This window comes from Lithobates pipiens, unplaced genomic scaffold (assembly GCF_037356315.1).
Source record: "Lithobates pipiens isolate NorthernLeopardFrog02 unplaced genomic scaffold, aLitPip1_a1.2 Scaffold_8, whole genome shotgun sequence".
In the NCBI taxonomy this organism is placed as follows: domain Eukaryota; kingdom Metazoa; phylum Chordata; class Amphibia; order Anura; family Ranidae; genus Lithobates; species Lithobates pipiens.
Genome location: NW_027507903.1, coordinates 668861670 through 669005848, shown reverse-complemented (window position 1 = coordinate 669005848; position 144179 = coordinate 668861670). Strand labels below are relative to the sequence as shown.

At 45.8% G+C, this 144179-nt stretch overlaps 4 protein-coding genes across 4 annotated transcripts; all 4 read right to left on the bottom strand.

The window, feature by feature from the left end:
* Positions 1-11516: 11516 nt before the first annotated feature.
* On the bottom strand, positions 11517-14569 carry LOC143961931 (E3 ubiquitin-protein ligase TRIM39-like). The gene has a single exon (XM_077471265.1). The coding sequence runs from the start codon at positions 14534-14536 to the stop codon at positions 12887-12889; it is 1650 nt and encodes a 549-aa protein (XP_077327391.1). The 5' UTR covers positions 14537-14569; the 3' UTR covers positions 11517-12886.
* Positions 14570-41067: 26498 nt separating this feature from the next.
* On the bottom strand, positions 41068-71593 carry LOC143962514 (uncharacterized). The gene is made up of 3 exons (XM_077471789.1): positions 69930-71593; positions 68207-68324; positions 41068-45725 (listed from the first exon to the last, which is right to left on the bottom strand). The coding sequence occupies exons 1-3, from the start codon at positions 71576-71578 to the stop codon at positions 43998-44000; spliced, it is 3495 nt and encodes a 1164-aa protein (XP_077327915.1). The 5' UTR covers positions 71579-71593; the 3' UTR covers positions 41068-43997.
* Positions 71594-95924: 24331 nt separating this feature from the next.
* LOC143961930 (E3 ubiquitin-protein ligase TRIM39-like) lies at positions 95925-100109 on the bottom strand. Its single transcript, XM_077471264.1, has one exon. The coding sequence runs from the start codon at positions 100035-100037 to the stop codon at positions 98361-98363; it is 1677 nt and encodes a 558-aa protein (XP_077327390.1). The 5' UTR covers positions 100038-100109; the 3' UTR covers positions 95925-98360.
* Positions 100110-139489: 39380 nt separating this feature from the next.
* On the bottom strand, positions 139490-141832 carry LOC143961929 (E3 ubiquitin-protein ligase TRIM39-like). Its single transcript, XM_077471263.1, has one exon. The coding sequence runs from the start codon at positions 141774-141776 to the stop codon at positions 140115-140117; it is 1662 nt and encodes a 553-aa protein (XP_077327389.1). The 5' UTR covers positions 141777-141832; the 3' UTR covers positions 139490-140114.
* Between the last annotated feature and the right edge of the window lie 2347 nt (positions 141833-144179).

Sequence of the window (144179 nt, the reverse complement as noted above, 5' to 3'; positions counted from 1 at the left end):
CAGCAGAAGGGCTGTGGGATGAATAGTTCTCCCATCAGATAATTTCTATACCTGATTATGTGTCCGGACTACATATCCCAGGGATTTTTGCTGTTTTTAGGAAGATTGCTGGGAGTAGCTATAAAAGAAGTAGAAAGCCCGTGTGACGATCTCTTCTTTCCGGGCCTGACGCAAGACGGACCTCTCTGCGCAACACTGGAGGGGAGGTCGTGGCCTACCACGCAGAGTTCCACCCTCCAACCTGTAACACGAAGAGCATAGCTCTGTTGTTTGCTATCGGACATCCTTCCAGCACCACTCCAGTCGTCTGTCTTTTTGGTATGTCAAGCTTCACGTTGGGAGATCGAGACAGCGCAGGGCTGATCCTGGGCCCGATCCTGGGCAGGTGCAAAGGGTGCATTGCACCCAGGTGCTGCAGAGGCGGGGGCGCTAAAATGCCAGAGTTCTTCTCTCTCTCCTTCCAGTACCTGACTGGCCTACCGGGATACCGGGAAATTTTCCGGTAGGCTGTCTGCCCTGGGGCCACTTTGATCTGTGGCTGCAGGCTGCAGCGCTCCGCTCCAGGCTCCCGCCTCCTCCTCTTGTTTGTCACATACAGCGGGAGCGCTGTGATAAGATGGAACACTGATTGATTGAATCAGTGTTCTGCCTATCACACAAGTTGGTCTAGGGGGACAGGACCTTGTTACAGCACCGCCGACAACACACACAGACCCCGCTCCGTGCAACATAGCAGGAGATGTCCGCTGTGTGTGTGATCCAGGGCAGGCTATGGTGAGTCTGCATTCATGGGCATAGTGAGGCCACATTGAGGGGCACAGTGAGGCTGCAATTATGGGCACAGTGAGGTTGCATTGATGGGCACAGTGAGGCTGCAATTATGGGCACAGTGAGGCTGCATTGATGGGCACAGTGAAGCTATGATTATGGGCACAGTGAGCCTGCGATTATGGGCACAGTGGTAGGCTGCATTTGATGGGCACTGGGGAGACTGCATTGATCTCTTGTACCATGTCTGCAGTCTCTGACTGTCTCTTGTAAAATGTCTGCAGTCTCTAAACTATCTGATGTAAAATGTCTGCAGTCTCTGACCATCTTTAGTATCATGCCCGCAGCCTCTAACCACCTCTTGTATTATGTCCGCAACCTCATACCATCTCTTGTCTTATATCATCTCTGCAGTCTCTGAGGGAGTTTGGAGAGGAGTCAAGAGAGGGAGTTCTGCCAGGATGGGGGTCATGTGAGAAGTCAGACGTGGGTGGACTGTGGAGAGGAGACTATAAGATAAAACCAGAGCCACCAAGCTGGAGACAACTGACTGAGCCACTGCACCTGAGAGGAGGTCAGTGACAGCGCCGCCAGGCCAGTCCGAGGGTGGGTCTGTGCCACCCCAATGGGACATAGAATTTATATATAATTGTTTTCTTAATCATTTTCTATGGAGTTTTATATTTAGTTCACATGCTGCCATCTAGCGACCTTTTATGGTAATGCTCCTGTTTTCATGTCTTTCCCTTATGTTATGACATACTTCCTTTGGATGTAATGCTCCACCCTTCTTCCTGTGTTTTTGTACTTCCTGTGTCATCAATGGAGTAACAAGCCACATGTAGCAGGGCACATGTACTCTGCATAGTACGCTACAGACAGTATCATCTTTTGACTGCATAAAACCACAACCTATTCATCTGTTTGTATCCTGTCATCTACTGTAATCTGATGTTCAGAATAAAAGCATCTGTGGATGGAAATCGGTATTGGTGAGTTCAAGCTATCTGATGAGGATTGTCCTCGGTGATTATATCTGCTTATATGGACCAGGCATAGAGGTCTCACAAGGGATAGATCACTTCACAACAATCGGAGTCAGAATAGGCACTGATATAAAGGTTCCCCTTATATCAATAACCCCACCCCCCCTTACCTTAGTGTATTCTTTCTGCGGAAGGTGATCTCTGGTCATCAGAATTCCCCCTCGCCTCATGTTGCCAGAATTCCTGGGGCCCCCCTTGATGATTGACCACTTTAACCACTTTAACTGGAATTAGCTTTTATATATATATATATATATATATATATATATTAGTGATGTGCTCGGGTGTGTTCGCACACTCCACATGCAGAGCCCGCCAGGAAGTCGGCGCGGCGCTGCGCTAATCACAGGTAGTGAGAAATTTTCCTGATGTGCGGCTCCAGAGATCGGGAAATGTCTCACTGCCTGTGCCATGCCGACTTCCTGGCAGGCTCTGCACGTGGAGTGTGCGAACACACCCGGGCACATCCCTAATATATATATAAAGCCCTATGTGCTTTCATATCTGTCTTCCCTATATATAATACACTCTTCAAATGTGCTTTAAAATGCATGATTTTCCCTTTCATGAACAAGAAAATAATGCAGTTATGCTGTTGGCCTGGTATGATAATGCTATGGGGCTGGTATGACATTTTTCCAGGGCTGGTTTTTATTCCCAGTCCGGGCCTGCCTCCTTCTCTCCTTGTGTGTCCATCCAGAATAGGCAAGTCCGTCCAGCATGGCAGTGCTGGGGGGGGGGGGGCGGGCGCTCCGCTTCCTGACACAAGGGTTCTTTTCATTTTCTTTTCAGTGGCTGCTGATGTGCGGGGCCGGACTGGTCTACTGGGAAATTTCCCGGTAGGCCGCCTGCCATGGGGCTTTGATCTGTGGTTGCAGCACTCCCCTCCAGGCTCCCGCCTCCTCCTCTTGTTTGTCGCACATAGTGGGAGCGCTGTGTGTCACGGAGCCGGGTCTGTGTGTGTTGTCGGTGGCAGTGTAACGAGGACCCACCCCCCTAGACCGGCTCGTGTGATAGTAGATGGAACACCCATTAACATGTATTATAAGGGGCCGCGAGCCAGTCTTGTTATAGTGGCCTCCCGGGAGATTAAAATCCAAGATCCGTGACAGCAGTAGATCGTCGTCGCTCTGTGTGATCCAGGGACACTGGAAGGTTCCAATTGGTGGGCACTGGTAGGCTGCATTTGGTGGTGGGCACTGGTAGGCTGCAATTGATGGGCACTGATGAAGCTGCATTTGATGCATTGATCTCTTGTATCATTTCTGCTGTCTCTGACCATCTCCTGTATCATGTCTGCAATCTCTGACCATCTCTTGTATCATGTCTGCAATGTCTGATCTTCTCCTGTATCATGTCTACAGTTTCTGACCATCTTCTGTATCATGTCTGCTGTCTCTGACCATCTCCTGTATCATGCCTGAAGTCTCTGACCATCTCCTGTATCATGTCTGCAGTCTCTGACCATCTCTTGTATCATGTCTGCAATCTCTGACCTTCTCCTGTATCATGTCTGCAGTCTCTGACCATCTCCTGTATCATGTCTGCTGTCTCTGACCATCTCCTGTATCATGTCTGCAATCTCTGACCATCTCTTGTATCATGTCTGCAATGTCTGATCTTCTCCTGTATCATGTCTGCAATCTCTGACCATCTCTTGTATCATGTCTGCAATGTCTGATCTTCTCCTGTATCATGTCTGTAGTTTTTGACCATCTTCTGTATCATGTCTCCTGTCTCTGACCATCTCCTGTATCATGCCTGAAGTCTCTGACCATCTCCTGTATCATGCCTGAAGTCTCTGACCATCTCCTGTGTAATGCCTGAAGTCTATGACCATCTCTGGTATCATGCCTGCAATCTCTGATCTTCTCCTGTATCATGTTTGCAGTCTCTGACCATCTGCTGTATCATGTCTGCAGTCTCTGACCTTCTCTCGTATCGTGTCTGCAGTCTCTGACCATCTCTTGCATCATGTCTGCTGTATGTCTGCAGTAGTTGCGAGCATGACTTTTTCAAAGTGTCTTGGTATGCTGAACCCTTCACTGGAACTAAGGAGCCGAGCCCAACCCCTGAAAAAACAACCCCACACCATAATCCCCCCTCCACCAAATGATTTGGATCAGTGCCCAAAGCAAGGTCCATAAAGATATGGATAAATGAGTTTGGAGTGAAGGAACTTAACTGGCCTGCACAGAGTCCTGACCTCAACCCAATAGAACACCTATGGGATAAGTTTGGCCCATCTCTAGTCAGAAACAAGTGGTTGCAGGTTAGGATCAAGCAGAAGTGTAGTCGAGGAACAAGCCAAATGTTGGTAATGAATGGTGGTGGAAATACAGAAAGCAGCAGGAGTGGCAAGTGTGAGATATTTGGGGTAAAGAATAGTGTAGCGCTTCTACAATGGTGAATGTGATGAACACACACATAAACAAAAAATGTAAGAAATGGTCACATAGGGAAGTCCATGATCATATGAAAGAAGTCCAATTGGAATAGATGGAAACCTCCGTGATGTGACTGGTGCAAGGGTGATCGGACCTCTTCAAGGGAGATAGGGGTCTTGCTAATAAGGTACACCCGAGTATATCAGCTTGTCTGCAGACATTAGCAAAATAGGTAAATACTCTTACCGACTGTGTTGGACTCACACGGTCTTACGACGGTTGAGTCTAGAAAGCTTGCGGTCCTGACCTAGGACCAAAGGATGGATCAATGAGGGTCCGTCAAGATGGTAGGGAAACTCCAAACAGCTGTAGACCATACGGTGTGTCTCACGAATGGATCGCCAGGGTAGTTCCTTGTCCAGCTCCGACGTGACTCGATTGGCACAAGTAATCCCAAATACGGGGTGGGAAATGGTGTGGGTTTTAAGCCAAAAAAAGAAAAGGAAAAAGAAAGCTCCACATGGTGCGGGTCAGACGGTCTTAACAAATTTATTTAAAAGTCAAATAATTGAGTAGAAATTATGACTTGGTGATCACATATAGGCTAAATAAAATAATAGAAATAAAAGCAATGTGGGGTGCCAACAGCTAGCCCGACGCGTTTCGACATAGAGTGTCTTCAACAGGGGCATGATGGAACCCACCACATTGCTAACAAATTTATGGAGTTTCTGAGACAGCTCCGCCTAAAAGAGGGGTGGAGACTCTGATCTAAGACAACCCCTTACAAATGGACTATACAATCATATCAGACTATAAAAGGGCTTATTCAGACATAATATACAGATTCATATAACCGATCCAATACCCATATACGATAATACCCTCTCATACAACTGCCTAGCTACTCAAGTTAAATTTAACAGAAACAAAGGTAACGGTAAACATATCACATACATTGGTCCCATCTGTATTTCCCTTATGCATCTGTATCCAGAGGTGACCAATACATAACCAAAAAAAAAGTACAGTATTACGTCAGACACATAAAACATGGCTGCCAAACTTGTAGTACTGTCACCATATGTGCTGTGTCTCCAATCTGCCGCATGAAATAGTTTACTCACGGTTGTATTGTATCAGGCTGGATCTATGTATGTCATGATAGTAATAGCTGGTAGTGATCTGTCATTGTATATGATTATGTAGATCTTAATGACAAAGACATGCTGGCGATGTACAGCTAAGACAGGATGTGTATGGGTTGCCATGGCAACCAATGCTGTGTTGGGTGTGTGTTTACTGCGTCCCGGTTATGTGACGTAATTACGTCGTGACCCTTAGGACGCTTGCCCTACCTCCACCAATCACAGGTTCGCACACTGCGTCACCGTGAGGGGAGGGTCTGGAGGAGACGTGCGCCTCTCGCGCCACGAGGCTGGGAAGAGCACAATAATCTGGAAAACAGTGGTCTTAAATAGACACTTGCACACCCAGAGTCACATGGATGACCAAAATCCAAAACCAAAATCTAATCGGATCATTGACCCAGTAACTCAGGAAACCATAGAGGAGCCATGTTTCCCAGGACTTCCTCTCACTCTGCATTGCTGCTGTGGTTGAGCACCACCTGCAGTGCACACAACAAACTGCACCTGCCTACACTCACCCCCACTTCTTTGACAGATGCTGTCCTCAGCATCACACACAGAAAGTAACATGAACATCACAACGAACATGGTTAAGGTACAACAGGAGAAAGTTTACACAACATAATCAAAGTATCTTGCAGGAAGTTGCCTGCAGTTGGACCGCAAAGGGTTAAGAGCTTAAGAGCTGAAGGGCTCTCTGTCTCCAGCTGGCTTGGTAGAGCAATCAACACTTAGCACACACGGCCCCAGCAGGTCCCTCAGTCGCAATAGCAGTTCATCCAGGGCTAAGTCCATAACCAAATCCTAGTGCCAGCCCAGAACGACTTGTTTATATTTGTGCATCCGGTCCCTGTGTTCATGTACCCAGGTGCTGGGCATCTGGACGCTTAGGCTCCTCACCCTTTGCAGTCCAACCGTAGGCGACTTCGTGCAAGATACTCTGATTGTAGAGTGAAGAAGGAGATCCACTAGCAATGATCTGTAGCACCTGAATATAAAGAAAAAATGGCATGTACCCTGAAGTATGGTGGACTGTATTGTTGTGAGCACACACTACATCGCCTACGTGCTGATTTCAGTGATCACAGTGCCTGTGCTCAGGAGACCTTGGCATGCCCAGAAGAGTGTGGTTTAACTGCTCAAAGGCCCCATTACCTTGGGGATGACACAGAGTGGTATGTGACTACCTGATACCACTAAGGTGACACAGTTCAGAAAAGATTACAGATTACAAGTTTGGACCTTGATCCGATACTATCCATTTTGGACATCTGTACGGTTGTATCGCATACTCCCAGTATAAGATGGCTGGGATCAGAGCTACCTGGTCCTTGGTTGGGACCACCACTGTATACTTGGTGTGACAAAACCCAACAAGCACAGGGGCTTTTGGAGGGGAATTCAGGGTGACCTCTTGCCCACTGACTATAGGCCCTGGCTTTAAGGGAACAATTCTCTTTGGGAGGTGCGTGCCTGGGGGGACCCTTGGAATAGTCTTTGCTTTGGATTGTCTCCTCGAAACACACAGACTCTGGGAATCTAGGCCCAGATCCATATTTAGGGCCTCTATGCCCATAACCAGCAATTACTGCTTTCGATTTGGCGGACTCAAAGCCAGGGGCGGACTGACAACTCATGGGGCCCCCGGGCAATAGGAGATTATGGGGCCCCCAGGCAATAAGAGGTTATGGGGCCACATAGTATACACAAACACACACACAATATACAATCACACACACACAGTAAACACAGACATGTTTCTATTGGCTGAGAAGGTACTGGAGAGGTGGGGCAGCTATAATTTCGAGATTTACATACTGTCCCTGGTTTTACTGAGGCTGGCAACCCTGATGGGGCCCCCTAGTGGCATGGGGCCCTCGGGCAGTGCCAGAGTAGCCCAATGGTCAGTCCGCCCCTGCTCAAAGCAGATACCATCAGCCCAAAGTAACTGGATTATGGTAAGAGTTTCTTCCCTATTGTTAATTGTGTTGATTGGATCACCTATTGTTTCTGTCTGTCTGCTAGTATTGTGTCCACTCCACCTTGTTATCAAACTATTGTGAGATGTTATGTATTTAGTAGATTAACTTGCGGGTTAATTAAATCACTGTCAGCTATTCATTTCTAGACATAGATTAGCATTATGTGTATGTTTCTGTCCCTTAGCCGTGTTAATTATATTCCTGTTTACAGTTTGTATTGTTATGGTAATATGACCAACCCCTCACCAGATTGTGTGGTGTATAAATTCTGTGTGAGTTTTCAATAAAGAGTTCCAATTCGCATCTAAACTATTGCCAGAGTCCAACATCCAAAAACACAGTAGCTAACCAGGTAAGTCTGATTATCAGATATAATTTTACATACACTATACATGTATAGATAAATCTGTATGAACCTTATCTGCATGGATGGACTTTACCCCCAACTACTGGCAAAGCTCCACTTTGTTTGTTTTTTATTTTCAAATAATAATTTTGAATTTTCTTATTCTTACCACTTTTTATCTTTATTTTTCCTTTCTTTTTATTTTTTAGAAAATTCTATATAAATCACATTTTTACAATATGAATATTTCAATTTTTATATCATATACACCTAATATGTTACTATGCAAATATCTAAATCAGTTTTTTCTTATATTTATGGTAATTATCGTATTTATTTGACTTCTTAACATTTCAGATTAATTTAAGCTCCTTCATTCAGAGCCAGATTTTGACCTTAGGGGGGGCCTGGAACACTTCGGGTTATACACAGAGTTGGTTTACACAGTTATAGTGCTCGATGGTTGGTTTGCTTGAGCCGCCAAAATTCATTTTTGAAAAACAATACGATATACCAGTCCAGATGATGGCCGGCAAAATATTATATCTCAAGGTAAATTTGATAAAAGAAAGTATGTTTTTTTTGTGGTATACATTTTATATTATTATTATTACTTATTTTTTATTGTTTTATATATTTTGTTTATATTGTTTTATATAATTTTTATATAGAGGGTGGCCCCTTTCTGTCAGGGGGTGCCATTGCCCTCTTTTGCCCCTTTATCAATCCAGGCCTGCCTTCATTGGATGAAATATTTAGAAAATATTTTGGTTTTTAGTTTTAACATACAGTACAGTACTATGCAAAAATCTTAGGCGGGTGTGAAATAAGTTCTTTTACTTTTCATTTTGTTAACTGATAAAAAATAAATTATTAACACTTCTTTTTTTTTGAGAGTATTCTTTATTTACAGGATTTTTTATTTTATTTTTGTACACCTACTTAAAACTTTTGTACAGTAGCGTACATAGATGAAATAGCTTTTTTTTCATATTTGGTTTCATTGGATTGCTCTGTTTATTTTTGACCACAAGATGCCGTTTATAACTCAAAACAACGAAAAAAAAAAAAAACACGCTATAAAAAAAACCCTGAGGCTCCATTCACACTCGTGTGACTTGTCATGCGACTTAAACATTGAGATTCATGCGTCCAACGCCCTGCATGTAGATCGGGGGCCGGGTGCATGGATTGGGGGGCAGCGCCCCTTTGCCCCTTATGGATGGGCCGCCACTGGCAATGTCTGACCTGTCTGCCACCTGAAATGACCCTGGCCTGCTTATTGACCATGTTTCTGCCTGCCACCTGGACTGAGCCTTTACCTGCATACTTGACACATCCCTGTCTGCCACCTGAATTTACCCTGCCCTGTTTATTGGCCATATGCCACCTCAACCAATCCTTTGCCTGTTTGTCTAGATCCCAAAATTTGTGTGATGGAAATTCCGATGGAAAATGTCCGAGCTCCCATCGAACATTTTCCGTCGGAAAATCCAACAGTGTGTACGGGGCATAAGTATACCTATGCTATGTGTGGGGGATATCCTATTAAATGAACAACTTTGTGTAAAAAAAAAAAATTATTTTCTCTAAATATTTTCCAAAAACTTGACAAAAAATTAAATCTTCACCATTCTGCTCTCCAAAATGGGGTAATTTTGTGAGTGTTTCAACTGTCCTGGTGCTTCAGGGCCTCCAAAAAGCGATAGGTAGTTAGGAAATTAGATGTGTAATTCATGCCCCTTGAAAGCCTGAAGGGGTTCCTTGGATTTTGGGCCCCTCTATGCAGCTAGGATCCAAAAAAGACTAAGTAAGTCCAGTGAGACCATGGCTTGCTATCAGTTTAGCTCATTCGGCAGGAGCCGTGCATCATATAGAGGGGCAATAGTTGTTTCCACTCCCATATATGACAGTTTCCCACTGTCACTGGTTCCTAAGCACCCACAGTGTATACAGGAACCACTGATGTCAGGGATAGCAGTGACATCATATGGCCAATGGCATATTCAGTCAATGATGTCACTTCTATACCCGCCTCTTTTCTTATATAGCTGATGACAGTACAAGGAGCTGTCTTTTGGCGATGTCGTGTACACTAGCTCATTAGGTTTTTTTTTTCTTTCAGAGAGTAGGTGGGTGGTGAGCATCATGTTTGATGGATGGATATTTACAATAAACAACATCTTTTGGGGATTGTTATGTTTTACTGAAGGACTTGTCACATGTGTGGGTGTCATTATTTCTGGGTCACACCTTTCTTTGTGAATAAATGTTGTAGCACCCTGGTGTTTAGTTTAGTTTTTCCCCCTGATGAAGTCACGTGACCGTGACGAACACGCGTCAAGACGTACAGGCACCGTAAGTGACGTCGGCGAGCTCGCTGCTCGTTTTTCTTTTGTACTGTGTATGTAATGAAATGTACTCAAGTCTTTTTAACTGCAATAAATTTATTTTAAAACATACTACACCATCGAGTACCTCCCTTCTTCTTCCCTTTACACCCCGAATACCTACCCATTGAGGTCACGCCGATACTGGCCACAACTGGTAGCGTGTTTTGGCTTCCAAAGAGGGATACACACTACCATACCTAAAACGCCAGATCGGGAGGTCGGTGAACATCTGGACACATAGGAAGCATACCTGTTACCTTCAAAGATATACTTACACGGCCGTGAGGTAAGAGGACACCTAATACACTAGTGTATTGCACAGAAGGTAAGAAGTCACTTTAGCACTTTATGTATATACTCTCTGCACAGAAGAAAAAATCATGTATTTTGCACATTGTGTATTTTCATTTCACCACAAAGAAGAAAAGGACATTCTGTAAATATTTTATGGTATTTTATTTATTACAAAGAAGATAAGGACATTTTTATATATATATATTTTTTTTTATTATTATTTGTTCTAAGTCACCTGCTCATTTGCACATTGTCACTTTACTTGTTATTAGCACAGCTATGGTTGTTTAACATGTAGCACACTGTCACTTTTGTACATGGATTTCAGATCATTTCATTATGGTTATTTATGTTCAGATTTAGATTTATACAGCGCAGCGCAATTTACTTTTCACCTTGGCTAATTGTTGAGGATCAATTGATTTCACACTAAGTCTGTAATTGCTGCACTTCTCTATTCTGCCACCAGGTGGCCGGGAACATGGTGGTATTAGATATGAGAAGGGCACTGCAAGGTCAGATTATGGGTATATGGGGTATCTCAGCCAATTGGCAGGGGGTTCCTTAAATTCCGTGGCCTGCTGGGAGAACCTATATATTTGGGTGGAGTCAGGTTATCTATGTGCTTTGACACCTGGATGGCTGTCTGGGTGGATATGAGTTGTATTGCCCGGGCTGCTTGGCTGGGGATTGGGCCTATCCCGGGCATATCTGGCTGCTAGGCTGTGTGAGGGCCTATCCAGAAGAAAGAGAGCAGTGCAGGGTTGGGATTCCGGCTTGCAGTCCAACCAAAAGTATAACTTACAGACTCCTCTGTAAGTCTAAACATGCAACCTGTAGAATTTTTTTAAACGTCGCCTATGAAGTTTTTGAAGCTTGACATGTTGGGTATCAATTTACTCAGCGTAACTTTATCTTTCACAATATAAAGAAAAAATTGGGCTGACTTTCCTGTTGTGTTATTTTTTTAACTCAAAAAAGTGTATTTTTTCCAAAAAAGTGCGCTTGTAGGACCTCTGCGCAAATACGGTGTCACAGAAAGTATTGCAACGACTGCCATTTTATTCTCTAGGGTGTTAGAAAAAAAAAAAAAAATATATATATATATATATATATATATATATATATATATATATAATGTTTGGGGGTTCTAAGTAATTTTCTAGCAAAAAAAACTTGTAACTTTTAACCTGTAAACACCAAATCTCAGAAAGAGGCTCGGTCCATAAGTGGTTAAAGAGGAAGTAAACCCTAATTTACTTCCTCTTTCATTCCCTGCAAAGGTAAAGCATAATGGACTACTATGTATCGCATAGTAGTCCATTATGTTGCACTTACCTGACACAGGAGTCAGCGATGTCACCGCTGTCCCCTGTAGTCCGGAGCATCCATCTTCTCGGTGGGTCTCGCTGCTCCGCCGCTGTCATTTGGCGAAGCCGCGATGACATCACTCCCGCGCATGTGCACAGGAGCCGCCACGCGCGGCATATCGCCGTTGACGGGTGCCGCGCTCAGTGCGCCTGCACGCCGCTGTCTACGGCGCATGCACCATACACAACAGTGCCTGTCTTTCGGCAAATATCTCCTAAACCGTGTAGGTTTAGGAGATATTTCATGGACCTACAGGTAAGCCTTAATCTAGGCTTACCTGTAGGTCAAAGTGTGTTGTAAGGGTTATAACCACTTTAATGGCTGTGTGTTGAGTTATTTTGAGGGGACAGCAAATTTACACTGTTATACAAGCTGTACACTCACTACTTTACATTGTAGACAAGTGTCATTTCTTCAGTGTTGTCACATGAAAAGATAGAAGAAAATATTTACGAAAATGTGAGGGGTGTACTTACTTTTGTGAGATACAGTAATGTATAATAGAAATAGAGAAAAAATATATATCTCCTTCCCTAATGATTATAAGATACACCATCACAATGATACCTTATATTAGGATCCATTATAAAAGTGATCCAATAGAATTGTATTGGTGATCCATTCTATGGGGACACATTATATTGAGGACACATTCCAGTTCTATTAATCGTACATTATTATAGTAATATCATTATATTAGTGATAAATCACATTATTTTCGATAGCAAATCTGGGGATTATTTCTTCATATGTTTCCTCTGAGATTATTACATTGATTTTTCCCTCTTCTATTATAGATTTCATGGAATAGGAGAAGGAAAGAGAGGAGAGGCGACCACATCCTATCCAATCACAGTGATTGCTGATGTCACACGCTCTGATACATTTCTGATTAACAATTACAGAGAAATCAATATGTCAGATTGTCATGAGATAGATAGATAGATAGATAGATAGATAGATAGATAGATAGATAGATAGATAGATAGATAGATAATAGGTAGATCATTATATAGACCACACCTCTCCTCACTAGGAACATGTTACTGCAGTAACTGGACAGATATTCTACCCAATCACAGTGATCGGTGTTAGAGGGAGAAATCTCACTTATTGTTATTTATAGTAAAGAAACAGCCATATACAGACTAAAGCCCCACCCACTGCTTTATTCTATTGGTTGCATACTCCACCAATCCTATCCATCCTCCCTGTGATGTCATCAGTCTCTGATTCCCTCCACATATCTCTATAAAACCTCTCCATATACGTATCCCAGCATGGAGGGGCTCAGTGAAGGTGGTGGTGAAGGTGTGGAGATGTCGGATCGGGTCACACAGATCATAAAAGGAGATCCGTCCGACCTCATAATCCAGATATATCCTGACTCTGTTACTGGAGATATTGGGGGGTAAGAGGATCAGTTTACTGTCATGTATCACCCCATACTGATCACCCCCCCTGTACAAACCCCAGGACTTGTTATTCCATCCAATCAGTGACTGCCATCCTCCTCTCCTGTCTATACTGGGGTAACACATCCCGACTATCCATCCATCTGATCCCCCGACATCCACTTCCCAGTAATGTCTCCCTGAGGAGAAACTCCGACTGCTCAACACCTGAGAACAATCCTGAAATCTCTCTGGTGTTTCTGGACGATTCTGTTTTCTATCTGACCAGGATACAGTTTTCCTGTCATCTGATATATGGAAATCATTACCAGCTGTATTTACATCTAGTAATATGTCTGCAGCTCCCTGTATATAGGAGGATACATTTATCTCTGTTATTATATCAGATAATGTGTGTAATGTGTGTGATATCCCATGCACACCCAGACCCCCTCCATCATGGAGGAGCTCCTCATGTCTCTCTCTGTCCTCATTATCTCCATCCTCAGTATCACACAAGTCACCTGTGTCTGATTCCTGTAAGACAGTCAGTGGATCCGTCACGTTACACAGCTCCTCAATGTGACGCAACTTCCTGGACAGCTCCTCCTTCTTTATTTCCAGATCCCGGATGGAGATGGAGATCCGCTCTGCCCTCCCGGAGATTTCCCTCAGGACTCTCATCTCCAGGTCTTCCAGACGTCTCCCGAGATCTCTAAACAGGACAGTGACTCTCTCGGTGTCACCAGCTGCTTCTTCTTCTACTTTCCTCCTGTGTTCCTGCAGACTCTGGACTCTTTCCTCCGTCTCCTCTCTCTTTGTCAGAAGTTTCTGCAGAACATTCCTCAGTGTCTTCTTCTTCTTCTCAGATGCCTCATCCAGTGACTCCATCTCATGTCCTTTATGTCCTCCAATCACACACAACATACAGGCACAGGAATTATCCTCAGTGCAGTAATACTCCAGGATCTTCTTATGGACGGAGCATTTCCTGCTCTCCATGGACAAGGTGGGGTCACATAAGACGTGTTCTGGGGACTTTTTGTGGACTCTCAGGTGTTTATCACACAGAGAAACTTCACAGTGCAGACAGGATCTAACAGCAGGTACAGGAGAGTCCACACAGTAAGTACAGAAGACCCCGGACTCCTCCTGATGTGGCTGAGCAGACAGGAAATTCCCCACTATGTTACGTAGTGTTATGTTCCTCTGCAGTGCAGGCCGAGCCGGAAACGTCTCTCTACATTCAGGACAGGAATATCCTCCAGACCTCTCCTGTGTATCCAGCACACGATCAATACAGACCCGGCAGAAGTTGTGTCCACATCTCAGGGCTACAGGATCTGTATAAATGTTCAGACAGACGGAACATTCCAACTCAGCTCTTAGATCAGAAGACGCCATCGCTGACAGCAGACGAGGAAATGAAATGAAGTTCTCTGACACCGGAGAAGAATGCAGTTGGGAGGGTCACTTCCTCCTACACAGGGCGAGGCTGGGCTGGATCAGTGAAATTTGAAACAGAGATCAGAGTACAGAGGAGGGAGGATTTCTCACAGTAGTAATGATAATCACACCTCCTAACATTAGAAGAGATAAAGGGGGAAAGACGGGTGTAAAGGAGAAACAAGGCACAGAAACGCTGGCTGTAGACAGTTATCATTTTGAACAAAAATTCTTAGGAAAATTCATTAGAAAATTCTCAGAACATTCTCCAAAGATTTTGTTTCCTTTTAACATTAGATATGGGCTGTCTGTTCGAGTCGAACATTGGCTGTTCACCCGTTGACCAAATAGCAAACAATTTGGGGTGTTCACGGCAAATTCGAAAGCCACGGAACACCCTTTAAAAGTCTATGGGAGAAATCAAAAGTGTTCATTTTAAAGGTTAATATGCAAGTTATTGTCATAAAAAGTGTTTGGGGACCTGGGTCCTGCCCCAGGGGACATGTATCAATGCAATAAAAAGTTTTAAAAACTGATGTTTTTTCAGGAGCAGTGATTTTAATAATGCTTGTGAAACAATAAAGTGAAATATTCCTTTAAATTTCGTACCTGGGGGGTGTCTATAGTATGCCTGTAAAGTGGCGCATGTTTCCTGTATTTAGAACAGTCTGAGAGCAAAATGACATTTCTAAAGAAAAAAAAAGTCATTTAAAAGTACCCACGGCTATTAATGAATTGACGGTCCCGGTAATACACATAAAAGTAATTGATAAAAACTGTATGGGATTCCCCCACCAGTCCATTACCAGGTCCTTTGGGTCTGGTATGAATATTAAGGGGAACCCTGAACCAAAATGTAAAAAAAAAAAAATTGCGTGGGGATCCCCCCAAATTTCGAACCCCGCACCAAAATAAAAAAATGGCATTGGGGTCCCCCCAAAAATTCATACCAGACCCTTATCCGAGCACGCAACCTGGCAGGCCACAGGAAAAGAGGGGGGACGAGAGAGCGTCTGTCACGATCACTCTGACGTTTCGGCCATACACAGGAGACTTACCCGTAGAGACCTGTCGTGGAGAGCCAGTCGTTTCCCTTTGACGCGCGCTAAAGCCAACGAACGCACTCGCGTCAACACGAACGAGCGCGCACACGCACGTGGGTCACGAACGGGAGCACGTCTACTCGCGGGGGCGCGCTGACCCGTCGTACGTCCGTTTGGCGCCCTAAGGTCTTCTTAAGTCACTGGCTCCCTTCCATCCGTGCTGTCCAGTCTACAGCGTGTCCGTGACCTTGCTTCCTGTACCAGTACCTGTTACCTTGATCCTTGATACCCGGCTTGTTCTTTGACCTTGATCCATTGCTGCCTGCCTACGACCTCTGCTTGTCTGACCACGTCTCCGCCTCATCCTCTTGTACCTTGCTGATCGATTCCTGCTGACCCGGCCTGTACCCGACTCCGCTGTTCCTGTTTACCTGTTGGGGTTCCTGTGTTTCCTGATGCTCACCTACCAGCCAGTCTCCGCACTTGTGCCTGCCTGCTACAGTCAAGTACCATCAGCTCTACCAACTTGCTGTCGGTGCCCAGCTGCTTATCCGGACCAGTCCTACCTGCCAGGCACTTGTGCCCCCTGAACTTTTGAATACCTGTCTCCATCTCCAGGGGTTCATTAGCCAGGGGATACGAGGGGCCGCTCCCTGCATTCCAGGCTCAACTACTCCAGGCTCCCCCGGAACCGTACCAGGCCACATGCCCTTAACATGGGGAGGATGCCCCAATGTTGATGGGGACAAGGGTCTCATCCCCACAACCCTTGCCCAATGGTTGTGGGGGTATGCGGGTGGGGGGCTTATCGGAATCTGGAAGCCCCTTTTAAGGAGGGGACCCCCAGATCCCAGCCCCCCCTGTATCCTTACTATTTCACAAAAAAAGTGTAAAAAATGTTAAAAAAGACAATAGCCGGTTTTTGACAATTCCTTTATTAATGTCTTCTTCTTTCCCCACTTCGTCTTCCATCTTCTTCTGGTCTTCCTTCAGTTTTCTTCTTCTTCCTCCATCTTGTTCTTCCCCCACTTCTTCCTCTATCTTCCTCTGGTCATCTGCTTCTTCCTCCGGTCTTATCCTCCGGCATCTTCCTCCAGCTTCCCCGCCCTCGTTCTCTGGACAATCTGCCTCAAATGGGAGTGTCCCGCTGTGTGATGCTTCTGTTTTTCTGACAGTTCTTATATAACTGAGGGTGGGGCCACCCAGGGACCCCGCCCCCTCTGACACACAGGGACTTCCCTATGGCTTTCCCCATGGTGTCAGAGGGGGCGGAGTCACCCATTTACGTAAATGGGAGACCCCGCCTAGCTGTGACGCACGGGGACTTCCCTATGCGGGGCCCCGTCTGACACCACGGGGAAAGCCATAGGGAAGTCCCCGTGCATCAGAGGGGGACGGGGTCACCCGTTTACGTAAATGGGTGACCCCGCCCCCTCTGACCTCACAGGGAAAGCCATAGGGAAGTCCCTGTGCGTCAGAGGGGGCGGAAGAACAGAATTGTCACACAGCGGGACACTCCCATTAAGGCAGATCGTCCGGAGGACAAGGGCAGAGAAGCCGGAGGAAGATGCCGGAGGAGAAGACCGGAGGAAGAAGCAGAGGACCGGAGGAAGAAGCGGGGGAAGAACAAGATGGAGGCATAAGAAGAAAACCGAAGGAAGACAAGAAGCAGAAAAAAAATAAGACATTAATAAAGGAATTGTCAAAAATCGGCTGTTGTCACTTTTTTCTGAAATGGTAGGGGTACTTGTACCCCATTACCAATTCACACGGGGGGTGGGATCTGGGGTTCTCTTGTTAAAGGGGGCTTCTGGATTCTGATAAGCCACCGCCCGCATACCCCCAAAACCACCGGGCAAGGGTTGTGGGGATAAGGCCCTTGTCCCCATCAACATGGGGACATCCTCCTCATGTTGAGGGCATGTGGCCTGGTACGGTTCAGGAGGGGGCACTCTCTCGTCCCCCCTCTTTTCCTGTGGCCTGCCAGGTTGCGTGCTCAAATAAGGGTATGGTATGGATTTCTGGGGGTACCCCACAGCATATTTTTTTTTTGGCGCGGGGTTCCCCTTAATATCCATACCAGACCTGAAGGGCCTGGTATGGAATTTGGGGGGACCCCCACGCAATTTTTTTTTTTTTTTTCTAATTTTGGTTTGGGGTTACCCTTAATATTCATACCAGACCCAAAGGGCCTGGTAATGGACTGTGGAGGAATCCCATGCCGTTTTTATCAATGACTTTTATGTGTATTGCCGGGACCGACAATTCATTAATAGCTGCGAGTACTTTTAAATGACTTGTTTTCCTTTAGAAATGTAATTTTGTTTTCGGACTGTTCTAAACACGGTAAACATGCGCCACTTTACAGTCATAGACACCCCCCAGGTACAAAATTTAAAGGAATATTTCACTTTTATTATTTCACTTTAAGCTTTATTAAAATCACTGCTCCTGAAAAAACGTCAGTTTTTAAAACTTTTTGTTTGCATTGATACTTGTCCTCTGGGGCAGGACCCGGGTCCCCAAACACTTTTTATGACAATACCATGCATATAAGCCTCTAAAATGGGCACTTTTGATTATTCATATTTGTGTCCCATAAACTTTAACGGCGTTCGAACAAATTTTTTGCCTGTTTGCATGTTCTGCTGCGAACCGAACCGGGGGGGGGGGGGGAGGGGGTGTTTGGCTCATCCATATTTAATATTGGATTTTGGAATGAATGGACTTTACAGAATGAAAACCATATAAGCTGTTTGAAATTTGTTCCTTTGAGAAAAAATTTCCATCCAGCTCCATTGACTTTTCTCATCACTTCGGTTGAAAACGAACATCAATTTGATGATTAGAAAAATGAACAAACTATCTTAGAACATTCTTTTCCTAAAAACATTTCATTCAAATTTCTACCCATCTATGGGCAGCGTAAGTGCGCTGAGGTGAAAGGTGGACATGGCTGCAACGTGGTAAAAAGAAGTGTGGTTACATGGAGTCTGAGCCTAGTACCATCATTCGGGATCTGGGGTGGTTGGGGGGGTCTGGTTAGGTGAAAGTAAGTGAGGTGTAGGCTGCTATTGCTGATTTTCTTCTATATTGCTTCATATTTTATTTACTCTGCCTGGGGGCATTGCTGGGATCCAGAACCATCCCGGGTACCCATTGGCACACTTGTGCTTGAAAAGTTGTAAAGTGCTTCTTGATTATTCTTTTTTTTTTTTTCTTGTCCGCCATCTTGCAGGGATTTCTTTACATTCTTTCCTTTTTTTCTGCCGGTCTCTTTTCTCCTTCACCTGTAACTTGACTATTTCTCCCCCAGAGTACAGAGACGGTCCATCTTCCTGCTGTTTGGCCTTTAGTATCAGATAGGAAGCTTCTAATACCTGTAACACCAAATAACAGTGTCTCCCTTTATAACTAATGTATGGAATAGTACACATTGATTGGAGGATTAATTAAATATGTTTAAAACAAAAAGGGGTTTGCCCATTTACCCTAACACGGTAAAACCTAATGCTTCCTCTGAAGACATTAAGGGCTGATTTACACTTTAGAGATGCATTGTAGAGTGGTAATGTGCATTGCGTTGAGGTAACCAATTGTGAATAGACCGCCAACTCACCTGACTCTTTTTTAGTAACACAACACACCACAACCCTGGAATATGCATTGTAAAGTAGGTGCATTGCAGGAATACATGATAACAAGGTGTGTTTTGCCATAATGCATAATTGTGATGGGCCCAACATACCAGTGCCTTGCGAAAGTATTCGGCCCCCTTGAACTTTTCAACTTTTTGCCACATTTCAGGCTTCAAACATACAGATATAAAATTTTAATTTTTTGTGAAGAATCACCAACAAGTGGGACACAATTGTGAAGTGGAACGAAATCTATTGGATAATTTAAAATTTTTTAGCAAATAAAAAACTGAAAAGTGGTGCGTGCAAAATTATTCAGCCCCTTTACTTTCAGTGCAGCAAACTCACTCCAGAAGTTCAGCGAGGATCTCTGAATGATCCAATGTTGTCCTAAATGACTGATGGTGATAAATAGAATCCACCTGTGTGTAATCAAGTCTCTGTATAAATGCACCTGCTCTGTTATAGTCTCAGGGTTCTGTTGAAAGCGCAGAGAGCATCATGAAGACCAAGGAACACACCAGGCAGGTCCGTAATGGAGAAGTTTAAAGCCGGATTTGGATACAAAAAGATTTCCCAAGCTTTAAACATCCCAAGGAGCACTGTGCAAGCCATCATTTTGAAATGAAAGGAGTATCAGACCACTGCAAATCTACCAAGATCTGGCCGTCCCTCTAAACTTTCAGCTCAGACAAGGAGAAGACTGATCAGAGATGCAGCCAAGAGGCCCATGATCACTCTGGATGAACTGCAGAGAACTACAGCTAAGGTGGGAGAGTCTGTCCATAGGACAACAATCAGTCGTACACTGCACAAATCTGCCCTTTATGGAAGAGTGGCAAGAAGAAAGCCATTTCTCAAAGATATCCATAAAAAGTCTCGTCTAAAGTTTGCCACAAGCCACCTGGGAGACACACCAAACATGTGGAAGAAGGTGCTCTGGTCAGATGAAACCAAAATCAAACTTTTTGCCCACAATGCAAAACGATATGTTTGGCGTAAAAGCAACACAGCTCATCACCCTCAACACACCATCCCCACTGTCAAACATGGTGGTGGCAGCATCATGGTTTGGGCCTGCTTTTCTTCAGTAGGGACAGGGAAGATGGTTAAAATTGAGGGGAAGATGGATGCAGCCAAATACAGGACCATTCTGGAAGAAAACCTGTTGGAGTCTGCAAAAGACCTGAAACTGGGACGGAGATTTATCTTCCAACAAGACAATGATCCCAAACATACAGCAAAATCTACAAAGGAATGGTTCACAAATAAACGTATCCAGGTGTTAGAATGGCCAAGTCAAAGTCCAGACCTGAATCCAATTGAGAATCTGTGGAAAGAGCTGAAAACTGCTGTTCACAAACGCTCTCCATCCAACCTCACTGAGCTTGAGCTGTTTTGCAAGGAAGAATGGGCAAGAATTTCAGTCTCTCGATGTGCAAAACTGATAGAGACATACCCCAAGCGACTTGCAGCTGTAATCGCAGCAAAAGGTGGCTCTACAAAGTATTAACGCAAGGGGGCTGAATAATTTTGCACGCCCCACTTTTCATTTTTTTATTAGTTAAAAAAGTTTCAAAAATCCAATAGATTTCATTCCACTTCACAATTGTGTCCCACTTGTTGGTGATTCTTCACAAAAAAATAACATTTTTATATCTTTATGTTTGAAGCCTGAAATGTGCAAAAGGTTGAAAAGTTCAAGGGGGCCGAATACTTTCGCAAGGCACTGTATCTACACTTTCCAATAGGAAAACAAATCCAGTGAACCAGTGATTGAACCATTATATAACCAAAAGTATTGGGAGGCCTGCCTTTACACGCACATGAACTTTACTGGTGTAGCAAAATGGACTACAATTGTAAAGCACCGTATTCTGGGCCTTTCAAAGCCGTACTTGTCCCTCTAGTGCTCAGTGTATCGGGTGACATCATATTTGTGCGCCCAGCAGAAGGGCTGTGGGATGAATAGTTCTCCCATCAGATAATTTCTATACCTGATTATGTGTCCGGACTACATATCCCAGGGATGTTTGCTGTTTTTAGGAAGATTGCTGGGAGTAGCTATAAAAGAAGTAGAAAGCCCGTGTGATGATCTCTTCTTTCCGGGCCTGACGCAAGACTGACCTCTCTGCGCAACACTGGAGGGGAGGTCGTGGCCTACCACGCAGAGTTCCACCCTCCAACCTGTAACACGAAGAGCATAGCTCTGTTGTTTGCTATCGGACATCCTTCCAGCACCACTCCAGTCGTCTGTCTTTTTGGTATGTCAAGCTTCACGTTGGGAGATCGAGACAGCGCAGGGCTGATCCTGGGCCCGATCCTGGGCAGGTGCAAAAGGTCCATTGCACCCAGGTGCTGCAGAGGCGGGGGCGCTAAAATGCCAGAGTTCTTCTCTCCCTCCTTCCAGTACCTGACTGGCCTACCGGGATACCAGGAAATTTTCCGGTAGGCTGTCTGCCCTGGGGCCAATTTGATCTGTGGCTGCAGGCTGCAGCGCTCCGCTCCAGGCTCCCGCCTCCTCCTCTTGTTTGTCACATACAGCGGGAGTGCTGTGATAAGATGGAACACTGATTGATTGAATCAGTGTTCTGCCTATTACACAAGTTGGTCTAGGGGGACAGGACCTTGTTACAGCACCGCCGACAACACACACAGACCCCGCTCCGTGACACATAGCAGGAGATGTCCGCTGTGTGTGTGATCCAGGGCAGGCTATGGTGAGTCTGCATTCATGGGCATAGTGAGGCCACATTGAGGGGCACAGTGAGGCTGCAATTATGGGCACAGTGAGGCTGCATTGATGGGCACAGTGAGGCTGAAATTTTGGGCACAGTGGTAGGCTGCATTTGATGGGCACTGGGGAGACTGCATTGATCTCTTGTGTCATGTCTGCAGTCTCTGACTGTCTCTTGTAAAATGTCTGCAGTCTCTGACCATCTTTAGTATCATGCCCGCAGCCTCTAACCACCTCTTGTATTATGTCCACAACCTCATACCATCTCTTGTCTTATATCATCTCTGCAGTCTCTGAGGGAGTTTGGAGAGGAGTCAAGAGAGGGAGTTCTGCCAGGGTGGGGGTCATGTGAGAAGTCAGACGTGGGTGGACTGTGGAGAGGAGACTATAAGATAAAACCAGAGCCACCAAGCTGGAGACAACTGACTGAGCCCTGCACATTGCACCTGAGAGGAGGTCAGTGACAGCGCCGCCAGGCCAGTCTGAGGGTGGGTCTGTGCCACCCCAATGGGACATAGAATTTATATATAATTGTTTTCTTAATCAATTTCTATGGAGTTTTATATTTAGTTCACATGCTGCCATCTAGTGACCTTTTATGGCAATGCTCCTGTTTTCATGTCTTTCCCTTATGTTATGACATACTTCCTTTGGATGTAATGCTCCACCCTTCTTCCTGTATTTTTGTACTTCCTGTGTCATCAATGGAGTAACAAGCCACATGTAGCAGGGCACATGTACTCTGCATAGTACGCTACAGATAGGGATGAGCTTCGTGTTCGAGTCGAACGTACGTTCGACTCGAACATTGGCCGTTCGTGCGTTCGGCGAATTCCGAACGTTTTGGCCGTTCGCGTCAAAATTCGAGTGACGCGCGCGCGGACCACAATGCACTGCGTTGGCGCAGTGCATTGCTGTCCGATGATTGGCCAAGCATGCACTGTGACCCCGCATGCTTGGCCAATCGCAGCGCCGGCAGCGAGGAGAGCCATGATTGGCCACAGGCATCCTGCCTGTGGCCAATCATAGCTCAGACTGTGTAGTGCACGCCCCACACTATATAAGGCCGCCTTTAAGGCGGCCTCCTGTAGTGTGTTACTTTGCATCTGAAGCAGTGGGTGTTCTGTGTACCTTCAACACAGTACACACCAATCGTTTTTGGCTGATTTCCTATCTTGCTGCTGTGTAGTGGTTGTTGTCTGTGCCCTGACTGCAGTATACACCACTATATTCACCTCACCTATATAGCTAGTGATCTAGCTTTAACCACTTAACAACTGCCCATTGCCGATTAACGGCTTCAGGGCGGTTGTTTAACTCAGAGAGGCCGTTAATTAACGGCCTCCCAGAATTCTGCTCTCGCGTGCCCCGAGGTGTGCGCACTCGAGAGCATCCGTGACCGCCGGGTCCTTAGGACCCGGCGCATCACGGTAAACGGCCGCTCATAGCGGCCGTTTACCACGTGATTGCTCCGTCAAATGACGGAGTGATCACTTGGAAACAAACCGGCGTCATGTTATGACGCCTGTTCCTCCCTCCCCTTTCTGTACCGATCGGTACAGCGGAGGGGAAAGAGATCGGTGTCAGCAGCGATGTGGGCTGCATCTGCAGTGCCCACATCGCTCCTCACCGAATTTAACCCCTCAATTCCCTGCCAATACTCTGCAATACCAGTGCATACTCTGCAGTACCCTGCCATTACTCTGCAGTACCCCGCCATTACTCTGCAGTACCCCGCCATTACTCTGCAGTGCAGTACCCCGCCATTACTCTGCAGTGCAGTACCCTGCCATTACTCTGCAGTACCCCGCCATTACTCTGCAGTACCCCGCCATTACTCTGCAGTGCAGTACCCCGCCATTACTCTGCAGTACCCCGCCATTACTCTGCAGTGCAGTACCCCGCCATTACTCTGCAGTGCAGTACCCTGCCATTACTCTGCAGTACCCCGCCATTACTCTGCAGTGCAGTACCCCGCCATTACTCTGCAGTACCCCGCCATTACTCTGCAGTACCCCGCCATTACTCTGCAGTGCAGTACCCCGCCATTACTCTGCAGTACCCCGACATTACTCTGCAGTGCAGTACCCTGCCATTACTCTGCAGTGCAGTACCCTGCCATTACTCTGCAGTACCCTGCCATTACTCTTCAGTACCCCCCATTACTCTGCAGTAACCCCCATTACTCTGCAGTACCCCCCAATACTCTGCAGTACCCTGCCATTACTCTGCAGTACCCCGCCATTACTCTGCAGTACCCCCCATTACTCTGCAGTAACCCCCATTACTCTGCAGTACCCCCCAATACTCTGCAGTACCCCCCATTACTCTGCAGTACCCCCCAATACTCTGCAGTACCCTGCCATTACTCTGCAGTACCCCGCCATTACTCTGCAGTACCCCCCAATACTCTGCAGTACCCGCCATTACTCTGCAGTACCCCCAATACTCTGCAGTACCCTGCTATTACTCTGTAGTACCCCGCCAATACCCCGCCAATACTCTGTAATACCCTGCCATAAATTGCCATACCCAGCCATACTCAGAGATACCCAGCCATACTCGGTGATACCCTGAAGTACCCAGCCATAGACGCCCCCCACCTCTCACCGCCCTCTGGTGCTTCTACCAACTCGCCAGTACGATCAAAGCCAGAATCTTTTTTTTAATTTTTTATTTCAGGCTTCCCAGCCTAGAGGTGAGATGTGGGGTCATATTGACCCCCCAGATTTCACTGTAAAGAGGACCTGTCATCCCATATTCCTATTACAAGGGATGTTTACATTTCTTGTAATAGGAATAAAAGTGATCAAAAATATATTTTTGGGAAAAAAAATGTCAAACTAAAATAAAGTAAAATGAACAATAAAAAAATAAAATAAAAATTAAAGCGCCCATGTCCCCATGTGCTCGCATGTGCCACACATGTGAGGTATCGCCGAGAATGTTAGAGCAAGAGCAATAATTCTAGTCCTAGACCTCCTCTGCAACTCAAAACATGTAACCAGTAAAAAAATATTTAAAGCGTCGCCTATGGGGATTTTTTAAGTAGCGACGTTTGGCGCCATTCCACGGGCATGTGCAATTTTGAAGAGTGACATGTTTGATATCTATTTACTCAGCATAACTTCATCTTTCACTTTATGCAAACATTGGGCTAACAAGTGGTTAATAATAGAGCTTGCAGTCAGTAGTGTTAGGAGATAGTGCGTGCTGTCTGCGTGCTCTGTACCCAGTACATACCGCTATAATATAGGGCAGGCCCCTACTTTCAAACATCCAACTTACAAACATCTCCTACTTGCAAACGCAAGGAGACAGCAGCAAGTGAGATGAAAAAAGACGGACGACAAAACAAAATTATACAGGGGTGATAACCCTTCCCTATGTTTTCCAAAAAGCTTAAAGATATTTTTTTTGACTGGAGCTACACTTTAAAAATGTACCGGTTGAAAATGACAAACAGATTCAACTTAACACAACAAACCTACACAGTCCCTGTCTTGTTTGCACCGCCTGTATACTGCTGTTCTGAGTATATAGGGCCTGGGGGCCACACGCATTTCCTTTTTTTAATATGGGTACGGGGTTCCCCTTAATATGTGTACAAGACCCAAATAGGCTGGTAATGGGCAGGGAGGGCTACCCATGCCATTTTTCTGAATGATTTTCAACCATATTGCAGGAACCAGATATAACATTAAAACCGCAAGCAGTTTTAAATGGTGTTATTTCCGTTTAATGTCATTTTGTGCAGGGACTGTTCTAAACACGGGAAACACGTGGCACTTCACAGGCATACTATAGACACCCCCCAGGCACCATATTTAAAGGAATATTTCACTTTTTTTTTTTCACTTTAATCGTCATTAAAATCAGTGCTCCCGCCAAAACGGTAGTTTTTAAAACTTTTTTTTGCAGTGACCCATGTCCCCTGAGGCAGGAGGCAGGTCGCCAAACCCTTTTTAGCACACTATCTTGCATATTAGCCGTTAAAATTAGCACTTTCCAATTCGAACGTTCGAGTCCCATAGACTTCAATGGGGTTCTAACGTTCGTACCGAACGCGGGGGTCGTTCGCAAGTTCTGGTGCGAACCGAACCGGGGGGTGTTCGGCTCATCCCTAGCTACAGACAGTATCATCTTTTGACCGCATAATACCACAACCTATTCATCTGTTTGTATCCTGTCATCTACTGTAATCTGATGTTCAGAATAAAAGCATCTGTGGATGGAAATCGGTATTGGTGAGTTCAAGCTATCTGATGAGGATTGTCCTCGGTGATTATATCTGCTTATATGGACCAGGCATAGAGGTCTCACAAGGGATAGATCGCTTCACCCCAATCGGAGTCAGAATAGGCACTGATATAAAGGTTCCCCTTATATCAATAACCCCACCCCCCCCTTACCTTAGTGTATTCTTTCTGCAGAAGGTGATCTCTGGTCATCAGAGTTCCTCCTCCCCTCATGTTGCCAGAGTTCCTGGGGTCCCCCTCGATGATTGACCACTTTAACCACTTTAGCTGGAATTAGCTTTTATATATATATATATATATATATATATATATATATATATATATATATATATGTATATATATATATATATATATATATATATATATATATATATATATATATTAGGAATGGGCTCCGGCGTGTTCGCACACTCCACGTGCAGAGCCCGCCAGGAAGTCGGTGCTGCGCTAATGGCAGGTAGTGAGAAATTTTCCTGATGTGCGGCTCCAGAGATTGTGATTGGCGCAGTGGAGTGTGCGAACACACCCAAGCACATCCCTAATATATTTATATAAAGCCCTATGTGCTTTCATAGCTGTCTTCTCTATATATAATACACTCTTCAAATGTGCTTTAAAATGCATGATTTTCCCTTTCATGAACAAGAAAATAATGCAGTTATGCTGTTGGGCTGGTATGATAATGCTATGGGGCTGGTATGACATTTTTCCAGGGCTGGTTTTTATTCCCAGTCCGGCCCTGCCTCCTTCTCTCCTTGTGTGTCCATCCAGAACACCAGAGCGAGCGTAAGGCAGCCCGTCCAGCATGGCAGTGCTCGGGGGGGGGGGGGGCTCCTCTTCCTGACACAAGGGTCCTTTTCGTTTTCTTTTCAGTGGCTGCTGATGTGTGGGGCCGGACTGGCCTACCAGGAAATTTCCCGGTAGGCCGCCTGCCATGGAGCTTTGATCTGTGGCTGCAGCACTCCCCTCCAGGCTCCCGCCTCCTCCTCTTGTTTGTCACACATAGTGGGAGCGCTGTGTGTCACGGAGCCGGGTCTGAGTGTGTTGTCGGTGGCAGTGTAACAAGGTCCCACCCCCCTAGACAGGATCGTGTGATAGTAGATGGAACACCCATTAATATGTATTATAAGGGGCCGCGAGCCAGTCTTGTTACAGTGGCCTCCCGGGAGATTAAAATCCAAGCTCCGTGACAGCAGAAGATCGTTGCCGCTCTGTGTGATCCAGGGAAACTTGAAGGTTCCAATTGGTGGGCAATGGCAGGCTGCATTTGGTGGGCACTGGTAGGCTGCATTTGGTGGTGGGCACTGGTAGGCTGCAATTGATGGGCACTGATGAAGCCGCTTTAGATGCATTGATCTCTTGTATCATTTCTGCAGTATCTGATCATCTCTTGTATCCTGTCTGCAATCTCTGACCTTCTCCTGTATCATGTCTGCAGTCTCTGACCATCTCCTGTATTATGTCTGCTGTCTCTGACCATCTCCTGTATCATGCCTGAAGTCTCTGACCATCTCCTGTATCATACTCGAAGTCTCAGACCCTCTCCTGTATCATGTCTGCAGTCTCTGACCATCTCTTGTATCATGTCTGCAGTCTCTGACCATCTCTTGTATCATGTCTGCAATCTCTGACCTTCTCCTGTATCATGTCTGCAGTCTCTGACCATCTCCTGTATGAAGCCTGAAGTCTCTGACCATCTCCTGTATCATGCCCGAAGTCTCTGACCATCTCCTGTATCATGTCTGCAGTCTCTGACCATCTCCTGTATCATGTCTGCTGTCTCTGACCATCTCCTGTATCATGTCTGCAATGTCTGATCTTCTCCTGTATCATATCTGCAGTTTCTGACCATCTTCTGTATCATGTCTCCTGTCTCTGACCATCTCCTGTATCATGTCTGCAATCTCTGACCATCTCTTGTATCATGTCTGCAATGTCTGATCTTCTCCTGTATAATGCCTGAAGTCTCTGACCATCTCCTGTATCATGAGTGACGTCTCTGACCATCTCTGGTATCAAGCCTGCAATCTCTGATCTTCTCCTGTATCATGTCTGCAGTCTCTGACCGTCTCCTGTATCATGTCTGCAGTCTCTGACCCTCTCCTGTATCATGTCTGCAGTCTCTGACCATCTCTTGCATCATGTCTGCTGTATGTCTGCAGTAGTTGGGAGCATGACTTTTCCAAAGTGTCTTGGTATGCTGAACCCTTCACTGTAACTAAGGAGCCGAGCCCAACCCCCGAAAAACAACCCCACACCATAATCCCCCCTCCACCAAATGATTTGGATCAGTGCCCAAAGCAAGGTCCATAAAGATATGGATAAATGAGTTTGGAGTGAAGGAACTTAACTGGCCTGCACAGAGTCCTGACATCAACCCAATAGAACACCTACGGGATGAATTAGAGTGGAGACTGTGAGCCAGGCCTTCTCATCCAACATCAGAGCCTGACCTCACAAATGCGCTTCTAGAAGAATGGTCAAACATTCCCATAGACACACTCCACCCTCTTGTGACATCACGACTGCCTACTGTTTTTATTTATTTTTGACACTGGGGCCAGGATCTGGGAGCCCTCTTGTTAAATGGGGACAAAGTGCTTTGGGTTGGGGAAGGCAGAGCCCCTCTCCCCAAAGCACCCCACATGTTGAGGACATGTGGCTGGGTATGGTTCAGGATGAGCAGCCCTATGGATTTGGGGGGGTGGGCTATGCCGTTTTTTCTTTACATTTTGGTGTGGGGTTCCTTTTAAAATCCATACAGAACCTAAAGGGCACAAAGGGCCAGGTATGTACTAGGGAGGGACCGCAAACCGTTTCCTTCACTTTTCATTTATTTTTTGCCGGGTACCGGCAGTAGCTCGCAGCTGCGGAGTACATGCTACAGTTTTGCTACAGCAGATTCTACACACTATAAAAATGCGCCACTTTACAGGCAGACTAAAGGCACCCCCAATCACTGTATTTAAATTATTTTTTTCATTTCTATTGTTTCACTTTAAGCATCATTACCCCTTTAAAAACGATAATTAAAAAAACGTTTTTTTGCATTGATAAATATGCCCCAGGGCATCACCCGGGCCCCCATGTCCTCTTATGGCCAATAACTTGCATATAAGCCTTCAAAATGGGGACTTTTGATTTTTCAAGTTTGGGCCCCATAGACTTCAATGAGATTCGATATTCGAGTCCAAACGTTTTTTTGCAATTTTTGGTTATTCTGGTGCGAACTGAACCGGGGGGGGGGGGGGGGGGGTAGGTGTTTGGCCCATCTCTAGTCAGAAACAAGTGGTTGCAGGTTAGGATCAAGCAGAAGTGTAGTCGAGGAACAAGCCAAATGTTGGTTATGAATGGTGGTGGAAATACAGAAAGCAGCAGGAGTGGCAATTGTGAGATATTGGATGGGAAGAGCACAATAATCTGGAAAACAGTGGTCTTAAATAGACACTTGCACACCCAGAGTCACATGGATGACCAAAATCTAATCAGATCATGGACCCAGTGGCTCAGGAAAACCATAGAGGAGCCATGTTTCCCAGGACTTCCTCTCACTCTGCATTGCTGCTGTGGTTGAGCACCACCTGCAGTGCACACAACAAACTGCACCTGCCTACACTCACCCCCACTTCTTTGACAGGTGCTGTCCTCAGCATCACACACAGAAAATAACGTGAACAACACAACGAACATGGTTAAGGTACAACAGGAGAAAGTTCACACAACATAATCAGAGTATCTTGCAGGAAGTTGCCTGCAGTTGGACCGCAAAGGGTGAGGAGCCTAAGAGTCCTCTGAGGAGTCAGACTGCAGGTGACCATCTTCTTCTGTACCAGTGGGATATCTGCATAGCTGAAGGGCTCTCTGTCTCCAGCTGGCTTGGTAGACCAATCAACACTTAGCACACACGGCCTCAGCAGGTCCCTCAGTCGCAATAGCAGTTCATCCAGGGCCAAGTCCATAACCAAATCCTAGTGCCAGCCCAGAATGACTTGTTTATATTTCTGCAACCGGTTCCTGTGTTCATGTACCCAGGTGCTGGGCATCTGGGTTTGAGAGCTCTCTGTAGAGTCCAGAAAGAGATCCACTAGCAGTGATCTGTAGTGCCTGAATATAAAGAAAAAATGGCATGTGCCCGGTAGCATGGTGGACTGTATTGTTGTAAGCCCACACTACATCGCCTACGTGCTGATTTCAATGATCACAGTGCCCTCGCTCAAGGGTACTTAGCATGCCCAGAAGAGTGTGGTTGAACTGCTCAAAGGCCCCATTACCTTGGGGATGATACGGAGTGGTATGTGACTTCCTGATACCACTAAGGTAACACAGTTTGGAAAAGATTACCAAGTACAAGTTTGGACCTTGATCCGATACTATCCATTTTGGACATCTGTACGGTTGTATCACATACTCCCAGAATAAGATGGCTGGGGTCAGAGCCACCTGGTCCTTGGTTGGGACCACCACTGCATACTTGGTGTGACAAACCCAACCAGGACAGGGGATTTTGGAGGGAAATGCAGGGTGGCCTCTTGCCTACCGACTATAGGCCCTGGCTTTAAGGGAACACTACTGTTTGGGAGATGCATGCCTGGGGGACCCTTGGAATGGTCTTGCTTTGGATTTTTTTTTCTTTGAAACACGCAGACACAGGGAATCTAGGCCCAGATCCATATTTAGGGCCTCTATGACCATAACCAGCATGGACTGCTTTCGATTGGCAGACTCAGAGCAGATATCATCAGCTCAAAGCAACCTGATTCTGCTAAGTGTTTCTCTCCCATTGTTAATTGGGTCACCTATTGTTTCTGTCTGTCTGCTAGTATTGTGTCCACTCCACCTTGTTAGCAAACTATCGTGGGATGTTATGTGTTTATATAAATTATCTTACGGGTTAATTAAATCACTGTCAGCTATTAATTACTAGACGCTATTAATTACGTAGATTAGCATTATGTGTATGTTTCTGTCCTTTAGCAGTGTTAATTATATTCCTGTTTACAGTTTGTATTGTTATGGTAATATGAGCAACCCCTCACCTGATTGTGTGGTGTATAAATTCTGTGTGAGTTTTCAATAAAGAGTTCCAGTTCCCATATAAACTATTGCCGGAGTCCGACATCAGTGCCTGACCTCACAAATTCACTTCTGGAAGAATGGTTAAACATTCCCATAGACACATCTCCTAAACCTTGTGGACGGCCTTCCCAGAAGAGATGAAGCTGTTATAGCTGCAAAGAGCGGAGCCAACTCAATATTGAACCCTACAGACTTAGCCCTTGTACACACGGTCGGAGATTCCGACAACCAAATCCGTCGGATTTTGTCTGAAACTGTTGCATACACACAGTCGGACGAAGTTGTCGGAAAATCCGATCGTTCAGAACGTGATGACGTTATTTCGTTACGACGGGACTACGTTCAGGCTAGTAGCCAATAGCTTTGGTGTAGGAATTTGATCTGAGCATGCGTGGCACTTTGTCCGATCGGAATTCTCTACACATGATCGGAGTATGTCCTATCGGAGCATTTTGTCTGAAAATATTTCCGGCAAGTTGGAAAATTTGGTCTGACGGATATTCTGATGGAAACAGTCCGATGCATACCACACACAGTCGGAATATCCGACAAAACTCTCAGATCGAACACATTCCGTCGGAATCTCCCACCGTGTGTACAAGGGCTAAGACTGGGTTTGCCATTCAAGGTCATGTGCGTGTAAAGGATGTGTCCCAATACTTTTGGTAATATAGTGTATGTTAGGCATGATTTATGAAGGAATCACATTTTGGTGATGAAGGTGAACGTACGCTTTAAATGAATTACAGTTAAAAAAAAATACAGTAGCTAACCACGTAAGTCTGATTATGAGTGTTTATTTATACTTTTATAGACACTATAAATGTATAGATAAATCTGTATGAACCTTATCTGAATGGACTTTGGCACCAAATACTGACAAAGCTCCACTTTGTTTTGCTTTTATTTTCAAATATTAATTTTAAACTTTCTTATTTTTCACCACTTTTTATCTTTATTTTTCAGTTTTTTTTTTATTTAAATTTTTTTTTTGAAAATACTATATAAATCAAATTCTTACAACGTGGTTATTTCTATTTATTATCAGCGGCACCTATTATGTTACTATGCTAATATTTATATATCAATTTTTTTTCTTATATTTATGGTAATTATCATAGGTATGTGATTTTTGCACATTAATTTGAGATCCTTCATTCAGAGACAGATTTAGATCTTAGGGGGGGGGGAGGGGAGGCCTGGTGCACTTCAGGTTATACACAGACTTTGTTTACATTCTCAATGACAGTCACACAATTTTAACCACTTAGCAGCCGGCCCATAGCCCAATGATGGCTACAGGGCGGTTGCTTAACTCCGGGAGGGCGTACTATGATGTCCTCCTAGAATTCCGCTCTTGCGCGCACCCTGGGGCGGGCATCCGAGAACATCCGTGACCGCCAGGTCCTCTGGACCCAGCGGATCACGGTAAACGGTCAAAGGCCGCTAATCGTGGCCGTTTACCACGTGATCGCTCCATCAAATGATGGAGCATTTCACCTGTAAACAAACCTTGTAAACATGACAAAACTTGTAAACATGACATGATGCCGATCCTCTCTCCTCTCTGTGTACTGATCGGTACAGTGCGAGAGGAGAGCAGGAGAGATCGGATGGCAGCAGTGCTGTGGGCTGGATCTGTAGTGCCCACAGTGCTGCTCTGTGACAATTGCATTCACATCCAGCCATCCATCCATGCTCAGGCATCCCTCCATGCTTAGCCATACCCTACCATACTCTGCAATACCCTGCAATATCCAGCCATACTCTGCAATACCCAGCCATACTCTGCAATACTCGGTGATACCCAGCCATACTCTGCGTTACCCAGCCATACTCTGCAATACCCTGCAATACCCAGCCATACTCTGCAATACCCAGCCATACTCTGCAATACTCTGCAATACCCAGCCATACTCTGCAATACCCAGCCATACTCTGCAATACCCTGCAATACCCAGCCATACTCTGCAATACCCAGCCATACTCTGCAATACCCAGCCATACTCTGCAATACTCTGCAATACCCAGCCATACTCTGCAATACCCAGCCATACTCTGCAATACCCTGCAATACCCAGCCATACTCTGCAATACTCTGCAATACCCAGCCATACTCTGCAATACTCTGCAATACCCAGCCATACTCTGCAATACCCAGCCATACTCTGCAATACCCAGCCATACTCTGCAATACTCGGTGATACCCAACCATACTCTGCAATACTCTGCAATACCCAGCCATACTCTGCAATACCCTGCAATACCCAGCCATACTCTGCAATACTCGGTGATACCCAGCCATACTCTGCAATACCCAGCCATACTCTGCAATACTCGGTGATACCCAGTCATACTCTGCAATACCCAGCCATTCACATCCATCCATGCTCAGCCATCCCTCCATGCTTAGCCATACTCTGCAATACCCAGCCATACTCTGCAATACTCGGTGATACCCAGCCATACTCTGCAATACCCAGCCATACTCTGCAATACTCTGCAATACCCAGCCATACTCTGCAATACCCAGCCATACTCTGCAATACTCTGCGATACCCAGCCATACTCTGCAATACCCAGCCATACTCTGCAATACTCTGTGATACCCAGCCATACTCTGCAATACCCAGCCATACTCTGCAATACTCGGTGATACCCAACCATACTCTGCAATACCCAGCCATACTCTGCAATACTCTGCGATACCCAGCCATACTCTGCAATACCCGGTGATACCCAGCCATACTCTGCGATACCCAGCCATACTCTGCGATACCCAGCCATATTCTGCAATACCCAGCCATACTCTGCAATACTCGGTGATACCCAGCCATACTCTGCAATACCCAGCCATACTCTGCAATACTCTGTGATACCCAACCATACTCTGCAATACCCAGCCATACTCTGCAATACTCTGCGATACCCAGCCATACTCTGCAATACCCGGTGATACCCAGCCATACTCTGCAATACCCAGCCATACTCTGTGATACCCAGCCATAATCTGCAATACCCAGCCATACTCTGCAATACTCGGTGATACCCAGCCATACTCTGCAATACCCAGCCATACTCTGCAATACTCTGCAATACCCAGCCATACTCTGCAATACCCAGCCATACTCTGCAATACTCTGCGGTACCCAGCCATACTCTGCAATACCCGGTGATACCCAGCCATACTCTGCGATACCCAGCCATACTCTGCGATACCCAGCCATAATCTGCAATACCCAGCCATACTCTGCAATACTCAGTGATACTCAGCCATATTCTGCAATACCCAGCCATACTCTGCAATACTCTGCGATACCCAGCCATACTCTGCAATACCCAGCCATACTCTGCAATACTTTGCGATACCCAACTATACTCTGCAATACCCAGCCATACTCTGCAATACTCGGTGATACCCAGCCATACTCTGCAATACCCAGCCATACTCTGCAATACCCAGCCATACTCTGCAATACTCTGCAATACCCAGCCATACTCTGCAATACCCGGTGATACCCAGCCATACTCTGCAATACTCTGTGATACCCAGCCATACTCTGCAATACCCAGCCATACTCTGCAATACTCTGTAATACCCAGCCATACTCTGCAATGCCCGGTGATACCCAGCCATACTCTGCGATACCCAGCCATACTCTGCGATACCCAGCCATACTCTGCGATACCCAGCCATACTCTGCAATACTCTGTAATACCCAGCCATACTCTGCAATACCCGGTGATACCCAGCCATACTCTGCGATACCCAGCCATACTCTGCGATACCCAGCCATACTCTGCGATACCCAGCCATACTCTGCAATACTCGGTGATACCCAGCCATACTCTGCAATACCCAGCCATACTCTGCAATACCCAGCCATACTCTGCAATACCCAGCCATACTCTGCAATACCCGGTGATACCCAGCCATACTCTGCAATACTCTGTAATACCCAGCCATACTCTGCAATACCCGGTGATACCCAGCCATACTCTGCGATACCCAGCCATACTCTGCGATACCCAGCCATACTCTGCGATACCCAGCCATACTCTGCAATACTCTGTAATACCCAGCCATACTCTGCAATACCCGGTGATACCCAGCCATACTCTGCGATACCCAGCCATACTCTGCGATACCCAGCCATACTCTGCGATACCCAGCCATTCACATCCATCCATCCATCCATGCATGCTTAGCCATACTCTGCAATACCCAGCCATACTCTGCAATACCCAGCCCTACTCTGCAATACTCGGTGATACCCAGCCATACTCTGCAATACCCAGCCCTACTCTGCAATACTCGGTGATACCCAGCCATACTCTGCAATACCCAGCCCTACTCTGCAATACTCGGTGATACCCAGCCATACTCTGCAATACCCAGCCATAACAGTGAATAAATTGCGGCGCATCCATGCTCAGCCATCCCTCCATGCTTAGCCATACTCTGCAATACCCAGCCATACTCTGCAATACTCGGTGATACCCAGCCATACTCTGCAATACCCAGCCATACTCTGCAATACTCTGCAATACCCAGCCATACTCTGCAATACCCAGCCATACTCTGCAATACTCTGCGATACCCAGCCATACTCTGCAATACCCAGCCATACTCTGCAATACTCTGTGATACCCAGCCATACTCTGCAATACCCAGCCATACTCTGCAATACTCGGTGATACCCAACCATACTCTGCAATACCCAGCCATACTCTGCAATACTCTGCGATACCCAGCCATACTCTGCAATACCCGGTGATACCCAGCCATACTCTGCGATACCCAGCCATACTCTGCGATACCCAGCCATAATCTGCAATACCCAGCCATACTCTGCAATACTCCGTGATACCCAGCCATACTCTGCAATACCCAGCCATACTCTGCAATACTCTGCAATACCCAGCCATACTCTGCAATACCCAGCCATACTCTGCAATACTCTGCGATACCCAGCCATACTCTGTGATACCCAGCCATACTCTGCGATACCCAGCCATACTCTGTGATACCCAGCCATAATCTGCAATACCCAGCCATACTCTGCAATACTCGGTGATACTCAGCCATACTCTGCAATACCCAGCCATACTCTGCAATACTCTGCGATACCCAGCCATACTCTGCAATACCCAGCCATACTCTGCAATACTTTGTGATACCCAACTATACTCTGCAATACCCAGCCATACTCTGCAATACTCGGTGATACCCAGCCATACTCTGCAATACCCAGCCATACTCTGCAATACCCAGCCATACTCTGCAATACTCTGCAATACCCAGCCATACTCTGCAATACCCGTTGATACCCAGCCATACTCTGCAATACTCTGTGATACCCAGCCATACTCTGCAATACCCAGCCATACTCTGCAATACTCTGTAATACCCAGCCATACTCTGCAATACCCGGTGATACCCAGCCATACTCTGCGATACCCAGCCATACTCTGCGATACCCAGCCATACTCTGCGATACCCAGCCATACTCTGCAATACTCTGTAATACCCAGCCATACTCTGCAATACCCGGTGATACCCAGCCATACTCTGCGATACCCAGCCATACTCTGCGATACCCAGCCATACTCTGCGATACCCAGCCATTCACATCCATCCATCCATCCATGCATGCTTAGCCATACTCTGCAATACCCAGCCATACTCTGCAATACCCAGCCCTACTCTGCAATACTCGGTGATACCCAGCCATACTCTGCAATACCCAGCCCTACTCTGCAATACTCGGTGATACCCAGCCATACTCTGCAATACCCAGCCATACTCTGCAATACCCAGCCACACTCTGCAATACCCAGCCATACTCTGCAATACCCAGCCATACCCAGCCATACTCTGCAATACTCGGTGATACCCAGCCCATACTCTGCAATACTCTGCAATACCCAGCCATACTCTGCAATACTCGGTGATACCTAGCCATACTCTGCAATACTCGGTGATACCTAGCCATACTCTGCAATACTCGGTGATACCTAGCCATACTCTGCAATACTCGGTGATACCCAGCCATACTCTGCAATACCTAGCCATACTCTGCAATACTCGGTGATACCCAACCATACTCTGCAATACCCAGCCATACTCTGCAATACTCGGTGATACTGAGCCATACTCTGCAATACCCAGCCATACTCTGCAATACTCCGTAATACACAGCCATATTTTGCCATACCCAGCCATACTCTGCAATTCTCAGTGATACCCAGCCATACTCGGCCATACTCAGCCATACTCTGCAATACTCGGTGATACCCAGCCATACTCTGCAATACCTAGCCATACTCTGCAATACTCGGTGATACCCAACCATACTCTGCAATACCCAGCCATACTCTGCAATACTCGGTGATACTGAGCCATACTCTGCAATACCCAGCCATACTCTGCAATACCCAGCCATACTCTGCAATACTCCGTAATACACAGCCATATTTTGCCATACCCAGCCATACTCTGCCATACCCAGCCATACTCTGCAATACTCAGTGATACCCAGCCATACTCGGCCATACTCAGCCTCTGTATGTGGCCAGTCTGTGGAAGTCTCACACATGTGGTATCGCTGTACTCAGGAGGAGTAGGAGAATCTATTATGGGGTGTCATTTTTGGCATGTACATGCTATGTGTTATAAATATTGTATAAATGGAAAACTTTATGTTAAAAAAATGTGTTTTAACCACTTCCCGCCTCCCGGCCGTCATATGACGTCCTTGACTTTGTGCGGGTATATCTGAATGATGGATGTAGCTACAGGAATCATTCAGATATCAGCTTTTTCAGCCGGTGATTCCCTACACCATAACAATGATGGCCACTCTCTGGTGCTTATACCAACTGACCGTTACGATCGAAGCCAGCATTTTTAATTTTTCTTTTTATTTCAGGCTTTCCAACCTAGAGGCGAGATGTGGGGTCTTATTGACCACAGTCCGCTGGACAATCCGTCCGTGTGTGGGCTCCGGCGGACTTTTTCGTTCCAAAAGTCCGGCGGACTTAGAAAGAAGTTTTGACTCAAAATTGTCCGCCGGACTCGGTAGTGCGGCGGACAATTCGCCTGTTTGTGTGCTAGTCCGCCGGACTTTTGAAATGAATGAACTTGCCAACACAGGGAGAAAAGTCCATTCATTTTGGTCAGGAAAGGGGGTGGGGACAAGCGAGCGGATTCCGATAAGCCCCCTACATGCAGACCAACCAACGGCCAGGGTTGTCGGGAAGAGGCCCTTGTCCTCATCAACAAGGGGACAAGGTGCTTTGGAGTGGGGGGGGCACAGGGCCCCCCTTTCCCTAAAGCACCCCCCATGTTGAGGGCACGCAGCCTGGTACGGCTCAGGAGGGGGGGCGCTCACTCGTCCCCACCCCCTTTCCTGACTGGCCAGGCTGCATGCTCGAATAAGGGTCTGCTATGCACTTTGGGGGGCCCCCATGCCGTTTTTTTGGCGTAGGCCTTCCCCTTTAAATCCATACCTGTGTGGGGGGGCATTAGTATTGCGCCACCCTAAGTCAATACTTTGTACTTTGCCTTTCACTGCAATTACAGTCTTTTTGGGGATGTCTCTACCAGCTTTGCACATCTAGAGAGGGACATTTTTGCCCATTCTTCTTTGTAATATATATCAAGCTCTGTCAGATTGGATGGAAAGCGTCTGTGATCAGCAAATTTGAAGTCTTGCCACAGATTCTCATTTGGATTTAGGTCTGGACTGTGACTGGGCCATTCTAACACATGAATATGCTTTGATCTAAACCATTCCATTGTAGCTCTGGCTGTATGTTTCGGGTCGTTGTCCTGCTGGAAGGTGAACCTCCGCCCCAGTCTCAAGTCTTTTTTTATAGTCTTTTCTCCTAAGATTGCCCTTTATTTGGCTCCATCCATCTTCCCATCAACTCCGACCAGCTTCCCTGTCCCTGCTGAAGAAAAACATCTACATGATAGATGGTGTGTTCAGGGTGATGTGTAGTGTTAGTTTTGCACTACACATAGGGTTTTACTTTTAGGCCAAAAAATTCAATTTTGGTCTCATCTGACCAGAGCACCTTCTTCCACATGTTTGCTGTGTCCCCCACATGGCTTCTCACAAACTGCAAACAGGACTTCTTATGGCTTTCTTCCACCAATGTCTTTCTTCTTGTCACTCTTCCATAAAGGGCAGATTTGTGGAGAGCACGACTAATAGTTGTCCTGTGGGCAGATTCTCCCACCTGAGCTGTGGATCTCTGCAGCTCCTCCAGAGTCACCATGGGCCTCTTGGCTCTTCTCTGATGAATGTTCTCCTTGCCCGCCCTGTCATTTTTAGGTGGACGGCCATGCCTTGGTTTGTCTGCAGTTGTGCCATACTCTTTCCATTTTTGGATGATGGATTGAACAGAGCTCAATGAGATGTTCAAAGCTTGGGATATTTCTTTATAACCTGACCCTGCTTTATACTTCTCCACAACTTTACCCCTGACCTGTCTGGTGTGTTCCTTGGCCTTCATGATGCTGTTTGTTCACGAGGGTTCTCTAACAAACCCATGAGGGCTTCACAGAACATCTGTATTTATACTGAGTTTTTAATTACACACACGTGGACTCTACTAATTAGGAGACTTCTGAAGGCAATGTGTTCCACTAGATTTCAGTTAGGGGTATCAGAGTAAAGGGGGCTGAATACAAATGTACCCCCCACACTTTTCACATATTTTTTTTTGTAAAACGTTTTGAAAACCATTTATCATTTTCTTTCCACTTCACAATTATGAGCCACTTTGTGTTGGTCTATTACATAAAATCCCAATAAAATACATTTACGTTTTTTTTTGGTGGTAACATGACAAAATGTGGAAAATTTCAAGGGGTATGAATATTTTTTCAAGGCACTGTATATCTGCTGATAAATACTGTGCGATTTCTATGCTGATTTCAATGTGGGGGTGTTGCAACCCTGGCTGGTGGTTTTGGGGGTTTAACAAAATCTAGAAGCCCCTTTTATTGATAGGGGGACCCCCAGACACCGCTTTCCCCATGTGAAGGAGTATGTGGGGGTGAGCTATTTTTTTGCTATATCACCACCACTTTTATACCACTATTATAGAGGAAAAAAAAAACTTTATTCACATTAACATCTCCTTTCCTAATTCCTGCTCCCATCAACAGGACACATCTAGTGATTATAAGATACAACATCACAATGATACATTATATTAGGATCCATTATAAAAGTGATCCAATAGAATTCTATTGGTGATCCATTCTATGGGGACACCTCATATTAGGATCCATTATAAAAGTGATCCCATAGAATTATATTGGTGATCCATTCTATGGGGACACATTATATTAGGATCCATTATAAAAGTGATCCCATAGAATTCTATTGGTGATCCATTCTATGGGGACACCTCATATTAGGATCCATTATAAAAGTGATCCCATAGAATTCTATTGGTGATCCATTCTATGGGGACACATTATATTAGGATCCATTATAAAAGTGATCCAATAGAATTCTATTGGTGATCCATTCTATGGGGACACATTCTATTAGGATCCATTATAAAAGTGATCCAATAGAATTCTATTGGAGATCTATTCTATAGGGACACATTCTATTAGGATCCATTATAAAAGTGATCCAATAGAATTCTATTGGTGATCCATTCTATGGGGACACATTATATTAGAATCCATTATAAAAATTGGCCAATAGAATACTTTTATTTTTTTTTTATATTTATTAAATTTCAAAGATTGAGAATGTACAAAATGGTGCACAAATATTCTACCAGTTGTACAATATAGTATAAGTAAGAATATTTACCAACAAGAAAAAGAAAAACCGGAGGAAAGGGGTCACCTTAGTAAGCATAGGTTCGGAGGTGGAGGGGAATGGGTCGCACAAACAGCCGGTTTTACGGGGTATGCCCACTGATGCCGGTGTCCAATTGCTTCCAACGTTTTGAAAAGGTGTGTAATTTGAGGTAAGAGTAGATTATCCAATTGAGTTAGTCATTTGTAGGACTTGTAGGTGGGCTATAATAAGGGTTTTGAATGGAGGAACTCCTGCTATCCTTGATCCAAAGGTCCCATATTTTTCATAAAAGTTGGGATTTGTAAATGAGTTTTCATAAATGAGAATTCCATTAGGAAGTGATTGTTGAGAGTGCGTAGAATTTCTTCAAACAAAGGGGGGGTTCTGGTTCCAGTTGCGTGCTAGAACCAGTCTGGCTGCTATGGGAACGTGAGAAATTATAGTTTTGAGTTGGGAGGGAGGTCTGTGGTACCCTCACCAAGAAGTGCCATTTGCGGACTGAGTTGCTCTGCGGAGCTTGTTATAGATGTTACAAAGTCTGAAATTGTTAGCCAGTATGAGGAGATACAGTACATGGGCAGTCCCACCAGATGGGGTACCGGGTTCCAGGATGTACGCACAATCTCCAGCGGTTTGGCCAATCATCTGGGAAAATAGAGGCGAGTTTGGTCGGAGTGTAATACCATTTGGGGAAGGTTTTATGTATGGATTTATAGTGTGAGATACATTTGGAAATCTTTAGAGGCAGTTGTAGGGAGGAATGCAATTTACGAAGAGGGATGGAGAAATGAAGTAGTTGTGAAGTAGAGATGTGAGATTTCTTTCTTGGCTGAAGTGGGAGAGTCATAAAAGGATGTCCAAGAGAAGATTATTATCTTTGTGTTTAAGAGCTTGAAGAATTGATCTTATGTTCATGTACTCATTGCGATTACATTTTTTTGCAGTTTCATAGTTAGTAAGGTTGAATAAAGACACCAGTCCATCCAGTTCAACCTGAGTGAGTGTCTACAATTGTCCCTATCCCTGTACATTGCACACTCAAATTGGTCCCTACCCTTAAGGAGCCCACAATCCAAGGTCCCAATTCATATACTAGGGCCAATTTTGGATAGAAGCCAATTAACCTACCTGCATGTCTTTGGATTCTCAGAAGGATAGCAGAAAAGAGTTGTTATAAAGACCTCCGATTTGCCGCATACCACTCTGAGTCCAGCTACTGACTTTGAGTCCCGAAGCAATTCCATCACTACGATGGAGAGGGAGCGTAGGGTGTGAGTGGAGAGTGAGCGTAGGGTGTGAGTGGAGAGTGAGCGTAGGGTGTGAGTGGAGAGTGAGCGTAGGGTGTGAGTGGAGAGTGAGCGTAGGGTGTGAGTGGAGAGTGAGCGTAGGGTGTGAGTGGAGAGTGAGCGTAGGGTGTGAGTGAGAATGCCTGAAGTCGGTTGCGTTATAGAGGACGGGGTAGAGAGGCTTTAATAGAGCTTAAGCTGTGGTGAGGGGGCTTGTATTTGAGTAGCATTGCTGAGAGAACGTTCTTAGCCCTTGTACACACGGTTGGACATTCCGATTACAATGTCCGATAGGACCGTGTTGTCGGATAATCCAACAGTGTGTGGGTTCCATCTGACTGGTTCCTTCGGAATATCCGACGGACAAAGTTTTCCAGCTGGGCTATAACATTTTCTGACAACATGATCTGATCGGACTTTATCCGATCATGTGTAGAGAATTCCGATTGGACAAAGTGCCACGCATGCTCAGATCAAATTCCTAGACCAAAGCTATTGGCTACCAGCCTGAACGTAGTCCCGTCCTAACGAAATAACGACATCACGTTACGTACGATCGGATTTTCTGACAACTTTGTCCGACTATGTGTATGCAACAGTTTCGGACAAAACCCGTCGGACAAAACCCGACAGATTTGGTTGTCTGAATGTCTGACCATGTGTACAAGGGCTTAGGTGGAGGGTGGAGAGCGAGTCCTTCAATCAGTATCCATGCAGGCTGATCATGAGAGAGTCACCAGTGCTTGATGTGTTCTATCCAATAGAATTCTGTTGGTGATCCATTCTATGGGGACACCTCATATTAGGACCCATTATAAAAGTGATCCCATAGAATTCTATCGGTGATCCATTCTATGGGGACACATTATATTAAGATCCATTATAAAAGTGATCCCATAGAATTCTATCGGTGATCCATTCTATGGGGACACCTCATATTAGGATCCATTATAAAAGTGATTCCCATAGAATTCTATTGGGAATCCATTCTATTGGGGACACATTCTATTGCGGACACATTCCAGTTTTAGTAATCATACATTATTATAGTAATATCATTATATTAGTGATAAATCCCATTTTTTTCTTTCACTAGTAAATCTTGGGCTCATTTCTTCATATGTTTCCTCTGAGATTTTTACTTTGATTTCCACCCCCTAGTATAGATTACATAGAATAGGTGGGAGGAAAGAGTGGAGATCTGTCCCATCACAGTGACTGGACTGGACCCTGCACAGAGTGACTGCATACGGCAAAGGGGCAAATAGTAGGGGGAGGGGGAGGGGCAGGAGGAGGGAGATTGCTGATGTCACACACTGTGTTAAATTTCTGTTAACCAATTAAAAAGAAAATAATATGGCAGATTATCGTGGGATAGATTGATAATAGGTAGATCATTATATAGGCCGCCCATTTCCTCACTGACCAATAGGAACATGTTACTGCAGTAACTGGACAGCTATTATACCCAATTGCAGTGATCAGTGACAGAGGGAGAAATCTCACTTATACTTATTTATATTAAAAACCCTGCAGGATACTAACTAAAGCCCCACCCACTGCATTATTCTATTGGTTGTATATTCCACCAATCCCATCCCTCCTCCCTGCGATGCCACCAGTCTCCTGACAGATTTCTCCTGATTCCCCTCATGTATCTTTATACAACCTCTCCATACACCTATCCCAGCATGGAGGGGCTCAGTGAAGGTGGTGGTGAAGGTGTGGAGATGTCGGATCGGGTCACACAGATCATAAAAGGAGATCCGTCCGACCTCATAATCCAGATATATCCTGACTCTGTTACTGGAGAGATTGGGGGGTAAGAAGATCACATTACTATTATGTTTTATTGTACACTGATCACCATTCCTGTACAAACCCCAGGACATGTTATTATCTCCAAGCAGTGACTGCCCTCCTCCCCTGTCTATACTGGGGTAACACATCCCGACTATCCATAGATCTGATCCCCCGACATCCACTTCCCAGTAATGTCTCCCTGAGGAGAAACTCCGACTGCTCAACACCTGAGACCAATACTGAAATCTCTCTGGTGTTTTGGGGTGGTTCTGGTTTCTATCTGACATGGATACAGTTTTCCTGTCATCTGATATATGGAGATAATTATGAGCTGTATTTACATCCAGTAATATGTCTGCAGCTTCCTGTATGGGGAAGTATACATTTACCTCTGTTATTATATCAGATAAACCTGTGTGTAATGTGTGTGATATCCCATCCACATCCAGACCCCCTCCATCATGGAGGAGCTCCTCATATCTCTCTCTGTCCTCATTATCTCCATCCTCAGTATCACACAAGTCACCTGTGTCTGATTCCTGTAAGACAGTCAGTGGATCCGTCACGTTACACAGCTCCTCAATGTGACGCAACTTCCTGGACAGCTCCTCCTTCTTTATTTCCAGATCCCGGATGGAGATGGAGATCCGCTCTGCCCTCCCGGAGATTTCCCTCAGGACTCTCTTCTCCAGGTCTTCCAGACGTCTCCTGAGATCTCCCAACAGGACAGTGACTCTCTCGGTGTCACCAGCTGCTTCTTCTTCTACTTTCCTCCTGTGTTCCTGCAGACTCTGGACTCTTTCCTCCATCTTTTCTCTCTTTCTTAGAAGTTTTTGCAGAACATTCCTCAGTGTCTCCTTCTTCTTCTCAGAAGCCTCAACCAGTGACTCCACCTGGTGTCCTCGATGTTCTCCAGCCAAACTGCAGGTCACACAGATACAGGTCTCATCCTCAGTGCAGTAATACTCCAGGATTTTCTTATGGACGGAGCATTTCCTGCTCTCCATGGACAAGGTGGGGTCACATAAGACGTGTTCTGGGGACTTTTTGTGGACTCTCAGGTGTTTATCACACAGAGAAACCTCACAATGTAGACAGGATCTAACAGCAGGTACAGGATAGTCCACACACTGAGTACAGATGACCCCGGACTCCTCCTGAAGTGGCTGAGCAGACAGTAAATTCTCCACTATGTTACGTAGAGTTATGTTCCTCTGCAGAGCAGGACGACCCTTGTACCTTTTTCTGCATTCTGGACAGGAATAACCTCCAGACCCCTTCTGTGTATCCAGCACACGATCAATACAGTTCCGGCAGAAGTTGTGTCCACATTTTAGCATTATAGGATCTGTATAAATGTTCAGACAGACGGAACATTCCAACTCAGCTCTCAGATCCCCAGACGCCATCGCTGACAGCAGACGAGGAAATGAAGTTAACTTCTCTGACACCGGAGAAGAATGCAGTTGGGAGGGTCACTTCCTCCTACACAGGGCGAGGCTGGGCCATATATGTGATATTTGACACGGAGATCAGAGTACAGAGGGGGGAGGATTTTCTCACAGCAGTAAAGATAATCATACCTCCCAACATTGGAAGAGAGATAAATGTGGAAAGAAACATGGCACACTAACTGGATGGATAGAATTTTAAACAAAAATTCTTAGGAAAATTCCTATGAAAATTCTCAGAACATTCAACTGTCGCTCCAAAGATTTTGTTTCCCCTAAAAATTTGATCTTTGAACGAATAGACTTCACCGAATGAAAACCACATACACTGTTGGAAATTCATTCTATCAAGAAAAATTTTCCATCCTGCCCCTTCGAATGTTCTCATCACTGAATTAAAAAATTAACATCAATTTGACCCCGCTAATGATTAAAAAAAAATTAACAAATTATCTTAGAACGTACTTTTCCTAAAAAAAAAATCATTCAAAATTCTACCCATCTATGACCAGCTTAAAGTGGGAGTAAACTCCCATCTCTTACTTTTACCTATAGGTAAGCCTATAATCAAAGCCGTAGCTTGTGGACCCGATGCAAAAGTTGACCTGGGTCCCCCACCCACTACCACCCACCACTTCCACCGTGCGTGCAGATACACCCACCACCCGCCAAGATACTCAAAGTGGCTTAAGAGTTTTGAGTTCCCAGACTTCCTCCTTAGATCAGAGGACAGGGATTGCCGCTGGAGAATCAGAGGACAGGGATCACCATTGGAGAATCAGAGGACAGGGATCACCGCTGGAGTTCAGAGGACAGGGATCACCACTGGAGAATCAGAGGACAGGGATCACCACTGGAGAATCAGAGGACAGGGCTCACCACTGGAGAATCAGAGGACAGGGACCCCTGGCAGGTCACTTGGCAGAGCTTCTTTCCCATCCCAGCACTGTATACAGCTCCTCCCCCCACACGTCACAGGGCTGAAATCACATTCCTATACACACAGTCTGTCAGCCTTCACAGGGGGTATCCTTTTTTTTCCGTTGTTATGACCTGGGAAATCCCCTGGTTGGAATGGCAATGTAGTCTCAGTAGGCAGATACACCCTGTGCAGATCGTGGCTGACTTGCTGTGTTGTAAAGGAATGTGATTTCAGCCTTGCGGAGGAGGAGAAGTATAGAGTGCTGTACTGGGAAAGGAGCTCAGCAGACGGGCATAGCATCCAGGGTAAGGGGGGGGCGATTAGGGGGCTTTGCTGGGGTGGGGCACAACTTAGATCTGGGGGGGCAAAGCCATGTGTCACAAAATCTGGAACCTGCAGCCCCTCAGGAGGCGTTAAGGGATTTGTTTTAGCAATTTCTGAAGGTTTCTCTGTCAGTGTTGGCAGATGTTGGGGTAAGGTCACCTCCTGGAGGTGTGTGTCGTTTCCCGAGTTGTCACAGAAGTGGGATAAGCAGACATCCCCGGGTGGGGGGTACAGAGAATCCCAGCTGGTGACTAGGAGACACGGAGCAGTGTCATACCTCACTAGTGACATCGGTCCCATCATGGCTACAGGACGGCACTCTCCTCCTCTTAACTCGCTGAGCTCGGTTACCATTCCATGTTGCCAGCACACAGCACAGATACTTCCCCATCCTGGGCTGTTCTCACCTCATGCTCCTCTCCATTCAGGAAATGGCTCACAGCTTCTCCCCAGCCAATGAGAACAAACGGGTGTGGACTGTGGAAGGCATAGTGGAAGCCCAGTACTGGAGCGTGGCTGTGGGACCCTAGGGCAGATCGGAACAGGACTTTGTGGAAGATATGATAATATGTCAGGGAGGCTGCAGGGGCCCCCTGGGGTTAGGGGTGGGGTTGCGTTTGTGACCCCTGCAACCCATTATGCTATGCCCATGCCTATAATAATAATAATAAATAAGGAGAAGGAAAAAGGCAATGGAGAGAAGGGAAAATATACCCAACTGAATGTAGATTTCCAGAGGATAGCAAGAAGAGACAAAAAGTCCTTCTTAATCACCTCAATACAGGCCACTTACACCCCCTTCCTGCCCAGACCAATTTTCAGCTTTCAGCGCTCTTACAGTTTGAATGAGAATTACTCAGTCATGCAACACTGTACCCATAAGAAACTTGCATCCCTTTTCACACAAATAGAGCTTTCTTTTGGTGGTATTTAATCACTAGTATTTTTTTTATTTTTTGTGCTATAAATCAAAAAAAAAAAAAAAAATTTTGTGAAAAAAGGGGGCGTGGCCTGGCACGAGAGAGATGGCCGCTTGAAGACAGAGCTCCGGAGCGGTGTGTCAGCTCTCTCAGCCCAGCGATCATTACACTGCAGAATGGGAAGGTTATCCAGAGGAGGGGCACATCACAATCACCCCCGCACCCCGGGAACCTCAAAACACAAGCAGATTCCGGAGCTTTTCATGTCCCAGAGCCAGGGAAGGAGAGGTGCGGTGGAGGACAAGATGGCGCGCTCCAGCACGAGGGAGGAGGAAGAGGACTATGACGCCGACTCCATAACAAACTCTGAGGATCTGGTAAGGAACACTTTATCACCAGACCAGCCGCTTACACACTCAGCAATGATGGACATAGCAGCAGACATTAAAACAATCGCTATCCACAGCGATCACTGATTTGAAAACAGACATCCTAATGCTGACTGAACAAATGGCGGCAAGGGAGAGGGCAGGCAGGCACAGAGACAAAGCCATACAAAGGCTAGAAGAAGTCTCAATTAACCACTCACAGCATCTGATTAATGTAAATAGACATTTGGAAGATTTGGATAATAGGGGCAGGAGGTGTAACATACGAGTCAGAGGTATCCCAGAATCTGTACCAACAGAGCAGATAAGACAAGTCCTCTGTACAGTGTTTAATAATCTTCTGGAAAGACCTCAGGAATCGCCCATTGACTTTGACAGGGCACACAGAGCGTTAAGACCTAGAGCCCCTGACCCAGCCCCCCCTCGGGACATAATATGCTGCCTATCTAGCTTTGCCCTTAAAGAGGAAATACTCCAAAAAGCAAGGCAAAATGATCAGATTCTGTTTATTGAAACTGTAATCCAATTGTTCCAAGACCTCTCCCTAATCACTCTCAGGAATAGAAGAGCACTTAAACCTCTCCTTGATGTCCTCAGAGAAAGAGGGTTACAATATAGGTGGAAATTCCCATTTGCGTTACAGGTGAATAGCAACGGGAAACAATACCTCCTACGTACCCCGGATGAGATACCCACGTTTTGTAACAGTATACAGATAGATCAACTGGAGTTGCCGGAGTGGTATCAGGAGTTCCGTCTCCTTCCCCCCTGTGTCTACCGCCTCCTCACCACCGAGGATTTCGCCTTGTAAGCCGCCATATGTGAAAGGGATTGGAGGGAAAAAGAAAAAGCTTTATGAGAACCGTCACCTGGCCACCCAACCGCATAAATCCAATGATCTGCAGGAGAACCGTTAATGCATTGGCGATACTTTGGGAAGACAAAAAGAGTAAAACTTGCGCTTGGTAAAAAATTAATTGGTATAGAGAAAATTCAATTCAGAGAAAAGCAGCTGAGCACAAAGAACCAGATACTAGGTCTAAATAACAAAAATGTGAAAACAGTGCAGCGCTTGATATATGCCAGGTGACTGAATATAGTGAGACAATAAATAAGGAAAAAACTTTCAAAGATAATGTTTCAAAAAGTAAAACCTCAGTGTTAAACAATATACTTGTGCATGTAGTGCAATGAAAAAATGGGTTATTAAACCAAAAAAATGATCAAAAAAACTATTGGAAGGACAAATAATTATTTGGACTGCAGCTTAATGCTGTAGAGCACAAACCTGTGATTAAGTGAACAAGTAAACAACAAAATTAAAAAACAAATCAAAACAAGTCCCATGCTTTGAAAAAATTTAGTGATTTACAAGGGCCCATACATGTGAAGATATAAGTTCGTTGAGTGAAACCGTAAATGGAACTTTATAGTTGAACGTGAATAAAACTTTAAAATTCGTCCCAGATATCACTGGTATAGGTGCTTGACCACGTAAATTCTTTCACTGTACAATTAAAGTAAGTAATGAAGGCTTACCAGAGCCATCTTTAATAAGCGCAGATACGAACTCCCCAACGATTGGGATCGGACAAGATCGTTCCTCCGACACTCCACGTGTAGATGGATGACTCGAATCACCTTTCCGGATAGGAAGGTAAAGAATGACCCACACCTTCGGGTGTTCCTTGAACGTCGTCCGTTCCGGTCCGTTCGAAAATTATTCAAATTGGCGTGTCACAAAATAGATAAAAAAGGAAAAACGCCCAATCGTGTGATAAAGTCTAAAACACGTATACTTTATTTTCAACCAAATAGACGTTGAAAGATGCAGTTGACTCAATGGAGTCGTATAAAATGAAACGAAAGAATTGCTAGCAAAAATATATAAGATACTTTGGGAAGAGACAGTGACATCATCGCAGTTTTCTTTGAAATTAGTACTGTTAACTTTATGAGAGGGGGGGCGTGTCTGGCCGTGGAAGGAAATGGCTGCTTAACTCCTCAGCTCCGTCTTGCCCGCAGATTTCAACACCGGTGGACCGGGAGATATCGAGCCGATTCGTCATAAAACTATAGGAACGTCTTCCCGTGGACAATCTGCAACTCGCTCGCGTTCCCCGAGAGATCAGGGAACCCGCTCCGCGCAAACTATCCCGGAGCTCTTCCGAAGCCAAGGCCCTAATATGGCCGCCAATTCTCCCGCCCGAGGCCACCTCGGTATTACCCTCACACCAACGGAGCAAATTCCGACTTCAGCGGAAGGAGTACAAACCTCTCATCAACACCCGACTCTACAGGACTTACGGGCTGTAGCGACCGACATAAAAGACACTCTCACAACCGCCATTACGGATCTCCGTCAAGAACTACAGGCCATCACCGGCCGATTACAAGCGGTGGAATTACGGTCGAACCAGCAACAACAACTGATCCGTAACCATGATCGAAGGCTGGATACTCACACCCTACAGCTCCGGGACCTAAACCGACATGTCGAGGACATCGATAACAGAGGCCGCAGACACAACCTCAGAGTGAGAGGCCTTCCGGAATCGGTCGACAAGGACCAACTACTACCGACTGTTACATCTCTCTTCAACCAACTACTTGACAAACCCCCACAATCGCCTATAGCGATGGAGCGTATTCACAGGGCACTCCGTCCGAAAGGCAAGGAATTGGATCCCCCTAGGGATGTAATATGCTACGTTAACGATTTCGCCATTAAAGAAGATATCCTTAAAAAGGCGAGAGATAAATCGAACCTACAATACGAGGAGTGTACCGTCCATATCTACCAAGATTTGGCAGCAATCACACTCCGCCATAGAAGAGACCTACGCCCCTTACTGGATGTCCTGAAAAGCAGAGATATTCGCTATCGTTGGCGCTTCCCGTTCGCTCTTCAAGCAACTCGTCATGGCCGCACGGCTACTCTGAGAGTCCCGGAGGATCTCGATCAATTCTGCCGAACGCTGGACGTACCGTTCGTTGATCTGCCAGGATGGTACGTGGACTTTCGAATCCCTCTCCACTACGGAGACCATGTGGAAGATGACTATATGGAATATCAGACCGCCAGCTACCGTAGGCGCCGTTCGCCCTCTATGCCGAGAACGAGGGATGACCTTAACTTCCGACACCCATCTCCAAGCCCGACTGCAGCTCCGTTGTCTCGTAGAGCACGAAGGTCCCGCTAAGATGTAGGTTTCCATGTCCTGAGAAAGGCTAACACAGCCTAGGATACAGTGATTTCCTATCTCACTACTGTTACACTTTCTTCGAATCGTTACCTGCCGTTGCGGAATTTTCTTTTTGTTTCCGTTACCGAACAGCTTAAGTTACCAAACAGGCTGACCATTGATTCGTTACTTTAAACACCATCTTCGTTACAGAACAACAAACGCCCACGAATAGCAGCGATGACCTCAGCTTTCCACAGAGGATATACAGACCTGAACATGTCTCCCGAACGACAGGATAAGAACACTTAGCTGAACTTTGGCACTTATGAAGCGATAAGATTCGTTTTCAGCCGGCCCCATTTCAATCTTTCGAAAGGACACTAGTCTCGTTAAAGCTAAGTAAAGTTTGCAATTACCCACACTGACCGTGTTGCCAAATCTCAGACCAGGGAAGGTATGATTGCTTGTCATATGCTTAATAAGATCACAGGAACAACTCTGCACCGTCCGGGTTGATCAGTTGATTCACGGGCTTAGACTCTGTGCATATATTCCCTAATTGGTCACCATTATCCCTGATGAGTCTATAAATACCTCATATACCCCTTAATGCTCCTAATGCATTCCTCTATTACAATACAATGATCTTCTGCTCATTCTACCTGTCCTTACCTTGGTCCAATACGTTCAATATATGGGCTAAACGTAGTGTTATGCCCTTCCCTGAATAATATCTGCCCTATACTTCCCCCCCTCTTCTAGACTTCAAGGCTACGGTGTTTGTTAAAGAGGGGTGGAAAAGGAATATGCCTGTAAAGGTTTCATTGCAGTCACGCTGCTCCTGCTTCCAGCTCGAGCTTTTAGGATAATACATGTCTATACTTCCGATGCCGGGGGGGACACTCGCCGATACTTTCAAACGGTAACACTGGCTACATGTTTTCTATAAGTTTATAGTTTAACGGTTTTACAGTTGCACAGCTTTGATGTTTTATGTTATTTTAATATATATCGCATTTTTCACTGTTATTAGCATTGCCTACTAATATTCCTTATATCACCAATCCGGTAATAGGGACTTTCTAGTTTACAGATATGATATTACAGTTTAACCTATCCTTACCTTTTGCGATTCATGACAAATAATTTAGATCTCTGATTCCATACCCTACACTTATACCAGATTCTTATGCCTCCCTCCACCCCTAACTGTCCTTTTCAATCAATACACTGACAAGGCTGCGGGCAAGATAGACTACATGTCCCAACCTATCTTACCCCGTGCTTGATTAGATCTTCTGATCGAGTTAATACAACTGAATCCAGCATATTGCCGAGAGGCTTATATCTTTACACTATAATTCTTCCTCCTCTTGGCTCACGATCCTTCCGCGACTGAGACAACCCCTCAACAGTGGACTTCTCTCATAGTTTAATCCGCATTTTCCCCTCAATCCACTGACCAATACTGGCTTCTCTACATAGGAATTCCCTCTCTACCTGAAGTAGAATATAGGGACTCCCCAGTGCCAGTACATCTCACATTCGACACATAACGGTCGAATCCCCCCAGTAGAAGCCCTACCGGGGAAATATCTCTCTTAATCCCCTTCTCCCTCATTTTCCATTGAGCGACCATTTAAACCTTACTTCCGCTCTATCCCTCCACCCCGTTCCTCATTCCCATATTTATCGAATCTACACCTCAATTCTATTTCACCACCACTAACACACTACTTTCAGGATGCCCGCACATCACAGCAGGACCTCGCCCATTAACGCCACAATAGTTTTGCTTAATATCAGGGGCTTAAATATACCAGAGAAGCGTTCCAAACTATTACTCACCATGCACAGATATAAAGCGGACATTATATTCCTTCAGGAGACCCATTTTAGAACGAATTCAGTCCCCAAATTACATAACTATCGATACCCCACAGCCTACCATGCCACCTCCCCCCTTTCTAAATCAAAGGGGGTGTCTATCCTCTTTCATAAAAACTGCCCCTTCCAGCTTGCAGATCAACTAGTGGACGAAAATGGTAGATACCTTATTCTTAAAGGACAATACGCAGGCATGAAAATTACCCTAGTTAATCTTTACGCCCCAAATAATCATCAGGTTCAATTCTTTAAATCCTTAACTAACACTCTGATCCCCTTTCAAGAGGGAACAGTCATCTTCGGAGGAGACTTCAACGTCCCTATGAACCCTCTTTTGGACACATCGTCGGGTACATCTTCTTTGCCTTATAAAGCTCTGAAAAGTATAAAAACCTGTCTACAAACCTTACTTCTTCACGACACCTGGCGAACCCTTAATCCAGATGGTAAAGATTTCACACACTATTCAGCCCTGCATAAACGATACTCCCGTATCGATTTCCTCTTCCTGTCACAACGCGATTTACCTTTATTACAACACGCTACTATCGAGTCTATGATCCTTTCAGACCATCATCCTACCTCCATAATTGTAAAATTCCCTGACACCATAGCACCTAAACCCATTTGGAGACTTGACCCCTCACTTCTCTCGGATCCTATAATAGTTACTGAAATTGCCTCACACCTTCAACACTTCTTTGCGGAAAACACACCGTCAGATACCTCACATCCAAACAACTGGGCGGCCCACAAATGTGTTATTAGAGGATCTCTAATAGCACTGGCAGCAAAACGAAATCGTGCACGAAAGAAAGTATATACAGATCTCATTGAACGGATCAGTAAATTAGAAGCTGCTCACAAACACACCCAAGCCGCAATCTCCCTCCAAGATCTTACAAACGCCCGAAAGGAACTCCTGGAACTATTAGACAAACAAACGCAACGTAAATACATACTAAGTAAAAAATCATTCTATGAATATGGTAACAAAGCGAGCAAACTATTAGCCAGAGCACTCCAGACCAAAAAAGCTAGCAACACCATTCACTTCGTGACGGACACTGCCGGTAGACGATTAAACAAATCCGCAGACATTGCCACTCAGTTTGTCGAATATTATACCAAACTGTATAACCTCCCTCAATCAGACACCCCGAATGATGTTGCTTCTAGAAACAATAAAATTAAAGACTTCCTGCACCAATATAGTCCCGACCCTATACCCGATAGCACAGTCCAAGAACTGGATGCTCCCCTGACGATGTCAGAAGTCCTATCTGCATTGAAACAACTTAAATCTGGGAAGAGTCCGGGCCCAGATGGCTTCACGGTGGCTTATTATAAAACATTTTCAGAAATCCTTACGCCCCACTTTCTACATGCTTTTAATTCGTTCACCTCACCCATTAGCCCTCCTGAAGAACTCCTTCAAGCTCACATAACGGTTATACCGAAACCCGACAAAGATGCTTCGGTAGTGACAAATTATAGACCCATTTCCTTACTAAACGTGGACTTGAAATGGTATGCAAAAACTCTAGCAAATAGATTACTCCCGCTACTGCCTACAATCCTTAGCCCTGATCAAGTAGGTTTCGTCCCCGGCAGAGAGGCAAGAGATAATACTCTTAAGGCCATAAATATAACTCACTGGCTGTCCGTCTCCCAAAATCCAGGATTCCTGCTGTCGTTGGATGCGGAGAAGGCGTTCGACAGGGTGGCATGGGACTACATGTCCGCAGTTCTCAAAGCAATTAATTTACCGGATAAGATGCTCAATCTCATTCAAGCACTGTACTCCGTCCCGACTGCGAAAGTCAGAGTAAATGGTCACCTGTTGGATGCCTTCTCCATATCCAACGGCACACGTCAAGGCTGCCCACTATCCCCTTTAATTTTTATTTTAACACTTGAACCTCTATTAAGACGATTGAGAGAAAACCCCGATATTAAGGGCATCGAGATAAAGGGGCAAACATATAAAGTAGCTGCCTTTGCGGACGACATTCTCCTTTTCCTCTCAATGCCCCTTACATCCATTCCCAATCTACTTCAAGATTTTGCCACGTTTAAAACCCTTACTAACCTACAAATCAACTTTAACAAATCTAATGCTCTGAATATCACTCTTCCCTCTTCCCAATGTTCCCTTTGTCACGCCAACTTCCCTTTTCAGTGGAAAGACAAATCTATCACCTATCTAGGTATTCAACTCCCGGCTTCCCTCACGGACATTTACCATCTAAACTACACCCCTCTGCTACAAAAAATTACTGACGACTTAAAGATTTGGTCCCCAGAACGTTTCTCTTGGTTCGGTAGAATTGCAATCATCAAGATGAACATACTTCCTTGCATATTATATGTTATGCAAACTCTTCCGATAAAGCTTCCTCCATCTTTTTATACGACATATCGTAAAATCTGCACAACCTTTATATGGCAAAAAAGCTGTCCACGTTTAAGTTTCTGTCGATTGTCCACCCCAAAACCTAAGGGAGGCACCGGGCTCCCTGACATTCGCAAATACCACATTGCCTGCCATTTGACTAGAATAATCGATTGGCACACTCATGATACATCCAAAGCTTGGGTTCGTCTTGAACAATTATTTTCTCCTGTACCATTAACCTCCCTCCCATGGATCCAGCGCCAATCTCATGACCGACTACACAAAACCCACCCACTAATCGACCCGACCATACATTCATTCCGTTGGGCTTGCACTAATCACGGAATCTCATCCATAACGGGACCTATGACCCCACTTAGAGGAAACCCTGACTTCTTACCGGGTATGCATCCATCCTTCCCGATATTAAACTGGCCGCACAACACAGTGAGGGCTTTCCATTTTTTCCACAATGATACCCTTTTATCACATTCACAACTAAGAGAACTCATGCCTAATGCATCCTTTCCCTTTTGGACATACCTTCAACTCCGCAACTTTTTTCGCACCCAGAACCCCCAAATTCAATGGTCCAAAACCTTAACTACGTTTGAAAATATATGCTCTACTGGGGAACATCAGCGCCATATGATATCATTTACATATTCACTGTTATTCTCTGATTGTGATCGAACAGACCTCCAAACAAGACAAAAATGGGCTGCTGAACTCCACTTAGACCTCTCTGATGATGACTGGGAAAATATTTATAGGTATGTCCATAAGGGAACGGTTAATGTGCAAACCCAGGAAACTGCTTTTAAAATAGTCTCGAGATGGTATCATACACCCCATAAACTTCACCGAATTCACCCTTCCAACCCCCAGACATGCTGGAGATGCAATAATGATATAGGGACATTCCTCCACATATGGTGGACATGTCCACTCCTCCAACCTTTTTGGCAGGAAGTCCATAAAGTAATTGAGACTGTCACAACATACCGATTAGATTTTTCACCTGCTCAATTTTTATTACACTATACGACTGCATCAGACCGCTCTTACTTCAAATCCCTGGCCATGCATATGGTCAATGCCGCTAGATTATGTATTCCATCTAAATGGCGCTCCCCAAATCCTCCACTTATCACAGAGTGGTTCAACCGCATCAATGCAATAATGCAGATGGAAGACCTTATTCATCAAACGAAAGATACCCCGTCGAAATTTACAACCACTTGGTCGTGCTGGATCCATTATAAATCCACAGATGCCTTCAAGAACATATCATCACAACCCTGAATCGTTTGACAGATAGTGTAGATATCATTCTGAACCTACGTACCTATTCACTTCCAGACACCCTACCCCCCCCCCCCCCCCCCCGAATATACACTACTCTATTAGAGTTAAATTAAAAGTTCGCTCTCCCCAAAGCTACTCTAACCCTCCATTCTTTTATACCTTTATGCTATTCAACTGCACTCTATATAATAAAGTGAGTCAAATTCATTGTATCTTGCTATTGACTAGCGGCTGCGTCCGCACTTACTATATGTCCAAATTCTTTAAAAACTGTGATACATATGTATTGTGCTATCTTGTTTATGTTCTACTCATATTTCGCAATAAAAATTGTTTATTAAAAAAAAAAAAAAAAAAAACTTTATGAGAGATTTAACATCACACATTTGTTCAGTGGAGTAGTGAACCACTCTTTTTGCTCTTTCATGCAGTTACTGATAGCGGATTTGAAGAGCATTTTCAGGTTGATTGTTAATCTTTATTTTCAAAAAAGCGCCACTAGATGGAGCCAACACATTACCACATAAATCTTACCTACCGCTCACTATCCTACCCTGGTTTATTGTAATGTAAGTAACCGACGTCTTAACTACTTTGGGAACATGGAGTCACAGCTGAACCTTCGTTGCCCATGGGACATTCAACCGGAGAGGCTATTTGGATATTGTCTGGAAAATGTTCACATTGTTAGAAAAGTTTTAAATGTTTATTGTGTGACTATTAGAAAAACAATAATCCTGAGACTGATTTGTTAAAAAGCTTACTTCTGAGCACATTATTGTATTAACTCATTGTATTGTTTTGTCTTAATTAACTCCATAGTAAGTTGTAGGATGATTACATTTAACTAAATATGATAGCCTAAGAATGCACGGAATATGTATAGCTTATAAAGTGCAAGCCTGTGCCATGACACGTTATTTATGTTCTTTCAACCAATAGAAGCACAGAGATGTTATTCTTGTGGGATATGTGAGGGCGGAACACTTTCTTTTGTTGAGACTTTTTCTTCAGCTTTCGTGCTGTAAGCATGTCTCCCTGTTGTGGGCCACATCAGAAATAAATTGTTTGCTTCTCAGAACACCTGATGTTTTTTTACTGATCACAAGGGAATTTCCTAACATTTTTGGTCTTTCGAGCCGGGAGCAACACGCTGGTTTTCAGATCAGACGGCCCGACAACACTTCGGTGAGTATTGGACTTTGAAGCTCACCGAACCTTACAAGTCCCCCCAATCAATGCTATTTGGTGAAAAAGGGGCGGGGCCATAGATCTGAATTCCACTGTCTGTTTCCGAACCTTGTGTGATCCAGTCCAGGTGTTTGAGAGGTAAGATAATTTAAATTATTCTTAATTCTTTCTGAGTCTTTTCTTCTCTTTCTCTTGCTTCTGGTTTAATGTGTTGTAATTGCCGACATTGGTATTGATCGTATAATATCTAGATGATCCAGTGCTCGTAGACAGAGACACTTGGGGACGTTGTCTAAGGTAAAAAATTACGTCGCCCGCTGTCTGGACAGATAACAAAAAGATTTGAGGTATACCGAATGTCAGAGGTTAATTGCCTGACTATTTTAAGCGCTGTTTAGTTAAGTGATCTAATTTTCTTCTGTGTGTGTTTACTTTATCTTTGTTCTGATGTTTTTTCTCTTGTATTGACATGTTTTTTGTGCTGGTATTTCTCAGCAGATAAGAAGGCAAATTCACTGAACTCTCTCCCCCTCCCCCTCCCTTCATGGAAGGATTTCTCCTGATCCTGCAAGACCGTTGTAAAAGTTAACCCTTGATTAGCTATGACAATACAGAAGGGTTATATTGTATATATTGAAACTTAGCATAAAAGAAAAAGAAGGTAGATGGCATTTTGGAGTAAATAGAATGTTGTAGAATTATCAGGTGGCTCGATGAATGTGAAAAGAAATGAAAAAAAAAAAAAGGCTGAGGATGTTTTCATTGCAAGAAGCTGTTTCTCAGAAACAAGAAAATGCAGATTGCCTGACAGAGGTTAATTTGTGCATCTGTGAAAATATTAGGACTTTTGGTGGGAAAAAGAGTTTGAAAAATAGTCTTAAAGTAAATATTTATATTGGATTGGAGTTATTTTTAGAATTCATAGACTTTCAACTGTGAAGTGTTAATGATGCAATGCTGTTTATATTTGGGTACATTTATAAGTCAAAAGGCTAAGTTCTGAATCAGAATACTAAAAAAAATTAAAAAGAAAGAAAGTTCTATTTTGGGGTCCTGTGGATAAGCCTAAAATATCAGGACCCAAAGTTCAAAAAAGGTATGGGTTAAAAAATGGCGGAATATTGGCTTCAGCATGCTAGAATTAGGGTAGAAGGAAGAACAAAGGAAAAATGCCAAGCCCAATTGCCCCTAGTGGACAAAGAGGATGATCTCATCTGCTACACCCAGAGACCACCTCCCTATAATGGTCCTCCCCCTCAGGTGCAAGTAACTGCCCAGAGTAACACCTTCCCTGTGACATCCACCCCTTTCAAAGGAACCGCCTCTGAACAAAACCCCAATTCCACTTCCTCAATCTCTCCAGACAGTAGTTCAGTCTTGGAGATGAACAGATCGATCCTTGAAACATTAAATGACGCCATAACTCATGTATTAGGTGCCCCAGCAGGAGCCAAGAGACTAAGTAAACCTCCTATTAGGTATGGTGTGGAGGATGGTGAGGAATGCCCCTTGATAGAGGTCCCAAACCCAAGGGGAGGACAGAATGATGCACTGGGCCAGCCATATCCCTTGACTATGACTGTTTTTCGACCATGGACTGACAGTGATATACAAAAGGCTACAGAACACATAAAACATCCAAAATTAGGTCCAGCTGAATTCATTGAAAACATAGAGGGATTACGGAACAGTTATAAATTTAATGGGGTGGAAGTAGAGAGAGCCCTGAGGAGAGTATTAGGGTCAGATTGGGCTTCGGTAAAGGGGGATTGGGACCCCTGCGCCCCAGCAAATGCACATGGACGGGGGGATCCATTGCCTCCAGAAAGCCCAGACTTAGGAAACAGGTTGACTGCCCTACTGAACAGATGCCAGCTTAGATGGGTACAACGGACTGATTGGAAAAAAAAAGGAAAAAAAATATATGACAGTACAAGAAGACAAAGAAAGTGTCAGTGACTACCTAAATAAATTACGAGAGATTTTTAGAGTGTTCTCCGGGCTCCCCGAAGCTGAAGATGTGAATAGTGCATATTAGCAACAGCTAAAGATTGCTTTTTTAAATGGATTGAAACAGGATCATAAGGATTACATTGTTAAAAACATGGTTACTTACCGAACTGCATCAGTTTTAGATGTTTTACAATATGCTAAGCATTCTGAGAAGTATTTGAAAGCAAAAGCAAAAAAGAATGTGAAAATAAAAGGTTCTTATGCAAGGTGATGAAAGAGAGGAGGGTGCAGAAGAGTACACTGCTGAGGCAGAACCAGAGGGGTCTCATAGAGGAAGGATTACTCTACAGAAATAGACAGTGCAACGAGAGTACTTCCACCCTGTGTACAAGCACTGGTAGCATCAGCGGTGTAGTGGTTAGCACTCTCGCCTAGCAGTGAAGGGGGTCACTGGTTCGAATCCTAATCATGACGCTGCCTGCCTGGAGTTTGCATGTACTCCCCGTGCCTGTGTGGATTTCCTCCGGGTGCTCTGGTTTCCTCCCGCACTCCGGAGACATGCAGGTGGGTTGATTGGCTTCTGTTCCGGTTTGGCCCTGGTATATGAATGGGGACGTTGGATCCTTGGGGGTGGAGAACGATGTGGGTGTACAGGGGTAGAGGCTAGACACTCACTCAGGCTGAACCGGATGGACTGGTGTCTTTATTCAACTTTACTAACTGAAAAGGTACTGCCACGAAGTGATCTGAAAGATGTACCATTATCTAACCCTGACATGATACCTTTTGTTGATGGTTCTAGTAAGAAAAATGCAGATGGCACAAATGCAAAAGGATATGCAGTAGTGACACAGGATGAGATTTTGGAAGCGGGGCCACTACCAAAACGTTATTCAGCACAAGTTGCAGAACTTGTAGCACTGACAAGAGCATGTATACTGTCAGAAGGAAATTTGTAACCATATACACTGACAGTCAATATGCCTTTTCAACAGTTCATGTTTTTGCACAACAATGGAAAAGCAGAGGGATGGTCACCTCCAGTGGTAAACCAATTTCACATACGGACTTCATTTTAGAACTCCTAGATGCAATACAGTTACCAAAAAAGCTTGCAATCTGTAAATGTCAAGCACACACAAAATATACAGACCCCATCTCAAAGGGAAATAAAAGGGCAGATGAAGCTGCACATAAAATAATGACGAGAAATCATAGTGATAGATCATACAGTCCTTACTGATATGCAGCAAAATGCCCCCCCTGGGGAAAACAATATTGGAAAACAAAGGGTTACACAATAATTGATGATATTTACACATCACCTGAAGGGAAACCGGTATTACCAAAATCTTTATTTAGGTATGCAGCAGTATTGACACATGGAGTAACGCATGTGTCAAACAGGGGGATGACTGAGATGTTAAATAAAGTATGTACAGCCTATGGATTCACAAATTACTCAAAAACTTTTTGCTCTCTATGTCTTATATGTGCAAGACACAATGCTCAGGGAGGTATAAGACCACAGAAAGGGAAGTTCCCTACACCACAATATCCATTCCAACACATTTGCATGGATTTTATTGAATTAGACAAATGTGAAAGGAAGAAATATTGTTTGGTACCCAGGCACCCTGACCAAATGGGTGGAGATATTCCCGACAGGAAGTGCAGATGCACAGACTGTAGCCAAAGCATTACTAAGAGATATTATTCCTAGATTTGGAATCCCTGAAAGGATTTACAGTGATAATGGACCCCATTTTGTAATTAAAAAATATACAACATTTGATAGAAGTGATGAGAATTAAAGGGAAATACCATTGTGCCTATCATTCCCAATCAGCTGGATTGGTAGAAAGACATAATGGCATTCTAAAAAGCAAACTGAGAAAAGTTATGGAAGAAACAGGTAAAAATAATTGGATGTATTGCCTACTAGTAGCTGTGACCAGTATGTATATCACACCCCAAAAGAAGATGAAAAAGGTGCATGTGGGAGATTGGGGTCTCAATAAAAAGTAATAAAAAAAAAGCAGTGGTAACTCCCCAAGGTGGGATGGTCCTTTCAAAGTCCTTTTAACTACCCCTACTGTGATAAGGATTGCAGAGAGGTCTACCTGGATTCACCAGTCCCATTGTAAAAAGTTTTACAGGCAGAGTAGGGCCAGTTGGCTACAAGAGGTCCAGAAAGTCCGGCTACAAAGGGAGGTCTCACACAAGGTGGGACTTGTCTCAAACCGGTGAAGTCTCCCTCCCCTTCCAACTCCCCTATCCTATCCGCTGGAACTCTGTAGCTGGTTAGGATGAAAGGGACAGTAATTATCCTTGGGTTACTGGTGACTCTAGGAGAGGCATCCATAAGAGGGGGTAGGCGCTATGGAAGAGTAGAGGAACCTTTGGATTGGGAAAGAACAGGAAAAGCATTAAATCCAAAACTTTATAGAGGGAATAACTAGCACTATACTGGTAGACTTCTGTCAGATTGCAGATTGTGGGGATACAACTGGGGCTAGAGGACTTCTATGGGCAGATAAATATATCTGCTGGCTCTGGAATAAGGCAGGATGTCAAGCATGGGATCAGGCCCTATGGACTACAGCGCATCAAGATTGGGGGTATAATCAACCAGGGGCTAAAAAGAGTGGTATAAAGGAGAGACTAGTAATCACAAAAGCGGCCAACTCCCCCTGCACAAATAGTAAGAACTGTAACCAACTATTAATAACATTAAAGGAGCCGAGGAAGGAAGATCAGCGGTTATATTCCATGGGAGCATGGGTGTCAGGAACTGACCCCTCAGGAACATTTTTCCTTGAGGTATTACCACCAAATAAAATTAAACAACAGGAAAAAGTAGACTCAGAAGGGAAAGAAGTAGGCCATACTAAAATAGAAGTTCTGAGTATAACTATAAGATTCACTAACCTAACAATAGAAGATGCCATAGCTTTGGAGACGGGCTACCAAGAAAAAAATGAGTGGTTAGAATGGTTGAGGTACACGGTTAGAACTCTGAAAAAGGAAAACTGTTTAGTTTGTGCCGGAGCCAGACCACATTTAGCAACAGTTCCTTTTCCTCTAGATCACAATACAGATCCAGAAGGTTTAAAATGTATGTTGCAATTGTATAATAAGAGCTATAAACCTGAAGCAAATTCTACTTGTCACACATTGAGTTTGTTGTTTCCCCCCAGTACAGAGACCTCAGATACCTCCAGCGGTTCCCGCTTATCCGGCCAACTTTACTTGTTTTGCACTCCCAGGGACCCGTAGCGCGGTGGATCTTGGGTCACTACCTGATGACTACTGTGTGGAGAGGATTAACACGGACAACGGTGACTGGGTTGGACATGACATTCAGAGAGCTGATGTCTGGTGGATGTGTGGGGATAAGAAACTGCGAGCTAGACTACCGGCCGATGCCCAAGGGGATTGCGCTATGGTCCAGCTGGCTATGCCCCTGAGAATCCTGTCAGAATACCCGTGGACTAAGAGTCACCGACAGTATCGTAGGGACACCTCTCCCTTGGGGTCATTTGACTCTCAGATCTACATAGATGAGGTTGGGGTTCCTCGCGGGGTGCCGGACGAGTTTAAAGCCAGGAATCAGGTGACAGCTGGGTTTGAGTCTCTTCTCTGGTGGGTGACTATAGATAAAAATGTTGACTGGATTAATTATATATATATTATAACCAACAACGATTTGTAAACTATACTAGGGATGCTGTGAGGGGCCTAGCAGAACAGTTGGCCCCCACATCTCTAATGGCCTGGCAGAACCGAATGGCTTTAGATATGGTCTTAGCTGAAAGAGGAGGGGTATGCAAAATGTTTGGTAGCATGTGTTGTACATTTATCCCTACAATACAGCTCCTGGAGGGACCGTGACCAGAGCCTTGGAAGGACTGACTGCGCTATCGAATGAATTGGCGGAAAACTCAGGTATTAATGATCCATTCACAACTTGGCTTGAAGGATGGTTCGGTAAATGGACTGGATTTATCATATCATGTTTGATCTCAATCGCTGTGGCTTTGGCTGTTTTGGTCACTTGGGGATGCTGCTGCATTCCCTGTATTCGAGGACTTTCACAAAAACTCATTGAAACTGCAGTCTCAAGAACAATGTATCAAACCCTCTCTACCTCTGAGGAGACCTATGTGGACATTGAAGCTCAACTTAATGACATACAGTCCGAAAGTGTATAACACAGGGACTTTCATCGAAATGTGTGGAGATAAAATAGTCACACAAAGAGGAGGGAATGTTAGAAAAGTTTTAAATGTTTATTGTGTGACTATTAGAAAAACAATAGTCCTGAGACTGATTTGTGAAAAAGCTTACTTCTGAGCACATTATTGTATTAACTCATTGTACTGTTTTGTCCTAATTAACTCCATAGTAAGTAGGATGATTACATTTAACTAAATATGATAGCCTAAGAATGCACGGAATATGTATAGCTTATAAAGTGCAAGCCTGTGCCATGACACGTTATTTATGTTCTTTCAACCAATAGAAGCACAGAGATGTTATTCTTGTGGGATATGTGAGGGCGGAACACTTTCTTTTGTTGAGACTTTTTCTTCAGCTTTCGTGCTGTAAGCATGTCTCCCTGTTGTGGGCCACATCAGAAATAAATTTTCCTGCTTCTCAGAACACCTGATGTTTTTTTTACTGATCACAAGGGAATTTCCTAACACTCTGTCAGATTGGATGGAGAGCGTCTCTGAACAGTGATTTTCAAGTCTTGCCACAGATTCTCATTTGGATTTAGGTCTGGACTGTGACGGGGCCATTCTAACACATGAATATGCTTTGATCTAAACCATTCCATTGTAGCTCTGGCTGTATGTTTCGGGTCGTTGTCCTGCTGGAAGGTGAACCTCCGCCCCGGTCTCAAGTCTTTTTTTATAGTCTTTTCTCCTAAGATTGCCCTTTATTTGGCTCCATCCATCTTCCCATCAACTCCGACCAGCTTCCCTGTCCCTGCTGAAGAAAAACATCCCCACGATAGATGGTGTGTTCAGGGTGATGTATAGTGTTAGTTTTGCACTACACATAGCGTTTTACTTTTAGGCCAAAAAATTCAATTTTGGTCTCATCTGCCCAGATCACCTTCTTCCACATGTTTGCTGTGTCCCCCACATGGCTTCTCACAAACTGCAAACAGGACTTCTTATGACTTTCTTCCAGCAATGTCTTTCTTCTTGTCACTCTTCCATAAAGGGCAGATTTGTGGAGAGACGACTAATATTTGTCCTGTGGACAGATTCTCCCCCCTGAGCTGTGGATCTCTGCAGCTCCTCCAGAGTTACCATGGACCTCTTGGCTGCTTCTCTGATGAATGCTCTCCTTGCCCGGTCGGTCAGTTTAGGTGGACGGCCATGTCTTGGTAGGTCTGCAGTTGTGCCATACTCTTTCCATTTTTGGATGATGAATTGAACAGAGCTCAATGAGATGTTCAAAGCTTTGGATATTTCTTTATAACCTGACCCTGCTTTATACTTCTCCACAACTTTATCCCTGACCTGTCTGGTGTGTTCTTTGGCCTTCATAATGCTGTTTGTTCACTAGGGTTCTCTAACAAACCTCTGAGGGCTTCACAGAACAGCTGTATTTATACTGAGTTTTTAATTACACACAAGTGGACTCTACTAATTAGGAGACTTCTGAAGGCAATGTGTTCCACTAGATTTTAGTTAGGGATATCGGAGTAAAGGGGGCTGAATACAAGCACACTTTTCACATATTTTTTTTTTTTTTTTTAAACGTTTTGAAAACCATTTATCATTTTCTTTCCACTTCACAATTATGTGCCACTTTGTGTTGGTCTATTACATAAAATCCCAATAAAATACATTTATGTTTTTTTTGGTGGTAACATGACAAAATGAGGAAAATTTCAAGGGGTGTGAATACTTTTTCAAGGCACTGTATATCTGCTGATAAATACTGTGTGATTTCTATGCTGATGGGTCAATGTGGGGGTGTTGCAACCCTGGCTGGTGTTTGTGGGGGTTTAACAAAATCTAGAAGCCTCTTTTATTGATAGGGGGACCCCCAGACACCACCACTTCACATGTATTATAGAGGGAAAAAAACTTTATTCATATTAACATCTCCTTTCCTAATTTCTGCTCCCATCAACAGGACACATCTAGTGATTATAAGATACAACAACACAATGATACATTATATTAGGATCCATTATAAAAGTGATGCAATAGAATTCTATTGGTGATCCATTCTATGGGGACACATTCTATTAGGATCCATTATAAAACTGATCCAATAGAATTCTATTGGTGATCCATTCTATGGGGACACATTATATTAGGATCCATTATAAAAGTGATCCAATAGAATTCTATTGGTGATCCATTCTATGGGGACACGTTATATTGGGATCCATTATAAAAGTGATCCAATAGAATTCTATTGGTGATTCATTCTATGGGGACACGTTATATCATGATCCATTATAAAAGTGATCCAATAGAATTCTATTGGTGGTCCATTCTATGGGGACACATTCTATTAGGATCCATTATAAAAGTGATCCAATAGAATTCTATTGGTGATCCATTCTATGGGGACACATTCTATTAGGATCCATTATAAAAGTTATCCAATAGAATTCTATTGGTGATCCATTCTATGGGGACATGTTATATTAGGATCCATTATAAAAGTGATCCCATAGAATTCTATTGGTGATCCATTCTATGGGGACACATTCTATTAGGATCCATTATAAAAATTGGCCAATAGAATACTTTTTTTTTTTTTTTTTTATATTTATTAAATTTCAAAGATTGAGAATGTACAAAATGGTGCACAAATATTCTACCAGTTGTACAATATAGTATAAGTAAGCATATTTACCAACAAGAAAAAGAAAAACCGGAGGAAAGGGGTCACCTTAGTAACCATAGGTTCGGAGGTGGAGGGGAATGGGTCGCACAAACATCGGGGTTTACGAGGCATGCCCACTGATGCCGGTGTCCAATTGCTTCCAACGTTTTGAAAAGAGTGTAATTTGAGGTAAGAGTAGATTATCCAATTGAGATAGTCATTTGTAGGACTTGTAGGTGGGCTATAATAAGGGTCAGGGGGTTTTGAATGGAGGAACTCCTGCTATCCTTGATCCAAAGGTCCCATATTTTTCATAAAGGTTGGGATTTGAGTTTTCATAAATGAGAATTCCGTTAGGAAGTGATTGTTGAGAATGCGTAGAATTTCTTCAAACAAAGGGGGGGTTCTGGTTCCAGTTGCGTGCTAGAACCAGTCTGGCTGCTATGGGAACGTGAGAAATAATAGTTTTGAGTTGGGAGGGAGGTCTGTGGTACCCTCACCAAGAAGTGCCATTTGCGGACTGAGTGGCTCTGCGGAGCTTGTTATAGATGTTACAAAGTCTGAAATTGTTAGCCAGTATGAGGAGATACAGTACATGGGCAGTCCCACCAGATGTGGTACCGGGTTCCAGGATGTACGCACAATCTCCAGCAGTTTGGCCAATCATCTGGGAAATTAGAGGCGAGTTTGGTCGGAGTGTAATACCATTTGGGGAAGGTTTTATGTATGGATTTATAGTGTGAGATACATTTGGAAATCTTTAGAGGCAGTTGTAGGGAGGAATGCCATTTATGAAGAGGGATGGAGAAATGAAGTACTTGTGAAGTAGAGATGTGAGATTTCTTTCTTGGCTGAAGTGGGAGAGTCATAAAAGGAAAGGATGTCCAAGAGAAGATTATTATCTTTGTGTTTAAGAGCTTGAAGAATTGATCTTATGCTCATGTACTCATTGCAATTACATTTTTTTGCAGTTTCATAGTTAGTAAGGTTGAATAAAGACACCAGTCCATCCAGTTCAACCGGAGAGAGTGTCTACAATTGCCCCTATCCCTGTACATTGCACACTCAAATTGGTCCCTACCCTTAAGGAGCCCACAATCCAAGGTCCCCATTCATATACTAGGGCCAATTTTGGATAGAAGCCAATTAACCTACCTGCATGTCTTTGGATTCTCGGAAGGATAGCAGAAAAGAGTTGTTATAAAGACCTCCGATTTGCCGCATACTACTCTGAGTCCAGTTACTGACTTTGAGGTCCGAAGCAATTCCATCACTACGATGGAGAGTGAGCGTAGGGTGTGAGTGGAGAGTGAGCGTAGGGTGTGAGTGGAGAGTGAGCGTAGGGTGTGAGTGGAGAGTGAGCGTAGGATGTGAGTGGAGAGTGAGCGTAGGGTGTGAGTGGAGAGTGAGCTTGGGTGTGAGTGGAAAGTGAGCGTAGGGTGTGAGTGGAGAGTGAGCGTAGGGTGTGAGTGGAGCGTGAGCGTAGGGTGTGAGTGGAGAGTGAGCGTAGGGTGTGAGTGAGAATGCCTGAATTCGGTTGCGTTATAGAGGACGGGGTAGAGAGGCTTCAATAGAGCTTAAGCTGTGGTGAGGGGGCTTGTATTTGAGTAGCATTGCTGAGAGAACGTTCTTAGCCCTTGTACACACGGTTGGACATTCCGATTACAATGTCCGATAGGACCGTGTTGTCGGATAATCCAACAGTGTGTGGGTTCCATCTGACTGGTTCCTTCGGAATATCCGACGGACAAAGTTTTCCAGCTGGGCTATAACATTTTCTGACAACATGAACTGATCGGACTTTATCCGATCGTGTGTAGAGAATTCCGATTGGACAAAGTGCCACGCATGCTCAGATCAAATTCCTAGACCAAAGCTATTGGCTACCAGCCTGAACGTAGTCCTGTCCTAACGAAATAACGTCATCACGTTACGTACGATCGGATTTTCTGACAACTTTGTCCGACTATGTGTATGCAACAGTTTCGGACAAAACCCGTCGGACAAAACCCGACGGATTTGGTTGTCTGAATGTCTGACCATGTGTACAAGGGCTTAGGTGGAGGGTGGAGAGCGAGTCCTTCAATCAGTATCCATGCAGGCTGATCATGAGAGAGTCACCAGTGCTTGATGTGTTCTATCCAATAGAATTCTGTTGGTGATCCATTCTATGGGGACACCTCATATTAGGACCCATTATACAAGTGATCCCATAGAATTCTATCGGTGATCCATTCTATGGGGACACATTCTATTAAGATCCATTATAAAAGTGATCCCATAGAATTCTATCAGTGATCCATTCTATGGGGACACCTCATATTAGGATCCATTATAAAAGTGATCCCATAGAATTCTATTGGGGACACATTCTATTGCGGACACATTACAGTTCTAGTAATCATACATTATTATAGTAATATCATTATATTAGTGATAAATCCCATTTTTTTCTTTCGCTAGTAAATCTTGGGCTCATTTCTTCATATGTTTCCTCTGAGATTTTTACTTTGATTTCCACCCCCTAGTATAGATTACATAGAATAGGTGGGAGGAAAGAGTGAAGATCTGTCCCATCACAGTGACTGGACCCTGCACAGAGTGACTGCATACGGCAAAGGGGCAAATAGTAGGGGGAGGGGCAGGAGGAGAGAGATTGCTGATGTCACACACTGTGATAAATTTCTGTTAACCAATTAAAGAGAAAATAATATGGCAGATTATCGTGGGATAGATCGATAATAGGTAGATCATTATATAGGCCGCCCATTTCCTCACTGACCAATAGGAACATGTTACTGCAGTAACTGGACAGCTATTATACCCAATTGCAGTGATCAGTGACAGAAGGAGAGATACTAATTAAAGCCCCACCCACTGCATTATTCTATTGGTAGTATATTCCACCAATCCCATCCCTCCTCCCTGCGATTCCACCAGTCTCCTGACAGATTTCTCCTGATTCCCCTCATGTATCTTTATACAACCTCCCCATACCCATAACACAGCATGGAGGGGCTCAGTGAAGGTGGTGGTGAAGGTGTGGAGATGTCGGATCGGGTCACACAGATCATAAAAGGAGATCCGTCCGACCCCATAATCCAGATCTATCCTGACTCTGTTACTGGGGATATTGGGGGGTAAGAGGATCACATTACTATTATGTTTTATTGTACACTGATTACCCCTCCTGTACAAACCCCAGGACATGCTATTATCTCCAATCAGTGACTGCCTTCCTCTCCTCTCTATACTGGGGTAACACATCCCGACTGTCCAGTAATCTGATCCCCCGACATCCACTTCCCAGTAATGTCTCCCTGAGGAGAAACTCCGACTGCTCATCACCTGATAATAATCCTGAAATCTCTCTGGTGTTTCTGGATGATTCCGGTATATCTCTGACCAGGATACAGTTTTCCTGTCATCTGATATATGTAGAAAATTATGTGCGGTGTTTCTATCCAGTAATATGTCTGCAGCTTTCTGTATAGGGAAGTATACATTTACCTCTGTTATTATATCAGATAATGTGTGTAATGTGTGTGACATCCCAGCCACATCCAGACCCCCTCCATCATGGAGGAGCTCCTCATGTCTCTCTCTGTCCTCATTATCTCCATCCTCAGTATCACACAAGTCACCTGTGTCTGATTCCTGTAAGACAGTCAGTGGATCCGTCACGTTACACAGCTCCTCAATGTGACGCAACTTCCTGGACAGCTCCTCCTTCTTTATTTCCAGATCCCGGATGGAGATGGAGATCCGCTCTGCCCTCCCGGAGATTTCCCTCAGGACTCTCTTCTCCAGGTCTTCCAGACGTCTCCTGAGATCTCTAAACAGGGCAGTGACTCTCTCGGTGTCACCAGCTGCTTTTTCTTCTACTTTCCTCCTGTGTTCCTGCAGACTCTGGACTCTTTCCTCCGTCTCCTCTCTCTTTGTCAGAAGTTTCTGCAGAACATTCCTCAGTGTCTTCTTCTTCTTCTGAGAAGCCTCATCCAGCATCTCCACCTGGTGTCCTCGATGTTCTCCAGCCAAACTGCAGGACACACAGATACAGGTCTCATCCTCAGTGCAGTAATACTCCAGGATCTTCTTATGGACGGAGCATTTCCTGCTCTCCATGGACAAGGTGGGGTCACATAAGACGTGTTCTGGGGACTTTTTGTGGACTCTCAGGTGTTTATCACACAGAGAAACCTCACAATGTAGACAGGATCTAACAGCAGGTACAGGAAAGTCCACACATTGAGTACAGATGACCCCGGACTCCTCCTGAAGTGGCTGAGCAGACAGTAAATTCTCCACTATGTTACGTAGAGTTATGTTCCTCTGCAGAGCAGGACGACCCTTGTACCTTTTTCTGCATTCTGGACAGGAATAACCTCCAGACCCCTTCTGTGTATCCAGCACACGATCAATACAGTTCCGGCAGAAGTTGTGTCCACATTTTAGCATTATAGGATCTGTATAAATGTTCAGACAGATGGAACACTCCAACTCAGCTCTTAGATCAGAAGACGCCATCGCTGACAGCAGACGAGGAAATGAAGTTAACTTCTCTGACACCGGAGAAGAATGCAGTTGGGAGGGTCACTTCCTCCTACACAGGGCGAGGCTGGCCCATATATGTGATATTTGACACGGAGATCAGAGTACAGAGGGGGGAGGATTTTCTCACAGTAGTAAAGATAATCATACCTCCCAACATTGGAAGAGAGATAAATGTGGAAAGAAACATGGCACACTAACTGAATGGATAGAATTTTAAACAAAAATTCTTGGAAAAATTCTATGAAAATTCTCAGAACATTCAACTGTCGCTCCAAAGATTTTGTTTCCCCTAAACATTTGATCTTTGAACGAATAGACTTCACCGAATGAAAACCACATACACTGTTGGAAATTCATTCCATCAAGAAAAATTTTCCATCCTGCCCCTTCGAATGTTCTCATCAATGAATTAAAAAATTAACATCAATTTGACCCCGCTAATGATTAAAAAAAAATAACAAATTATCTTAGAACGTACTTTTCCTAAAAAAAAAATCATTCAAAATTCTACCCATCTATGACCAGCTTAAAGTGGGAGTAAACTCCCATCTCTGACTTTTACCTATAGGTAAGCCTATAATCAAAGCCGTAGCTCGTGGGCCCGATGCAAAAGTTGACCTGGGTCCCCCACCCACTACCACCCACCACTTCCACCATGCGTGCAGATACACCCACCACCCGCCAAGATACTCAAAGTGGCTTAAGAGTTTTGAGTTCCCAGACTTCCTCCTTACATCAGAGGACAGGGATTACCGCTGGAGAATCAGAGGACAGGCACCCCTGGCAGGTCACTTGGCAGAGCTTCTTTCCCATCCCAGCACTGTATACAGCTCCTCCCCCCACACGTCACAGGGCTGAAATCACATTCCTTTACACACAGTCTGTCAGCCTTCACAGGGTGTATCCTTTTTTTTTCCGTTGTCCTGACCTGTGAAATCCCCTGGTTGGAATGGCAGTGTAGTCTCAGTAGGCAGATACACCCTGTGCAGATCGTGGCTGACTTGCTGTGTTGTAAAGGAATGTGATTTCAGCCTTGCGGAGGAGGAGCAGTATAGAGTGCTGTACTGGGAAAGGAGCTCAGCAGCCGGGCATAGCATCCAGGGTAATGGGGGGGCGGTTAGGGGGCTTTGCTGGGGTGGGGCACAACTTAGATCTGGGGGGGCAAAGTCATGTGACACAAAATCTGGAACCTGCAGCCCCTCAGGAGGCGTTAAGGGATTTGTTTTAGCAATTTCTGAAGGTTTCTCTGTCAGTGTTGGCAGATGTTGGGGTAAGGTCACCTCCTGGAGGTGTGTGTCTTTTCCCGAGTTGTCACAGAAGTGGGATAAGCAGACATCCCCGGGTGGGGGGTACAGAGAATCCCAGCTGGTGACTAGGAGACACAGAGCAGTATCATACCTCACTAGTGACATCGGTCCCATCATGGCTACAGGACGGCACTCTCCTCCTCTTAACTCGCTGAGCTCGGTTACCATTCCATGTTGCCAGCACACAGCACAGATACTTCCCCATCCTGGGCTGTTCTCACCTCATGCTCCTCTCCATTCAGGAAATGGCTCACAGCTTCTCCCCAGCCAATGAGAACAAAGGGGTGTGGACTGTGGAAGGCATAGTGGAAGCCCAGTACTGGAGCGTGGCTGTGGGACCCTAGGGCAGATCGGAACAGGACTTTGTGGAAGATATGATAATATGTCAGGGAGGCTGCAGGGGCCCCCTGGGGTTAGGGGTGGGGTTGCGTTTGTGACCCCCCGCAACCCTTAATGCTACGCCCATGCCTATAATAATAATAATAATAAATAAGAAGAAGGAAAAAGGCAATGGAGAGAAGGGAAAATATACCCAACTGAATGTAGACTTCCAGAGGATAGCAAGAAGAGACAAAAAGACCTTCTTAATCACCTCAATACAGTGCACTTACACCCCCTTCCTGCCCAGACCAATTTTCAGCTTTCAGCGCTCTTACAGTTTGAATGAGAATTACTCAGTCATGCAACACTGTACCCATAAGAAACTTGCATCCTTTTTTCACACAAATAGAGCTTTCTTTTGGTGGTATTTAATCACTAGTATTTTTTTATTTTTTGTGCTATAAATAAAAAACAAACAAAAATTGTGAAAAAAGGGGGTGTGGCCTGGCACGCGAGAGAGATGGCCGCTTGAAGACAGAGCTCCGGAGCGGTGTGTCAGCTCTCTCAGCCCAGCGATCATTACACTGCAGAATGGGAAGGTTATCCAGAGGAGGAGCACATCACAATCACCCCCGCACCCCGGGAACCTCAAAACACAAGCAGATTCCGGAGCTTTTCATGTCCCAGAGCCAGGGAAGGAGAGGTGCGGTGGAGGACAAGATGGCGCGCTCCAGCACGAGGGAGGAGGAAGAGGACTATGACGCAGACTCCATAAAAAAACTCTGACGATCTGGTAAGGAACACTTTATCACCAGACCAGCCGCTTACACACTCAGCAATGATGGACATAGCAGCAGACATTAAAACAATCGCTATCCACAGCGATCACTGATTTGAAAACAGACATCCTAATGCTGACTGAACAAATGGCGGCAGGGGAGAGGGCAGGCAGGCACAGAGACAAAGCCATACAAAGGCTAGAAGAAGTCTCAATTAACCACTCACAGCATCTGATTAATGTAAATAGACATTTGGAAGATTTGGATAATAGGGGCAGGAGGTGTAACATACGAGTCAGAGGTATCCCAGAATCTGTACCAACAGAGCAGATAAGACAAGTCCTCTGTACAGTGTTTAATAATCTTCTGGAAAGACCTCAGGAATCGCCCATTGACTTTGACAGGGCACACAGAGCGTTAAGACCTAGAGCCCCTGACCCAGCCCCCCCTCGGGACATAATATGCTGCCTATCTAGCTTTGCCCTTAAAGAGGAAATACTCCAAAAAGCAAGGCAAAATGATCAGATTCTGTTTATTGAAACTGTAATCCAATTGTTCCAAGACCTCTCCCTAATCACTCTCAGGAATAGAAGAGCACTTAAACCTCTCCTTGATGTCCTCAGAGAAAGAGGGTTACAATATAGGTGGAAATTCCCATTTGCGTTACAGGTGAATAGCAACGAGAAACAATACCTCCTACGTACCCCGGATGAGATACCCACGTTTTGTAACAGTATACAGATAGATCAACTGGAGTTGCCGGAGTGTTATCAGGAGTTCCGCCTCCTTCCCCCCTGTGTCTACCGCCTCCTCACCACCGAGGATTTCGCCTTGTAAGCCGCCATATGTGAAAGGGATTGGAGGGAAAAAGAAAAAGCTTTATGAGAACCGTCACCTGGCCACCCCACCGCATAAATCCAATCATCTGCAGGAGAACCGTTAATGCATTGGCGATACTTTGGGAAGAGACAGTGACATCATCGCAGTTTTCTTTGAAATTAGTACTGTTAACTTTATGAGGGGGGGGGCGTGGCTGGCCGTGGAAGGAAATGGCTGCTTAACTCCTCAGCTCCGTCTTGCCCGCAGATTTCAACACCGGTGGACCAGGAGATATCGAGCCGATTCGTCATAAAACTATGGGAACGTCTTCCCGTGGACAATCTGCAACTCGCTCGCGTTCCCCGAGAGATCAGGGAACCCGCTCCGCGCAAACTATCCCGGAGCTCTTCCGAAGCCAAGGCCCTAATATGGCCGCCAATTCTCCCGCCCGAGGCCACCTCGGTATTACCCTCACACCAACGGAGCAAATTCCAAATTCAGCGGAAGGAGTACAAACCTCTCATCAACACCCGACTCTACAGGACTTACGGGCTGTAGCGACCGACATAAAAGACACTCTCACAACCGCCATTACGGATCTCCGTCAAGAACTACAGGCCATCACCGGCCGATTACAAGCGGTGGAATTACGGTCGAACCAGCAACAACAACTGATCCGTAACCATGATCGAAGGCTGGATACTCACACCCTACAGCTCCGGGACCTAAACCGACATGTCGAGGACATCGATAACAGAGGCCGCAGACACAACCTCAGAGTGAGAGGCCTTCCGGAATCGGTCGACAAGGACCAACTACTACCGACTGTTACATCTCTCTTCAACCAACTACTTGACAAACCCCCACAATCGCCTATAGCGATGGAGCGTATTCACAGGGCACTCCGTCCGAAAGGCAAGGAATTGGATCCCCCTAGGGATGTAATATGCTACGTTAACGATTTCGCCATTAAAGAAGATATCCTTAAAAAGGCGAGAGATAAATCGAACCTACAATACGAGGAGTGTACCGTCCATATCTACCAAGATTTGGCAGCAATCACACTCCGCCATAGAAGAGACCTACGCCCCTTACTGGATGTCCTGAAAAGCAGAGATATTCGCTATCGTTGGCGCTTCCCGTTCGCTCTTCAAGCAACTCGTCATGGCCGCACGGCTACTCTGAGAGTCCCGGAGGATCTCGATCAATTCTGCCGAACGCTGGACGTACCGTTCGTTGATCTGCCAGGATGGTACGTGGACTTTCGAATCCCTCTCCACTACGGAGACCATGTGGAAGATGACTATATGGAATATCAGACCGCCAGCTACCGTAGGCGCCGTTCGCCCTCTATGCCGAGAACGAGGGATGACCTTAACTTCCGACACCCATCTCCAAGCCCGACTGCAGCTCCGTTGTCTCGTAGAGCACGAAGGTCCCGCTAAGATGTAGGTTTCCATGTCCTGAGAAAGGCTAACACAGCCTAGGATACAGTGATTTCCTATCTCACTACTGTTACACTTTCTTCGAATCGTTACCTGCCGTTGCGGAATTTTCTTTTTGTTTCCGTTACCGAACAGCTTAAGTTACCAAACAGGCTGACCATTGATTCGTTACTTTAAACACCATCTTCGTTACAGAACAACAAACGCCCACGAATAGCAGCGATGACCTCAGCTTTCCACAGAGGATATACAGACCTGAACATGTCTCCCGAACGACAGGATAAGAACACTTAGCTGAACTTTGGCACTTATGAAGCGATAAGATTCGTTTTCAGCCGGCCCCATTTCAATCTTTCGAAAGGACACTAGTCTCGTTAAAGCTAAGTAAAGTTTGCAATTACCCACACTGACCGTGTTGCCAAATCTCAGACCAGGGAAGGTATGATTGCTTGTCATATGCTTAATAAGATCACAGGAACAACTCTGCACCGTCCGGGTTGATCAGTTGATTCACGGGCTTAGACTCTGTGCATATATTCCCTAATTGGTCACCATTATCCCTGATGAGTCTATAAATACCTCATATACCCCTTAATGCTCCTAATGCATTCCTCTATTACAATACAATGATCTTCTGCTCATTCTACCTGTCCTTACCTTGGTCCAATACGTTCAATATATGGGCTAAACGTAGTGTTATGCCCTTCCCTGAATAATATCTGCCCTATACTTCCCCCCCTCTTCTAGACTTCAAGGCTACGGTGTTTGTTAAAGAGGGGTGGAAAAGGAATATGCCTGTAAAGGTTTCATTGCAGTCACGCTGCTCCTGCTTCCAGCTCGAGCTTTTAGGATAATACATGTCTATACTTCCGATGCCGGGGGGGACACTCGCCGATACTTTCAAACGGTAACACTGGCTACATGTTTTCTATAAGTTTATAGTTTAACGGTTTTACAGTTGCACAGCTTTGATGTTTTATGTTATTTTAATATATATCGCATTTTTCACTGTTATTAGCATTGCCTACTAATATTCCTTATATCACCAATCCGGTAATAGGGACTTTCTAGTTTACAGATATGATATTACAGTTTAACCTATCCTTACCTTTTGCGATTCATGACAAATAATTTAGATCTCTGATTCCATACCCTACACTTATACCAGATTCTTATGCCTCCCTCCACCCCTAACTGTCCTTTTCAATCAATACACTGACAAGGCTGCGGGCAAGATAGACTACATGTCCCAACCTATCTTACCCCGTGCTTGATTAGATCTTCTGATCGAGTTAATACAACTGAATCCAGCATATTGCCGAGAGGCTTATATCTTTACACTATAATTCTTCCTCCTCTTGGCTCACGATCCTTCCGCGACTGAGACAACCCCTCAACAGTGGACTTCTCTCATAGTTTAATCCGCATTTTCCCCTCAATCCACTGACCAATACTGGCTTCTCTACATAGGAATTCCCTCTCTACCTGAAGTAGAATATAGGGACTCCCCAGTGCCAGTACATCTCACATTCGACACATAACGGTCGAATCCCCCCAGTAGAAGCCCTACCGGGGAAATATCTCTCTTAATCCCCTTCTCCCTCATTTTCCATTGAGCGACCATTTAAACCTTACTTCCGCTCTATCCCTCCACCCCGTTCCTCATTCCCATATTTATCGAATCTACACCTCAATTCTATTTCACCACCACTAACACACTACTTTCAGGATGCCCGCACATCACAGCAGGACCTCGCCCATTAACGCCACAATAGTTTTGCTTAATATCAGGGGCTTAAATATACCAGAGAAGCGTTCCAAACTATTACTCACCATGCACAGATATAAAGCGGACATTATATTCCTTCAGGAGACCCATTTTAGAACGAATTCAGTCCCCAAATTACATAACTATCGATACCCCACAGCCTACCATGCCACCTCCCCCCTTTCTAAATCAAAGGGGGTGTCTATCCTCTTTCATAAAAACTGCCCCTTCCAGCTTGCAGATCAACTAGTGGACGAAAATGGTAGATACCTTATTCTTAAAGGACAATACGCAGGCATGAAAATTACCCTAGTTAATCTTTACGCCCCAAATAATCATCAGGTTCAATTCTTTAAATCCTTAACTAACACTCTGATCCCCTTTCAAGAGGGAACAGTCATCTTCGGAGGAGACTTCAACGTCCCTATGAACCCTCTTTTGGACACATCGTCGGGTACATCTTCTTTGCCTTATAAAGCTCTGAAAAGTATAAAAACCTGTCTACAAACCTTACTTCTTCACGACACCTGGCGAACCCTTAATCCAGATGGTAAAGATTTCACACACTATTCAGCCCTGCATAAACGATACTCCCGTATCGATTTCCTCTTCCTGTCACAACGCGATTTACCTTTATTACAACACGCTACTATCGAGTCTATGATCCTTTCAGACCATCATCCTACCTCCATAATTGTAAAATTCCCTGACACCATAGCACCTAAACCCATTTGGAGACTTGACCCCTCACTTCTCTCGGATCCTATAATAGTTACTGAAATTGCCTCACACCTTCAACACTTCTTTGCGGAAAACACACCGTCAGATACCTCACATCCAAACAACTGGGCGGCCCACAAATGTGTTATTAGAGGATCTCTAATAGCACTGGCAGCAAAACGAAATCGTGCACGAAAGAAAGTATATACAGATCTCATTGAACGGATCAGTAAATTAGAAGCTGCTCACAAACACACCCAAGCCGCAATCTCCCTCCAAGATCTTACAAACGCCCGAAAGGAACTCCTGGAACTATTAGACAAACAAACGCAACGTAAATACATACTAAGTAAAAAATCATTCTATGAATATGGTAACAAAGCGAGCAAACTATTAGCCAGAGCACTCCAGACCAAAAAAGCTAGCAACACCATTCACTTCGTGACGGACACTGCCGGTAGACGATTAAACAAATCCGCAGACATTGCCACTCAGTTTGTCGAATATTATACCAAACTGTATAACCTCCCTCAATCAGACACCCCGAATGATGTTGCTTCTAGAAACAATAAAATTAAAGACTTCCTGCACCAATATAGTCCCGACCCTATACCCGATAGCACAGTCCAAGAACTGGATGCTCCCCTGACGATGTCAGAAGTCCTATCTGCATTGAAACAACTTAAATCTGGGAAGAGTCCGGGCCCAGATGGCTTCACGGTGGCTTATTATAAAACATTTTCAGAAATCCTTACGCCCCACTTTCTACATGCTTTTAATTCGTTCACCTCACCCATTAGCCCTCCTGAAGAACTCCTTCAAGCTCACATAACGGTTATACCGAAACCCGACAAAGATGCTTCGGTAGTGACAAATTATAGACCCATTTCCTTACTAAACGTGGACTTGAAATGGTATGCAAAAACTCTAGCAAATAGATTACTCCCGCTACTGCCTACAATCCTTAGCCCTGATCAAGTAGGTTTCGTCCCCGGCAGAGAGGCAAGAGATAATACTCTTAAGGCCATAAATATAACTCACTGGCTGTCCGTCTCCCAAAATCCAGGATTCCTGCTGTCGTTGGATGCGGAGAAGGCGTTCGACAGGGTGGCATGGGACTACATGTCCGCAGTTCTCAAAGCAATTAATTTACCGAATAAGATGCTCAATCTCATTCAAGCACTGTACTCCGTCCCGACTGCGAAAGTCAGAGTAAATGGTCACCTGTCGGATGCCTTCTCCATATCCAACGGCACACGTCAAGGCTGCCCACTATCCCCTTTAATTTTTATTTTAACACTCAAACCTCTATTTAGATGATTGAGAGAAAACCCCGATATTAAGGGCATCGAGATAAAGGGACAAACATATAAAGTAGCTGCCTTTGCGGACGACATTCTCCTTTTCCTCTCAATGCCCCTTACATCCATTCCCAATCTACTTCAAGATTTTGCCACGTTTAAAACCCTTACTAACCTACAAATCAACTTTAACAAATCTAATGCTCTGAATATCACTCTTCCCTCTTCCCAATGTTCCCTTTGTCGCGCCAACTTCCCTTTTCAGTGGAAAGATAAATCTATCACCTATCTAGGTATTCAACTCCCGGCCTCCCTCACGGACATTTACCATCTAAACTACACCCCTCTGCTACAAAAAATTACTGACGACTTAAAGATTTGGTCCCCAGAACGTTTCTCTTGGTTCGGTAGAATTGCAATCATCAAGATGAACATACTTCCTCGCATATTATATGTTATGCAAACTCTTCCGATAAAGCTCCCTCCATCTTTTTATACGACATATCGTAAAATCTGCACAACCTTTATATGGCAAAAAAGCTGTCCGCGTTTAAGTTTCCCTCAATTGTCCACCCCAAAACCTAAGGGAGGCACCGGGCTCCCTGACATTCGCAAATACCACATTGCCTGCCATTTGACTAGAATAATCGATTGGCACACTCATGATACATCCAAAGCTTGGGTTCGTCTTGAACAATTATTTTCTCCTGTACCATTAACCTCCCTCCCATGGATCCAGCGCCAATCTCATGACCGACTACACAAAACCCACCCACTAATCGACCCGACCATACATTCATTCCGTTGGGCTTGCACTAATCACGGAATCTCATCCATAACGGGACCTATGACCCCACTTAGAGGAAACCCTGACTTCTTACCGGGTATGCATCCATCCTTCCCGATATTAAACTGGCCGCACAACACAGTGAGGGCTTTCCATTTTTTCCACAATGATACCCTTTTATCACATTCACAACTAAGAGAACTCATGCCTAATGCATCCTTTCCCTTTTGGACATACCTTCAACTCCGCAACTTTTTTCGCACCCAGAACCCCCAAATTCAATGGTCCAAAACCTTAACTACGTTTGAAAATATATGCTCTACTGGGGAACATCAGCGCCATATGATATCATTTACATATTCACTGTTATTCTCTGATTGTGATCGAACAGACCTTCAAACAAGACAAAAATGGGCTGCTGAACTCCACTTAGACCTCTCTGATGATGACTGGGAAAATATTTATAGGTATGTCCATAAGGGAACGGTTAATGTGCAAACCCAGGAAAATGCTTTTAAAATAGTCTCGAGATGGTATCATACACCCCATAAACTTCACCAAATTCACCCTTCCAACCCCCAGACATGCTGGAGATGCAATAATGATATAGGGACATTCCTCCACATATGGTGGACATGTCCACTCCTCCAACCTTTTTGGCAGGAAGTCCATAAAGTAATTGAGACTGTCACAACATACCGATTAGATTTTTCACCTGCTCAATTTTTATTACACTATACGACTGCATCAGACCGCTCTTACTTCAAATCCCTGGCCATGCATATGGTCAATGCCGCTAGATTATGTATTCCATCTAAATGGCGCTCCCCAAATCCTCCACTTATCACAGAGTGGTTCAACCGCATCAATGCAATAATGCAGATGGAAGACCTTATTCATCAAACGAAAGATACCCCGTCAAAATTTACAACCACTTGGTCGTGCTGGATCCATTATAAATCCACAGATGCCTTCAAGAACATATCATCACAACCCTGAATCGTTTGACAGATAGTGTAGATATCATTCTGAACCTACGTACCTATTCACTTCCAGACACCCTACCCCCCCCCCCCCCGAATATACACTACTCTATTAGAGTTAAAAGTTCGCTCTCCCCAAAGCTACTCTAACCCTCCATTCTTTTATACCTTTATGCTATTCAACTGCACTCTATATAATAAAGTGAGTCAAATTCATTGTATCTTGCTATTGACTAGCGGCTGCGTCCGCACTTACTATATGTCCAAATTCTTTAAAAACTGTGATACATATGTATTGTGCTATCTTGTTTATGTTCTACTCATATTTCGCAATAAAAATTGTTTATTAAAAAAAAAAAAAAAAAACTTTATGAGAGATTTAACATCACACATTTGTTCAGTGGAGTAGTGAACCACTCTTTTTGCTCTTTCATGCAGTTACTGATAGCGGATTTGAAGAGCATTTTCAGGTTGATTGTTAATCTTTATTTTCAAAAAAGCGCCACTAGATGGAGCTAACACATTACCACATAAATCTTACCTACCGCTCACTATCCTACCCTGGTTTATTGTAATGTAAGTAACCGACGTCTTAACTACTTTGGGAACATGGAGTCACAGCTGAACCTTCGTTGCCCATGGGACATTCAACCGGAGAGGCCATTTGGATATTGTCTGGAAAATGTTCACATGTCCCCACAAGACCTGACCTCTTGCCGGAGATCTGTCTCTTCACAGACGGATCTTAACCGTGTGGATTTAGTCTTCACTAAGAATTGCAATAATGATCACGTCTCCCTTCTTGGTCCTGGGATCAGCTTTAATAGAGAATAACTGACTCTTTATACCTAACGTATCTTAGAGATATTTGGCTCCACTGTACGACTGTGAGCATTGAACTGTGACCCGATTTCATGCAGACTGAGCCGCAGATGTGCACACACATCTAGCTCCTACGGTCACCTGTGGGGAGAAGGGACTCATGTTATACACGGAGATTTCTCCACAGGGACTTTAAGGTGGTTTAAAATATGATAAGGCACTCACATGAGATCGGGCTGGCAGAACTTAACACTTTATTAATCTTTTGAATGTTAAGCGCTTAGTTTGGCCACACTCATGTATAAGATATTGCTCACAGTCCAAGTGGGGATGCTGCTGGCGGCTAGGGGTGGGATCTGCTTGGAGCAGAGAAGGACAATAGCTCACAAATATACATAGCCCTACCTTAAGTATATCTTATATCCTAAATTAAGATGTATCCATGTTTGACAGGCTCATGTGATCATACTTGGGGGATGTCACTCCATGGATGGCACCTAGGGGTAGTCTAAACATAACTCAATACATCAGAAGGACACCGGAAGGGTTCCCTTGAGTCCCCAGCAGCATCCTATAAAGACTCCGTTGTTACCAGGCCTACTTGTTTGTATTTAGATTGATTCATAGATGGTGTTGGTCTAAGATTTACAGTTTTAGGTGGCTTTTATTTGCATTGAGTAAGCCTCTATAATAGTGGAGGACTAATTTAGTTAATATTGTAACCAGGGACCGTGGTCAGCTATCCATTGTAATGACAAGGGGGTCTCACTAGAGACCTCACTCCCATTGGATGCCCACGGAAACTGTGGTTTCCAGTCCTCAAAGGTTGTGGTTCATTTCTATCTCCTTGTTATATCTCGTTTTGAGGTTGCTCTCGCTGTCTAATGACAACCATGGATCCTTGAGGGACTCTGTGGAAAATCCCCATCCTCAGAAACACATTGATAGATAACACATTTATCTTGTGCTTCACTGGAATTCATCACTGATCCGCTGGCAGATGGAGATGCTATCATATAATAACTTTCAGAGAGCTCTCACACCCTCATAACAATGGCAGTTTTTGATTTACTGACAACTCTACTTAGTCTTATTTTTCAAGACTGATAGCCATCACTCTGTCTAGCCACGCCACTCACCCCCCGAGAATTTACATTGACCTAGATACTATCACATTTAGATTGCTTTATTGAACTTGTGCCGTAAGGGATAGTATATTATCTTACGACAGTATACTCAAATTCTCTACCCTTCCCCTTTCCCCCTCACTCATTTCCTCGCCCTCCTCTCTCTCCCTCCCCCAACCCCCCACCCCTTTTTTTCCCTCCTCCCTCCCTTGCCCCCTACCCGTCTTTCCCTATCTACACCTCCTCTCCTAGGTTAAACCCCAAAGCTTCTTACAAAATGGCTTATGCCGGTTTGGGTCGCTCACCCACCATTGTTTCTCACAATGTGAACGGCCTAAACACTCCAGAAAAAAGAAGTAAATTATTAAGCGAACTTAAAAAATGTAATCCACAAATTGTATTTTTACAGGAAACGCATTTCAAAGGTCAACAGATACCTAAATTAACAAATAATCTTTTCACCAAGGCCTTCCATGCTACCAATCCAACTGCCAAAACTAAGGGGGGTTACGATACTTTTAAGCAAAAATACATCTTTTGATGTCCAACACCAAATATCAGACCCCGATGGCAGATATAGCTTGCTGAAAGGATCCATGAATGGTAAACCGGTAACACTGGCCAACGTCTATTTTCCGAATAAATTCCATGTGGGTTTTTGCCAACTTGTCATTGACGAGCTGAAGAGCTTTGCCAAGGGTTGTATCATTCTTGGGGGAGATTTTAATGTCCCCTTGGAACCAGAGCAGGATACCTCCTCGGGCAAATCCAGCATCGCTTATAAGATCCTAAAGAAAATTAAGACCTTGTTGAAATCTTTAACCCTCCTGGACACGTGGAGGACGTTAAGGCCTAATGACAGAGACTTTACGTACTACTCGAATGTCCATAGGAGATATTCTCGTATAGATCACATATTTATCTCTCAGAGGGACTTACAGGACTTACACAGGGCAGAGATCGGATTCATCATTATGTCGGACGATGCCCCTATAGCCATCAAATTAATCCCAAAAAATGACCGACACAATACCTTTTGTTGGAGACTTAATGCATCTTTGCTGTCAGATCCAAGTATTCAGACCTACATACATAACGCTCTTACAGAATATTTCTTAACCAACAACACACCAGTCGTTTCGCCCCTGACTGTTTAGGAAGCACATAAAAGCGTAATAAGAGGTGAATTGATCAGATGGGGAGCCAGGAAAAAAAAAAGAGAAAGAGAAAATTACATCAATGACTTAAAATTACCAAATTGGAGCTGACACATAAACAATCTCAAGCCCAGGCAAATTTCTCCAAACTCACGAAGGCCAGAAAAACATTACAAAATTACCTAGATAACAAGACAAAGAGACTTTAATTCTATAAAAAATCCATATATTATGAGCGAGATAAAGGAAGTAAAATTCTTGCAAAAGCACTCAAAGAAACCATTCTCTCCAATAATATATATGGTATACAATCCAAAGATGGGTCAATTACACATGACTCCTCAAAAATCGCAGAAACTTTTCATGAGTTTTACTCCTCATTATACAATATCCCCCAACAACACTGGCTACTCCCATGTATGAGGGACCGAAAACAGGCATTTTCCAATTATTTTTCTAATTGCTCTATGCCTACGCTTAAGCAGGACGACTCGGCAATTTTGGAGCATCCGATTTCCATGTCCGAGGTCACAAAAGCCATTACAGATATGCCAAGTGGGAAAAGCCCGGGCCCTGATTGGCTAACTTCACAATATTATAAATCCTTTAGTGACATATTGTCCAAACCCCTCACCAGTGCTCTTAATGCCATCACATTAGGACACAAATCCTCTTCAGAATTCCTGGCGGCTTATATCACTGTACTACCCAAGCCAAACAAAGATCCCACTGACTGCTCAAATTATAGGCCTATTTCACTTCTTAATCTAGATCTAAAAATTCTAGCCAAAATAATTGCAAACAGAATAAGACCACTTTTGGTAAAGCTTATTGGCCCCGAACAGGTGGGATTCATGCCAAACCGCAAAGCAAAGGACAATACCATTAAAACCCTTAATCTGATCCACAGGGTTACTCAGGATGGGGTCGAGGGCCTCCTGCTATCAACTGATGCGGAGAAGGCCTTCGACCGGGTCGCATGGGACTACTTGTTCGGGGTATGTGATTATGTGGGATTTGGGCCAAATTTAACTAATTGGATCAAATCAATCTATGCCTGTCCTGTACAGAACTACTGTAGCTCTTTTTATCTTCCTTGCTGCTCAGCCCACAGCTTTGGGCCCTCTGGCAATATCATGCAGACATGCATGCTTCTCCCTTGCTTGCCTGGACTCCTCGGGAGGGTGGAGCCCAGAACCATGGTCTTGGCTCTGTTATAAGCCCAAGACCCACCTGTGTAATCAACCAGCCAGACTTCTGGCTGTTCCCAAAACCTGGTCCCAGGATTGGAGATTCCGTCCCACCCATAACACTATGGAATTTCCAGGCTCCAGGTCCCAAACTGGATTTTTGAAAACAGTGAGGAAACTGAAAAGCCAGTTTCCTCTCAAACAAACAACTTCCCTGGAGCCCCTCAAACTGCTGGTTGAGAACCCTGCATCCTTCTGTTGGTGGGGTACCATACTACCACATTATATATATATATATATATATATATATATATATATGAGAATCAGTGGCGTAACTAGAACCTTCAGGGCCCCGATGCAAGAAACCATGAAGGGCCCCCCTGAACCCCAGCCAGGGCCCTTCCCTCCTTTTTTTTTATTACTTTTTTTAACATTTTTAGGTGCCCCATTGGGGGACTGTCCCTAGGCAGGATGGGGTCCCTGTCCCCAGAAGAGATGAGGTCCCTTTCTCCAGGGCAGATGAAGTTACTGCCCCCAGGTGAGAAGGGGTCCCTGTCCCCAGGGGAGGTGGGGGTCCCTGTCCCCACATGAGAAGGGGTCCCTGTCCCCAGGGGGAGATGGAGGGGGTACGTAATAGTGTGTGGGGGATGGGGTCTTCTCACTCACCATGACCAAGCTGTAGGCCGCGCACTCATCTATGTTGGCCTGGGCTCCATCCAGTGTGCTGGACGGGTGATCAGCATATCTCCCAGAAAGACCTTTCATCATCTGTGTATGACGGGGGAGGAAGGGGGCTGGCAGACAAGCCTGCAGTGTCCTCCGGGGAGCTCTCATAGGGCTGCACTGCATCTGTGTGCTTAAAGTTTGTTTACCAGGGAGAAGTATGCAGTGCAGTGTGGGTCGGACTCGAGATGGGGGGGTGGGGGGGGGCGGGACTCTGGCTGGGGAGAACAGACATCAGACTGAGCGGCAATGCATGGAGCAGGAGAGGGGTACTCTGAGGAGCCGGCCGAGGACACAGGTCATGCGGGGAATGCACAACTAAAGAGCAGCCAGTGCGATAGTCGAGCATGGAGCTCTGCTAGTCACCCTCCACCTCCAGCCACCCGTGTGCATTGTGCACTGGTACCCCTAGCTGCCTATGCTGCTGCTGGCCATATGTAGAGGGGGCTGCAGGGGCCCCCTTGATCACAGGGCCCAGTTGCGGTCCTGACTGCTGCACCCCCTATAGTTACGCCCCTGATGAGAATGTCTGTATGTATGTGTGTGTGTATATATATATATATATATATATATTTATATATTACACTGCAGCTGACTGAATAACCTGCCTGCCTGCTCAATCTAAATCACACTCTGTCTCCGTCCATGCCAAGAACACACTACATGGGGCTAACGTGCAGGCAGCCTTATATAGTGTGGGGTGTGGACTTAGTCCCTCTGAGCCATAATTGGCCAAAGAAACCCTGCCTTTGGCCAATTATGGCCCTCTTTGCTAAGGGCGCTGGGTTTGGCCAAAGTATGCAGGTCATGGTGCATGCTTTGGCCAATCATCATACAGCAATGCACTGCGCTCTCGCATTTCAGGAACTGCTGCTAGCTGTGTGTGGCAGCCCGGCAAACTGCATTGCGCAGGAGTTCAATTGACGGACTGTGTTGCATTGTGTGCAGGTTTTTTTTTTACTGCTGTGCATGTGAATGCAAGCATGAGGCAGTCAAATCACAAGAAGTTCATGTTAAATCAAGTTAAAGAGGAAGTGAGCTCAGCGTGGCCTGAGAAGATGTCTCCACCTTGGAGGGCCAGTCAAAAGGGGCCAGTGATGTGTGAGACAGTGAATGAATGGTCCAAGCAGAATCGCAAAGAGTGGGGCGCAGTGCAAGGGGCTCAGATCTTGGCCTCTGACTATATGCAACCCATGCTGCCTACAGAGGAGGTTGAGGACTTCCTTGTAAGATTTGAAAAAGTTGCTGTAAAGAGAAAATGGCCTAGGGACCGGTGGCCAAAACTGCTGCAAACCTTATTGCGGATAGAGTTCCGGTCGGTTTACCATTTGATGGATGGGGACCAGGATGAGGAAATCCTTTTTAGGAGGAGAGTTCCATCGCATCATGGGCCACCCGCAATGCTCCAGGATGGGAGAAGTGTCACCGGAAGACATAGGTTTTGGAAATTCAGAGAGACATAAGGTTTTCTGTCATGACCGCTTAGGCAAAGTGGTCAACCCAGAAAGGAGAACACATCAGCCTGAATCCTGCATGAGGTATAGCCAATCAGATTTGGAGTGCAAGTCTGCAGTTACCCCTAGCAACAGGGATCTTGTGTTACCTACAGGGGGCGTCAGTGGGTACAGAAAGGCTGCAGTGTTGCTCCATAGCCACATGGGGGAGTCAGTCTGTGGAGACACCACACCAGTGAGACAACGCACTCAAGTGAAGGCTATGACACCAGCTGCAGGAACTGGTAAGGGCCGGTTCACACAGCAGGCGAGGCGAGGCGTCTCCGACTTGCCTCGCCGCGACCTGCGGCGACCTCAGCGGCGACTTGCAGATGACTTCTGTATAGAAGTCAATGCAAGTCGCCCCGAGGTCGCCCAAAAGTAGTACAGGAACCTTTTTTCTGAGTCGGAGCGACTCGAGTCGCTCCTCTCAGAACGGTTCCATTGTACAGAACGGGGGCGACTTGCGGGAGCGAGGCGAGTCGTGTCGCCTCGCATCGCCCCCGCTGTGTGAACCGGCCCTAAGACTGTTTCAGTTTATGATGCTGAACCCAGTGAAGTGGGAGTATGTCCAGTGGGGAGATCCGCAGTACAAATGGACACAGACTTGCTGCAGTGTGCTACTCAGAGCAGTGGGGAGGCGCAGCGTAAAGCCCAACTGGACGCAGGGCTAAAGACTGAAAAGGACATGGGGACTCTGCATATGCCTGCTATGATCCAGCAGATGGCTGGGAAAAATGAGCTAGGGGTGACCAAAACAGTGCTGGTACCATGTTCCCTAGTGACAGCTGCTGCAGGGTTGCCCAGGGAAACTTCCAAGGAGCTTGCAGTGATGGAGCCGAGAGTTTTCCAGGTCAGCTTTGGAGCTGCCCAAGTAGATAAAAGTGCTCCTTTACAGAGAACGGGCACTGTGAGGAGTCACTCAGAGATTTTGGTGGCTCATAGACAACCCACAAAAGCAGTAGCTATGTCTCCATGTAATGAGAATATTGATGGTCATGCCAACAATAGTGTTGGCCAATGTGATGCTATTGGTGATGATGATGTTGAAAAATGTGTTTCCTGTAATGTTATGACTGAGTCACACAGTGAGAGAGTGTGGGCGCAGCCCCACAACCCTACGTGTAGCCCAGTGGGCAAGGGGTTAATTCAGCCTGCAAAAGCTGAGTGTACAAAGCTGGATGTGTCTTTAGTGCCACCAGAAAAAGGTGTTCAAAATGGTGTGCTGCACCAAGCTTTAGGTGATGAAGCATCACCCCAATGCAACATTGGTAAAAGTGTGGTGTCACAAAATGATGTATATAGAAGTGACGAATGTGTAGTTGAAGCTAATGAATCCCAGGTTTCTGTGCGGCCTTCTACGGCAGGTGATGCAACTCTGTGGAATGTCCATGAGGGAACCATAATGGAATGGGACAGCTGGGCCAAACAATTGATAGCCATGCTGGGTAAGGCTAGCTTAAAGAGGGAGTCCGCGTTTTTTTTTTTTTAAAGCCAGCAGCTACAAATACTGCAGCTGCTGACTTTTTTAAAATAGTGACACTTACCTGTCCAGCGCGCCCGCGATGTCGGCACCCGAAGCCGATCTCTCGATCGTCTCTCGGGTGCTGCCGCCGCCATCTTGGGTGTGGGAATCAGGAAGTGGAGCCTTTCGGCTTCATTTCCCGGTTCCCTACTGCGCATGCTCGAGTCGCGCTGCGCAATAAGGATGGACCCGCTGCCTCTGGGATCTGTGTGTTTCCCAGCAGGCAGCGGGGGACTTTCGGAAAGGGGCATAATCTACGCCCCTTTCCGCAGAGAGCTATCCCGGAAGTGGGTGCAGATACCTGTACTGTACAGGTACCTGCACCCCCCTCCCCCCTGAAAGGTGCCAATTGTGGCGCCGGAGGGGGGAGGATTCCAATGAGCGGAAGGTCCACTTTAGGGTGGACCTCCGCTTTAAGTAACAAGGGTGTGGACACAACTGCTATGCCAGACAGGGGGATCGCAGAGTCGCCGGTGGTTGAGGAGGTCTTGGTCCCTGCAAAGGTTGCTGCCCTCCAGTCTGAAGAAACAGTTCAGGGCACTGGCATCCCAGATATGTTGTCCACAGCCACACAGCTAAATAATGTTGGGTATCAAAGTGATAGTGTGACTTGTAATGACCTGCAGCGGCTCACTAACACTGGTGCGGAATGGATAAGTGTGAGACATGTGTCTGACAGGGGAGCAACAGGCTTTGATGATGGGTACCTCCAAGGAGGATGAGGTCTCTTCAAATGTCTCGCCCTCTCAACCTGCAATCGACGAGCCCCTCCATGTCTTGGACAGGGTAGAAGACCCTAGAAAGTTCTGGTGTTTAGAGATGACAGAAACCTTACTGGAAATGCTAGAGTTGGTAAAAATGAACTTACTGTATACTTGGGTATCTCCACCGCAGTTGGACCAGGTGGTGCTGAGTAGCACCAATGGGTGGAGCCAAGTAGTACAGGCAGTGCTGGGGAACCTTGACCAAGAGTGGAATTGGTGGGACCAATGGCTAACCATTTGGCACAGGATCTCCAGATTCTCTGTAAGCGTACTTCCAGTTATTGATTGGTATGGAAGGCACGCAGGAGGACTGTTTGAAATATCAGAGGTCTCTCCGCCTGATGCGGTGACTAGAAACATCTCTGCTGGTGTGGTCCGAGGTGCGGCTGATCAGTGGTCAGTAGAGGGCACAGATACTGCCTTACCCGCTAGGCCTCATGAGAAGGAACAGCCCAGAATGGACTCAGCAGTAGCAGAGATGCTTTCTGTCACTGGCCCAGAGGTACAAGTTAAGGTGCCTGGAGACACTGTGGGAGAAAGTGTTAATATTGGTTTCCGTTACAATGTAATGTGTACACCTGGAAAAAATGGTTTATGCTTGGGTCAGGGTAGTTTGTTAGAACAGGTACCCATGGAGTGTTGGACAACGGGTGAGGTGGAGCTGTGCTATGGTCCCGTGGGATGTAGTCCCTCCTCAGGTCTTCCTCTAACAAACACTGTTGGGAAGCACTGATGATATTGAAAGCTGTGATCTGTTAAGAGTTTGTTCTGCAAACAATGATTTGGTTGCCATGGGTAACAAGAGAAACTGTTTTGAACCTGAAATACTGATGGTGAAGGGTAAAACGAGTATTTGTAAGCTGAAAGGAGGGCTCAAGGAAGGCAGAGTTCCCCCAAGAAAAGTGAATAAGCCCAGGGACCCCAAAAGAAGGGGAAGGCTGAGTATAGGACAATATAGGAACCTGTTAAGATCCAGGGGGGAATGTTCCTGGAAGCGCACCTGGAAAAAAGGGTTGGGCCTACGTGGCTGACAGCCAGCACAGAGGTGCCCCAACCATGATGATGGGTGCTGGTGTTCCTCCCTCCGAATCAAAACAAAGGGGGGGGGGGGATATGTGGCAGAGCGAGGCTCTGTCCCTATGAAATTGGAGGAAAAAGAGACACAGAGTTTGCATATCTGCGGACTGCAAGACTACAGAGTGTAGAGTTTAAATGGAGAAAACTGCTCTGTCAGTTTTCTCCAGGTTTTGCTAGTTCCGGATGTAGTTTGGAGAACCCTGAGAGTCATGGGTGGGACGGGATCTCCAACCCTGTGTCCGGGTCTTGAGGATAGCGAGCAGGGTGTGTGCCCAGCTGCACACAGCCCATATAATGAGGGGCTGGTGAGAGTAGAGTGTGGAGGATGGTGGAGTGTGAGCAGCTTGCTGCTGTGTGAAGACAGACTTGTGTATGTAGAGTGGTCATCTCTGTCAGAGATTGTAGCCTATGTAAGGGGGATTCTTTGCCCAGGGACTGGGAAAGGCTGGCCAGCCTTGAGAGTCAGGAAGCCAGTGAGTCCAGGGGGCTGGAAAGAATCGATAAGTCTGTTGGGAGAAAGCAGAGGAACTGCTGACAAGAGAGAGCCAGGTGGCTTTGTATGTTTTCATTTATGTGTGCTGAATGAAGTTAAACCCATGCGTTGGATTCCTGGATGGACTGTTGTTTTGTTTTCCCTTTAATAAACGAGGGCTACCAGGCCCTTAACTATGAATGCCTGTCTGATGTGGACTGCACAAAAAAATGCATCAAACCACTTGAGCGAAACACCCCAATGTCACAACGTGTATTACAACTCTATATACTGTACACCTATACCAGTCTTTAAAAGGACCTTTGTGGACCTAATAGTAGCTAGCTAGTAGCTAGTGAATTGCAGACTGTCCCTGCTCCAAAAACCAAACTGTCCCTCCCTACACTGAGAAATGACAGCTGCAGAATCGGTCAGCACTGCATGCAGTGTACTATAATATGCTTTCTATATTTGAAAGAAAGTATATTATACGTGTATTACAACCCTATATACTGTACACCTATACCAGTCCTTAAAAGGACTTTTGTGGACCTAATAGTAATAGCTAGTGATTAGACTGACTGTCTCTGCTCCACACAGCGTCCTTTCCCTACACTGACAAAAGACAGAATGTAAAATGGCCGCCAGATCAGGTCTATTTAAAAGGTAGGGGTTATGTCCATGTGCTGAAATGTCTCAATTGGCTGTCCTGTACCCCATGATGGATGTGTCATGGGTCAAAGTTCTTCACAATGTAAACGAATATGTCCGCCGCAAACAGTGGCGAATCGCGAACGAGCAAAGTTCGCCGCGAACCGACCGGGTGAACCGCCGGGTGAACCGCAAGGCCATCTCTAGCCAGCAATAGTGTTTCCGATTGCCAACACACCAATACAGCAATCCTCCATAAAGCAGATGACACAGGATCACTCTTACATCGGCACATTCAGTGTTTCATTTATTCCCTGCTACTGAAAGTTGAGCAGTCGTTGGAAGAGATAGGGGGTGGGGTAATCAAACTGTGTATAGCCCAATCCAAGAGCGATCCTGTGTCATCTGCTATATGGAGGATCATTCCACTGACAGAAGGAAGAGAGCACAACCTGCACCTCTACCTGGTTTCCTACATGTAAGTTGGGGGGGGAAGAGGGGAGCATCTATCATATCTCCCAACTGTCCCTGATTTCGAGGGACTGTCCCTGATTTGGAAAAAAAAGTCCCTCAGTCCCTCTTTCCTCCTCATTTGTCCCTCATTTTGGTCAGATCTCTATAGTTGTATATAAAATATTTTTTTTAGCTTTCAAAAACTGTTCCCAAATGCTAAACCTTTGATCCAATTTCTAAATTGCTGCATTTGTACATTTTCAAAGCCAATATAAAGGAATAGTAGTGGTAAAAAAAAATCACTTGTGAGATTACGTAATCATTTTTTTGGATAATTCTCCTTAAACGGGCATGGCAGGGGGTGTGGCCTATGCCTACATACTTTTGCCAATAGGTGTTCTTTATTCCCATCTAACACAATGAAAGGAGGGGGGGGGATAACAATAATTTGTGCTGAGAAGAGAGGGTTGTGCAGGAAAGAGGATGGGGGCTATTTGTGCTGTGAAGGGTAATGGGGATGATGGGTAAGAATTGTGCTAGGAGAAGAAATGGGGGGACATGTGCGAGGAGAGGGGTAATTTGTGTTAAAAGGGGAGGATTGGGGGGTTGTGGTAGGAGAGGGGATTAGGGATATGTGGTAGGAGAGGGGAGGTAATTTGGGGGATTTGTGGAAGGAGATTGGATGGGGGGATTTGTGGTAAGAGAGGGGATTGGGGGATTTGTGGTAGTAGAGGGGATTGGGGGGATTTGTGGTAGTAGAAGGGATTGGGGGGGATTTGTGGAAGGAGAGGGGATGGGGGGGATTTGTGGAAGGAGAGGGGATGGTGGGGATTTGTGGAAGGAGAGGGGATTGGGATATTTGTGGAAGGAGAGGGGATTGGGGGATTTGTGGTAAGAGGGGATTGGGGGGGTTTGGGGTAAGAGAGGGGATTGGGGGGATTTGTGGAAGAAGAGGGGATCGGGGGGATTTGTGGTAAGAGAGGGGATTGGGGGGGATTTGTGGAAGGAGAGGGGATTGGGGGGATTTGTGGTAAGAAAGGGGATTTGTGGTAAGAGAGGGGATCTGGGGGATTTGTGGAAGGAGAGGGGATTGGGGGATTTGTGGTAGTAGAGGGGATTGGGGGGATTTGTGGTAGTAGAAGGGATTGGGGGGGATTTGTGGAAGGAGAGGGGATGGGGGGGATTTGTGGAAGGAGAGGGGATGGGGGGGATTTGTGGAAGGAGAGGGGATGGTGGGGATTTGTGGAAGGAGAGGGGATTGGGATATTTGTGGAAGGAGAGGGGATTGGGGGATTTGTGGTAAGAGGGGATTGGGGGGGTTTGGGGTAAGAGAGGGGATTGGGGGGATTTGTGGAAGAAGAGGGGATCGGGGGGATTTGTGGTAAGAGAGGGGATTGGGGGGGATTTGTGGAAGGAGAGGGGATTGGGGGGATTTGTGGTAAGAAAGGGGATTTGTGGTAAGAGAGGGGATCTGGGGGATTTGTGGAAGGAGAGGGGATTGGGGGGATTTGTGGAAGGAGAGGGGATTTGGGGGGATTTGTGATAAGAGAGGGGATTGGGGGATTTGTGGTAAGAGAGGATTGAGGGGGTTGTGCTAAGAGGGGGCATTGGGGGGATTTGTGGTAGGAGAGGGGATTAGGGGATTTGTGGAAGGAGAGGGGATTGAGGGGATTTGTGGTAAGAGAGGATTGGGGGGGTTGTGCTAAGAGGGGGCATTGGGGGGATTTGTGGTAGGAGAGGGGAGTGGGGGAATTTGTGCTAGGAGGGGGGGTCCGTGCGGTCTGAATTTATAGGCATAGAGTGGTGTGCTGTTTGTGGTTAGTTGTTAGATTTGATGGTAGAGTGGAGGGGGATCTGCCCACTCTTCACCGGGATTCATCGGACTACGTGTGTGTAGATTGATGTTATTGGGCTGGTTCCCGAAGATCTGGGAGCAGATAACGACGGCTCTCCGTTAGCTCAATGTGGGTTTATGCTGCGCCCTAGGAGGATACTACTGGTTGAGGTTAGAGTTGGCGTGTGATCATTATCTGCCTGGAGTTGTAAGGACTGGTGTGGGCCGACTAGTCTCCGTACTGTACATATATGTGCCCCCAGGCGTGACTGGGGCTTAATGTCTAATGCCGCGTACACACAACCAGACTTTTCGACAGCAAAGGTCCGATGTAACAAATCCGTCGGACAATTTGATCGTGTGTGGGCTCCATCGGACCTTTGCTGTCCAAAAATCTCACGGACTTTAGAAATAGAACATGTTTAAAAATGTTCCGCCGGACCCAGTTCCTATGGAGAAATCCGCTCGTCTGTATGCTAGTCCAACGGACGAAAACCGACACTAGGGCAGCTATTGGCTACTGGCTATGAACTTCCTTATTCTAGTCCGGTCGTACGTCATCACGTTCGAATTCATTGGACTTTTGTATGATTGTGTGAGGCCAAGTCCGTTCGTTCGGAAAGTCCGTCAAAACTCAGCCAAAAGTCCGTCGGGAGGACCGTCGGACCTAGTCTGCCGGAAAGTCTGGTCGTGTGTACGCAGCATTAGTTTTGTCAAAGGCCCCATTAGCAAAAATAAATCACACAATATTCATCAGCAGATATACATTTTTTAGTTATATCACCAACACTTCACATATACTATAGAGAAAAAAAACTTTATTTACATGAATATCTCCTTTCCTAATTCTCCTCCCATCACCAGGACACATCTAGTGATTATAAGATACAACATCACAATGATGCATTATATTAGGATCCATTCTAAAATTGATCCAGTAGAATTCTATTGGTGATCCATTCTATGGGGACACATTATGTTGGGGACACATTCCAGTTCTAGTAATCATACATTATTATAGTAAATATCATTATATTAGTGATAAATCACTTTTTTTTTTTCACTAGTAAATCTCGGAATCATTTCTTCATATACTTCCTCTGAGATTTGTACATTGCTTTTCACTTCTTTTAGTATAGATTGTATGGAACAGGAGGGGGGGAAGAGAGGAGATATGACCACATCCTATCCCATCACGGGGTCTGCACTGGACCCTGCACAGAGTGACATCATGTGGGGGAGGGGCAAAAAGAAAGGGAAGGGGCAGGGGGAGAGAGATTGCTGATGTCACACGTTGTGATAAATTTCTGTTTCACAATTACAGGGAAAGTAATATGTCAGCTTGTCATGGGATAGATAGATAGATAGATAGATAGATAGATAGATAGATAGATAGATAGATAGATAGATATTATACAGGATTTATATAGCACCAACAGTTTACGCAGCACTTTACATTTTAGATGGGGACAGTACAATTACAATACAGTTCATTACCAAAGGAATAAGAGAGCCCTGCTCGAGGAGCTTACAATCTAAAGAGAGGGGATGGTGGTACAAAAGTTAATAGTGGTGGGGGAAGATCTGATGGAGGTGACTTGGGTACAGTTCTTAGGTGCAGGTGGGATAGGCTTCCCTCAATAAGTGAGTTTTCAGGGATTGCCTTAAGGCAGACAGGGTAGGGGCTGACTGGATATACCAGGGCAGGAAGGTCCAGAGGATGGAGGAGGCTCTGGAGAAATCCTGGAGGAAAGCATGGGAGGAGATGACAAGGGAATTAGAGAGCAGGGGGTCTTGGGAGGAATGGAGAGGATGATTTGGGCGATTTCTGCAGATGAGGTTGGAGCGATGTTATGGATGGCCTTGTATGCTGTGGTTAGTATCTTGTATTTTAAACGGTGGGGTAGGGGAAGCCACTGGAGAGATTGGCAAAGAGGTGCATCAGTCATGGATCGTTTAGTAAGGGGCATGAGTCCAGCAGTGGCATTCATAATAGACTGAAGAGGGGATAGTTAGCCTGTGTAAAGGTAGGCCATTGAGGAGGGAGTTGCAGTAGTCAAGGCAGGAAATAACCAAGGAGTGAACAGGTTTTTTTGTGGTGTCGTTAGTCAGAAAGGGGCGAATTCTGGAAATGTTTCAGAGGTTAAGGTGGAAAAAGGTAGCCAGTGATTGGATGTGGGGGCTAAAGGAGAGGTCAGAGTCTAGAATTACACCCAACACCTTGGCGAGTGTGGAGGGATGGTTGTGCTGTTGATCTCAATGGTAAAGTCATGGGAAGGAGATCGGGGAGAAGGAAATATTACAAGCTCAGTTTTAGAAAGATTGAGTTTGAGGAAGAGGTGTGACATCCATACTGATATGTCGCTCAGTAAGTTTGTAAACTTGAGGAGATTGAGGGGGTCAGTTGAGGAGTGGAGAGATAGGTCTGGGTGTTGTCAGCATAGAGGTGGTATTGGAAGCCATGAGAGGTTACCAACTGGCCCAGGGAAGAGGTATAGAGAGAGAATAGGAGAAGCACAAGGACGGAGGAAGAGGAGCGGAAGAGATGGTGTTGTATGTGACACTGAAAGTGAGCTGAGATAGGTAGGGGGAGAACCAGGGTAAAGCAGAATCACAGAGGCCAAAGGAGTGGAGTTTGTTGAAGAGGAATGGGTGGTCAGCTGTGTCAAAGGCATCAGAAAGGTCCAAGAGTATGAGTATGGAGTATTGGTTGTTGGTTTTATCAGTTAGTAGGTCGTTGGTGAGTTTTGGTAGGGCTGTTTCAGTGGAATGTTGTGGGCAGAGCCTGGACTGGAGGGGATCCAGAAGGTTGTTGTCAGTGAGGTAGGACCTCATGCGGTTGTGGAAAAGACGTTCAAGCGGCTTGGAGGCAAATGGGAGCAGGGAGATGGGTCTTAAGTTATTCAAGCAGATGGTGTCTAGTGAGGTTTTTTTAAGTATGGGTAACCAGTGCATGTTTGAGCAAGGAGGGAAAGGTGCCAGAGGAGAAGGAGAGGTTGAAGATGTTGGTTAAGAGTTTAGGATAGAGCAGGATTTGGTAATTGTGGGGGTCCAGGGGACAGGTGGTGAGGTGGGCAGTAGATAATAAGTAGATAAATATATAGGCCTCATCTTTCCTCACTGACCTATAGGAACATGTTACTGCAGTAACTGAACAGATATTCTACCCAGTTACAGTGATCAGTGAAAGGGGGAGGAACCTCACATATTTATAGTAAAAAGCCAGCAGGATACTGACTAAAGCCCCACCCACTGCTTTATTCTATTGGTTGTATATTGCATCAATCCCACCCCTCCTCCCTGATATGTCACTAGTCTCTGGGCAGATATTGCCTGATTCCCCTCATTTATCTTTATACAATCTTCCCATACACATAACAAAGCATGGAGGGGCTCGGTGAAGGTTGTGGTGATGGTGTGGAGATGTCGGATCGGGTCACACAGATCATAAAAGGAGATCCGCCCAGCCTCATAATCCAGATATATCCTGACTCTGTTACTGGAGATACTGGCAGATAAGGGGATCTCTTTATTGTCATGTCTCACCCCATACTGATTACCAGACCTGGCCAAACCCCACGACTTGTTATTAAACCCAATCAGAGACTGTCGTTCTCTCCTCACTATACTGGGGTAACACAACCCAACTCTCCATTCGTTTGATCCCTCGATATCCACTTCCCAGTAATGTCTCCCTGAGGAGAAACTCCGACTGCTCATCACCTGAGGATAATCCTGAAATCTCTCTGGAGTTTTGGGGCACTTCTGGTTTCTATCTGACCAGGATGCAGTTTTCCTGTCATCTGATATATGTAGAAAATTATGTGCCGTGTTTCTATCCAGTAATATGTCTGCAGCTTTCTGTATAGGGAAGTATACATTTACCTCTGTTATTATATCAGATAATGTGTGTAATGTATGTGACATCCCAGCCACATCCAGACCCCCTCCATCATGGAGGAGCTCCTCATGTCTCTCTCTGTCCTCATTATCTCCATCCTCAGTATCACACAAGTCACCTGTGTCTGATTCCTGTAAGACAGTCAGTGGATCCGTCACGTTACACAGCTCCTCAATGTGACGCAACTTCCTGGACAGCTCCTCCTTCTTTTTTTCCAGATCCCGAATCTTATCCAACACCGGGAGGAAGATCCGCTCTGCCCACCCAGAGATGTCCCTTAGGACTTCCTTCTCCAGGTCTTCCAGACGTCTCCTGAGATCTCTAAACAGGGCAGAGACTCTCTTGGTGTCACCAGCTGCTTTTTCTTCTACTTTCCTCCTGTGTTCCTGCAGACTCTGGACTCTTTCCTCCGTCTCCTCTCTCTTTGTTAGAAGTTTCTGCAGAACATTCCTCAGTGTCTCCTTCTTCTTCCCAGAAGCCTCATCCAGCATCTCCACCTGGTGTCCTCGATGTTCTCCGGCCAAACTGCAGGACACACAGATACAGGTCTCATCCTCAGTACAGTAATACTCCAGGATCTTCTTATGGACAGAACATTTCCAGTTCTCCATGGACAAGGTGGGGTCACATAAAACGTGTTCTGGGGACTTTTTGTGGACTCTCAGGTGTTTATCACATAGAGAAACCTCACAGAGCAGACAGGATCTAACAGCAGGTACAGGAGAGTCCACACAGTAAGTACAGAAGACCCCGGACTCCTCCTGAAGTGGCTGAGCAGATAGGAAATTCTCCACTATGTTACATAGTGTTATGTTCCTCTGCAGTGCAGGCCGATCCGGAAACTTCTCTCGGCATTCAGGACAGGAATATCCTCCAGAACTCCCCTGTGTATCCAGCACCCGGTCTATACAAGCCCGGCAATAGTTGTGTCCACATTTTAGTGTTACAGGATCTGTATAAATGTTTAGACAGAGGGAACATTCCAGTTCGGCTCTCAGATTAGCAGACGCCATCGCTGACAGCAGAGGAGGATATGAAATGAAGTTCTCTGACACCGAGGAAGAATGCAGTTGGGAGGGGTCACGTTCTCCTAAACAGGATGAGGCTGGGCTGGATCACTGAAATTTGACACAGAGATCAGAGTACAGAGTAGGGAGTATTTTCTCACAGCAGTAAAGATAATCATACCTCCTAAGGCCTTTTTCACACAAACGGACCATTCAGGTCTGCCTGTCAGATTTTCAGGCAGACCTGAACGGACGTTCTATGCAGGTCTATGCGGGTCTATGCAGGTCTATGGAGCGACGGATGTCAGCGGTTACCATGTCTGCTGACATCCAACCCGATCCGCTAAAATCAGACATATGGCAATACGTTTGCATCCATCCTGGTGGATCGGATCTGATGAGATCTGATTAAACCGGACAAGCTGTCCGTTTTTGTCCGATCCCTCCATAGGAATCGGTGGCATTCTTTTTTTTTTTTTAAATTGTAATTTTAATTGAGAGAAGTTTTACAGTATGCAGGAACATACATAACTGACAATAGGTAATGATTGTCTGAAACATAGCATTTTGAAGAAACGGGTAAGACAACGAAATGGCTAAAGATAAAAATTAGTAATCAAAAAAAAAAAAAATGTTAATTAAAATGAAAATAAAAACAAGAGGCCATCGTATAATCCGTAATGCAAAAATTGGGGTTTGAACTCAATGCTTCAATAACATAACGACTGTCTGACAAAGGAGGGCTTCGTACCAGTATAGATTTTCTCGAGAGAGAGAGAGAGGGTGGGCTTTGAATAGCTGTTAAGCCAATAAGTTAACATAGAGTACCAACAAGGCAGGAAACATTGGGGAGTAGGAATTCTAGAGAACGCTAAGGGATAGCTGATGACTGGGTGGCGAGGGGCAATGAGGACTAAAAAGGTAGCCCATAGGTTGAGGCGTCCCAGGGGGCCCAAAACACGCCAAACCGGTCAATCCTATCCTCCACCATAGCCGTCATATGTTCCATTCTACGTATGTCCTTGATGCTTTGTATCAGCTGAGCTTGGGTTTTTGGGCTGGGTAGATAACCAGTTAGAGGGTATAGCTCTTTTAGCTGCGAGCAGAACATAGGAGGCTAATTTGTTAGCTGCCTTTACCAACTCCGGGAAGGGAAGGCCTAGGAGAAGGTGGATAGGGTCCAATGGGATGGAGGTGCCGAAAATCTGTTGGAGCATTTGTGATACCATGGACCAGAAAGGAATGATCAAAGCACATTGCCAGAAGATATGATAATGTGATCCCTTGGTTTTCCCACATCTCCAGCACATGGGAGAGAGAGAGGGGTCATATCGATGAATAACCTCAGGGGTCTTGTAACGGAACATTAGAACTTTATATGCTGTCTCTCTCTGTGCCATTTTAGAGGTTGAGGACCAAATTCTGGACCATTGTGGGAGTGTGATTTGTTGTTGTGTGAGCTGCGACCATTTGTACATGTAGGAATGGGAAAGAACAGTGAGAGATGGCCTCTCTTGAAGTATGTGGTAAATACTAAAAATTAGCTTTGCTTGGTAGGGGCCTTGGGAGCAGAGCAGCTCAAAGGGCGTCGGTTTGGTGAGGGAGAGAGAGGGGGAGAGAGTCGAAAAATAAACAACATGGGGCCCAGGCAGAGGCCCAGTAGCCTGGGGTCCCCCAGTAGCCCATTTCTATCTCTGTCCAGCGATTTGGGGGTCTAAGACAAGACCAAGACACCACTGGACGCAGATGAGACGCCAGATATTTGTAGACGTCTGGAGCTCCCATGCCCCCTTGATCCTTGGGGGAAAAAATAACCGAACTGGCCACTCTATGGGCCCTGCCACTCCAAATGAATTTTAGGAACCACTGCTTAAGTAACTTTATCTGTGTCATTGGGATGGGGACAGGTAGGGTTTCAAAATAATATAGCAATTTTGGCATGATTGACATTTATAGCACATTAATTCTGCCTATCCAAGACAAAGGGAGGGAAGTCCATCGGGATTACATATTGTTGATAGACCTGAACAGTGGGAGATAATTGGTCGATTAAAGGGATGAGTAAGATGTCGTTAGCTGAACCCCAAGTTATTTGAGGGATGATGTGCACCATCGGTAGGAGAATGTATTTTTCAGTTGCAGGAGTTCATCCAAGGGTATATGGAGGGGGAGGGCTTCTGTTTTTGCAGTGTTGACCTTATAGCCCGATAGGGAACTAAATTGAGTGAGTAGGGCATGCAAGGAAGGGAGGGAAATGTGAGGTTTTGTCAGGGTGAGGAGGACATTGTCTGCAAATAAGGATAATTTATACTCCCTTTGCCGCATGGGTACCCCCTTGATGTCAGGGGGGGATCTGATAGCCTCTGCCAAGGGGGTCCAAGCATAGTATAAAGAGGAGCAGGGAAAGGGGGCAACCCTGACTGGTCCCGTTTGTCATAGGGAATGGTTGGGAAGTGAAGGAAACTAGGCGGGCCTGAGAAGAGGGGTTGGGGTATAGGGATTGCAGTGCGGAGAGGAAGGGTCCATGTAGGCCAAATCTAGTAAGGATTGCGAACATGTAGGGCCAGCTTAATCTGTCAAACGCCTTTTGGGCATCTAGGCTGAGAATCAGGGCAGGGCGTCGGACCCTGTTCAACATGTCAATTAGGTCTATAGTTCACCAGGTGTTGTCTCCCGCATATCTGGTAGGAACGAAGCCCACCTGGTCTCTGTCTATTAGCTTCGTCAGGAATTGGGATAAACGGTTGGCGAGGATTTTTGTAAATAACTTGTAATCCGAATTTAAAAGGGCTATAGGCCTGTAATTGTCTGGTAGGGTCGGGTCTTTGTCCTTTTTTGGTATGACCGTGATGTAGGAGTGGAGGAAGTGTTGGTAAAGGGACCTGCCTAGAATAAGCAAATTATACAGGGTCACAAGGTAAGGTGACAGAATGGGGAGGAAGTGCTTATAGTAGGAGTATGGGAGTCCATCTGGACCCAGAGCTTTGTGGGAGGGAAAGGACTTGACGGTGTTAGCTAATTCATCCTCTGTAATGGGCGCATTTAGTGTTTGCAAATCCAAGTCTGACAGCTGGGGGAGCTTCAGGTCTGACATGAACTCCTCGAAAGCAGCCTCATCAAATGGAGGGTGGTGTGTGGGGGTTAGACAATTATAGAGTTTGTTATAGAATTCGCTGAACACCTGGGTCATAGTCTGAGGACAGAAAGTGGGGGTCCCATCAGGGAGTTTGATGTGGTCTGGGAAGGCGTGAAAGGGCCTTGGGTTGAGTCTAGAAACCAGCATCCTGTGGGGTTTATTCGAATACTCATAGAACTTTTGTGGCGGCGGGACCCGGCAGCCGAGCGAGCGATCGGCTTCGGGTGCCGACATCGCGGGCGCGCTGGACAGGTAAGTGTCACTATTTAAAAGTCAGCAGCTGCAGTATTTGTAGCTGCTGGCTTTAAAAAAAAAAAAAAAAACGCGGAGTCCCGGTGGACTCCCGCTTTAAGTTTAGGGTCAAGGGAGCATGGTCCGACCAGGTTATTGCACCCAGATCGGACGACACTGTGTGGGATATCAAGGGGGCAGTAATAAAAAAGTAGTCCAATCTAGAGAACATCTTGTGAGGGGGTGAGTAAAACGAAAATTGCCTACCTGAGGGATGTCTGAGCTGCCATGCATCAAACATGTGATGTGTTCGGATGAGTTTTTGAAAGGAGGTAGCCAGGGAGTGCGAGGCTGGGGGTGAGGTGACGTTGAATAGAGATTTCCTGTCTCGGGAGGGAGAGAGCACAGCATTAAAGTCACCCCCCATTACCGTAAAGGGGGAAGAGAGCTTATGCAGACACTCCAAAGCGTCTGTGAGAAATTTTACCTGACCTGAGTTGGGAGTGTAGACGTTCATGATCGTTATAGGGTTAGATAGTTATGATCCCTGCAGTATAATATAACGACCATGAGGTTCTAAGTGGGATGACCGAACCTGGATAGGACATGAGCTTCTTATTAGAATTGCTACCCCCACTTTACCAGAGGGGTTCGATGCCACATAAGACAATGGGAAATCTTTAGATGCAAAGTTAAATGAGCCCCCGGCCTGGGAGTGTGTCTCTTGGACTAAAATCACATCCGCGCCGGAGGCCTTGAACTCCCTCAAGGCCAGCCATCTCTTCCTGATGGAGTTCAGGTCCTTCACATTATAGGATACTAGTTTCAAAGCCATGTCGCGTCAGGACAGTCAGGCCAGTGAATATGCAGGTCAAAGGGCGGGGGCCCGGACACAACATGGCTTAAAAGGGGGCCGGTGATGGGCCCTAACCTGTCTAACAGCATATTGTAATTAAGACAGACAATGCTAACAGTGAGATTAGTTGCGATATTGAGAAAAATACCTAATAACAGATATAGACATAGAATGTACATAAAAGTTACCGGTAGATACATTAGAGAAAAAAACCCAACAGGATCAAAAAGGAAGAATAAAAACAAAAATAAAAATAAAATAGTAATAAGAAAAAAATAGGACATATTTCACCCCCCTAAAAAAAAGGACATGTGATGGTCCAAATAAGGGACCATTGGATATATCGAAGCAGAGTGTTGGAATTGAACATGAATTAATGTTATATATCTAAAGTTTCTACACATCTGTTTGTACAAACAAGTCCAACCATATTGAAGGTATAGAGGAATGTTGCACCAAACAGAATCTGCATAGCAAAAGGAATTCTCTTCAGCCCACCTGGCACAAAACTTCAAATAGATTGATGACAATGATGGCTCCGGTCTGTCCGTGAGGACAAAAGATGGGTCTAATGAGCGGGAAGGGCGTCGGAAATAGAATCACAAGAAAAGACCCCAGTCGGAGCAGTTGCAATTCATGGGCAAACACTGCCCCCCAGAGGCCAATTATGGCAGGATGGTCAGAAATATTTAGCCTGGGGGGGGAGACGCCCCAGAGACACTGATTCGTCCACAGGCAAAGGGGAGTGGGCAATGGGATGTGGTGTGGCTGAGGTGTGTTTATCAAAAAGGGAATGATTGAAGAGAGCTTCCTCTTTTTTTTTCCATCACAAGGCTCAGTCACGAGGACCTGCTAAGTATACTGCTTGTATTGTATTCTGATTGTATGCTATGTACTCTTGTAATTTCTTTTGATACCTTATGTAAGCTTTCTTATTTCCTTGGGAAATAAATGAGATTTGATTGATCTTAGACCGTGTATTTGGTTTCATAGCTAACTTTGTAGTATTGTGATATTAACGATAGCATGTGCTCAGAGTATAGATAGACTAACTAATCTATAGGGACTAGACAAATGAATACATAGCTGATAATAATAATAGGTTGTATTGATCAGTTACTTCACAGAGCAACCGTAAGGCCAGCACGGCCTAAAAAAACAAAAACGAGCAGCAAGAAAAAACCTGAGAGAGTCAAACCACTCAGGGGTCCTTGGCCACAGCCCAAGGACTTGGTGAGAAGCATGGCAGTCTCCAACATTGGGAAAAGGTCCGTGACGTCCCGCCACGATGATCCAGAGAGGTCGTTGGTGTTGTAGGAGCTCCTCAGAACCTCAGTGTCAAGGGTAGTTGCCGAGGGAGGAAACCATAGACATAGTAGATATCAGAACCTTAAAAAACAGCCAAACTGAGAACTCAGAAAATGTGGTGCAACCAAGCAAGGCAAAATGCCATTTGTAGAGGCAAAACTCACCCCACAGGGGGGGGGGGGGTTGACGAAAAAGTCACGATCCCTGCGTGGGGGAACAAAGAAGAAGAGCAAACTCGAAGGGGCCCCATCAGGTCATCAGGTGGGGGGTCTGGAATGTTGAGAGTGTTGGGGTGTGGAGTAAGCCCTCGATCCTCTTCCAGATCCTGGATGGAAGAGAGCTGTGTCTTGGGGTAATTGGAGGAGCTTGGTCAAACTCTGCAGGGAGCCGGGGAAGGCCCAGTTTCTTGAGGAAAGCCTCCCCTTCCTGGGGGTCCCGCAGAGTGTGCTGGGCCCCCTACATGGTTACACTCAAGCGGAAGGGAAAGCCCCAATAATAAGGGACCTTATGCTCCTGAAGGTGGGATGTGAAGGGTCTCAGAGAGCGGCGCTTGGCCAACCTGATGGGAGAAAGGTCACTGAACAGTTGAATTTTATCCCCCTTATACTCAATGCAGGATCTGTTGCGTGTAGCCTTTGTCAGGGCCTCCTTGCTTTCATAGAAGTGGAAGCGCACCACGATATCACGAGGCCTGGCCCCCGCTGGGGGTTTAGGAGCCAGGAACCTGTGGGCCTGATCCAGGCGCCAGTCTATGTCCACTATTTCAGGAGCCAGGGTGTTGAAGAGGCCTAGAAGGTATGGCCTGATGTTATTGTCAGCTATCTTTTCAGAAACACTGCGGATCCTGAGGTTTTGGTGCCTTTCTCTGTTCTGGAGGTCCTCCTGTTGCAATTGCAATTGGGAGACAGAGTTTTTAAGAGTAGCATTTTCCTCTTCAAGAGCCTGTACATAATGCAGGGTCTCATCAAATTTCGTTTCCAGGGTCGCCGTGCATTCCCCTAGGGCGTCTATTTCCCCCCTGAGTTCTCTGGAGATCCTCCCCATCTCCTGAGCTATGTCCCTGGTGACTTGCTGGGACAGGGCCTGAAGCTTGAGGTCCATCAACTCTGATGTGAGGGCCTGCGGAGAGGAGGGAGGTGGGGGCGGGTGGGGAGGCCGCTGCAAGGAATCCTCCGCCATAAGTGAGCTGACATAGTCCTCCAGGTCCCCCTGTGTAATCGAGGCCGGGGATGAGGGCCTAGTTAGGAAACGGTCCATAATGGAGGAGTGCCGCGGAGGTTTAAGTGGACGATACACCGATCGTTGATCCCCGATTTTTCCCATGAAGTGCCTGGGAGGGGTGAGGAGACTTGGAGGCTTACCCCTGGTTCGTTCTGTGCCAGCGTTTGAGTATTAGGGGCCGCGGATTGCGGGACGGGACCGGAGCTCACGGATTATACATCCACCATCTTGGAAAGCCGCACATGCACCCCGGAATCATCGGCATTCTGACAGGCCCCTCCCTGCTCAGTGAGCAGAGACGGACCTGTCATCCAACGGCTCAGCGGAGATCAACTGAGAGATCTCCTGCTGAGCTGGCGGACAGAGCTGAGCGGATCCGCCTCATGGGAATGAGGCCTAACATTAGAAGAGAGATAAAGGGGGAAAGACGGGTTTGGAGAAGAAACATGACCCAAACGCTGGCCATACAGTGCCTTGAAAAAGTATTCACAGTCCTTGACATTTCCCACATTTTGTCATGTTACAACCAAAAACCTAAATGTATTTTATTGGGATTTTATGTGATAGACCAACACAAAGTGACACATGATTGTGAAGTGGAAGGAAAATTAGAAATGGTTTTCAACTTTTTTTTACAAATAAATATGTGAAAAATGGGGGGATTTGCATTCAGTCAATACTTTGTAGAACCCGCTTCTCTCCAATTAAAGTCTTTTTGGGGATGTCTCTACCAGCTTTGCACATCTAGAGAGGGACATTTTTGCCCATTCTTCTTTGCAAAATAGCTCAAGCTCTGTCAGATTGGATGGAGAGCGCCTGTGAACAGCTATTTTCAAGTCTTGCTACAGATACTCAATTGGATTTAGGTCTGGACTGTGACTGGGCCATTCTAACACATGCATATGCTTTGATCTAAACCATTCCATTGTAGCTCTGGCTGTATGTTTAGGGTTGTTTTCCTGCTGGAAGGTGAACCTCAAGTCTCAAGTCTTTTGCAGACTCTAATGCCGCGTACACATGATCGGACTATCCGGCGGACAACCCACCGAACTTTGCAGCGAAGGTCTGCCGGACTTTCCGAACGAGCAGACCTGCCCACACACGCCCGGACTTTTCCGGCGGACTATAGCGGGAGTCCGCGGACCGCTGGACTTTTGAAATGAATGGACTTGCCCACACACGGAGTAAAGTCCGCTCATTTTGAACATGGCTCCAGGTAGATGGAACTAGGGAAGGAATTCAATGCCGCCACCTCCATCGGCGAGATTGACACCTCGCTAGCCCCGTCACCTGGTATGGATTTAAAGGGGAGCCCCTACACTGAAAAAACGGCATGGGGTCCCGCCAAAGTCCATAGCAGACCCTTATCCGAGCACGCAGCCAGGTTAGGAAAGGGGGTGGGGATGAGCGAGCGCCCTCCTGAGCCATACCAGGCCGCATGCCCTCAACATGGGGGGGTGCTTTGGGGAAGGGGGCCCTGCGGACCCCCACCCCAAAACCACCTTGTCCCCATGTTGATGAGGACAAGGGCCTCTTCCCAACAACCCTGGATGTTGGTTGTCGGGGTCTGAGGGCGGGGGGCTTATCTGGGGCCCCCAGATTCCAGCCCCTTACCTTATGTGAATGAGTATGGGGTACCATGTACCCCTATCCATTCACCTGGGGGAAAAAGTGTACATTAAAAAAAACACAACACAGGTTTTTAAAATACTTTATTAGACAGCTGCAGGGGTCTTCTCTTCTTCCATCTTCGGGGGTCTTCTCACCGGACTCCTCCACTATCTTCTGCTCTTTTACTAGCGGAGGAGCCCGGCTTTCTCCTTCGTCGCTGCCGCCATCCAGGGGTCTTCTTCCAACTTCGGGGGTCTTGTCCCACTCTTCGGTTCTTCTTGCCGGGCCTCAGTTTTCTTTTTCCAGCTCTTTTACTAGCTTTGGTCTTCTGTCACTGTCGCCGCCGCCTTCTGCTTCTGCATCTTCAGGCCTGAAGGTATGGATTTTGAGGGGGAACCCCACGCCATTTTTTTTTTGAATTTTAGGGTTCCCCTTAATATCCATACCAGACCTAAAGGGCCTGGCATTTTTTTTAAACTTTGGTTCAGGGTTACCCTGTGGAGAAATCACATGCCGTTTTTTTCAATGACTTTTATGTATATTGCCGGGACCGACAATTCATTATAGCCGCGAGTAGTTTTAAATGACTTTTTTTCCTTTATAAATGTCATTTTGCTGTCAGACTGTTCTAAACACAGGAAGCATGCACCCCTTACTATAGACACCCCCCAGGTACGAAATTTAAAGGAATATTACACTTTTATTGTTTCACTTTAAAGGGGTGTTCCAGCGGGGACATTTTTTTTTTTTAAAGTCAGCAGCTAAAGAAAAAGTAGCTGCTGACTTTTAACCACTTCAATACCCGGCCATAGTCATATGACGGCCACAGATGGGATCTCCCATCCTGGGTGGACGTCATATGACGGCCTCGGTATTTCGCTGCTCCTGCGGGCCCCCGCAGTCCCTCAGACACAGCCCATCCCTGATCTGTGTGGTTGCCAGCCCCATCCACCCCCCGATACATGTGACCGGCCATGTCCAATCACAGCCGGTCACATGTACTGTGCCGTTACAGCGCTCATGCACGCGCCTAAGGCGGGTGCAGAGCGGCGATCAGGGATGCGGCTTGTCACCCTGACACAGCCCAACCCCGATCGCAGTAAAGAGCCAATGAAATTGGCTCTTTACCACGTGACCGGCTGTGTCCAATCACAGCCGGTCACAGAATGTAAACAAACCACGGTAACGAGATGTTACCGGGTTCTCCTCCTCACACACTGATCGTGTGTGAGGAGGAGATTGCGGTAACATCTCGTTACCGCCTAGTGTACACCAATCACACACTGATTACCCACCCCAATAAAGAGGACTCTTCACCACCCAAAGTACCTGTCATCACCCATCACAGCCCATCTGAGTACCCGAGTACCTGTCCCAGCCCATCTGAGTACCCGAGTACCTGTCCCAGCCCATCTGAGTACCCGAGTACCTGTCCCAGCCCATCTGAGTACTCGAGTACCTGTCCCAGCCCATCTGAGTACCCGTCACAGCCCATCTGAGTACCTGTCCCAGCCCATCTGAGTACCTGTCCCAGCCCATCTGAGTACCTGTCCCAGCCCATCTGAGTACCTGTCCCAGCCCATCTGAGTACCCGAGTACCTGTCGCAACCCATCTGAGTACCCGAGTACCTGTCGCCAGCCCGTCGGAGTACCCGAGTACCTGTCGCCAGCCCGTCGGAGTACCCGAGTACATGTCGCCAGCCCGTCGGAGTACCCGAGTACATGTCGCCAGCCCGTCGGAGTACCCGAGTACATGTCACCAGCCTGTCGGAGTACCCGAGTACATGTCACCAGCCCGTCAGAGTACCCGAGTACCTATTTGCAGGCCATGCCTTATAGAATACACATTAGGGTGTTTGCTTTCCAAAATGGGGTCATTTTGTGGGTAATTCTATTGTCCTGGTGCTCCAGGACATTCAAAAGTGTAATAGGTAAGAACGAAATGAGAGTCATTTATGCTCCTAGAACGCCTGAAGGTACCATTTCCATGTTGGGCCTCTGTATGTGGCCAGGCTGTGTAAAAGTCTCACACATGTGGTATCGCAATACTCAGGAGGAGTGGCAGAATGTGTTTTGGTGTGTAATTTTTGCTATATACATGCTATGTGTTAGAAATATGTTATAAATGGACAACTTTGTGTAAAAAAAATAAAAAAAATAAAGATTTTAATTTTCTTTCCACGTTTTCTGAAGACTTGTGTAAAAAATTTTTAAAAAATTAAAAGACTCATAATGCTTCATAGAATATACTTTGGGGTGTTTGTTTTCCAAAATGGGGTAATTTTGTGGGTAATTCTATTGTCCTGGTGCTCCAGGGCCTTCACACATGTAATAGATCGTTAGGAAATTAGAGGTGTCATTTATGCTCCTAGAACACCTGACGGCGCTCCCTGTCAGAGATGGACGAACTTCAGACGGGAAGTTTCGCGAACGCGGCCGAAAGTTTGCGAAACTGCAAAGTTTGCGGCAGGCCCCACTGACTTCAATGGCAGACGAACTTTAAAAACCTACAGGTCATATTTCCAGCCACAAAATAATTACTAGCTGTGCACACATAGTCCCACCACATGGCCACTGACATAACACATGTATGAAGTGAATCTGGGATCGACAACTACAAGCATTCTTTTTTATATATGTGAAATTCTGACAATTCAGGACTCAGGAGTGCATGAAGGCAATGGAGGAGAGGAAAGGTCAGGGTAGGCTATGACGAGGGTGCAGGAGATGATCACCAGCACCGTGATATAGAGCACTGACACCAGCACTGAGATAGAGTGCACTGAAACCAGCAACGTGATATAGAGCACTGACACCAGCACCATGATATAGAGCACTGACACCACACCAGCACCGTGATATAGAGCACTGACACCAGCACCGTGATATAGAGCACTGAGACCAGCACCGAGATAGAGATCACTGACACCAGCACCATGATAGAGAGCACTGAGACCAGCATCGTGATAGAGAGCACTGAGACCAGCACCGTGATAGAGAGCACTGAGACCAGCACCGTGATAGAGAGCACTGACACCAGCACCGTGATATAGAGCACTGACACCAGCACCGTGATATAGAGCACTGACACCAGCACCGTGATAGAGAGCAGTGACACCAGCACCTTGATAGAGAGCAGTGACACCAGCACCTTGATAGAGAGAGCACTGACACCAGCACTGATACCAGCAACTCGCTGCTGGGCCCCAAAAATATGACACTGCTCAACCTCTTCAAAAAGGAGGGTACGGGCATATAGTACGGTGTGCTTTTTTTGTACAATGAAGTGAGCCAAATGTAGAAAAAAGGTCTGTGTGCTCGATTAAATAAATAGTTTATAGAGATATACAGTACACGATCTACTGGTCACATGTGTTGAATTCCCCCGAGATCCATGCCTCATTCATTTTTATAAATGTGAGGTAGTCAAAACTGTCGTGAGCTAGGCGAGTTCGCTTATATTTCCCCCTGCTGCACTGAACGTCCTTTCGGACAGGACCATGGACGAGGGGCAAGCCAACAGTTCCATTGCAAATTGGGCAAGCTCTGGCCAGAGGTCAAGCCTGCCCACCCAGTAGTCCAGGGGTTCATCACTCCTCAGAGCGTCCACATCGGCCGTTAACCCGATGTTGTCGGACACCTGTCGGTCTAGGCATTCCCTGATGCTGGATCCGGATGAGACCTGTCGATGGGTCGGCTGAAAGAATGACCTCATATCAGAAGTCACCAACACATCTTCAAACCGGCCTCTTCTTGCAGGCGCTGTTGGATTGGTAACCGAAACTCTTTCTCTGGGAGTGGGAATTCCTCTTCTGCCAGTGCACGCAAAAGCAGAATGCAGCATTTCTCAAAGCAAGGCCTGGAAGTGCTCCATTCTGACAGCCCTCTGTGATGGTGGTAACATTTCCACCATTTTGTGTTTGTACCGGGGGTCTAAGTATGTTGCCACCCAGTACTGGTTCTTGACCCTTATGCTTTTTATACGGGGGTCCCTGTTAAAACACTGGAGCATGAAGGCCCCCATTTGCACTAAACTGGAAGCGGTGTGGTGGCCTGGCTCCTGCTCATCATCCAGGATAATGTCGTCCTCGTTCTCCTCTCCCCATCCACGCACAACAACAGGGATCCCAGAAAGGTTTAAAACATGCTCTTCTTGCTCCTCCTTATCTGCCCTGGCCCCATCCTCCTCTGACTCCTCTTCAGACTCCTGTTGTTGACTTGTCTCAGATAGAGTAGCCCCCCTGGGATTCATCCAGCATTGCGACTTCCGCATCTTCCCGCTCCTCCACGGCTTGATCAATGACATGACGCAATGCATGCTCCATAAAGAAGGCATAAGGTACCATGTCACTGATGGCGCCATGGCTGCGACTGACAGGTTTGGTGATCTCATCAAACGGCCGCAGAAGTCTGCATGTGTCGCGCATGAGCAACCACTGGCGCAGTGAAAAAAAAACAAGCTCCCCAGAACCTGTTCTGCCGCAGAGTTCGTACAGGTAGACGTTAACTGCACGTTTCTGCTGGAGCAGCCTATCCAGCATATAGAAGGTTGAGTTCCATCGTGTCGGGCAATCGCAAATAAGATGTCTGACCGGCAGATTGTGTCGCCGCTGAATGTCAGCAAGGAGAGCCATGGCCGTGTAAGATCTTCTGAAATGGGCCGAGATTTTCCTTGCCTGCCGCAAGATGTCCTGGACCCCAGGGTATTTGACAACGAATGTTGTGAGGATGGCGTGATGGAAGGTGGAGTGAAGGACAATTGTGAGGAGAGAGGAGAAGGAGAAGTAGAAGACTAGGCTGGACGGTGAGAGCCTGGAGTGTGGCTTTGTGTGTTCCGTTGCTCCCACTGGGCTCGGTGATGGCAGCTCATGTGCCCTCTTAAGGCGGTCGTCCCTAGGTGAGTGTTGGGCTTACCGCGACTTATGCGTTGAGTGCAAAGATTGCAGATGGCAACTAACAGCAGGACACATTATAAAAAAACTGCAGAGCCATGTGGCGGCGTCCTGGGAGTGCCAGATGTGACGGTACATGGTTGATGCCTCGCTCCTGATACATTAGCAGTCTGCTTTGTCCCTTCTGTGCAATCTAAGTTCTTCCTGCTTCTCCTCCCTATCTGATGGTCCATATCTCCCTCTGAACTCCCCTCCTCTTCCTCTCTTGTGGGCACCCACGTGATATCACTAGACACGTCATCATCGACGTCACCTTCCCCACCGCTATAATTAGAGATCTCAGAGTAGGCAGCAACAGCGGGGACCAACCTCCTCCTTGGGCTGATCTGGGTACTGTCATCAGACTGCTAAGTGGCGGTTGTTGCTACCTCCTCTTCCTGATCCAATAGCAAGAGTGGCTGCACATCGTAAATGTCTTGATATGGATTGGAAAATAATTCCTGTGACTCAAGCGGAAGGTATATGGTGGTGGTGGTGGTAGTGTCTTTGGGGGTGCACACAGCAGAGAGTGAAGAAGAGGGTGCAGATCGAGAGGATGAGGAGGGTGCAGAAGAGTAAGGCTGAGTGAGCCACTCAACCAAGTCTGGTGCGTCCTTTGACGTAATCGCACACACCTTCTGCAATTTTCCACTTTGGCTCAAGCCTGTTGCTCCTGCCCTACCCCTACCACCCCTGCGAAAGGGCCTCCCTCTTTCTCTGCCTGTCATTTTTTAAATGACCCTGTGACTAAAGTCTCTAGAGAAGTGCAGTATGTATATGGAAGAAGGTATATAACACCCCGCTTTAATCTGTCGTTTTTGGGGGCCACTGGTCTAGCACACCAGTTATAATACTTTTTTTTTATTGCGTTTGTCACTCTTTGTAGTATCGCTGCAGAACCACTCAGCAGTCACAATGCTGCAGAGTGAAAATGCACTTTACTATGCTTTCTATATGTGCAAGTATTTTATATGTGTATTACACCCCTATATACTGCACACCAAATAGTACACCTATACCAGTCCTTACAAGGACCTTTGTGGACCTAGTAGCTAGTGATTTGCAGACTGTCCCTCAGTCCCTACACTGATAAAGGACTGCTGCAGAATAGGGCAGCAGTTAGCAGCAGTGCACCACAACCCTATATATTGTACACCTATACCAGTCCTTAAAAGGACCTTTGTGGACCTAATAGTAATAGCTAACTAGTGATTAAAATGACTGTCCCTACTGCACACAGCATCCTGTCCCTACACTGACAAAAGACAGCTGCAATCACCAGCACAGCAGTGCACTGAACCCTATATACTGTACTACACCTATACCAGTCCTTAAAAGGACTTTTGTGGACCCAATAGCTAGCGATTTGTGTCGCTACAGTCTGTCCCTGCTCCACACAGCAACCTCTCCCTACACTGACATAAGACAGAATGTAAAAATATTGTTGCTGGAGGGGATCTATTTTTACAGGGGGGGAAGTCTGTTGTTTCTGGGGAGGTCAGTTGTCACTGGTGGGGGATCTATTGTTGCTGGGGCTCTTATGCTACTGGGAGACAATCGTTTCTGGGAGACATCTACTGTTGAGGGAGAGGTCTATTGTTGCTGAGGGGCTCCATTATTGCTGGCTACAGGGGATCTATTTTACTTCCTGTCGTTAACAAATTACATAAAAATTACTTAGCACCACAAATTGAAACTTGATTCTGTATCTATCACTGAGAGGTGGGTAGAGGCTGGAACCAAGGAATGGTTCTCGGAGGTGGGAACTAAGGAATGGTGCTTGGAAGTGGGTAGGGAGTGGAACCAAGGAATGGTGCTCGGAGGTGGGTAGGGAGTGGAACCAAGGAATGGTGCTCAGAGGTGAGTAGGGAGTGGAACCAAGGAATGGTGCTCGAAGGTGGAACCAAGGAATGGTGCTCGGAGATGGGTAGGGGGTGGAACCAAGGAATGGTGCTCGGAGGTGGGTAGGGGTTGGAACCAAGGAATGGTGCCCGGAGGTGGGACCAAGGAATGGGGCCCGGAGGTGGGACCAAGGAATGGGGCCCGGAGGTGGGACCAAGGAATGGGGCCCGGAGGTGGGTAGGAGGTGGAACCAAGGAATGGTGCTCGGAGGTGGGTAGGAAATGGAACCAAGGAACGGTGCTCAAAGGTGGGTAGGGAGTGGAACCAAGGAATGGTGCATGGAGGTGGGTAGGGGGTGGACACAAGAGGAGACAGGGAAGGTGGGAGTTCCTGCACCTAATCTGTGAGAAAAAAAGGCCCCGATTAGCACAGTAAGCAGGGGGCTCTATCATGACTTTATCATGGCTCTATGTCACATGGCTGTTGGGTGGCTGCTGGCTTAGTCAACTTACGGCTGTATTGTACATAACAGACTGTAATGCCGCATATCCATGATCGGAATTCCGGCCAGAAAAAGACAGATGAGAGCTTTTCATCGGAAAATGCGACTGTGTGTATGCTCCATCGGAATTTAGCTGGCCGAATTCCCGCCAGCAAAAATTTTTATAGCATGTTCTCAATTTTCCGGATGGAAAAACTTTCTATCGGAAATTCCGATCGTGTGGATGCAATTCCGACACGCTAAGACTCACGCATGCTCAGATTCAACTACGAGATGGAAGCTATTGGTTACTAGGTATTGAACTTCTTTTTTCTAGTCCTGTTGCACGTGCTGTACGTCACCGCTTTCTTGGAGGTCGGAATTTGGTGTGACCGTGTGTAGGCAAGACAGTTTAAGCAGAAGTCCGTTGGGAAAACCATCAGAACTTTTTCCGACGAGAATTCCAATCGTGTGTATGCGGCATCACAGGAACACAGGAACCTTTGGCAATGATAGAGACAATGAACTGGCAAAGCCCTCAGAGTGAGGTAGTGTTTTATACCCAGGTGATTAGGTAACCTGCCTCAGCTGAACCAGGAGTGACAGGTACTGATTTCAAGGTAAGATTCAGAGAAAAGCCCTCAGTACTTCATGCAGAACTAAGCTTAGCTGGAAAGCAGGCAGAATAAAGAACTGAGGAGTGGCTCAGAGGCAAAGCAACCGGAGCAATAACAGACAGTCATGGGTTCAATACCACCTTGAGCCACTTGGGGTGTGACCATGCCTGCCCATCTGCTTGGCACGGTAGGGACTGTAACATGGGAGACATTGAAATGAGTCTTGCGGGGGATTTTTATCCAACATGCTTCCAGATTGAAGCGAGCCCACACAGAGGACATTAAACGCCTCTTTGCTCTCATTGCTTCTCTTGAGGCAACACACAATGGCACATTAGAACACAAGATGCTGGCAGAGCTATCTAACGCACAGCTGGACCTCCTGTGTGATTGAACGGAATGCTCACTAGCCACTATAAAGGAAAACACCTACACTATACTCAAGCTAACAAATGTGGCAAACATTTACCATGGGTTATACACCCCAGACAACAAAGGCAAAATATTCCCCACATCTTTACCTCTTCTGGCTGTAAACGCCACAAGAATTCGGAAATTATCTTTGAATTCAGGGACTTTTACGCCTCCTTATATAACCTACACACACCCTCAAGTATGGGTGCACCCACCATTCTTGATCAATTGAGTATGTCACAATATACACAAGATACTGCCTTGCCTATGGTTCCGGGTAGCGATATTGCAGACCTTGAGCAACCGATCACTGCCTCGGATTTCCTAGGTGTGAGCAAAGGTCTTATATATGGCAAAAGTCCAGGTCTGGACGGGTATACTCCCTGGTTTTATAAAACATTTGCCTCCCTCCTAGCCCCGATCATGGCACGAGCATTTGATGAAGTGGATGAGGTGCACCCTGTTTCGTCTACTTCAAGCCCAAATAGTAGTGATTCCCAAACCGGGGCAGTAGTGTATTTAGGATTGTGCTGCCCTAGGCCTGACTAAACTCGTGCACCCCTAATTTAAAAATGACCCACCCCTTCCTGTCAAGGCCACACCCCTTGCTGTTTAATGACCTGCCCTGAAATTTTCGATTGGGGACACTATTTCTGAGGGCCTGGGGGGGCAATAGATTCCCTTAATTTGCATAGATTTCCTCTCACTTTCTGTATGGCTATGGGGCAGGAAGTGAAGGGAAATCTCTGCAATGGGACAGGGATGGTAAAAAATAAACTGACAGGGGTTATAACCCTCCCTTACTTTATCCAAAATAAAAAAAAAAAAAAAAAGTGTGGCCTATAGTTCTACTTTAAGCACAAATTTCTGATAATTTTATGGAAAAGACTAAGAAGATATAACCATGCCAATGGTGCCGCAGAAAACATATAGCACAGTGAGGAAGGTTTGTGGTCCAGGATGATGGGACAGTCAAAATTAGCAGCTTTATGGGGGCGCTAGACTAATTTGCCTCTCAGCCCAGTCCGTCCCATAAGACTGGCGCTACACTAACAGTGTAGCACAAGCTGGCGGGGACTCTTTCCATGCTGTCCCCCTGCAAAGTGCTGCCCTAGGCCTGGGCCTTGTCAGCCTAGGCCAGGATACAGCGTTGAACTGGGGAAAGACCAATCGAACTGTGGCAAATATAGGCCCAAATCTCTGCTAAATGTCGACCTGAAAAAATTATCGTGCATAGTCTTGCTCCGCCACTCATAGCGATCAAGTAGGATTTATCCCAGGCTGAGAAGCCAGGGATAACACCACAAAAACACTTAACCTAATCTCCTATGTTCAGCGTAAACACATCCCCACATGTCTGTTGGCGTGTGATGCCGAGAAGGCCTTTGACATAATGGCACCTTCCATGGTATTCCCAACCCATCAGCACACTGTAAGATATCACTATACCTTGATGATTTACTAATGTACATTACACAACCACATGCCAGTATCCCCCCTTTATCCAGGAGCTCCAGGAGCTCAATCTCTACAGATCCCATAGTAACTTTAATTTGAATATCTCCAAAACAGAAGCCCTGAATTTATCTTTACCTCCACCTCTCCTGGCCACAATTCAGAAGAACTTCCCCTTTCACTGGCAGCCTAGATCCATTAAATACACTCATACAGCAAGACATGGCGTGGGTGGATATCCGAGCTTTGCTATGGGGTTATAGTGCTAAAATCAATGGCATGATTGAGCTCTCCCCCCCCCCCCCCCGACACAGGCGATGTTATCTCTTTGGTACCACCAAGTCACCTTCGCACTGTCCACAGACCCCAGCCCGCTATCCCCCTTGTTTCAAAAACATGGCGCTCCTTACATATGACACTGCGGGACAATATGTTCCCACAAGAGGGCTCTCTGGCCTACGGCACAGTAGTTTGTTTGTCATACAACGGGCTGCTTCCAACCACGATCGGGCAACCGGGACCCCCCCAAGACAGACTGGTTGACAGTACTGTCTTTGACGACATTCTGCAATGCCCTACATCTATAAGGCCAGATACACAGAGCACCTACAGCCTTTGAAGAGATCTATCATCTTTCTTAGATTCCCAGACATACCCTATCCCTGATATACAAAGATATTCTTTCCCTCACACATAATGTCTTGCCCAATTATACACAGAAATGGTCCAGAGACCTGGAGACAGAAATCTCCTCGTTAGAATGGCAAACCTTATTCACGTTCACCCATAAGTCCTCCATCTCTAGTTTCACCCAAGAAAAGAATTATAAACTAGGTGGTACAGAGATCCGGTCACTATTAACAGAATTTTCCCTAACACTACTGACGTCTGCTGGTGCTGTCACATGGAACCTCCATCTCCATGTTTGGTGGGAATGCAGTCGCGTTCACCCTCTTATGAAGCAGATTTTTGAGATTTACAATGACATGTATGATGAATCTCTCATCCTCTCCCCTAAAGTGGCCCTCTTATCCATTCTACCAGGTACAACTAAATCGCATAAAAAGAATCTCCTCCGATTTTTTTATGTCAACTGCACGCCAACTGATAATACAATTTTGGAAATCGGAGGTCGTCCCGTCCTCCATAAGTGGGTGGATATTATCAATGACGCCATGCTCATGGAGGAGTTGCAGGCTAGGGAAGGTGACGCCTGGCATAACCACCTTAAACTGTGGTACATCTCATCTGGCTTCATCACTCCTCTTCAGATATACTTATGAGTAGACTGTCTGCATGAAGAGTCATTATCTTTGTTCTAGGTATATAGTACTGGATTTTCCATGACGAACAACTTCTGGACATGAGTACGTTAACAATAACGATATTTTTTTACAAATGATTAGGATTATGCCATTATATGACATAACAACTTGAACACTGTGTTTATATCCTTTTGTTACCCCCCCCTTTAGTTTTTCTTTCTCCCCCTATTATTTGTGTATGTAACGGTTACTGTATTTCTCCTTTTATGATTCACACTAGTATGGATAAGAGCAATAATTTAGAAATTTTGAGAACCGTTTCTCACGCATGTATATTTGTATGTACTGTATTGTATGCATCGTCGTATATGTTTACTACTGTTCTCATGTTACAACCCCCCTCCCCCCCTTTTTTTCTCTTTTTCTGTATTCCCTATTGTCTTACTTGAAAAAGATCAATAAATACATACCGTATATACTCGAGTATAGGCCGACCCGAATATAAGCCGAGGCCCCCAATTTACCCCCAAAAAAACTGGCAAACTTATTGACTCGTGTATAAGCCGAGGGTAAGACATGCCTGTCCATCCCTGTGTGTGTGTCCGTCCATCCCTGTGTGTCCGTCCATCCCTGTGTGTCCGTCCATCCCTGTGTGTCCGTCCATCCATCCCTGTGTGTGTGTGTGTGTCCATCCATCCATCCATCCCTGTGTGTGTGTGTCTCCATCCATCCATCCATCCCTGTGTGTGTGTGTATCCGTGTGTGTGTGTGTGTGTGTGTGTGTGTGTGTGTGTGTGTGTGTGTGTGTGTGTGTGTGTGTCCAGCCTACCTGTGTCCTGAGCCTTTGTCCCGAGCCTCCGTCCCGTGCCGAGCCTCCTTGCCTCCGTGCCTCGCCGCCGTGCCTCGCCGCCATGCCTTGCCTCCGGTCCCGTCCCGTGCCGTGCCGTCCTGTGCCTTGCCTCCGTCCCGTGCCCTCTTCGTTCGTCGGCGCCTCGGCGGCCATTGTAAAATTCAAAAGCTGCGCCGCCGCCTTCGCCTGTGATAGGCGGAACACTGAATTTCCCAGCAGCCTGTGTTCCGCCTATCACGTACATCGTATCATCCTCGTCCGTAGTACGAGGATGATACGAAGTCCGTGATAGGCGGAACACAGGCTGCTGGGAAATTCAGTGTTCCGCCTATCACAGGCGAAGGGGGAGCCGGAGGCGCGGCTTTTGAATCAGAATGGCCGCTGTCTGTCTGCTCGACACGCTGATCGAGCGGGCAGACAGCGATGACTCGAGTATAAGCCGAGGGGGGCACTTTCAGCCTCAAAAAAGAGGCTGAAAATCTCGGCTTATACTCGAGTATATACGGTATTCAACCAAAAAAATATAGAACACACTCTGAATATGTGAACACATGGACAAAGAAAATGACTAATGCCGCGTACACACGAGCGGATTGTATGGCGTACTTAGTCCGTCAAAAACACATTTCAGCGGACAATCCGCTCGTGTGTGGGCTTCAGCTGACTTTTTCAGCGTGCAGTCCGGAGTACTAAGAATTTCGTTTTTTTCGAAAATTCTGTCCGTCGTACTTTGGTTTCAGCGGACAATACAGTCGTCAGTATGCTAGTTCGACGGACTAAGAATGGCGCATGCCCAGAAAGGATTTACACGGCGGAAGGGTGCTTTGCTGTGTATTGGACTTCCTATTTCTAGTTCCATCGTACGTGCTGTACACGTCATCGCGCAAGCTTTCGACGGACTGTTTGTATATCCGTGTGTGGTCAAGTTCGTTCAGTGGAAACTACGACGGATTGTCCGTCGGATTGTATGACGGACTAAGTACGCCATACAATCCGCTCGTGTGTACGCGGCATAAAACTTATGAATTTGCTTCAAAAACAGCTACTCAAGCTGCAGAAAGAAGAAAAGCACCCAATGACAAGAAAGTTCATGGTACTGAACTAATACCTGGTAATAAAGTTCTTGTATCCTTACCGAAAGAGAAGGTCCTGGAAAATTGAGATCCTAATGGGAAGATGCCATATACAGTACCTTGAAAAATAATTCATACCCGTTGAAATTTTCCACATTTTGTCATGTTACAACCAAAAACATAAATATATTTTATTTGGATTTTATGTGGTAGACCAACTTAAAGTGGCACATAATTGTGAAGTTTCAGGAAAATGATCAATGGTTTTCAAATTACTTTTATAAATAAATACGTGAAAAGTGTGGCGTGCATTTGTTTTCAGCCCCCTTTACTCCGATACCCCTACCTAAAATCTAGTGGAACCGATTGGCCTCAGAAGTCACCTAATTATTAAATATAGTCCAGGACAGCTGTTCCGTGAAGCCCTCATCGGTTTGTTAGTGAACAAACAGCATTATGAAGGCCAAAGAACACACCAGACAGGCCAGGGATAAAGTTGTGGAGAAGTTTAAAGCAGGGTTGGGTTATAAAAACAAAGTGAAATTGGACAAACTGAATGTTCAAGAAGAAGCTTGGAAGATGAGATCTCATCACCAGAAAACTCAGTAGAGAGTGTTGAAAATTTTGCAGATGAGAAAGAGAGGATGATTCAGATTCACTTTCTCCAAGAAGAATGCAACCAAGTAGAGACAACCAAAGATTTTGACTTATAACACTTTTGGGTTAACAAAGTACTGTTACCAGAAATCCAACTGTACTGGTCATTGACTGTAGTCATGCATTACCTGGTTGCCCTAACTGGTATTTAAGTCCAGAATGTTTTGCTGAAGAATCCAAAATTTGGTAAAATCTGTTATGTGTAATGTTCCAATGTTTATTCACTGTGACATTGTGCCATCATTATTTAGCTATACTAAATATGTTATATGTTACTTTCGTTTGGTTAAAGATGCATTCTTATTACAGATGGTAAAGCAAAAACTGTTTAAGCCCTTGTACACACGGTCGGACATTGTCCGATAGGACCGTGTTGTCGGAAAATCCGACAGTGTGTGGGCTCCATCGGACTGTTTCCGTCTGAGTATCCGACGGACCAAGTTTTCCAGCTGGGCTATAAAATTTTCCAACAACATGATCCGATCTGACTTTGTCCGATCATGTGTAGAGAATTCCGATTGGACAAAGTGCCACGCATGCTCAGATCAAATTCCTAGACCAAAGCTATTGGCTACTAGCCGGAACGCAGTCCCATCGTAATGAAATAACGTCATCACGTTCTGAACGATTCTCCGACAACTTTGTCCGACCGTGTGTATGCAACAGTTTCGGACACAATCCATCGGACAAAATCCAACGGATTTGGTTGTCAGAATGTGCGACCGTGTGTACAAGGGCTAAGGTGATGGAACTAGATTACAGTGAAAGAAAAAGGTTGGCCGGAAATAGAACAGGAAAAAGAGAGTAAACAAATGATGGTATTGGTGGAAACGATCAGCGACATTGCCAATGTACATTTAGTCTTCTGCCATTTTCAGATAAGGAAAAGGACAACAGTTATGCCCTGTACACACAATAGGATTTTCTAAAAACAAAACCGTGGATTTTTTTCTGACCGATGTTGGCTCAAACTTGTCTTGCATACACACGGCCACACAAATGTTGTCGGAAATTCCGAACGTCAAGAACGCGGTGACATAAAACGCGTACGACAAGCCGAGAATAAGGAAGTTCAATAGCCAGCGCGGCTCTTCTGTTTGATTCCCAGCATGTGTGGACTTTTGAGCGTCGGACTTATGTACACACGCTTGGAATTTCCGACAACAAGTTTTGTTGTCGGAAAATTTGATAACCTACGCTGAAACATTTGTTGGTGGAAATTCCGCCAACAAATGATCTATGGAGCATACACATGGTCGGACTTTCCAACAACAAGCTCACATCCAACATTTGTTGTCGGAAAATCGTTAGGGTTTGTCCCCTAGTTCTTCATCATCTTTAGTTTACTTAAGCCCCATACACACTATCAGATTTTCGGCTGATTTTTTTCCTTCAGATTTACCAAAACCATGTACTGCAAGGGCCTGCCTGATTGCATACAAATTGAAACTCCTAAGGTTTGACCTCATATTATATGGTTTTGGTAAATCTAAAGGAAAAACTCAGCAGAAAAACTGATAGTGTGTATGGGGCTTTAAAGTAACTTACAAAAATATGTCTTAAATGGTTTTACTAAACAGCTTGTTGCAAAAAGACATCACCAGGTACTATAGCGTGCATGGGCCTAGTGAGAAACTGACTTAACATCGGGAGCAGATGTCACAGAGAGGGCGTTTCCTCAAGCAACCCAGATTGTTATTTACAATGACTCCCTAAAGATACTTTAAAGCGGAGGTCCACCCTAAAGTGGACCTCCGCTCATCGGAACCCCCCCCCCTCTGGCGCCACAATTGGCACCTTTCAGGGGGGAGGGGGGTGCAGATACCTGTACAGTACAGGTATTCTGCACCCACTTCCGGGATAGCTCTCTGCGGAAAGGGGCGTAGATTATGCCCCTTTCCGCAAGTGCCCGCCCCTTTCCGCAAGTGCCCCGCTGCCTGCTGGGAAACACACAGATCCCAGAGGCAGCGGGACCGTCCTTATTGCGCAGCGCGATTCGCGCATGCGCAGTAGGGAACCGGGAAATGAAGCCCAAAGGCTCCATTTCCTGATTCCCATACCCAAGATGGCGGCGGCAGCACCCGACAGACGATCTAGAGATCGGCTTCGGGTGCCGACATCGCGGGCGCGCTGGACAGCTAAGTGTCACTATTTTAAAAGTCAGCAGCTGCAGTATTTGTAGCTGCTGGCTTTTAAAAAAAAAAAAAAAAAAACGTGTGGACTCCGGCTTTAAGACTGCAAGAAAACTATGCTCTATCATAGCCCATCTGCTTATGTCGAGGACAACATAACATTTTGTGTCGGGGAGAGAGCACAAAGGATGTAAAAAAAATTAACACCCCCTCAAAAATAAAGTTTATATTATATAGTTTACATAATATGTCCAGCAGCAGCCCGGAACTAAAATCCTGCTCTGAAAAGAGGACACATTTCCTAGAGCACTGCCTGTACAGCAGATGGAAAGGAAAATGCAGCAACTTGTTTCTGGTTGGAACTTCCTTTCAGTTGCACCCGGTTCCCTAAGAGTAACGGATGTCCTCTGTGTTATTGCAGTTACCATTTATTAAACACCCCAGTTTCACCCGCCCCTATCGCATTGTGGAATTTATTCATCTAATGTGCTAAAAACACTTACGTACTGTCCAGCCACTGTACAACATTTGAGGCTGTTGTCTCTCTAAGTTTTTGGAAGACAAAACCGCTTCATCTATTTCAATGTGTTGTCTATGAAAGTGCTTCTATACTGTCCTGATGCTAGAAATATCAAATGCAGAGTCATACCTAGCACTAAAATCATCTCGTTTATATTGCTGTGACAAGTAAATGTTACCACAGTGTAATAGGAGAACTAGCTGCATGATTGTTGTTGTAGTTTTGCAGATATACGTTTCTAGTGTAGAAAATTTGATTTTTGCACTCTATCACTGAAATGTTATTTAGAAGCATTTGAGACTATAGGTGCACAAATCTATATATGTTTGCTGTATTTTATGATTGTTTGTTGAGTTGTACCCTGTTCCCTCAGAGTGACGGATGTTCTCTGTGTCATTGCAGCTACCATTTATTAACCAGTTACCGACCGCTGGCCGTCAAATGACGGCCAGGCGGCGCATCTCTTGTGGCGGGAGGGCGTCATATGACGTCCTCCCATTTAAACAGGGAATGCGCGCGATCGTAACACGCCGCCACAGAGGGGGGTGAACATCCATTGGGTATGGCTGTTTACCATGTGATCGGCCGTGATGAATTCACGGCCTATCACAGATGGTTACACCCCACTGTGCACGGCGCGTGCGATCGCGAACGCGCTGCGCGTACACGTCGGTGGCAGCGTGTTCCCGGGAACACTGTTCGTCACTGACGCTGGTAAACAGCCGTTGGCCGGCTGTTTACCCACGTGATCGGCTGTGATCGTTTACAGCCAATCCCTAAATGTAAACAAACCGCGGTAACAAGATGTTACCGGGTTCTCCTCCTCACACACCTATCGTGTGTGAGGAGGAGATTGTAACATCTCGTTACCGCCCACAGTGTACACACCAATCACACTGATTGCCCCCCCAATAAAGAGGACCTGTCACCACCCATCATAGTATCTGTCACTCACAGTCCATCAGAGTACCTGTCACAGTCCATCAGAGTACCCGAGTACATGTCACAGCCCATCAGAGTACCCGAGTACCTGTCACAGTCCATCCGAGTATCCGAGTACCTGTCACAGCCCATCAAAGTACCTGAGTACCTGTCACAGCCCATCAGAGTACCCGAGTACCTGTCACAGTCCATCCGAGTATCTGAGTACCTGTCACAGCCCATCAAAGTACCTGAGTACCTGTCACAGCCCATCAGAGTACCCGAGTACCTGTCACAGCCCATCCGAGTACCTGTCACAGTCCATCAGAGTACCCGAGTATCTTTCCCAGTCCATCAGAGTACCCGAGTACCTGTCCCAGTCCATCAGAATACCTGTCACAGTTCATCTGAGTACCTGTCACAGTTCATCTGAGTACCTGAATGCCTGTCACAGTTCATCTGAGTACCCGAGTACCTGTCACAGGCCATATGAGTACCTATCACCGCCCTTCAGAGTACCCAAATACCAGTCACCAGGCCATCAGAGAACCTGTCACCAGGCCATCAGAGTACCCGAGTATCTGTCACCAGACCATCAGAGTACTCAAGTACTTGTCACCAGGCCATCAGAGTACTCAAGTACCTGTCACCAGCCCATCAGCGTACCAGAGTACCTATCTGCAGCCCATGAGAGTACCAGAGTACCTATTTGCAGCCCATGCCTCATAGAATATACATTGGGGTGTTTGCTTGCCTAAATGGGGTCATTTTGTGGGTAATTCCACTATCCTGATGCTCCAGGACCTTCAAAAGTGTGATAGGTAGGAATGAAATGAGATGTGTCATTTATGCTCCTAGAACGCCTGAAGGTACTACTTCAATGTTCGGCCTCTCTATGTGGCCAGGCTGTGTAAAAGTCCTACACATGTGGTATCGCCATACTCGGGAGGAGTAGCAGAATGTGTTTTGGGGTGTGATTTTTGCTATATACATGTTATGTATTAGAAATATCTTATAAATTGACAACTTTGTGTAAAAAAAAAAAAATGCATATTCATTTTTTTTCCACATTTTCCCAAAATTTCTGGAAAAAAAATTAACTGTTCAAAAGACTCATTATGCCTCACAGATTATACGTTGGGGTGTTTGCTTTCCAAAATGGGGTAATTGTAGGGGCAATTCCATTGTCCTGGTACTCCAGGGCCTTCAAAAGTATAATAGGTGGCTGTGAAATGAGATGTGTCATTTTTGCTCGTAGAACGTCTGAAGGTACTACTTTAATGTTGGTGCTCTGTATGTGGCCAGGCTGTGTAAAAGTCTCACACATGTGGTATCGCCATACTCGGGAAGAGTAGCAGAATGTATTTTGGGGTGTAATTTGTTGTATGCATATGCTGTGTGTGAGAAATAACCTGATAATATGACAATTTTGTAAAAAAAAATAATAATAAAAAAATCTTCATTTTGCAAAGAATTGTGGGAAAAAATGACAACTTAAAAAAACTCACCATGCTACTCACTTAATACCTTGGAATGTCTACTTTCTAAAAAGGGGTCATTTGGGGGGTATTTGTACTTTTCTCACTTGTTAGTGTCTCAAGAAATGAGATACACCTGATGTACTGAAGGCCTGATCAGATGTGATCAATTTTGTGATTGGCACCATAGTTTGTAGACTCTATAACTTTCACAAAGACCAAATGATATACACTAATGTGGGTTATTTTTAGCAAAGATATGTAGCAGTATAAATTTTGACCAAAATTTATGAAGTAAAATTACTAATTAGCAAAATTTTATGACAGAAACAAAGAAAAAGGAATTTTTTTCACAAAATTATGTTTGTTTTATTTATAGCACAAAAAATAAAAAACCCACTAGTTATTAACCACTTGACCACTGGGCACTTAAACACCCTTAATAACCAGACCAATTTTCAGCTTTTGGTGCTCTCACATTTTGAATGACAATTACTCAGTCATGCAACACTGTACCCATATGAAATTTTTGTCCTTTTTTTTCACACAAATAGAGCTTTCTTTTGGTGGTATTTAATCACCTCTCGGTTTTTTATTTTTTTTGCTATAAAAGAAAAAAGACCGAAAACTCTGTAAAAAAAATTAATTTTTCTTCGTTTCTGTTATACAATTTTGCAGATTAGTAATTTTTCTTCATAAATTTTGGCCAAAATTTATACCACTACATATCTTTGGTAAAAATAAGTACAAATTGGTGGATATTATTTGGTCTTTGTGAAAATTATAGAGTCCACAAGCTATGGTGCCAATATCTGAAAATTGATCACACCTGAAGTACTGACGGACTATTTCAATTCTTGAGACCCTAACATGCCATAAAATTACAAATACCCCCCAAATGACCCCTTTTTGGAAAGAAGACATTCCAAGGTATTTAGTAAGAGGCATGATGAGTTTTTTGAAGTTGTCATTTTTTCCCACAATTCTTTGCAAAATCAAGATTTTTTTTCCTACAAAATTGTCATATTATCAGTTTATTTCTCACACACAGCATATGCATACCACAAATTACACCCCAAAACACATTTTGCTATTACTCCCGAGTACGGCGATACCACATGTGTGAGATTTTTACACAGTGTGGCCACATACAGAGGCCCAAAATGCAGGGAGCGCCATCAGGCGTTCTGGAGCACCCAGGACAATTCTGACATTTCTCTCCTACATGTAAAAATCATAATTTATTTGCTAGAAAATTACATAGAACCCCAAAACATTATATTTTTTTTTTACCCTGGAGAATACAATGGTGGTCGTTGCAAATTTTTATCTCACACGGTATTTGTGCAGCAATTTTTCGAACGCGTTTTTTTTGGGGAAAAAATGTTTTGTGCTTAAAAAAAAATAAAAAAAATAAAAAGTAAAGTTAGCCCAATTTTTACATAAAGTGAAAGATGAAGTTATGCTGAGTAAATAGATACTTAACATGTCACTCTTCAAAATTGCACATGCCCGTGGAATGGCGCCAAACGTCGCTACTTAAAAATCCCCATAGGCGACGCTATAATTTTTTTTTTTACTGGTTACATGTTTTGAGTTACAGAGGAGGTCTAGGGCCAAAATTATTGCTCTCGCTCTAACGTTCACGGGGATACCTCACATGTGTGGTTTGAACACCGTTTTCATATGTGGGCGGGGCTTACGTATGCATTCGCTTCTGCATGTGAGCACATGGGGACAGTGGCACTTTACTTTTTTTTTTTTTTTTTATTGTTCGTTTTACTTTATTTATTTTAGTTTGACTTTTTTTTCCCTAAAAATAAATTTGAACATCCCTTGTAATAGGAATATGGGATGACAGGTCCCCTTTACAGTGATATATGGGGTCAATAAGACTCCACATCTCACCTCTAGGCTGGGAAGCCTGAAATAAAAAAATAAAAATAAATAAAAAGATTCTGGCTTTGATCGTATTGGCGAGTTGGTAGAAGCACCGGAGGGCGGCGGGGGGGGCGTCTATGACTGGGTATTGCAGGGTATCTCCGAGTATAGCTGGGTATCTCCGAGTATGGCTGGGTATCTCCGAGTATGGCTGGGTATCTCCGTGTATGGCTGGGTATTGCAGGGTATCTCCAAGTATGGCTGGGTATGGCAATTTATGGCAGGGTATTGCAGAGTATTGGCGGTGTATTGCAGAGTATTGGCAGGTATTGCACAGTATTGGCGGGTATTGCAGAGTATTGGTGGGTATTGGAGAGTATTGGCGGGTATTGGAGAGTATTGGCGGGTATTGGAGAGTATTGGCGGGGTATTGGAGTGTATTGGAGAGTATTGGCGGGTATTGGAGAGTATTGGCTGGCATTGGAGAGTATTGGCTGGCATTGCAGAGTATTGGCTGGCATTGCAGAGTATTAGCTGGTATTGCCAGGGTATGGAGGGGTTAAATTCGGTGAGCAGTGATGTGGACACTGCAGATGCAGCCCACAGCGCTGCTGACACCGATCTCTCCCCCTCCGCTGTACCGATCGGTACAGAGAGGGGGAGGGAGGAACCGGCGTCATAACATGGCGCCGGTTTGTTTACAAGTGATCACTGCGTCATTTGACGGAGCGATCACGTGGTAAACGGCGATGAGCGGCCGATTACCGTGATCCGTGATGCTCTGGGTCCACTGGACCCGCCGGTCACGGATGCTCTCGTGTGCGCGCCCCAGGGGGCGCGCAAGAGCAGAATTCTGGGAGGCCGTTAATTAACGGCCTCTCAGAGTTAAACAACCGCCCTGAAGCCGTTAATCGGCTACGGGCGGTTGTTAAGTGGTTAAATACCACTAAAAGAAAGCTCTATTTGTGTGGAAAAAAGGACGCAAGTTTCATATGGGTACAGTGTTGCATGACTGAGTAATTGTTTGTGACAGTGGGGTCACTTTGGACACAGGGTGAATAAAAGAAAACCCCGATATGGTCTGTGATAGCCATATTCAAGGCTGTATATACATTGTATATAGATTGGATGTATACTGCATATGGGGGTTAAGTATCATTGCTGTGAGGTATTAAGTTGTTTTGCATTTCTATTGTTCATTTAAGTCTGTCCTTGTGTGTATTGTAAAGTGCCAGACAGACTGGCTGCCAACCCTTTGTGAAAAGATGTGTATTGGGTGGGATCGTTTGAAGCCTAGCAGACGTCAGGATGAGGTGTTGAGTCTTGGGATGTGTGGGGGGAGCTGGGCCCTTGTTCATGTTAAAGCATGTGCCTTGAATTGTGTATAAAGTTACAATGTTTCTCATTAATAGTCATTCCTACTACAGAAGAGACAGAGTGCGTCTCGTCTTTTCGACCAGAGGGGTCGGCTCCTATAGGAAAGGGTCGTTTAGCTGTGGATATTGGTAGCGAGTGGATGTGTGTCTAGGTGAGGGAACATCATAAACGGCGTTAACCCCCTTTATATTAGGGGTGCCGTTACATTGGTGGCAGCAGTGGGATCTTCCCTCCAGTTACTGGGACACTTCAAACCACCACAGTAAATAACCAGCTATGCAGCCTGCAGGAAAGCCACACTGAAAGACTTACTTGAGAGCCGTGGAGGGACCAGTGGGACAAAGAACAAGGCCACCTTGATCAGGGAACTAACCGAGATGGATCAGAGGGATGGTGATGCAGGACCCCGGTCAGTTGAAGACTTGTTTCAGCAACGAGTTCGACAGCGGGTGGCATTATATGGTGCTAACCCATCAGAGACCGCCATACAGAATGCCATTAGAGACATCCAGCTGCAGGATGAGCGACAGGAGAGAGAACTAGAGCGGCAACATGAACAGAGAATGGCAGAAATACGGCAATCGGAGACAACACCTAAAGATGCAGCGCCTGTCCGTAAGTTGCCCTTTCGGGCGTTCAAGCTATTTAAGGAGGGAGAGGAGGAAATTGAAGCATTCCTGCAGGACTTTAAGAGACTATGCCAGATACATGGAGTACTGCCCCAAGATTGGGTCGCCTTACTGGCAAGTAATTTAACTGGCAGAGCGGCGGATGCGTATCGGGCCCTGGAGGATGAGGACGCTAAAGATTATGACCGGGTAAAAGAAGCTCTGCTAGCCCGATTTGCCATTACACCCGAAGCCAGCCGGATTAAGTTTCGAGAATCCCGGAAACAAACCCACATAACATACGTGGAGTGGGCACATCGTCTGCAGTGAGACCTTAAGGGCTGGATCCAGGGAAGCCACGCTCATACCATAGAGGACATCACCCAACTAGTACTCTTAGAACAGTTCTTTAACCACACCCCTCCGGTACTACGGGATTGGGTACGAGATAAGCAACCACGGACTGTACAGCAAGCGGCTACTTTGGCCGATGAATATCTGGACTCTCGAAGGTCAGGCGGAAGCGAGCGCTATCCACCATCTCGGCCCAGTTTATCAGCCTCTAACACAGCTTCAGCACCAACCCCAGCGGCCACTTATCCTCAGCAGCCCAGGTTCAACTCCCAGGACTATGCACAACCCATCAGGTGTTTCGGATGTAAACAGCTAGGGCACAAAAAGCCAAACTGTCCATTAAATCCAGCCATCCAGTCCCAGTCATGGAGACAACCAGCAAGGGGGAGCCCCCGCACACCCATGCCTGCGGCCCACTGCGTTGAGGGGGAAGAACATTGGGGCGTCCTGCACGAGGCTGATCCAATACAAGCAGCTAACCGGGACAACAGGCAACAACACAGGCAGACGGTTCGGGTTAATGGAACGGTAGCCAATGGCTTACGTGATAGCGGCGCTACCATGACCCTACTACAGAAGAACCTCATCCCAGAGAGCCAACACACCGGAGACACTGTAGCCGTAAGAGTAGCGGGAGGTACCATCTTCCGGCTACCCGTGGCCCGTGTTCACCTGGATTGGGGGGTTGGTTCAGGACACATGAATGTGGGGGTGATGAAGGACTTGCCTGCGGATGTACTACTGGGGAATGATTTGGCCCCCCTCCTTTCTGCTTACACCCCGATGGGCCCCGCTGAAGTCAACCCTGTGACTACCCGTGCACAGACACGTACTGCTGGAACCGGCCCGCTTGCTGCAGAGACCCAGGTGAGACTATCCTCCCCGACACGTACCTTAGATCAGGCGCGCCTAGGCTGGGATACCCCAGAAGCATTCGGGAGGGAAACTCGGGAGGACCCGACCTTACACAAGTATAGGGCTAAGGCAGATACTCAGGAAAGGGGAATAGATGGGGAGCTGTTTGAATGGGATGGGGATAGACTGTATAGGATCCCTAAGCCATCTCAGAGAAGTAAGGCCCCTTCACAGAAACGACAGCTGGTGGTACCTAAGAAATACCAGCTGGAGATTCTGCAAATCGGGCATGATGTGCCACTAGCAGGACATCTAGGGTTCCGTCGCACGGGCCATAGGATCACACAGAATTTCTTCTGGCCCAATTTTAGCCAGGATGTGCGACAATACTGCAAAACGTGTGACACATGTCAACGGATAGGGAAGAGGGGGGACCACCCTAAGGCTAAACTCATGTCCATGCCTATTATTGGGGAGCCCTTTTACCGCATAGCCGTTGACATTGTGGGTCCCCTGGCCCGGCCTAGTCCATCCGGAAAGAAGTATATTCTCACCGTGGTGGACTACGCCACCCGTTACCCAGAGGCAGTAGCTATTTCCAACATTGAAGCAGAGACAGTAGCTGATGCCCTGGTTAAGATTTTTACCAGAGTGGGGTTCCCTAAGGAGATTCTCTCTGACCAGGGAACCCAGTTTACCACGGTACTCACCCGGCAGTTATGGAAGGTGTGCAATATTAAGCCCTTACTGAGCTCCCCCTACCACCCCCAGACTAATGGTCTCTGCGAACGCTTTAACGGGACCCTCAAGCAAATGCTGAGGACCTTTTTGGACTCTTGCAGAGACTGGGAGAGATTCCTGCCTCACCTGTTATTTGCGTACAGAGAGGTACCCCAGGAATCTACTGGGTTCTCGCCCTTCGAGTTGCTCTATGGGAGAAGGGTCCGCGGACCCCTCAATCTCATCAGAGGACACTGGGAGGGAGAGACAGAGCAAGAAGGGACCCCCATAGTACCCTATGTTCTGGAACTCAGGGACCGCATGGAGCAACTGTCTCTGATGGTAAGAGAGAATCTCCAGGTGGCCCAGGGAAGACAGAAGAGATGGTACGACCGGGGGGCCCGACAGCGGGTCTTCCAGGTTGGGCAGAAGGTCTTAGTGCTCAAGCCTGTGAAGACCGACAAGATGCAGGCATCTTGGCAGGGCCCGTATAAAGTAGTAGCCCAGGTATGTGATACTACCTATGTCATTGCCAGCTGTGCAGATGAAAGAATCCAGCGAACCTTTCATGCGAACATGCTAAAGGAGTATCAGGAACGGCAGGAGGATGTTGCTGCAGTATGTGTCCCTGCTGCGGACGACTCAGAAGGTTTACCCCTCCCTGACTTACTAGAGAGAGAGCCCCAGACTGACCTCATTAGCCTTGTACAGCTAGGAGACCGGTTAAGCCCCACAAAGAAGGAACAGGCTAAGCGGCTTCTGTGGGAGAAACAGGCGACGTTCTCGCAAAGACCGGGCTATACGACCTTGGCTGTACATAAGGTAGAGACCCCTGGACAAGCACCCCTCCGCCAGCCCCCCTACCGTATCCCTGAAGCAGTCCAAGAGGAAATGCGGAAGGAGATACAGGAGATGATTCAGTTAGGAGTCATTGAGCCTTCTGACAGCCCTTGGGCCTCACCTGTAGTCCTGGTGCCTAAGAAAGACAGTACTACCCGGTTCTGCGTGGACTACAGGCGACTCAACGAGAAGACCACCACCGATGCCTACCCGATGCCCAGGGTAGACGAACTACTAGATCGTATAGCCAGGGGACGTTATTTAACTACAATAGACCTGTGTAAAGGTTATTGGCAGATCCCCCTGGCCGAGGATGCAATCCCCAAGTCGGCATTTGTTACCCCATTTGGCCTGTACCAGTCTAAGGTCATGCCATTTGGAATGAAAAATGCCCCGGCGACCTTCCAACGTATGGTGGATAGGCTCCTCGATGGCTTCCAGGATTTTGCATGTGCATATCTGGATGACATTGCGATCTACAGTGGGTCTTGGGAGGAACACCTGGTTCACGTAGGAGTGGTTCTGGACAAAATTCGGGCCGCAGGCCTGACCTTGAAACCAGACAAGTGCCATCTAGGGATGGCGGAGATGCAGTACCTGAGACACCGAGTGGGGTGTGGGAACCAGAGACCCGAGCCAGCCAAGGTAGAGGCAGTAGCTAACTGGCCCACACCCCGTACTAAGACCCAGGTATTGGCCTTCTTGGGAACTGCAGGGTACTACCGACGTTTTGTCCCTAATTATAGTGCTATCGCCAAACCCCTGACTGACCTGACGAAAAAGAATTTATCTAGGCAAGTCCTCTGGTCTCCAGCTTGTGAATCCGCGTTTCTAGCCCTCAAGCAAGCACTTGTAAATGCCCCTGTCTTGGCTGCCCCAGTACCTAACAAACGTTTTCTTGTCCACACAGATGCTTCCATGTTTGGACTGGGGGCGGTGCTGAGCCAAGTTGGGGAGGATGGAGGAGAACACCCTGTCGCATACCTGAGTAGAAAACTATTACCCCGGGAAGTGAGCTATGCGGCAGTGGAGAAGGAGTGTTTGGCCCTGGTCTGGGCCCTTAAAAAGCTGAACCCGTACTTATACGGACAGGAATTTTCACTGGTCACCGACCACAACCCATTGGTCTGGCTTAACCGGGTCTCCGGAGATAATGGCAGGTTGCTGCGGTGGAGCTTAGCCCTACAACCTTACAACTTCACCATCAGCTACCGACCCGGTAAGCAAAACGGCAATGCGGATGGGTTGTCCCGGCAAACCGACGCCATCCCGGGCTCCTAGTGCAATGTTGATGGGTTATCCAGTATGGGAAGAATGGACCCATGGACTAACTGCGGAGTCAACCCGTCTGGGATTCCCTCCTCTGTTAATCCCCTGCCGAAAGGGGAGATGTGTGACAGTGGGGTCACTTTGGACACAGGGTGAATAAAAGAAAACCCCGATATGGTCTGTGATAGCCATATTCAAGGCTGTATATACATTGTATATAGATTGGATGTATACTGCATATGGGGGTTAGGTATCATTGCTGTGAGGAATTAAGTTGTTTTGCATTTCTATTGTTCATTAAAGTCTGTCCTTGTGTGTATTGTAAAGTGCCAGACAGACTGGCTGTCAACCCTTTGTGAAAAGATGTGTATTGGGTGGGATCGTTTGAAGCCTAGCAGACGTCAGGATGAGGTGTTGAGTCTTGGGATGTGTGGGGGGAGCTGGGCCCTTGTTCATGTTAAAGCATGTGCCTTGAATTGTGTATAAAGTTACAATGTTTCTCATTAATAAAGTCATTCCTACTACAGAAGAGACAGAGTGTGTCTCGTCTTTTCGACCAGAGGGGTCGGCTCCTATAGGAAAGGGTCGTTTAGCTGTGGATATTGGTAGCGAGTGGATGTGTGTCTAGGAGAGGGAACATCGTAAACGGCGTTAACCCCCTTTATATTAGGGGTGCCGTTACATTGTTATTCAAACTGTAAGAGCACTGAAAGCTAAAATTGGTCTGGTCAGGAAGGGGGTGTAAGTGTACTGTATTGAGGTGGTTAACCACTTGCCGACCGCCGCACGACGATGTACGTCGACAGAATGGCACAGGCAGGCATAAGGGCTTACATGTACGTCCTAGCCTGCCCGCCGGTCGGGGGCCCGATCGGGCCCCCGCCCGGTGCCTGCGGCGGTCGGTATTTGTTCGGGAGCGATCCCGGACGAGGGGACGGCCATTCATTCATGGCCACCCCCTCGCGATCGCTCCCGACGAATGAAAATGTCCCGTGACATCACTTCCTCTCCTGTAATGTAAACACAGGAGAGGAAGTGATGTATTCTCTCCTCCGTGTCGGTATTTTTCGTTCCGGCACCGAGGAGAGAGCATCGGTGAGTTGCACAAGCACTACACTACACAGTAGAACATGCCAGGCACACTCACACCCCCCCTTTACCCCCCGATCACCCCCCAATTACCCCTGCCCCCCCAGTCACAGTGACACCAATTGCTTTTTTTTTATTTATTTTTTGCATTGGTGTCATTTGTGACTGTAATAACTGTTAGGGCAGTTAGGGTTAGCCCCCTTTAGTTCTAATGTGCCCCCCTAACCCCCCCAATAAAGGTTTAACCCCGTGATCACCCCCCCTCGCCAGTGTCACTAAGGCTGGGTTCACATTGCAGCGGTTTATGAGAACGAATGTGATTCGCACCGCACTGCAGTGCAAATCACATCCGATCTCTGTGCGATTCGAGTTCAGCCATACAGATAGTATGGCTGAATTCGTGTCGCACCCGCCGCACCCGCCGCAAATTCGCACGGGACCCTTTTTTTGGCCCGCAGCAGAATCGGATCGCATGGGTGTTCACACCATGCGATCCGAGTTTGCAGATCGCACTGCGATATGCGAACTGATCTGGGGGTGTCATTAACATTTCACTGACACTCCCAGCAGTTCGCATAGGGCAGTGTGAACTGCCGCTGGGAGGCATGCGATGCGGGAACCCGCCGCGGATTCGTGGCGTTCCCGCATCGCTCCAGTGTGAACCCAGCCTAATAAGCAATCATTTTTCTGATCGCTGTATTAGTGTCACAGGTGACGCTAGTTAGGCAGGTAGGTATTTAGGTTTGCCGCAGCTTTTTATAGGGCCAGGGACCCCCATATACTACCGCATAAAGCCCCCTGATTTCCCCCTAGTTAACCCTTTCACCAGTGATCACCATATAACTGTTACAGGTGACGCTGGTTGGTTAGTTATTTTTTTATAGTTTCAGGGCACCCGCCATTTATTACCTAATAAAGGTTTAACCCCCTGATCATCCGGCGGGTGTCATTTGTGACTGTAATAACTGTTAGGGCAGTTAGGGTTAGCCCCCTTTAGTTCTAAGGTACCCCCCTAACCCCCCCAATAAAGGTTTAACCCCGTGATCACCCCCCGTCGCCAGTGTCACTAAGGCTGGGTTCACATTGCAGCGGTTTATGAGAACGGATGTGATTCGCACCGCACTGCAGTGCAAATCACATCCGATCTCTGTGCGATTCGAGTTCAGCCATACAGATAGTATGGCTGAATTCGTGTCGCACCCGCCGCACCCGCCGCAAACTCGCACGGGACCCTTTTTTTGGTCCGCAGCAGAATCGGATCGCATGGGTGTTCACACCATGCGATCCGAGTTTGCAGATCGCACTGCGATATGCGAACTGATCTGGGGGTGTCATTAACATTTCACTGACACTCCCAGCAGTTCGCATAGGGCAGTGTGAACTGCCGCCGGGAGGCATGTGATGCGGGAACCCGCTGCGCATTCGTGGCGTTCCCACATCGCTCCAGTGTGAACCCAGCCTAATAAGCGATCGTTTTTCTGATCACTGTATTAGTGTCACAGGTGACGCTAGTTAGGCAGGTAGGTATTTAGGTTCGCCGCAGCTTTTTATAGCGCCAGGGACCCCCATATACTACCGCATAAAGCCCCCTGATTGCCCCCTAGTTAACCCTTTCACCAGTGATCACCATATAACTGTTACAGGTGACGCTGGTTGGTTAGTTTTTTTTTTATAGTTTCAGGGCACCCGCCATTTATTACCTAGTCTCACTAGTGTACCCCTAAATTTAGGGGTGTCTACTTTCCAAAATGGGGTCATTTGGGGGGGTTTGTGCCATCTTGGCATTTTATGGCCTTCAAAACTGTAACGCCCTTAGAAAGCCTGAAGGCGGTGCTTGGTTTTCGGGGCCCCGTACGCGGCTAGGCTCCCAAAAAGTCCCATGTGGTATCCCCGTACTCAGGAGAAGCAGCAGAATTTATTTTGGGGTGTCATTTCACATATGCCCATAGCATGTGTGAGCAATATATCATTTAGTGACAACTTTGTGAAAAAAAAATAAAAAAAAATTAAAGTTTGTAATTTTCCCGCAACTTGTGGCAAAATATAAAATATTCCATGGACTCAAAATGCCTCTCAGCAAATAGCTTGGGGTGTCTACTTTCTAAAATGGGGTCATTTGTGGGGGTTTTGTGCCATCTTGGCATTTTATGGCCTTCAAAACTGTAATAGGTAGTGAGAAGTGAAATCAAAAATTTACGCCCTTAGAAAGCCTGAAGGCGGTGCTTGGTTTTCGGGGCCCCGTGCGCGGCTAGGCTCCCAAAAAGTCCCACATATGTGGTATCCCCGTACTCAGGAGAAGCAGCAGAATTTATTTTGGGGTGTCATTTTACATATGCCCATAGCATGTGTGAGCAATATATCATTTAGTGACAACTTTGTGTAAAAAAAAAAAAAAATTTTTTTTTTTGTCATTATTCAATCGCTTGAGGCAAAAAAATAAAATATTCAATGGGCTCAACATGCCACTTATCAATTTCCTTAGGGGGTCTACTTTCCAAAATGGGGTCATTTGGGGGGGTTTTGTACTGCCCTGCCATTTTAGCACCTCAAGAAATGAGATAGGCAGTCGTAAACTAAAAGCTGCGTAAATTCCAGAAAACGTACCTTAGTTTGTAGATGTGACAACTTTTGCGCAAACCAATAAATATACAATTATTGACTTTTTTTTTACCAAAGACATGTGGCTGAATACATTTTGGCCTAAATGTATGACTAAAATTGAGTTTATTGGATTTTTCTAATAACAAAAAGTAGAAAATATCATTTTTTTTCAAAATTTGCGGTCTTTTTACGTTTATATCGCAAAAAATAAAAATCGCAGAGGCAATCAAATACCATCAAAAGAAAGCTCTATTTGTGGGAAGAAAAGGACGCAAATTTTGTTTGGGTACAACATTGCATGACCGCGCAATTACCAGTTAAAGCAGCGCAGTGCCAAATTGTAAAAAGATCTCTGGTCATTTACCAGCAAAATGGTCCGGTCTGAAGGTGGTTAAACAACCCAGGTTCACCCGCCCCTATCGCATTGTGGAATTTATTCATCTAATGTGCTAAAAACACGTACGTACTGTCCAACCACTGAACAACATTTGAGGCTGTTATCTCTCTAATTTTTTTTTTTTTTGGAAGACAAAACCTCTTCATCTCTTTCAATTTGCTGCCTATGAATGTGCTTCTATACTGTCCTGATGCTAGACAATTTCTACCAAACCCATACCTGAAGCCTATATTTTGAATATTTTGTGAATAACCCCCTACTCAATGACACCCCAACACCCCCGCAACGATCCACCAGCACAGACACCTGCACTATCTACTCATTGACACCTCAAAACCAGCATGGACACTTGAAACCCCCACTCACTGATGTCCAACACCCCCCAAACTTACCCCCACCCCAGAAATCACACCGTATTCATCAATAACCAGCACTTCACATGTACAATAGAGTAAAACTTTACTATACTATAGAGAAAAAAAACTTTATTTACATTAATATCTCTTTTCCTAATTCTCCTCCCATCACCAGGACACATCTAGTGATTATAAGATACACCATCCCAATGATACATTATATTAGGATCCATTATAAAAGTGATCCCATAGAATTCTATTGGTGATCCATTCTATGGGGACACATTATATTGGGGATACATTCATGTTATAGTAATTATACGTTATTATAGTAATATCATTATATTAGTGATAAATCCCATTTTTTTTTCTTTCACTAGTAAATCTCAGGATCATATCTTCATATGTTTCCTCTGAGATGTTCACATCGATTTTCATCACTTTTATCTATTTGTAGATCTACTGTATTATTCTTTTTTTTTTTCTTCACACAATAAAATAATCAATAGAACAAACTCATTATAAATGTATTGCCATAGATAGATGGATCGATAGATATAGATAGATATAGGCCACACATTTCCTCACTGACCAATAGGAACATGGTATTGGATAGATATTCTACCCAATCACAGTGATCAGTGAGTGACAGAAGAAGAAATCTCACTTATATTTATTTATGAAAAAAACCTAGAGGATACCAACTAAAGCCACACCCATTGACTTAACGCTATTGATTAAATATTCCACCAATCCCATTCTATTCCACCAATGCCATCCACCTTCCCTGTGATGTCACCAATTTCTGGACAAATTTCTCCAAATTTCCCCCCACATAGCTTTATGCAATCTTCCCATACACATATCCCAGCATGGAGGGGCTCAGTGAAGGTGGTGGTGAAGGTGTGGAGATGTCGGATCGGGTCACACAGATCATAAAAGGAGATCCGTCCGACCCCATAATCCAGATATATCCTGACTCTGTTACTGGAGAGATTGGTGGATAAGGGGATCTCTTTATTGCCACGTCTCACTGAATACTGATTACCAGATCGGACCAAACCCCAGGATTTGTTATTAAATCCAATCACCGACTCCCGTCCTCTCCTGTCTATACTGGGGTAACACATCCCGACTCTCCAGTTATCTGATTCCCCGACATCCACTTCCCAGTAATGTCTCCCTGAGGAGAAACTCCGACTGCTCAAAACCTGAGGACAATACTGAAATCTCTCTGGTGTTTTGGGGCGCTTCTGATTTATATCTGACCAGAATACAGTTTTCCTGTCATCTGATATATGGAGATAATTATGAGCTGTGCTTACATCCAGTAATATGTCTGCAGGTTCCTGTATAGGGAAGTATACATTTACCTCTGTTATTATATCAGATAATGTGTGTAATGTATGTGAAATTCCACCCATATCCATATCCCCTCCATCATGGAGGAGCTCCTCATGTCTCTCTTTGTCCTCATTATCTCCATCCTCAGTATCACACAAGTCACCTGTGTCTGATTCCTGTAAGACAGTCAGTGGATCCGTCACGTTACACAGCTCCTCAATGTGACGCAACTTCCTGGACAGCTCCTCCTTCTTTATTTCCAGATGCCGAATTAATCCCAGCACCGGCAAGGAGACCTGTTCTGCCTGATCATATATCTCCCTCAAGACTTCTTTCTCCAGCTCTTCCAAATGTTTCCTGAGATCTCTAAACAGGGCAGTGACTCTCTCGGTGTCACCAGCTGCTTTTTCTTCTACTTTCCTCCTGTGTTCCTGCAGACTCTGGACTCTTTCCTTCATCTCCTCTCTCTTTGGCAGAAGTTTCTGCAGAACATTCCTCAATGTCTCCTTCTTCTTCTCAGAAGCCTTATTAAGTGACTCCATCTTATGTCCTTTATGTCCTCCAATCATACAACAAGACACACAGATACAGGTCTCATCCTCAGTGCAGTAATACTCCAGGATCTTCTTATGGACGGAGCATTTCCTGCTCTCCATGGACAAGGTGGGGTCACATAAGACGTGTTCTGGGGACTTTTTGTGGACTCTCAGGTGTTTGTCACACAGAGAAACCTCACAGTGCAGACAGGATCTAACAGCAAGTGCAGGATAGTCCACACAGTGAGTACAGAAGACCCCGGACACCTCCTGATGTGGCTGAGCAGACAGGAAGTTCTCCACTATGTTACATAGTGTTATGTTCCTCTGCAGTGCAGGATGACCCCTGAACCTTTTTCTGCATTCAGGACAGGAATATCCTCCAAACCTCTCCTGTGTATCCAGCACACGCTCAATACAGACCCGGCAGAAGTTGTGACCACATTTTAGGGTTACAGGATCTGTATAAATGTTCAGACAGATGGAACATTCCAGCTCAGCTCTTAGATCAGACGCCATTGTTTACAGCAGACGAGGAAATGAAATGAAGTTCTCTGACACCGGGGAAGAATGCAGTTGGGAGGGGTCACTTCCTCCTACACGGGGGGGGGGGGGGGGGGGGGCTGGGCTGGATCAGTGAAATTTGACACGGAGACCAGAGTACAGCGGAGGGAGGGTTTTCTCACAGTAGTAATGATAATCATACCTCCTAACATTAGAAGAGAGTTCAAGGGGAAAGACGGGTGTAAAGAAGAAACATGGCACACTAACGCTGGCTGTAGATGAATAGAATTTTGAACCTCCAACATCCTAACGCAAAATTTATGTGAATATTCCCAGAGCATTCAAATGCCGCTCCAAAGATTTTGCTTCCATTTAACATTTGATTTTGGAATGAATGGACTTTACCAAATGAAAACCCCATACACTGTTAGAAATGTGTTCCTTTTGAGAAAAATCTTCCATGCTGCTCCTTGGAATTTTCTCGTCACTGCGGTCAAAAAACATTAATTTGACCCAGCTAATGATTCGAAAAATGAACAAACTATCTTAGAACATTCTTTTCCTAAAATAATTCATTCAAAATTCTACCCATCTATGGGCAGCTGAATTCTGGACATGGCTGCAACATGGTAAAAAAGGAGTGTGCTTACATAGAGTCTGAGCCTAGTAGCTATCAATTTGGGATCTGGGATGGTTGGGGGGTCTGGTTAAGTGAAAGAAAGCAAGAGAAGTATGTAGGCTGCTATTGTTGACTTGCTTCTTCATTGCATCATGTTTTACTTATCACCAGGGACATTGCTAGAATCCAAAACCATCCAGGGTAGCCTTTGGTACACTTGGGGTGAAAAGTTGCAAAGTGTCGCAGTGAACAGGGCTCGTGTTTTTTTTTTTTCTTCTTGGGGTTGTTGCCTCTTGCTCACTGCCTCCCTGCTCTGATCTACAGTCTGTCCTGCGGCGGCGAGACCTCCACAGCCCCCTACTGCACCAAGACTGGTAGACTACTGCCTGACCTGCCTCTGCTGCCGACCCCTAGCTCACTACTCCAGGCTCTGGTCTGCTGGCTGGGGAGTCCCTTAACCCTCATGCTGCCAGAGCTCTGCCATGCCTGCTGTGTGCTCTGCCCAGTGCTGGATGTAACCCTTGCTGCCCACATCTTTGCCTCTGTGTGCTAGACGTAATTCTCCCCTGCCCGGCTCTCCAACTGTGTGCTGGATATAACTCTCCCCTGCCCAGATCACTACCTGTGTGCTGGATATAACTCTCCCCTGCCTGGATCTCTACCTGTAGGCCTGACGTAACTCTCCCCTGCCCGGATCTCTACCTTTAGGCCTGACGTAACTCTCCCCTGCCTGGATCTCTACCTGTAGGCCTGATGTAACTCTCCCCTGCCCGGATCTCTACCTGTAGGTCTGAAGTAACTCTCCCCTGCCCAGATCTCTACCTGTAGGCCTGACGTAACTCTCCCCTGCCCGAATCTCTACCTGTAGGCCTGACGTAACTCTCCCCTGCCCGGATCTCTAGCTGTATGCTTGACGTATCTCTCCCCTGCCCAGGTCTCTACCTGTATGCTTGATGTATCTCTCCCCTGCCCAGATCTCTACCTGTTTGCCTGACGTAACTCTCCTCTGCCCAGATCTCTATTTGTAGGCCTGACGTAACTCTCCCCTGCCCGGATCTCTACCTGTAGCCCTGAAGTAACTCTCCCCTGCCTGGATCTCTACCTGTAGGCCTGACGTATCTCTCCCCTGCCCGGATCTCTACCTGTAGGCCTGACGTATCTCTCCCCTGCCCGGATCTCTACCTTTAGGCCTGACGTAACTCTCCCCTGCCTGGATCTCTACCTGTAGGCCTGATGTAACTCTCCCCTGCCCGGATCTCTACCTGTAGGTCTGAAGTAACTCTCCCCTGCCCAGATCTCTACCTGTAGGCCTGACGTAACTCTCCCCTGCCCGAATCTCTACCTGTAGGCCTGACGTAACTCTCCCCTGCCCGGATCTCTAGCTGTATGCTTGACGTATCTCTCCCCTGCCCAGGTCTCTACCTGTATGCTTGATGTATCTCTCCCCTGCCCAGATCTCTACCTGTTTGCCTGACGTAACTCTCCTCTGCCCAGATCTCTATTTGTAGGCCTGACGTAACTCTCCCCTGCCCGGATCTCTACCTGTAGCCCTGAAGTAACTCTCCCCTGCCTGGATCTCTACCTGTAGGCCTGACGTATCTCTCCCCTGCCCGGATCTCTACCTGTAGGCCTGACGTATCTCTCCCCTGCCCAGATCTCTACCTGTATGCTTGACGTAACTCTCCCCTGCCCAGATCTCTAGCCGTATGCTTGACGTATCTCTCCCCTGCCCGGATCTCTACCTGTGTTCTGGACATAACTCTCCCCTGCCCAGATGTCTACCTGTGTGCTGGATGTAA

What these genes read in the sequence shown, in the direction of transcription:
- LOC143961930 (XM_077471264.1), bottom strand. Translation starts at nt 100,037, where the DNA reads ATGGCGTCTGCTAATCTGAGAGCCGAACTGGAATGTTCCCTCTGTCTA.
- LOC143962514 (XM_077471789.1), bottom strand. Translation starts at nt 71,578, where the DNA reads ATGGCGTCTTCTGATCTAAGAGCTGAGTTGGAGTGTTCCATCTGTCTG. An exon ending in ACTACCAATAGAATAATGCA is followed by an intron (nt 68,325 to 69,929) that starts GTGGGTGGGGCT and finishes TCTCCATCGTAG; the next exon opens with TGATGGAATTGCTTCGGACC. An exon ending in GAGAATCCAAAGACATGCAG is followed by an intron (nt 45,726 to 68,206) that starts GTAGGTTAATTG and finishes AAGTGACCCTCC; the next exon opens with CAACTGCATTCTTCTCCGGT.
- LOC143961931 (XM_077471265.1), bottom strand. Translation starts at nt 14,536, where the DNA reads ATGGCGTCTTCTGATCTAAGAGCTGAGTTGGAATGTTCCGTCTGTCTG.
- LOC143961929 (XM_077471263.1), bottom strand. Translation starts at nt 141,776, where the DNA reads ATGGCGTCTGATCTAAGAGCTGAGCTGGAATGTTCCATCTGTCTGAAC.